The sequence below is a fragment of the Sarcophilus harrisii genome, chromosome X (assembly GCF_902635505.1).
Source record: "Sarcophilus harrisii chromosome X, mSarHar1.11, whole genome shotgun sequence".
In the NCBI taxonomy this organism is placed as follows: Eukaryota; Metazoa; Chordata; class Mammalia; order Dasyuromorphia; family Dasyuridae; genus Sarcophilus; species Sarcophilus harrisii.
This window is the reverse complement of record NC_045432.1, coordinates 17,692,843-17,837,021: the sequence shown is the minus strand read 5'-3', so window position 1 is coordinate 17,837,021 and position 144,179 is coordinate 17,692,843. Positions and strand designations below refer to the sequence as shown.

The 144,179-nt window shown below is 40.5% G+C and overlaps 1 protein-coding gene across 6 annotated transcripts; it reads left to right on the top strand.

Moving 5' to 3' along the window:
- Positions 1-71,518: 71,518 nt before the first annotated feature.
- On the top strand, positions 71,519-129,405 carry ACSL4 (acyl-CoA synthetase long chain family member 4). Of its 6 annotated transcripts, none has more exons than XM_031944930.1 (17): positions 71,519-71,746; positions 80,297-80,377; positions 90,030-90,076; positions 101,592-102,109; positions 102,326-102,503; positions 103,452-103,561; positions 104,304-104,442; positions 111,513-111,663; positions 111,859-111,982; positions 115,706-115,777; positions 117,834-117,973; positions 118,868-119,040; positions 121,524-121,598; positions 122,350-122,541; positions 123,432-123,546; positions 124,522-124,679; positions 126,511-129,405. In XM_031944930.1, the coding sequence occupies exons 4-17, from the start codon at positions 101,759-101,761 to the stop codon at positions 126,666-126,668; spliced, it is 2,136 nt and encodes a 711-aa protein (XP_031800790.1). In that variant the 5' UTR covers positions 71,519-71,746; positions 80,297-80,377; positions 90,030-90,076; positions 101,592-101,758; the 3' UTR covers positions 126,669-129,405. The 6 variants fall into 6 exon arrangements, with proteins under 6 accessions (XP_031800790.1, XP_031800791.1, XP_031800793.1 ...); XM_031944933.1 differs by having other exon boundaries at positions 71,521-71,746; positions 101,873-102,109; XM_031944932.1 differs by having other exon boundaries at positions 71,521-71,746; positions 101,870-102,109.
- The last annotated feature ends 14,774 nt before the right edge of the window (positions 129,406-144,179 follow it).

Sequence of the window (144,179 nt, the reverse complement as noted above, 5' to 3'; positions counted from 1 at the left end):
AGGATCCATGGTTTGGGTCCCAGGGTTGAATGAGACTATGGTCTCCAAGAATCCAGCAGCAAATGTGAGATAAAAATTCTTTTATAGGATAAGAAGAATGATGACATAATGGGGGGGAGACACCGGAGAGGGAGAGGCACCAATATTCTAATGATATCTAAGATTTAAGATCTTTGTCCTCTCAAACATTCTGATGATGAAGAGGGAAGGGTGGTGTTGCAGGATTGAGCATTACAATTAGGAACTGAGGCAGAACAATTTAGGGAATCTGAGTCAGGACAATGAGGGGAACTGAGGACAATGAGGGAAACTGAGTCAGGACAATAAAAGGGAACAATAAAGGCAATATAAAGGCGCTTGGGCCTTTCTCTGTTTTATATAATTTCTAGCAAAAAAAAATTACCATGATCACCATAGTTTAGAGGCTTCAGTTAGAAAAATTCCTAACATTCAGACAAAAGTTTGTCTCTATTTCCTAATTTGAATTTTTGGCTGATCTCTGGCTGGGGCTAATCAGGAACTAGAAACATTTAGGAAAAAGAAGCAACCAGATTACATTACAGTATATGTTACTAGACAAGCACATGGAAAGAAAGTTGGAGAAAGGGCAGACTTTTTTCTAGAACTTCCTTCAGTCCTTTCAAAGATGTGTATAACTGGGAACTTCAGCCGGAGTCTTCTGTTCCAAGAGGCCTGTGACCAATGGTCTACTTTGATCTCTCTTCTCGACCCCAGAGCGATCTTCCTTTTACTTTCTCCATTCATTTGCGGCACCTCTACCACTGATTCCGATTCATCTTATTAAGTCCTGGGCAGAGCTGAGAAAACTCTCTCTCCACTGCTTCTATTGCTCAGCCCTTGAAATTCCCACTCCTTCCTCACATACAAGTTCCCTTTTAGAACTCCCAGAAAAATGCTATCTACCTCTGGAAAAAGAACTAACTAATTGGAGCAGGTAGGTGGTACAGTGGATAGAGCACCAGTCCTGAAGTCAGAACCCCCTGAGTTCAAATCTGGCCTCAGACACTTAGTACTTCCTAGCTATGTGACCCTGGGCAAGTCACTTAACCCCAATTGCCTCAACAAAAAACTGATTAATTTTGAGTACAGATCAAAGCATTTATTTTTACTTTTTTTTCTTGATTTTTTTTTTTTTTTTGCAAAACAGCTAATATAGAAATGTTTTACATGACTTCACCTAATGGGTATTATACTTTTCCCTTTCTGGGCAAGTCACTTAACCCCAATCGCCTCAGCAAAAACAAAAAACTGATTAATTCTGAGTACAGATTGAAGCATTTATTTTTACTTTTTTTTCTTGATTTTTTTTTTTTTTTGCAAAACAGTTAATATAGAAATGTTTTACATGACTTCACCTAATGGGTATTATGCTTTTTCCCCTCTAAATGGGAAAATGGGAGAGAATTTGGAACTTAAAATAAAAATTAAAAATTAAAATTAAAATAATAAAAAAATTTTAAATAAAATAAAATAAATAAAAAAGGAAAAAAACTCCCAGATATGACTCAAATCCACTTTCCATTTTAAAGAGCATGCCAGTCTCAAATAGTCTCAGGACTAAGAGGCAATGTTTATCTCTACGAGCTCCAAGTCCTAGTAAGAGACTGGCTTGAATCCTAACAGAAACCAAAGTCCAAAAAGGAAAATGACTTGTTTAAAGTCACACTGCTAATCAGGGGTTGAGTCGGTCCTCAAATATTGGATTCCAAACAGCTAACTAGAAGTATGTATCCCCTGATGGCAAATCAGGAAACACTGTTTTCATATGCAGAGGATATCATGTGGACTCTCTTTATAAAGAGGATGCATGTGTTTGTATTTGAGTTGAGGGAATAATTGGTGTGCAGAAAGTTATTTATTTAGTTTAGATTTTATTGATGCTTTTGCTTTTCAGGCGACTAGGTGACTCAGTGGACAGAATGATGGACCAGGAATTGAGAACACCTGCATTCAAATCCAGCCTCTGATATTTATCGGCTGTGTGACTTTGGGGTAAGTCAACCTCTCTTTACTTCGGTTCCCTCAACTGTAAATATATATATATATATATATATATATATATATATATATATATATATAACTGCACCAACTTCCCAGAATGGTTGTGAGGATAAATGAGATATTAAAAGCATTTAGCACAGTGCCTGGCAAGTGGTAAACTTGATACTAATGTTAAGCTGATGGCATTACTGCTACCATGCCACAGTTAAACCTGGATTACTTCCTCCACCTCTCCAATTGAACTATCCCCTGGAACAAAAACAGTTAAGAAGAATTGAAGAATAAAATGAGTCCCCTGGCAAGCAATATTCTTCTGCTCCCATGCCACCCCCCACCTTTTTATTTTTTATAACCAAGACCCTCATTTCAATGAATCTGAGCTCAACTGTCTATTTGTGTCATTTTTCATTTGTGCTTTTAGTCATTGTTTATCTTTTTCTTCTATGTTCCTTCACTCTATATCAATTCAAACAAGTTTCACATTGCTCAGAATTCTTCATATTGCCTTTTTCTTTACAATGCAATAATACTTATATTTGTTCAGCTATTCCCTCAGTGGACAAAATGTCAAGTGTTCACTTTGTTTCCGAGTTTTTGCCGCCATACAAAGTTCAGCGATTTATTTACAAGTCTCCAAGATAAAGTGTAGCCGGTCTGGCTGGCACACAGCCTGTGCTTTGTATATAGGAGGGGGCTCCCCAGTGACCAGCTGAGATTTAGAATTATATATACTACAGGAATACTTCCTTCCACAAATAATTCTCCAAGCTTCTGAATTATGGAGCTGTCATTCCATGGGGAACTGAGTCTTAGGTGACCTTCTGTCCTCCCTACTCCCGGCTGAGTGTCTTCCAAAGGAGCTAAAGAATTTCTAATGCGTTCTAATGAGTTGTATGAGATCAAATCTAATTAATAGTCTCACCCAGAATCACAGAATCTCCAATTAAATAATGGGTTTAATATGTGCTTACTATGTCCAAGGTGCTGTGTTAAGTGCAGGAATACAAATAACAACACAATCAATCCCTGTCCCCAAGGAGTTCACAATCTAATGGAGAAAGATGAAACAGAAAACTGAAAAGAGAGCTCTGTGACGGGATGGGGGGATGAGAGAAGGCACCCTGGCTGGGGACATGTTGGAGAGGTCAAAAGAAGTCCAAAAGCTGGGTAGCCAGTGGGAAATGGATCAGTCAAACTAGACCTGACCAAGAACCCTTCTCTACAACATACGTGACAAGAAACCGTCCAGTTCTGCACCAGCCCATATGTGCAATAGTGCAAAAAAGGTTCTGTCTCACTGCAGCTTCCCCCTAGTTCTGCTCTCCACAGCTACACTTAACAAACTCCTACCCATCTTCCACAGGCCAGCCCTCCAATCACTTTGTCCCTCTAAGTCTTCTTCAAAGCAAACACCCCCCGGGTCCTTCGGCCAATGTTCACAGGATATGTTCTCTGATTCTCCTGGGTACCTTTTTCCTTCCAGGAATACCCACAGTGCTTTGGTCTTTCCTAAAAAGGGATAACCAGAACTTGCATACAGTACTCTAGATGTGGTCTAACCAAAGCAGAGTGGAATGGCTCCCTCTTCCCATCCTTCTCTCTTGTCTAGGATAATGCTAGCTTTCTGGGTTGTCATGTTAAACTGTTGTTGACTCATGAGGAGTTTACTGTACACTAAACAATGTCTGCCTCCCTCCCCAAATTTACAAAAGAGTTTGCTAGAATCAGTTTGGGGGCTCTGATGGCCTAAATCATATTATCATTGCCTAAATCAATTAATGATTGTTAAATTGTCATTATGAAAACTGGCATCTCAGAAATAAGCAAAAGCTCCAAATCAGGGCCTGATTTATTGTATCATTGGTCACCTAGGCTTAAGAAAAGATGGAGAAAATGTTAAAAATGTAATGAAACTGAAAAGTCTATCCTGTCAATTTTGGGAGAGCTACTTGTTAAACATTTGCCAGAACCCTATCAATTAGTCAAATAAGCATTTATTAAGTGCCTATTAAGTTCCAGGCACTGCACTAAATACTTTATAAATAACATCTCATTTAATCCTGAGAGGTGGGGGATATCATTATCCCTATTTTACAGTTGGAGAAACTGAGGCAAATAGTGGTTAAATGACTTTTCCAGGACCACCTAACTGCCTAAGTGTCTGAGGCCAAATTTGAATGTAGATCTTAAACCCTGTCTCTAATGGAGAAGGCAACAAATATATTCAAACAAGCAATATACAAGAGAGGGTTAAAGAAATAATAGAGAAAAGGCCCCAGAATGTAGAGGGATATAATAATTATAAAGAGCAGAATTCATTAGTTAAAAAAAATAGGGGTAGTCATCATTGATCTCAGACAAAGTCAAACTTAAAAAAGATTCCATCAAGAGAGAAATCTATATTATAGATCAGCTATATTAATATTGTTTTAGATGGATGTTTATGTGGGTATACATGCATATTTATATACGTGTGTGTATGTATGTATGTAGGGGTGTGTGTGTATGTATATATGTGTGTATATGGGTGTAAGTATGGATACATAAATATATCTGTGCCTAACTGTAGCCTGCTTGGGGACGATGGGGGGGGGGGGGAAGAGAAAAAAAAGAACAAAGTAAAAAGTACACAGCAGAGAACAAAAGAAAACCTCCAAGAAAGCAAAGATAGACAGTCATGAATATAATGTCTTCTATTATTATAGAAGCTTTCTTAAAATGGAAATTTATTGTTACATATTTTGAACCTCCCTTATGTTCTTCTGGGAACATGACAATTTTTTTTCCTTTTTCTGTTTTTTTCTTATTTTGCATTTAAGTTTTAACTAAATGAATATTTTTTTTAATAGAATGAAGAGGGATTGGGAAAGAAATTTCTGTAGAAAATGGAATTTGGGTGGAGACTTGAAAAAGGCAGGGAAGCCAGGAGGCAGAGTTCAGGAGAGAGTATCCCAGACATAGAATTAGGAGATTGTATGGAAAATTGGGGGGGGGGGGGGGGGGGGGGGGAGGGGGGGTGGGGGAGGGAGAGTGGATTAGATAACCTTTGAGCTTATCTGGGAGCCAGTAGACAATGGGACCTGCCCTTGGTGATTTTGTTGCTCCCAGAGAAAAGCAAAGAGAATTTTGAGTCCCCAAAGTCACCTCCAGTCACCCCTACCCTTTTGCTTCTCTGGTGAAGTGACCCATGCAGCTGTCATAGGCACTAACCACTAAGCCTCAGGAAATAGCTGGCAACTGCCCCATAGCCTAGGATGCACGTGACTCTGTCTTTGCCCTTAGACCTCTTGGCATCTTGAACCTTTCTAAAGAAAAGGAAATGAGAAATTTTGATTCTTGGGGGGGGGGGGGGAGAATTCCTAATTAAGCCAAGATCTTTTATTCCCAAGGAAGCAGCAAAAAAAAAAAAAAAAAAAAAAAAAACTGGACAGGGCTGGATGATATGAGGTCATTTCACCAGAAAAGTAAGATAGGATGCTCCCAGAATACACTTCTCCATGGCTCACCTGCTAAGAGGGGCTCTGTCTATTTTAAAGCTATTGGACTTTTCTTGTCTTTGCTGGTCAAGTCAGATGGCTCAGGGCATTGCTACCAACCAGGATCAAGTTTCCAATTTGTTTATATTGTCACCACCTCATCTCAGTCCCCCAGGCTCCCCACATTAGTGGTATCCATCCCTGGCTCTCCTCTCACACCCGCTCCACGGATCCAATGTGGTCCAAGTCTTGTCTGCTCACGCCTGGATTAGCACAAAAGCTGCTGCTTGGTCTGTCTGGCACGAATCTATCTCTCTCTCCCTCCCCCACATCCATCTTCCACTCAACTGCCAGAATGATTTTTCTAAAGGGCAGGTCTGACCATGTCTGACCACTCCTCCTACCATTTGATAAATCCCTGTTGTTGTTATTGTTTTTGTTGAGTCTCTTTTTCAGTTATGCAAAACTGTTGGTGACTTGTGGGAGGGTTTTGGTAAAGATACCTGTGTAGTTTGCCATTTTCTTCTCCAGTTCATTTTACAGATGAGGAAACTGAGGCAGATAGGGTCAAAGTGACTTGCCCAGCGGTCACGCAGCTAATAAGTGTCTGAGATCAGATTTGAACTCACCAAGAAGAATCTTCTTGACTTCAGGCCTGGCGCTCTACCCACTACAACGCAACAGCTGCCCCTGTTACTTTTAGGATCAGGTATAAAGTGCTCTATTTGTCATTTAAAACCAGTTATTCCTAGAGCCACCTCAAATTAGCTTTCTGTTAAATTTTCACCCAGAGCCTTTACTCTTCTGAAATCCACAATCTTTACAAATCTTGCTTTGTTGATTGTGTAGGCTTAAGAAATAAAAAAAAGTTAATGAAGTAGATTAAATTTTAAAGTGTGTCTGAGGTACATTTTTTTTCTTTCCAAAGAGCTGGTTGTTAAACATTTACCAGCACACAATTTAAAAACCCTTCATACCATGACTTGGTGCCTTCCTCTGCTTGCAGTCTTATGTGTTCTTCTCCACTTGCTCTACAGTGCCACAACACAAGCCTCCTGGCTGCTCCTCAGGCACAACACTCCTGACTTCTTGCCTTTTCTCTGGCTGTCCCTTCTACCTAAAATCATCCCATTGCTGCCCTCTCCTTCCTGGCTTTCCTGAAGGTTCCACACCAAATTCACCCTCTGCAAGAGGTGTTCTATTCTATAAAACACTGGTTCCTTTGTTTTTCTCCAATGGCATGGAACACTTTAGGGAGGAGTAAGGACAGGAAAGAGAATCCATTTCATGGTCAGTAATGCACTTTTTGAGGTAGTTCAGTGGATAGAACACTGGGCCTCAAGTCAGGAAAACTTGAGTTCAAATGCAGCCTCAGATACTTCCTAGTGGGCAAGTCATTAACTTCTGACTGCCCGCTAAAATGGATCCGCTGGAGAAGAGAATGGAAAATTATGGGGAAAAAATAATGGATAAAATGCAGCCTCAGATACTTCATAGCTGGGCAAGATACTTCCTCGCCGGGCAAGTCATTTAACTTCTGACTGCCCACTAAAATGGATCCACTGGAGAAGAGAATGGAAAATTATGGGAAAAAATAATGGAAAAAATGCAGCCTCAGATAATTCCTAGCTGGGCAAGATACTTCCTAGCTGGGCAAGCCATTTAACCTCTGACTGCCCACTAAAATGGATCCACTGGAGAAGAGAATGGAAAATTACAGTATCTTTGCCAAGAAAACCCCAAATGGGGTCACGAAAGATCAGACTCGACTTTTCGTCCTCTTCAGGAATATTGGTGGGACTCCTATCTTTAAGGTTATTCGTAAAGGAGTGTAGTCTTCCCTATAGTCCCCAAGGGTTCCATGACACACACCCAAAAAGATGAACTCTTATCTTAGAGCACCTGTGGGGAATGACCAGGTAAGACCCATGAAATCATCTGCTAAGAAAACTGCGGGCGATGATGAGCTGATAGCATTGAGGTCTAGATTTGGGGTACCTAAATGAGATTAGGGTTTAGTTGAGGTCTAGTGGCAGGCTTGGGGTACAGGGAGTCAAACAGAGCTCCCTTGCAACCCCCTGGATTTGGCCCAAGGATACGGTGATAAATGAGGTCTAGTAGTGGCAGGAGTCCCCAATAAAAGCATTTATTGGTCCAAGAGCTAAATTGATAAAAGAGGTTTATTATTGGGTAAACAAGGTTAAAGTATAGGTGAAAGTAGAGATAAGGAGGGCACTGGACAGAGGGTCCAGTGGACAGAGGGTCCTCACATGGCCGGCATGTTTGAAATCTCTGCAAAGAGTGGTTCCCAGCATGGCCTTTTTATAATAGGAGACTTAGCTCGAGGGGCTTTTGGGTGTAGCCCCAAAGTTGGCTTAGATCTAGATGGGGCTGGGACAGGTCCAGATCTTCTATTGGAATTCAAAGGGACCAGGATTTGTGAGTCAAAGGGTAATTACATTCACTAGGAGGGGTTGGGAATCAAAGATAGGAATCTTTCCCACATCAATACCTCCATGCAACAAACTCCCACTGCTTTGAATGGTCCATGAATGATTTTAGAAATATCCAAATGGTCCTTGGCAAACAAAAAAAAAAAAAAAAAGTTCCGTGGAAGGTCTTTAATTCATTGGGTAAATCTTTTGTGGAGAATTTATAGGAGTGAGAAGGACAGGCCATTCTAGGCATGGGGAGAAGAAATGATCAAGGGAATAGACATGGGAGAGGGCCTCTTCAACTGGAGGTAAATGGAGGTTAGAAAGTAGTCCAGTTTGCTTGGAACATATAATATGAAATAAGGCCGGGACGATTGGAGCTGGATAGTGGAGGGCCTTGAATGCCAGACTATGCTTGTTTTTTTATCCTAGAGGCTATTGCAAATATATATATATATATATATATATATATATATATATATATATATATATGCCACGGAAATTTTCTGGGGTTTGTTTGTTTGTTTGTTTAAGTGGGGAGTGATAGTCTATCTTGATATTAGCAAGATTGGCATCGGGGATGAACTGGAGATTCTAGATCCAGAGAGGACAGTTAGGAGCTTGCAACAACAGTCCAACGTGGAGGCCATAAGAACCTTGAGAGTGGGGGGAGGAGTGATCAGTGGGAGTGGAGAGGAAGAGAATGGAAGTTCTTCAGAGGACTTGACTGAGGGGAAAAGAGAGGAAAAGGACCATCGGATGGTCCACCTCACCGGCACCCCAAACTTCCCATTTATCAAACTGAACTCAGCGTCTTCCCCCAACCTCCCCCTCTTACCAACTTGCCTGTTTCTATTGACGGTGTCATCTCTGTTCCCCTCGCCCAAGCTCACGATTCGGGAGCCATTTTTAGCCCAGCCTTCCTTCGAGGCCCAATTGCCATGCCACCTTTTTCATTCGATTTTCCCTCTCAAAGGATCATGGATCATAGACAGGGAAGAAGACCTTAGAGTCCAACTGAATCTGGCCCCCCTCATTTAACAAAGGGGGAAACTGAGGCTCAGGGACAGGAAGTAAGCAAAAACAATCTCTCCTTTCTCGGGAAACTCTAATGATGACATTGTGCCCTGCCTATATCGGTGTAAATGTCCCACAAGTCCCCCAGCTAATAACTTGGAAGGTCTGGAGAGCGGGGGCTGTCGTTCGTCAGTGCGGCCCTTCCCCCCGCGGCCCCAGCCTTCCCCCGCGCACCGCGGCCGCTCGGTAAATGTTGGGTTTGAACCGGGAGAGTTGCTGCCGGGATTGCAGCCCTGCGTGGGCGGGGCGCCTGGAAGATTCCTGCGTAGCCGCGGCCGGTGCCTCCCGGCCCGCGGTCGGGCGAAGGGCCTGGGAGCCCCGCCCCGGAGCGCTCAGCGCGGCTCCCCGACGCCCGGCTCTCGCTCGCTGGAGAACCTCGGGCCACGACGCCGGCAGCCGGGAGCCCGCCCACTCTCGGGCGCAGTTCCCTCCGTCCGTCAGCTGCTCGGCTCGGCTTTCGGGCTCAAGGCTGGCCCCCGTTCTCCGGGCCTCGGTTTCACTCCCATAAGCGTTGGGGCGAGCGCCGGCTCCCTGTGTGATAGGCCCCGGACTTGCGGGGTGGGGGTGGGGAGGCGCGCAGGCGAGCGCCGGCTCCCAGAGAGGCAGGCCCCGGATTTAGCTGGAGCGGGGTGGGGGTGGGGAGGCGGGAGCCACACAAAACCAGAACAGCCTTGCCCCATCTCTTCCCCGCTGACCTTTCCTTTTCTTCACCCTTACTTTCTTCCTGTGGGCTGGCGCAGCAGCCTAAGGCAAGTAAGTCTGCCTTTCCCACATGCAAATAAAATAGAAGTTTTACTGCCTTTCCCAATTATTCCCCAATGCCGTCCTTATCCATTTCATAGATATCATTTTACACGGTGGGCATAACATTGTCCTCCTTCTCTGTATTCATTTCTCTTCTCTAATGTCAGTTTTTAAATGATTCTTCCCTTCTTGCTTTTTTCGATCTCTCCCTCCCTCCTTCCCTCCCTTTCTTTTTTCCTTTCTTCCTTTTGCCTCCTTATCTCCCTTCTTTCCTTTTTCTTTCTCTTCTTTCACCTCCCTTCCTGTCTTCCTTCCTCTTTTTTATTGTTTATTTCTCTTTCTTTCTTCTTCCTTCCTTCCTTCCTCTTTTTTATTGTTTCTTTTTCTTCCTTCTTCCTTCCTTCCTTTCTTTTTTTCTCTCTTCCTTTCTTCTGCTGTGTTTGGTTTACAGCCACAAATGATGAGATTGGTGTAAGAACCAAATGTTAGGGTTTGATCATGTGAAACATTCACAAGGACAACTCTAGCAAAAGGTAGGTTTCATTTAGGAGAAGAGGTTACAGATAAAATGACGAGATACAATAGACACCAGGAATAGTAAATATGAAATAGAGTTGGGAGAGCATAGGGTTACCAAAGAAAGAGTTGAGAAGAATCCATTAAAGGGATGGAAGTACTTTGACTGGCAGAACTAAATCCTAAAAGGAATTTAACATCCTAAAAGAGTAAGGTATCTATTAAGGAGAAAGACACCATGAGGCACGAAGGGGAGAAGAGAAGAAAGATACCTTTGAGGTAGGTATCGGGGAGGTTGAGGAGAAAGATACCACAAGGCAGAACTCACATGGCCAGTTAACCCCAAAAGGGGTTCAGCAAAGATGGTGTGGGCCATGGACAAAGTTATAGGGGAAATTTAACTTCAAGATTTGAAATAACTTGAATTTCCGACTAGACACAAGGTGGGAATACCCAAGACCTCCACAGGGGGTGGGACTGTAAGGTTGAACTGATCTTCATCAATGCCCTTCCCTGCTTGACTCAGGGAGTAATTTTATCAGTACTTTAGGCTTTCTCTGCCAACCCCAGTGACTAGTACCTCATCACTTCATTCATTGCCTCCTTCTTTCCTCCTTCCTTCCTTTTTTCCTTTCTCTCCTGTTTTCTTTCTTTCTTTCTTTGTTTCTCCTTTTTCTTTCTTCCTTCCTTCTTTCCTTCTTCTTTCCTTTCTTCCTTCTTTCCTCATTCCTTCTTTCTTTCCTTTCTTTCTCTTTTTCTTTTGTTTGTTTCTTTTTTTTCTCTTTTCTTTCCTTCCTTCCTTCTTTGCTCCCTTCCTTACTTCCTTCTTTCCTTCCTCCCTTGATTTCCTTTTTCTCTTTATTACCTCCTTATTTCCTTTCTTTCTCTCATTTTTCTTTCCTTTTTCTTTCTTTCCCTCTTTCCTCCTCTATTCTTTTCTCCCTCCCTCCCTCCCTCCCTTCCTTCCTTCTTTCCTTCCTTCCTTCCTTCCTTTTTAAAATTTCTCTCCATAAAGCTCTAAATCAAAAGAAAAAAAAGAGGTTGTTTGAAAATGCCCAAACAGCTCAGCTACCAGCTGCTGCTGCCATTCTTTCCAACTCAGAAAAGTCCAAGTACAGCTCAACATCAAGGATTCCTACATTTTGGAACTCTTTCTCAATTATCCTGAGGGATTTGAATACTAACCCTCTTCAAGACAAAAGAGAACCAAGTGAACATTAATAAAGTCTCACCCATGAACAATACCATGGTCTTGCTCTTCCCCACGCATTTAAAACATTTTTTGGTTATTATGAACACCAACACACACACACACACACACACATTTCTACACACAAAGAAGAATGGTAACAATTGCATAGGAAATCCCAAGTTTCATTGAAAAGGGGGGGCTTATTTTAAAATATATATTCATACATCCAGTACAAGAATATGCTGGAGTCATCTGGATCCAGCTTTCAAGAGCTCATTTTTGAATTTTCAGTGTGAGCATTTATATCTTGAAAAGTGACAAATATTGCAAATCAAAACTTCATGTAATTTTTATTGCCTAGATTTAAGAAAATGAGAGAGAAAATTTTAATAATGCAGATTAAATTGAAAACTGTGCCTTGCATATGTTTTTTTCAGAGAACTGTTTATTAAACTTTTGCCAGCACATGCCTATACATATATACATATCTATTTCTCTATCTATACATATATACATGTACATATATCCAATTCAGCACATTAGCTCCAAAACTATCCTTCTCAAATGAGTCACCACTGGAACTGCCTTCTTCTGTGGATTTTCTTTAAATGTTCCCTTTTCATTCTTATTTTGGCATAGCTATCACTAGCCCTTCTCCTTCCCTCCCCCTGCAGAAAAAATTCCCCTTCCTTGTAACAAATTACCATAGTTAAGCAAAAAAAAAAAAATCCACACATTAACCATTTTCATGTCTGAAGAGACATGCCTTTCTTTTATACATTTAGTCCGTCACCTGGCCATCTCATCATTGGTCCTCTAGAATCATGATTGGTTACTGCATCGATCAGCATTCTTACATCTTTCAAAGTTGTTTATTTTGTCTTTATGATATTGGGAAATTGTTATGTAAATCTTTTTCCTGGTTCTGCTTACATCACTCTGTATCAGTTCATAGATGCAGGCCTGTCTGATATTGTCTATTTTGTTATTTATTATTAGGCATTAATATGCAGAAGGCATCTAGGGGGTACCACAGTGGTTAGAACACTGGACCTGGAATCAAGAAGATCTGAGTTCAAATTCACCCTCAGACACTTACTAGCTGTGTGCTCCAGGGTAAGTCACTTTATGCTGTTTGCCTCGATCCGCTGGAGAAGGAATGGCAAACCACTCAAGTATCTTGGTCAAGAAAACCCTCTGGATAGTATTGACATGATATGGTCCATGGGGTCACAAAGAGTCAGACACAACTGGACAACAATAATCACTATGCTATTACATTCACACATTATTCTTAATTCAGACATTTTCCAACTGATGAACACCTCCTTTGTTTTTATGTCTTTGTTATAACAAGTGCTACTCTGAATATTTTTGTGCAGACACATAAATATTTTGCAAAAGTGGTCCTTTGCAATTCTGATAGATTTGGGATGGAAAGTGCCATCCACATTCAGAGAGAGAACTATGCAGACTGAATGTGGATCAAAACATAATATTTTCACCTTTTTTGTTGTTGTTTGCTTCTTTTTTTTTCTTTCTCGTGTTTTTTTTCCCTCTTATGAAACTATGTTTAGAAGAGTTAGACATGTTTAACCTATAATAATGGATTGCTTGTCTACTAGAGGAAAAGGGAGAAAAATTTGGAACGCAAGGTTTTGCAAATATGAATGTTGAAAACTATCTTTTCATGTATTTGGAAAAATAAAAAGCTATTATTATTTTGTAAAGTTCTTTTGTCTCCTTCTTGGACCTCTTTGGGACATAGACATAGGTCTAGTACTGTTAGCACTGGATCAAAGGGCACAGCTTAGTGCCTTTTTGAGTTTTGTTCTGTAAAGGTGACTAGGTAAGAACACATATTGATTAATTAATTAATCAGAAGAGATTTGAATATAAGACATTTGAAAATATCTTTGAAAGACATTTGATGAAGTAAAGTGAGGTCATTGGCTATGGATCTTGTATTGAAATATTGTTAAAATGAGATGATTCCAGAAATTGGAATACGTGGTTTTCCCTATACATCCATAAAGAGGAGCTGATGGAGGAGCAGCTAGGTGATGCAGTGGATAAAGCACCAGTCCTGAAGTCAGGAGGACCTGAGTTCAAATCTGATCTCAGACACTTAAGACTTCCTAGCTCTGTGACCCTGGGCAAGTCACTTAACCCCAATTGCCTCAGCAAAAAAAAAAAAAAAGAAGAAGAAGAAGAAGAGGAAGAGCTGATGTGGAGAGGGGGGAAGAGGAGAGGCTTCATCTTCCTCATGGGTCCCTCCCCTTTTCTTTAACCAAAACAGGACTTTGTCAGCTTCAAAGGAGTCCAGAAGATGTTGGACCACTTGGCTACCATGTCCTAGCATTGTACTCACTGGAACAGAAATGGCTCCCATCTTCTCCCTGATGTCCAATTAGTGTTCCTAGACCAGCTGGTGGCAGTAGTGACAACTGGAGCCAAGGGAAGATGAATGCAGATTCACTGTACTTAAGGAAAACTTTTTGAGCATCTCACAAATGGGAGAAAGGGACTTCTCTGAAGTCAGGAGCCATGAGTTTCTATTCCTTCCCTACCTATGCTCTCCCAGCTCGATCCCACTTTCTTCTGGATTCAGCATGTACTTTTGGAAGTGTCTATCATACTTTGGAAGGTTGTCTTATACCAACTGCGCTCATTGGACCACCTCAGTAAATATCTCTTTTTCAAAGCTACTTTAAGTCTGGCTAACTTATTCCCAACTGAGAATCTTGACAGGAGGCACACTAGTGGGGATTTGATATAATGTCATTAAGGAATCACCCCTGAGAAATAACCAAGCTTGGAGGGCTTAAGAGTTGCCAATAAGAATAGGAGCTGGGGAAAGAATCCTTAGAGTTTATGTGAGTAAGAGTTCTAGATTACTTTTCAGAATGATTGAGCCACTTCACAGTTTCACCAACAATAAACGTTTTAGTATTCTTCCCAAGCCCCTCTGACAATTATTCCTTTTTTGTTATCTTTGCCAACTGTCAAATTTTGGGGGGCAAATCTTTGCCACCTGTCAAGGTGTGAGGTAGAACCTCAGTTGTTTTAATTTGCATTTCTTTCATAATTACTGATGTGGATTTTTTTTTCACATGATTGTTCACGGGTTGTTTTTCTCCTAAGAACTACCAAAAGTCAGCTTCTTTGGCCTTTTATCTAGTGGGAAATGGCTCTTGCTATGCCCCACATTTCCCTCCTAGAATATGTCAGCAAGACTGAAGGTAAGGAGGGAGCTATTTAATAAACTTAATGTCCGCTTCCAATTATCTATTACAGGACCTTAGAGAGAGGAGTAATAAAATTTAATGAATATGAGAAAGTACATTTGAGAAGCTTCTCACTCAATAGAAACAAGTAAACTCAGGCTAAAATGAGAATATATTTCTTAATAGTACATAACTTTAAAGATAGGAGATGTACCAACATTCTTGAAAGGAGAATGAAAATGAATTACCAATTATGAAAATTCATAACATCTCCTAGCTCTTCCCCTCACCCAGGAATCTTCCATGATAGCATTGGAGAAAAACAAAAAAGCTGACATTTTACAGAATGGGAAACTGAGGCCCAAAGGGCTAAGGGACTGAGAGAAAAAGTAAAATTGCAAAAAGACAGCATTGTCTCACCTGACCAGAAGAAGGAAACTCAAGAAGAAATGACCCGAGGTTCTTAACTTTTGTGAGTGTATCCTGAACCCTTTTATCAGCCAATCTGCCAAAGCCTATGGACTCCTTCTTAAAATCATGTCTTTAAATGAATAAAATAAAATATATATAATTACAAAGGAACCTATTGCATTAAAATCCAATCATCAAAATCGTTTTTAAAGTAATCCAAGGAGTTAAAGAGGGAGCTGAGATGGCAGAGTAAAGGCAGGAACTCACCTGAACTCCCCTAATTCCCCTCTGAACAATTGTAAAATAATGTCTCAAATGTAATTCTGGAGGCAGCAGATCAACAAAATGTCAGCAATTTCCTTACCCAAGACAACCGAGGAAGTCTGCAGGAAAGATATGTCACACTGGGGTTTTTGTCTGGCCCAGAACATAATGCAGGCCATGCTGTGGCAACACCAACAGCAGGCCTTAGAGACAGCAACTTTGGGAGTTCTCATCCCACAGTCGATAAGGAGTCGGACAACTGATCAGAAAGAGTTTACATTGGACCCTTTGCTGACACTAGCTCCAGGACCCTATTTCATTGCCCGTATGGATAAAAAGAAGCACTAACGCTTGCAGTTGAAGCATAGGAGGAGCCGTGGTCACAGTTCCAAAGAAAAGAAAAGTGCTTGTGGTGTCTTACGAGGGAGTAGGGATCTTGGTCTCAGTTGCAAGGTAGAAAGAAAGGAGTGCTAACACTCGTGACTACAGGGAAGCAAAGTCCCTTCCTGGGTAAAAACCAGAGCACAGGCCAGGAAAGCAGTGATCACATCTCTTCTTAGATCATACCACCTTGAAAGCACTGAAAACTTACAAAACCTCAGAACTAGTTCTAAAAATAGTGACACAAAAAACCCGAAGCTTGGGACAGTGCCCTTTCTGCCCTCGGAACATAGTCCAACCTTAACATAAAGTTAAAAGTCAAGAAATACACTGGAAAATGAGCAAACAGTAACAAAAAAGAACTTGACCATAAAAAGTTATGATAGTGACAGGGAAAATCAGATAGAAACTCAGAAGAAGACAATCTTGTCAAAATATCTATGAGGAAAGCCTCAAGGAAAAATGGGAATTGAACACAAGCCCAATAAAAATTCCTGGAAGAGTTCAAAAAGGATTTTAAAAATTAAATAATAGAGGTAGAGGGGAAAGTGGGAAAAGAAATGAGTTGTGCAAGAAAACCACGAAAAAGAAGTTAACAGCTTAGTAAAAAAGACACAAGAAAATTACCAAAGAAACTCCTTAAAATTAGAATTGATCAAATGGCAAAAGAGAAGGCATTGCACAGAAAAATTCCTTAAAAATTAGATTTGGGCAAATGTCTATAAGACATCAAGAATCAATCAAACAAAATCAAAAGAATGAAAAAATAGAAGAAAATCTGAAATATCTCATTGGGAAAACAACTGACCTGAAAAATATATCTAGGAGAGATAATTTAAGAATTATTGGACTATAAAACAATTCCAATAGACTTTGGATGGAAAATGCCATCTGCATTCATTAAGAGAACTATGGAGACTGGAAGTGGATTGAATCATACTATTTTCACCTTTTTTTTTGCTTTTGCTTTTTCATGGTTTTTTCCCTTTTGGTCGGATTTTTCTTGCATAATGTGACAAATAGGGTAATATGGTTTAAAGTATTGTACCTGTATGACCTATATCAGATTGTTGGCTCTCTTGGAGAGGAGAGAAGGGAAGGAAAAAGAGAGAAAAAAACTGGAACACAAAATCTTTTTTTCCCACCAGTAGCTTCTTCCCTTTTATTTTAGTTTATTAATAGAGTATAGAGCAGAGGCACTTAAATGGTCAAATTGAGTTTAGGAACAAGTTATGTCCCACACAGAAGTGTCAGCATGACTAGAGCTGAAATCCATTTCCCACAAAGGGTCCTATACACGCTAGGTCTGCCAAATGTTCTGTCAGCCAAACTAACATCACCTTTGAACCCTGAGATTCAGGGAGATCTCAGGGATCTGAGAAGTCCCTCAGGCAGACATGATCCCTGATCCAAGTTCTGCCTGGCCTGGGCTTGGGCAGGGGTGTGTGTGAAGGGAATTTCCCAATTATGTACTCCATTGGGTCCCCATCCTCACAGCAGGGGCTCAAGGCAGCTCTGGGGTTTAGGGTGGGTTTAAAGGCTAGAGATACATCTCCAGAAGCTTAACATGGAGGTTCCAGTATTTAGGCTTAGGCTTGACTTTTTAGTTAAGCCTGATTTCCAGGAGTGTGTACGTATAACTAGAGATGTACAAATACTCTGGGAGTGGAAAGGAGCAGTCCTTGGCAGTAGAGTCCAAGGCAGTAGATCAGAAAGCCCACTAAGACTGGTGGTCACTGTATTCTCCCTTCTCCCTCCCATACTGGGCCAGCTGCTTTCTGATTAGCTAAATCTGAAACTCCAGGCCAGGGCCTGATCCTTGCTGCTTCACCCTTGTTCATGCCATGCCCTGATTCACTGTTACTCTGAGCTCCTAGGCTGATGGACATGAGTGAGACCCATGGTGAGGAGAGCAATAATTTCCACTCTGGCCCTGGGGTAGTGGTGGGGGTGAGGCAAAACAATACTAAGTGAACAGTAGGATTTTTACTCCAAACTAGGTGATTTAGAGAGGCGAAGCCCTGACCCCATTGACCCCTTTGGTAGTAGTACATCTTTTAACTCAAGTACAAAGAATATGATAGGTCATCTGGTTTCCAGTTTACATATGGTTTAATCATAAGTCCCTCAAATGGCTGTAAACGCAGACACATAGGCTCTTGCTATGCCCAAAGCTTCAAGGCTCATCCATCCATCCCTGGCCTGTTAGCAAAGCTCTGGGTACTGCCTGCATCTGTAGTGGGATGGGCAAGGAGGGCAGGAGGAACACAAAATCTTACAAAAAATGAATGCTGAAAACTACCTTTTACGTGTAATTGGGAAAATAAAACTCTATTGAGGAAAAAAAAGAATTATTGGACTACTGAAAGCCACGATCTAAAAAAAGGACCTGGAGATTATCCTTAAATAAATTATCAAAGAAAACTGCCTTAATGTCTTAAAATCAGGTGGTAAAAAAGTTACTAGTGGAAGACCTTCACTTTCCCCTCTCAGAACTAACTAAATCTAACAAGGTAAATGAGAAAGAATTTAAGGAGATGAATAGAAGACCTCTGGAGAAAATTGAATAAGGATATCAAGGAATATACCTTTTTCTCAGTTGTACATGACACTTTCATAAAAATTAACCCTGTTTTAAGACAGAAAATCTCACAATCAAATGCAGAAAAGCAAAAATATTAAATGTATCCTTTTTATCCCATATTGCCAAAAAATACATTCAATAAAGGGCTGCAGAAACATAGATTAAAAATTTATTGGAAACTAATTTTTAATTTTTAATCCTAAAGAATGAGTCAGTCAAAGAACATATCATAAAAACAATCAATAATTTCATTAAAGAGAATGACAACAATGAGACAATATGCTAAAAATTATGAGATGCCAAGGCAATAAATACTTAGGGGAAAATTTATATCTCTAACATTTATATCAATAAAACAGAGAAAGAGCACATCAGTGAATTGGACATCCAACTAAAAAAGAAAAAACTAGAAAAAGAACAAATTAAAAATCCACAATTAAACACCAAATTAGAAATGATGAAAACCAAAGGTGAAATGATAAAATTGAAAGTGAGAAAACTATTGAGATAATAAATAAAACTAGGAGCTGGTTTTTTGGGAAAAACCAACAAGAAAGCTAAACCATTGGTTAATTTGATTTTTAAAAAGGAAGAAAACCAAATTACCATTATCAAAAGTGAATTCACCACCAACAAAGATGAAATCAAAGCAATTTTATAGCTATTTTGCCAAATTATATGCCAATAAATCTGACAATCTAAGTGAAATGAATATTTACAAAAATATAAATTGCCCAGATTAACAAAAGACAAAATAAAATTCTTAAAGATAGGATATCCTTAAAATCCTTAAAGACAAATATATCTTAGGGGGAAAATTAACAATGAACTCCCTAAGAAAAAATCCCTGGAATAAGATGGATTCACAAGTGAATCCTATCAAACATTTAAAGAATAATTAATTTATTTGGAAAAATTGGCAAAGAAGGAATTTACCAAATTTCTTTGATGACACCAATATGGTGCTGATCCCTAAACCAAGAGGACCAAAAGCAGAAAAGGAAAACTATAAACCAAATTCCCTAATACAAAACTTTAAATAAAATCCTAGTAGTGAGATGATAGCGATATATCACAACAATCACACACTATGACTAGGTGAGATTTATGCCAGGATTTAATGGGCTGAAGCTCGAGTTGATGCACTGAGGTTCCAAGCACATGAGGCTAACTAGTAATTGGACCATACTCTATTAATATATATGCTTGGAGAAAGAATGGCCCCCACCCACTCTTTGTGCAAGTCCTGATGTGTTGTATAGGAAATGATGATTTTGGTGGGTGGAGGCAGAGGGGAGGAAGAGATGAGGGGAGAGACTGCTGGCTGGCTTCCTGTTGCAGCTGCACACATTGCGTGATCCCCCTTCACCTCCGATCCCCCTTCACCTCCGATCCCCCTTCACCTCCGATCCCCCTTCACCTCTACTGAGAATAAAGATTGAAGATTTTCCCTTAACCTGAATTCCTGACTCCAGCTGATTTTAAAATACGCGGTCATCACATAGGAATGCAAGGCTGATTTAATATTAGGAAAACTATCAGCATAATTGACCATATCAATAACAAAACCAATAAAATTATATGAATATTTCAATAGATGCAGAAAAAGCTTTTGAAAAAATACAATACTCATTCCTATTAAAAAAAAAACAAACAAACATGAATGAGAACAGGAATATATGGAGCTTTCCTTAAAACATTAAGTAGTATCTATCTAAAACCATCAGCAAGCATTATCTATAATGGGAACAAACTAGAAGTCTTCCCCATAAGATCAGAGATGAAGCAAAGATGCTCTTTATCACCACTATTATGAATTGATCCAAAGTAAAGTAAGCAGAATCAGGAGAATATTGTACATCATCAAAGCAATATTGTATGAGGAACAACTATGAATGACTTAGTTATTCTCAAGAATACAACGATCCAAGACAATTCCAAAGAATGTATGATAAAAAATACTATCCATCTCCAGAGAAACAACTGACAGTGTCTGAATGCACATCAAAGCATGTTGTTTTTTTTATTTTTTACTATATTATTCTTGTTTTGTTTTTATGATCTGCATTTTCTTTGGCAACATAGATAATATGGAAATGTTTTACATGACTACACATACATAACATGTATCAAATTATTTTGATATGCCTTTTCAATGAGGGAAGAGAAGAGAAAGGGAGAGAATTTAGAAATCAATTTTTTTAAAAAATCAATGTTTAGGGGCATCTGGATGGCACAGTGGATAGAGTACTGGTCCTGAAATCAGGAGGACCTGAGTTCAAATCCAGCCTCAGACATTTAATGCTTACTAGTTGTGTGACTCTGGGCAAGTCTCTTAACCCCAATAGCCTCACCAAAAAAATATTTAAAATTTTTTTTACCCATAACTGAGAAAAAAATAAAATAAGAGAGACTAAGAAATAGTCCATGGACCCCGGGTTAAGGGCTTCTTCTGTAGTCTTTAGACTTCTATTACTTCTATTATGGACAGTCTCATGGCTCTAGTCATATGTCTCCTTGATCTGTTCATTTTGGTTAATTTAGGGATTAGAGATTACATTATACCTTCTACATTCCAAGCTAAGCCATTTCTGAAGGTCAGTGACAATTTCCCTTGGCCCCTTTCCCTAGCAACAAGTCTATTTTTAATCATGGGGGCTATGACTTGCTAACAACAGAAAGCTGTCCCTTCAGCTCGTTGTCCTAAATCTTAATGTTCTGGTTGGAGCCCATGGTGCAAAGAGCTCAAGGGAAAGAACAGAAGGAGATTTTGGAGAGCTTATAAGGACTCAGTAAGAAAAGTTGGTAAAACAAGAGAGAGGAAGGTGTCACATCTGGAAAATGAGGTTCTGAGCTACATAAGTAGTCTTATTACACAATCACATCACAATTATCCCTGCTCTCTAGAATTTTCCATTTCTCCCTTTCTGTTGGTTCCTTCTGTTATTTACAAACACTCCCAAATAGCCAACCTTTAAAAAAAGCAAACTTCACTACATCTGACAATTCTACATCCCCTCAAGCTACTTTCCTTTATCTTTCCATTTTTCACAGACAATAATTCTTTTTTTTTTAATTAATTTATTTTTTTATTTATTTAATAGCCTTTTATTTACAGGTTATATGCATGGATAACTTTACAGCGTTCACAATTGGCAAACCTCTTGTTCCAATTTTTCACCTCTTACCCCCCACCCCCTCCCCTAGATGGCAGGATGACCAGTAGATGTTAAATACATTAAAATATAAATTAGATACACAATAAGTATACATGACCAAAACATTATTTTGCTGTATAAAAAGAATCAGACTCTGAAATATTGTACAATTAGCTTGTGAAGAAAATCAAAAATGCAGGTGGGCATAAATATAGGGATTGGGAATTCCATGTAATGGTTTTTAGTTATCTCCCAAAGTTCTTTCTCTGGGCATAGTTGGTTCAGTTCATTACTGCTCCATTAGAAATGATTTGGTTGATCTCGTTGCTGAGGATGGCCAGGTCCATCAGAACTGGTCATCATATAGTATTGTTGTTGAAGTATATAATGATCTCCTGGTCCTGCTCATTTCACTCAGCATCAGTTCATGTAAGTCTCTCCAGGCCTTTCTGAAATCATCCTGTTGGTCATTTCTTACAGAACAGTAATATTCCATAATATTCATATACCACAATTTATTCAGCCATTCTCCAATTGATGGACATCCATTCAGTTTCCAGTTTCTAGCCACTACAAAAAGGGCTGCCACAAACATTCGTGCACATACAGGTCCCTTTCCCTTCTTTATAATCTCTTTGGGATATAAGCCCAGTAGTAACACTGCTGGATCAAAGGGTATGCACAGTTTGATAACTTTTTGAGCATAGTTCCAAACTACTCTCCAAAATGGTTGGACCCGTTCACAACTCCACCAACAATGCATCAATGTCCCAGTTTTCCCACATCCCCTCCAACAATCATCATTATTTTTTCCTGTCATCTTAGCCAATCTGACAGGTGTGTAGTGGTATCTTAGAGTTGTCTTAATTTGCATTTCTCTGATTAATAATGACTTGGAGCATCTTTTCATATGACTAGAAATAGTTTCAATTTCTTCATCTGAGAATTGACAGACAATAATTCTTAGAAAAAGCCATCTACACTTATTCTTTCCTCTTCTTCATATCCCACTCAATACCTTGAAGTCTAGCTCTTGCCATCCTTTCTCAACTGAAATTGCTTTCTCTAAAATCACAAGTGATCTTATAATCATCCTATCTAATAACCTTTCCTCCATCCTTTCTGACCTCTCTGCAGCCTTTGATTCTGTTAATCAAGCACCTTCTCCTCCTGGATAGTCTCTGCTCTCTAGGTTTTTGTGACAATATTCTCTCTTTTCTACCTATATGACCACTTCTTCTTAATCTCCTTTGTGATAGGATCATCCATAACCCCTTTAATTATAGATGTACTCAAGGATCTCTCTTTTTCTCCCCCTGTGTAATATACTCACTTGTCGATCTCATCAAGCTCCTATAAATCTACTTATCTCAATTCAAATAACTGCCAGATGTATCTGTCTAGCCCTAGTCTCTCTTCAGAACACAGATTCTTTATAACTTACTGCCTATTAGAAATTTACAGCTGGTTATCTTAAACTTATCGTGTCAGTATGCTTTCTCAAGCTCTGATCAGGTAACTCTGCTATTCAATAAACTTCAGTGGCTCTCTAATATGTTTATGATGAAATGCACATTTCCCTGCTTGGTATTTAAAGTCCTTTGAAACCCAGCTCCAACCCACACATGCTTATTATACATTACTCCTCTGGCTATACGACAGTCCAGACAAACGGGTCTTCTTGCCATAATTTCCATGACATCCCATGTCTTGCACAGGCTGTCCTCCATGTTTGGACTGCTGTATCTCCTTCTCTCAGCTTCTTAGAATGACTTCCCCAGATAAACCTGAAAATCTAAGTGAAAAAAAGAAAGAAAAGAATTCCTCCCTCCCTCCCTCCTCCTCTGCCCCATCGCTCTCACTCAAAACAACTTTGTGTTTATTTGGTACACATCCTACACTTAATCATATTCATATGTGGTAATAGAATGTAAATTCCTTGAGGATAGGAACTTCTTTTACCTTGATAAATTTTTCTGTAGCAAAAAGGAGCATTAGTCTTCCTGCAAAAATACTACCTATTTCTCTATCTCCATTTGTCTCTACATTTATAGATCTATCTCCACCTATCATTCTATATTTATTTCTCTATCTACTCAATGGTGAGCACTTTGAGGGTAGAGATTTTCTTTTGCCTTTCTCTATATCCTCAATATTTAGTAGAGTGCCTGGCACATAGTAAACACTTAATGTCTATTTGCTGACTGACTTTCTTTAGCTATCTGTATATTTATCTATCCATCCATCTATCTATTTTTCATCTATCTCTATATCTATCCCCATCTATCCATCCTCTTATATCTGATCTACTTATATGTCTGTCTGTCTATCTATCTATGTCTTGTTGCAGCTGCTGTGACATTTTTTCCATTGAAAATATGCATAAGCCAGAGAGAGGAGTGTGGGAACTGAGTGTAGATCACAACACAATATTTTCACTCCTTTTGTTTGCATTTTGTTTTCTTTCTCACTTTTTTCCTTTATGATCTGATTTTACTTGTGCAGCACAAATATATATTTGTGGAAACAGATATAGAAGAATTGCACATGTTTAACATATATTGAAATTACTTGCCGTCTAGGAGAGGGGATAAGGGGAAAGGAGGGAAAAAATTGGAACACAAGGTTTTGCAAGGGTGAATTTTGAAAATTATCCATGCATATATTTTAAAAATAAAAAGCTTTACTTTTTAAAAAGGAAAGAAAAAGCTTTAATAACAAAAATAAATAAATAAATGAGCACACACAAAAAAGAAAGTATGCATAAAAGTACAAGCTGATCCAACATACCTCCACTTCACCCTTCATGTTCAGAATAGAGTCAAATAAAAAGTACCAGGAAACAAGTGCTGCTGTCACTCAACTGGACAGTGTGTTTAGTCATCAAAGGATTTAAGTTGCACCAGAAAGCCATAAAGTGATTAGTGCGGAGCTTAGAAACAACTCTGAACCAAGAGCCATGTTATAGTGACTTGGTGTGTATTACCCTAAACAGAAACCCTGAAATGAGGTCAAGGTTATGAGGTCTGAGGGAGGAATTTGATAGCACCCAAAAACACAGTGGGAAACAGCAAAAAGCCAGAGTCACATGGACTTTTAGATTCAGCTTGTTTTTTGGGCACACCTAGAGCTTTAGTTTTTCTGTGCCCCCTCCAGCTTCATCTCCAGAAGGGAGTTTAAAATACATTAGCCAAAAAAAAGCTTAAGTGCAGATCCGATTATGCTGATCTTCTATTCAATAAACTTCAGTGGTTCCCTATTGCTTCTAGAATCAACTATCATTTTCTCTCTTTGATTTTTAAAGCCCTTCACAACCTGGCTCCAACCTTCCTTTTTAGCCTCATTGGACATTGCCACCCTCTACAATGCCAAACCAAACTGGCCTCCTCACACATGGCACTCTATCTCCCATCTCTGTACCTTTCCCACACCTACATTGAACTCACTCCTCACTTCCACTTCATAATATCTTTCTCTTTCTCTCTTCAAGATGAAGTTGAAGCCTGGCTGCATGAGTTTTGGGAAATAGTCCCAAACAAACAGCACTATTTCTTTCTTTCCTGGGAGAGCCCAAGGGACTTGGTCTTGGATTTGGACTTCTCTTTCTCTCTCTCTCTCTCTCTCTCTCTCTCTCTCTCTCTCTCTCTCTCTCTCTTTTTGAGATACACTAATTTATTTTTTTAAAAACATATTATTTCTATTATAAATGACAATTGACTGGAATTCAGGAAACTTAGGATCTAGTCTCAGTTCAGCCATCTTGTTTGCAAGATGTTGCACTTCTCTTTCAAGAAAATGTACAAAGAGATACAAGATTATGAAGAGGACCCTAAAGACCCAAGTCAAAGATGAGAGGAACAGATATGTACCGTAGAGAAACAAAGTAGAGTTTCCTGCCAAGACACCAGACTCAAAGAGGGGGGATAGTCCCTTTGGTCACTGAGACAAATGGAACAACTATGACCAGAGCATAGAATGGTAAGAAAAAAATTCCAATTGGCAGTAATTTTCCCCCCTAATTGTGAATTCATATAGTGATGTGCCTTTTCTACCCTTTTCTAAACACTATTATCCAAATTTTTAAACTGAGTTCTTAAGTCAACTTTTACTGGGTTCTTTGGCAATAAATTCCATGAAGAGGCAGCTAGATTACTCAGTGTATAGAACACTGGCTCTGTAGTCAGGAAGCTCTGATTTTAAATCTGGCCTCAGTTACTAGCTGTGTGACCCTGAGCAAGTCACTTAATCCTGTTTGCCTCTACAAAGAAGTAAATAAATTGTAGGAAAACTTGATTGAGTTAAACTACCACCTCTATCCAGATAATTCCCAAACCAATTTACCTAACTCCAGTCGCACATCACAGACATTTTGAACTGGACACCTCTTTAGCATCTCAAACTCAACATGTCCAAAACAGAAACTCTCTCCATTTCCTACCTTCCCAGTTTCTGTTGAGGACACCACTAACCTTTCAGCCACCCAAATTTGCAATTTTCAAGTTATCCTCAACTTTCTCTATCTATCTTTCATCTCCCCTATTCAATCAATTGTCTTTTGTTCTGGAAGCAATACAGAACCCTTAACAGTTCCTTGGACAGGAGAGTAACATGGAAAGACCTGTGATTTAATAGTACCAATCTGGAAGATGGCAGAGAAGACACATGCTTCATTCTGAACTCCCTTCTACACTCACTTATTGTTGAAAAAATTCTGCCTCTGAAATAGTGCTTGGCTAGAATAATCCATGAATATTGGAAGTACAGCAAATTACCAGCCAAAGATAATCTAGAAGATCGCCAGAAAAAGGTTTGTCCTGATCAGGTGGGAGCAGGCCAGCACAGGCAGGGAGGCAGAACACAGAGGCTAGCACACTGAGCAGACCAGGGGATGGGGTGGTCTCCCTGGGTGGAGAATTTGCAGGAAGGACTCTACCACAGGTTGACAGCTCTGCTTTGGTTGCAAAGCAGTAGATCAGCAGAGAAGTTACACAAGTACCAAAGGTAGAATGTACCCCAAAATGCCAGAGTTTAATAGGACCTGGTCATACCCACCCAGCACCAGGAGTGACTCAACACAACCACAGCGAAGCTGCCCAGGGCAGTCACACTTCTACACAGCAAGGGTTCTGCCCAGGGCAGTCACACTTTTGCACAACAAGGGTTCTCCCCAGGGTAGTCACACTTTTGCACAACAAGGGTTCTGCCCAGGGCAATCACACTTCCGCACAGTGGGGTTCTGCCCAGGGCAGTCACAGTTCCAAGCAGTGGGGTTCTGTACAGTGAGGATTCTGCCCAGGGCAGTCACACTTCTGCACAGTATGGGCTCTACCACAGGCAATCACACTTCCCCACATTGAGGGTTCTGCTCAGGGTAGACACACTTCTGCACAGTGGGGTTCTGCCCAGGGCAGTCACAGTTCCAAGCAGTGGTGTTCTGCACAATGGGGGCTCTGCCCAAGGCAGTCACACTTCCGCACAGTGGGGGTTTGGCTCAGTGGGGTTCTGTCCAGGGCAATCATACTTCCGCACAGCAGGGGTTCTGCCCAGAACACTCACACTTCCACACAGTGGGGGTTTGGCTCAGTGGGGTTTCTTCCCAGGGCAGTCACACTTCTGCACAGCGGGGGTTCTGCCCAGGACATTCACAGTTCTAAGCAGTGGGGTTCTGCTCAGTGGGGGCTCTGCCCAAGGCAGTCACACTTCTGCACAGCAAGATTCTGCCCAGGACAGTCACAGTTCCAAGCAGTGGGGTTATGTACAGCGGGGGCTCTGCCCAGGGCAGTCACACTTCTGCACAGTGTGGGCTCTACCACGGGCAATCACACTTCCCCACAGTAAGGGTTCTGCTCAGGGTAGTCACACTTCCGCACAGTGGGGTTCTGCCCAGGGCAGTCACAGTTCCAAGCAGTGGTGTTATGCCCAGCGGGGGCTCTACCCAGGGCAGTCACACTTCCACAGCGGGGGTTCTGCTCAGTGGGGTTTCTGCCCTGGGCAGTCACACTTCTGCACAGCAGGGGTTCTGCCCAGGACATTCACAGTTCCAAGCAATGGGGTTCTGCTTAGCGGGGCTCTGCCCAGGGCAGTCACACTTTCGCAATTCCGCCACTCTTTGCAGCCTATTTGCAGGACAGCTATTGTTCATCTGTCCCTGTTCTGTCAAGGAAGCTGAGAGCCTCCTTACCCTGAAGGGGAACTTGAAGGGCTTTTAACAAATGAGTAAAAAAGCAAAGCGTGCTCTAACTATATATATATCAGATAGCTTCTATACAGAAAGGGAGCAGATTTCCAACCCTGAGGTGACTAATAGCAGACAGTCTCCAGACAAAACTCGAAAGGGGGATATAGCCTGATCCTTATCACACAAGGCTCTCCTAGAAGAAATTATGAAAGGCTAACAAAAAGTGGGGAAAGGAAAGGGAACCTCTGCAAGAGATACTGAAAAGGCATATAACTTACTAAAAAAATTTTGATAAAGTGGAAAGAGAAAACAACTTCCTGAAATGTGAATTGGGAAAGGTAAAGTACTCCCAGGGAAACAGAATTTGTGAACTGGAAAAGATAAAGAACTCACAGGAAAGTAGGATTTGTGAATTGGAAAAAGAAAATAAGTAAAAAAAATTAGTGAAATGGGAAAAAATTCCATAGAGCAAAACAACTTGTTTAAAAACTCAATTGGACATATACAAAAAGAAGTAAAAAAAAAAAGTTAATGAAGAAAATAACTCACTAAAAATGAGAAATTAACAAATAGAAATGAATGATTCATTGAGACATCAAAAATCAATCAAACAAAACCAAAAAGAATTGAAAAAAATAGAAAAATGTTAAATATCTACTTGGAAAAACAATAGACCTGAAAAAGATCTAGGAGCGATAATCTAAGGATTATTGGACTTCCTGAAAATTATGATGAAAAAAAGAGCCTAGATACTATTTTACAGGAAATCATCAAAGATAACTGCCTAGATGTAATAGAATCAGTAGGTAAAATAGCCATTGAAAGAATTCATCAAACACCTTCTGAAAGAGACCCCAAAATAAAAACTCCAAGGACTAATGAGGCTAAATTTCAGAACTTTCAGACTAAGGAAAAAATATTAAAAGCAGCCAGAAAAAAAAATTCAAATACCGAGGTTCCACAGTAAAGATCACTCAGGATCTAGCTGTTTCCACATTAAAGGATTGAAGGGCCTGGAATCTGATATTCCAAAAGGCAAAAGAACTTAGAATGCAGACAAGAATAAACTACCCCGCTAAGCTGAGCATTTTCTTCCATGGAAGGTGGACATTTAATGAAACAGATGAATTCCATTTATTCCTAAGGAAAAAACCAGAGCTAAACAAAAAATTTGACCTCCAAATATAGGACTCAAGAGAAGTATAAAAGATAAAAAGAACTCTTGAGAACTGTATTTCTGTTACAGGCATACATAAAGAGCGCATGTATAATTTGATTTTACTGTTATAAAAAAGAGGAAGTAGAAGTGGAAAGGGGATTGTATTAGAAAAAGGGAAAGAGGGAGATAAAAAGAGAGAAATTACATCCCACGAAGAGGCAAAGGAAACCTATCATATCTGAGGGAATTAAGAGGTGGGGAGGAACATCATGTGAATCTTACTCTCATCAGATTTGGCTCAAAGAGAAAATATAATATGTAAGGCATAAAATAAAGAGATGTCAAAAGTGCTCATCATTGTCATGGAGAGCATTCTGTATGGATTGCAAATAGAAGAAAGATTTCTTACTGATGGAAGGATCCCATAGATGCTGCTGTTTGCATATAATATTGTGCTGATTGTATTAAACTGCAGAACACCACAGTAATCTCTTCAACGAAATCCATGATGGCTTAAAGAGATTGGTTTAACAATGCATAAAGAAAAAATCAAGTGGATTAAGAATCAAGACTGACATGTAGTTGGATGGGAAATCCAAGTTGTATATACACACTTGGTATATACACACATGTATATATGTCTGATATATATATATTTATGTGTGTGTGTCTATAAGAAGTCACTGCAGATGCATAATGATCTGGGTCCAGAATTCAAGAAGAGAAAAAGAGAAGGTTGGATTACCTTTGGGAAATGGCACAATTGCTCCCTAACACAAAAACCCATCCTTAATGCCAATATTGTCCTAGTTACAGTTGCAAATCTTGAAACAGAAACAGTAACAGTAGCATTTGGGATGATCAAGTGTGATTGACTTAATTCTTCCCAGGAATATAGTGATCCAAACCAATTCCAAAAGACTCAGGATGGAAAATGCTATCCATGATACGTGGAGAAAGAACTGATAAAATCTGTATGCAGATAAAAGGATACTATTTTCACTTTTTTATTTTTTCATTTGTTTTTTTTTCTTTTGGTCTGTTTTTTTCTTTCACAACATGACTAATATGGAAATGTTTTATAAGACATCAAATTGCTTTATTGTCTTAGAGAAAGAGGGAGTTGAGGGCAGGAGAGATATAATTTGGAACTCAAAATTTTTTAATGAATGTTAAAATTTATCTGTACATGTAATAGGAAAAAATAAAATGCAATTTTAAAAGACTCAGCTCCAATCTCTTTTGGTCCCATTCTCTCCATCCTCCATTTTTCCCCCTTCCCTTCTGGAAATTACTGTGTGTGTGTGTGTGTGTGTGTGTGTTATTTCCATACATATATACAGATCCTTCCCTTCCCTTCCCTCATCTTCCCTCCCCTTCCCTTTTCTCTATTTCCCTTCTCATATTGCCATATATATGTGTGTGTGTGTGTATATATATATATATATATATATAAAACTTGTTTGTACATATTTATTTGTCTGTCTTCTCTATTAAAAAAAATATGAGTTCCTTGAGGTAAGGGACTATGTTTTTGCATAGTATCACCAGCATTTCATATAGTAAAGACTCCAGAAATGCTAGTTGGCTGACTTGTGCATATATCATCTAGAAAACATAAAATTGGGAAAAGTGTTAAGCTGGCCATTTGACAGTAATATAGGCAACCAAATGGTTGGCTCATGAACTACACTGGTACTCCCAGAATATTAAAAATATCTGGCAAAAAGAATCATTGATCTGTTGAGGAATTTATTGGGAGGACATGAACAAAGATCTCACGTTGAGAAATCACAGCAGGGATGCACTTGGTACTGTAAGATGGAGTACTCACATCAGTGATATCTGACATATAAGGAAGTATTGATGTGAAGTAATGAAGCTTAAATTAGGAATACTTGGATTCCAAAATATCAATTCCTCAGTTCCAAGATACAAGAATTATGTTAGACAGTAGTCTTGTAAAAAAAAAAAAAAAAAAAAAAAAAGACTTGAATAGTTTAATGGACTTCAAAGTCCATGATGTTTAAAAAAAAAAAAAAGTGACTTGCCCGTGGTCATATAGCTAGTAAGTGAGGCAGACTTGAATTTAGGAAGATGAGTCTTCCTGGCTCCAGGTCCAATGTTCTATCCATTGCACCACCTGTCTAGTAGTATTTGGTACCATCCTCAATTATCAAGGGACCCAATGCTGGTAAGGGCAGAATCTGTGATAATAAGGACTGTCACGGAATTGTACCTGCATTTTGGAGATACCATCCATGGGCATGTTTACCACCCTAAAAAGATATTGTACTGCTCTGTTCTTGTGCTTCTTTCCTAACCTGGTCTTCTGGAGGATTTCCTCAGTCTACAAACAAAGGCCCAATGATTGGTCATCGTGAAAGTCTGAGGGTAGTGCTGGGCAGTCGTTGGGCTAGATCTCTAAGCTGGCTTCCAGCACTTAGCACAGTGGCTGCCATATGCCAGACTTACTATACAGTAAGTACTTAATAAGTGCTTATTGACTGGTTGACTCTGAGGTCTCTTCCAAGCCAGGAAATTTTGTGATTCTTTAATTCAGCAGATCTTTGTCCTGACCAATCTAACAACTACTGCCACTGTTAGCATTTATATAGTGCTTTCAGTTTGCAAAACACTTTACATATCTCACTCTCTCTGTGTTGTTATGTTATTAATAAGTGTGTTGTTATTACCGTCATTTTACAGGTAAGGAAACTAAGGCAGAGAGTTAAGTGACTTGCCCAGGGTCATACAGCTCGTAAGTGTCTGAGACTAGGTTTAAGGTCCTATTAACTCCAGGTCAACCACTTTATCTACTATATCCCTGGTGTTGGCAAAGGACTAACCCCAGACAAAACTGTGAAGTAGAAAGTGTTTTTTTTTCAGTGTCATCCCTGGGTAATATCAGTAATTTATGCTTCCAAAATTTCCAGATCGCCTCAGTCTGTAATCTCGTCCCACACCTAATTGAATAAATAATACGATAAATAAAAATAAATGGAATAATTCATATTAATAGCATTCCCAGCTCTCTCTTTCCTAGGTAACCGAAATGCAATTTAACATGGGCCTTCTAGAAATAATACCTTAACTTCAGAGGAATGATCCTAATGGGGGAAATTTCCAAAATTCTGGCAGGAGATTTCTTTGGGCAAATCGGTTTGTGATTCTCTTCAAATCTCGCTGCATCTATTCCATCTACCCCCCCCCCCAAAAAAAAGAAAAAAAAAACAAATTTTTACTGATAGATTTTAGAGATGCTAAAGGAAAGAAAGAGGTGAATAAAATAAAATGCTCACCTCATGGAACTCAGAGTTCACTAGGATGAATGGATATATAAGAAGGCATATCCAGGTGGGAATGAACTCAAAATTCTCTGTGGAACTACATCCTCCACAAGGCTGTGTATATGGCTTCTGCAGAAACTAGATAGGCTAGTCTCACAAGAATGATGTTCTGGAGAGAGCCAGGGTTGTCAAAGATACAACACTGATGTAATAGGACTCTGGGTCCCCTGATTTTTTGGGGGGTGTGCCTGGGTTGGAAAAACCCTGAATCTCAACCCCTCCCCGCCACTGGGAGCATCCCCACCCTTCTACCTGGTTCCCAAGGGAAGCTCCCACTGCCCAAATGATCTGGGAATGACTTTGGTCTGGGAAACAATCACCACCCTTATTGATTTGGAAATTAGCCCATATAGTGTCAGAAAAAGGGGAAAGGGGAGAAAAAAAGGGGGAAACTACATGCGACAATGAGGCAAAGGAAACCTTTCATATCATATCTGAGGGAACTTAGAGAGGGGGAGGAACATTGTGCGAATCTTACTCTCATCAGAGTTGGCTCAAAGAGGAAATAATTGACATATTTGTTTTACAGAGAATCTTCTCTCACCTTGTTAAAAAGTGGGAGAGGAAAAGGGGGAAAAAAGAGTAATAAGGGAAGGGTACAAGAAAGGGGAAGGGATTCAAAGGGAGGAGGGAGGGATACTAAAGAGGGAGAGCTGTGTGACACAAGTGGGACAAATAAGTTTAATACTAGGGAAGAGGGGAAGGAGGGCAAGAAAAAGAAAAGCATAATCTGGAAATATTAGGATGTCAGGAAATACAGAATTAGTCATTTTAACCGTAAATGTGAATGGGATGAACTCTCCCATAAAGAGGAGGCAGATAGCAGACTGGATCAAAAGTCAGAACCCTACAATATGTTGTTTACAGAAAACACATTTAAAACAGGGAGATACATACAGAGTAAAGGTAAAAGGCTGGAGCAGAATCTATTATGCTTCAGGTGAAGTAAAAAAAGCAGGGGTAGCCATCCTTATCTCAGAACAAGCAAAAGCAAAAATTGATCTAATTAAAAGAGATAAGGAAGGAAACTATATCTTGCTAAAGGGCACTATAGACAATGAAGCAATATCAGTATTAAACATATATGCACCAAGTGGTATAAAATCTAACTTAGTAAAGGAGAAGTTAAGAGAGCTGCAAGAAGAAATAGACAGCAAAACAATAATAGTGGGAGATCTCAATCTTGCTCTCTCAGATTTAGATAAATCAAATCACAAAACAAATAAGAAAATTAGCCCCTAATTGCTCCCTAGCCCCAAACCATAGAAGATTAATAAAAATCAAGACTCTGTATCCCAAACTTTGCTATCTTCCTAATCAGGAAACTGCCCACTGACAGAGCTGTTCAGTGAAAATAAACCCATTTTGCCAAAGCTCCCTTGTAGACTGGAACTGTGAATTCTTTTGCAAAACCCTGCAACACCTGCCTGAGGACCCCCATTGCTGTTAGGGTATCTCTCTCCCCTCAATATTTGGTGGCCCTGTGATAGAGTTCCCTGAAATTTTACATCTTCCTCACCGAGGTAAGGTTGGTTGCTCTTGCCTCTGCTGTCTGTTCTATAGCTGGGACAACCCAAACACATGGGAAGCTCTTCGTTCAGCAGACTTCCTTGACTAGGGCTGCCTAGACTTGGAGTTCCTGCTTCTTTTAGCAAAAGTCCCATTAACCAGGGGACTTCTGTCACCTATTGCTTTCTCTGGGACGCCTGAGAGGTTGGGGGACTATAGAATTCGGAAAATCTAAGACTTGTGACCAAATGGGACAATCCCCCTCTATCTCCATCCCTAAGGATTATCCCTTAGGCTGTCTCTTAAAAAAGAGACAAATCTGACCTGAAAGATCTCAAAACTAAGAAACTTCTTTTCTTTTGCCATACTGCCTGGTCTCAATATATTTTGGGAAACCAGGAAAATGGTCCATTAGGGACTCAATTGGCAGGAGTGCAGGTTATCCTGCAGCCTGATTTGTTTTGCCAAAGGTAAGGCAAGTGGCCCGAAGTTCTCTACGTCCAAGTCTTCATGGCTTTGTCTCAAGATCCTAAATGAAAGCAGCACTGCGGGAGGCTGGGAAAATTTACTGGAGGGGAATCAAAATCAGATACTAACCTTTTAAATGACCCCCTCCTTTCCATTCTTCTAGGGACACAGGCTCTCTCCTCTGCACCCCCATGCAGTCCTTACCAGGAGGCCCATGAATCCTTTTCAGAACCATCTTATTACCAAAGACGGGCCCTTATGTCCAACAATATTTCTTCAACTCTGTCCCCCTCACCTCCTGAACCAGATGCTAGACCTCCCTACCCCCCCACTCCTCATTCCCTCTGATACAAGGAGTGGGACCCCTCTTCCACCTCCTCAGGATCCTGATTCAGCCACCCCTGCTAACCTCTGCCCCCTGAGAGAAGCAGCAGATTCTCAGGGAGAGACACTCAGGGTACAGGTGCCTTTTTCAATGTCAAATCTCTCTCAGATTAAGGAGCTTTCCTGGGGAGATGTTAATATTAACCAATCTGCCCCTGATATACGGAGGAAGCTGCAGAAGCCAGCTTTGGTCCCCCAGACTCCCCAGACTCAGCTGTTAGAAAGGGCTTTAATAATAGGGACTGAACTGCAACAGAGGGAAAAGACCACAGAGTTAAAGCAAGAAATGGAGAGCAGTTCCAACTTTTAGCTGCTGCCATGTCCAGGAACCATAGAAGTTCATGCTTCAGGTGTCATGGACAGGGCCACTGGGCATGCAACTGTCCTGCGAGGAAAACCCCCCCACTGGCCCTGAGGGCAACCAGGAGGGGCACTAGAGGAGAGATTACCCAGAGAAGGGTAAAGCCGCTGCCTCAGGCCTAGCTCTCTGGTCTCCTCAGGACCAGGAGTGACAGTGCCTGAGGTTTGGCCTGGCAGCCCATCACAACAGCCGAAGCCCGGGCATCTTTGGATGTGGCAGGAAAGGCCACTGAATTTCTTTTTGTGACAGTGGCCTCTCTTTCTGTCTCCAGGCAACACTGTGGTCTCACTCTCCCTTCCCCCCACAGAATAATGGGGATTCCAGGGAAACTGAAGAGCGTTGGGGACCTTCCCTCTGCCTTGCCAGTTTGGTGAGCTGTTATTCAAACGCTGCTTTCTTATTCCCTCCTGTCCTGCTCCCTTATTGGGGCATGATTTAATGGTGAAATCAGGGACCCAATTTTCCCTTCTCAGACCTCCAGATGATCTTTTTGTGCTTCTTTCAACGCCCTCCCATATTCCCTCTGGAATCTGGGAGAAAGTAGATTTCTCTGTCTGGGACCAAGGAATTCCTGGGGGCGCCACTCACACCACCCCAGCCTCAGTCAGGCTGCAGGACCCAGTGTATCCCCCATATGAAGGCAGGAGCTGGGGAGGGACAACAACCCCTGACTGAGATTTCTTAAGCACAGACTTTTAGCGCTGGCTGAAGATTTAAGGGGTTTGGAGCTGCTTCACAGCAGTGTCCTCCAGGAGGTGGATGATATTTTAATCTGCAGCCCTACCTGAGAGGCTTCCCTACATGCAGCCATAAAAACTTAACTTTCTGGCCTCTATGTGCCCCAGGGTCTCCTTATCCAAAGCCCACATTGCCTGCCAGTCTGTCCAATATCTGGGCCATAATCTCAGCCCCATTCTGGGCCCTGACAACCTTCCCCTTGACCTAGGGCCCCAGTCAGGCAAAGCTTTTAAGACTCTGAAAGTCAAACCCACCCTGGCCCGATCGAATTTAGAAAAGCCTTTCACTCTGTGTGTGGATGAAAGACAAGGCCAAGCCCAGGGGGTCTTAACTCCAACCTTGGGACCTGACCCCAAGGTGCATTCTTCTCAAAGAAACTGGACTCAGTTTCCCTAGGATGGTCCTCCTACTTTAGAGCAGTGGCTGCTGCAAAGCCTCAAAACTCACCCCAGGGCAGCCATTGGAGGTTCCCCCCGCCCCCAGGGTTCAGAGCATTTTAGAAGCCAAAGGGCCTTAGTGGCTCGCTGGTGGGAGGCTCACTAGATATCAAACTCTCCTGCCAGACACCCCGACCTGACTCTCTGGGTGTGTCCCACCCTTAACCCTGCCACCCTGCTCCCAGACAACATCAGGCCGGAGACATCGTTCATAAACATGAGGAAGCTCTAGAGTCTGTCGACTGCAGTTGACCTGACTTGAGGGACCTTCCTCTTGACAACCAATGGGGAGAGAAAGGCGGGCTATTCTGTAATGACCTTCAATGATACCCTGGAAGCTGAGCCACTGCCCCCCGGGACTTCTGCCCAGACAACTGAACTCATTGCCCTGACCAGAGCTTTGGAACTGGGGAAGGGAGTGAGAGGGAGCACCTATACTGACTCCAAAATACGCTTTTCATATTTTGCGTGCTCATGGGGCTACATGGAAAGAAAGGGGACTTTTGACAGCAAAGAATTCTCCCATTAAAATGCAGGGGAAATTCTCCAGCTGTTGCAAGCTGTCCACAAACTCAGAGAGATCTCAGTCGGATTTTGCAGAGGACACCAGCAGGGAGATTCACTTCAGGCCAAGGGGAAGGGGTTTGCAGTCAGCTGCTCCAGCTGCTGCCCATTTACCCCTGACTAGGGCACCTTTAATCCCCCTCTCCCTGATTCTTGTGCCCCTTCCTATAGCTCACAGGAAGAAGCCCTTGCAGAAGAGAGGGGGTACAGCCTTTCTCCTTCTGGCTGGTTTCAAACACCTCAAGCCAACTCTTCATCCCAGAGGCAAGTCAGCAGAGACTGACTTTTGGTCTTCACCAAGCTACCCACTTGGGAAGAAATGCTCTTCAGCCCCCGGTGAAAACGCATTTTCACTGGTCACAAGTGGGGAGAAACGGTCAGACAGGTCTGCCAGGCCGGCCCAGTTTGTGCCCAGGTGAATCCTGAGGGAGCTGGGAATGCTGAAGCCTGTTCAGAGAAGGGGCACATGCACAGGGGGACATTGGCAGATAGACTTGACACAGGCCCCTTGCAGAGGTTCCAAGTTGCTTCTGGTCTTTGTTGACACTTTTATTAAAGTAGAAGCTTTTCCCTGCAGGATGAGAAGGCTCAGGAGGCACCAAAGTGCTTCTAAAAGAGAGCATACCTCAGCCTGAGCCTGCCTAGCTCCTTGCACAGCAACAATGGCTCGGCCTTCACTTCTCAGGTGACCCAAAATGTGGCCAAGGCACTTAAAATCACCCCTTCCACTCTGCCTGGTGTCCTCAGGCTTCTGGGAAGGTGGAGGAAATGAATCACACTCTCAAAGTCCTGACTTAACTGTGCTTAGAGACTGGAGAGGACTGAGTGAAGAACCTCCCATTAGGACTTCTTTTCCCACTCCAAGGATGAGAACTTTGCTCCTAGCATTTTCTCTTCTACTTTCTTGATGTGATTCTGTGGCCCCTGCCAGAAGTTAACTCCTTCTTAGCCTTTCAGCTAGGGAGCTCCGTGGGCAGTGGGGGAGTTCAGGATTGTTGGGTGGGCCATCAGCATCCTCGGGGCAGCCCACAGATGGGACCTGATGCATTGTTTGCAAAAGCCCCATTCCCAAATGTCTCCATCTTCACCCTGGAGGGCCCCCTACTTTTAACCTGCTTGTGAGATTTGTTTCCTCCAGGCTCTAAGCTACAAACTTCCAGCCACTCGTCCAGTCTGAAGATCATGGGACAACTGACTTGGACACTCAACATCCCCTGGATGTTGCTGCTGCCACCTTCAGATCTCGAGTGTGAGATCTTCCCCATCCTGCCTGAACCCCCAGTGACCATAGGGCCTGCTCTATGGCCCTTGTCAAGCTTGAAGCAGCTCCAGAGGATGAGACCTCCGTCCCTTTGCCCTAATGAATTTGGGGGGTGACTGCTTGAGGGAGGAATGGTGTAATAGGACTCTGTGTCCCCTGATCTTTTGGGGCTGGGGCTGAGTTGGAAAAACTCTGAATCTCCACCCCTCCCAGGGTCTGGGAGCATCCATACCCTCTTACCTGGTTCCCAAGGGAAACTTCCACCTCCAATTGATCTGGGAATCACTTTGGTCTGGGCAACAATCACCACCCTTATTGATTTGGAAATTAGCTTCTAATCACTCCTTAGTCCCAAACCAAAGAAGATTAACAAAAAACAAGTTTCTATACCCCAACCTTTGTTCTTTCTAATCAGGAGGCAGCCTGCTGAGGGAAATAGTTTCTCAGTGAAAATAAACCCATTTTTTCCCCAAAAACCTCACTTATAGACTGGGATTGTCAATTCTTTTGCAAAAACCTGCGACACGGCCTGGGGCCCCCCATTGCTGTCAGGGTACCTCTCACCCCTCAACATGGGGGAAGGGGGAAAATTAGAACTCAAGGTTTTGTAAGGGTGAATGTTAAAAATTACCTATGTGTATATTTTGAAAATAAAAAGTTAAAAAAATAAACAACTATGAAAAAAAAAGTAAGCTTCTTGAGGGAAGGCACTGTCTCTTTTTTTGGTATCTTCAATGCTCAGCAGTGTCTGGTACATCCTTTCAAGTCTCACCTCTGACACTTCGTGTGACCTTGGGCAAATGACTTCGCCTCCCTGGGTTTCAACTTTTTCCTCAGTAAGAGATGGCTTGGATTGTTAATTGATGAGGGAGACTCATTAGTTTATTTCAGAAATTAAAGTGTAATTAGTTAGTTGTCAATAAGCATTTATTAAGTGCCTATTGTGTACTGTGCTAAGCAACTGGGGGCACAAATAAGACAAAAAAGTTCTTCCCCTCAAGGATGCTTACAATCAAATGAGGGAAGATAATACCAAAAAAAAAAGTTGGGGCACCTAGCATAGAATATTCCTGTCTGTGAAAATATCCTATTGGCAACATTGGAAGAGATAAGGTCCTTGGATTGGCACTTAAGGCCTTCCAGAAACTGACCTCCATCTAACCTAAAAATTTTTGTAACTGTCCCCGACATGGATTTCTTATCTTCTCTGCCTCTCTATCTCTTGCCCATTAGTCTACATACTACATACATCCCACTCCTGTTGATTTATACAACTGTCTATATTCCACCTTATCCTATTCCCCCCATAATTTCTTAAAAGATTTTTGAGGGTACTATGCCATTTTAGTATGTGTGTATCTGTGGGTCTACACACACATACATATGTGTATTGTTCCCTCTTGAACCCATTCCTTATGCGAGTAGTTTTCCGAACAACCAGCCCTTCTTTTCCATCTAACTCCTCTGTGTTGGTTCTTCCAGTCACATCTTATTCATATAGAATAATTACTATTTTTACCTTTTCCTAGACAGTTTAATTTTTAGAGTCACATCATACTTAGCTCTACCCCAATCCTTTTTTTTTTTTTTTGGACTAACCAATTACTAACAGCATTCGTAAACATATGTTTTACATTTCCACATATAAAACATAAACAAGTGTGTCTTTATTGAGTCCCTTAAAATTAGTATTTGATGTTGACTCCTCTATGTTAAATTTTCTCTTGAGTTCAGGTTTGGTTGAGACAAAATTCTGAAGATTTGACAATTCAGTGAATGTGCTCTTTTTTTTTTCAATTTTATACCTAATTTTTCTGGAAAAATTTTTTTTCAGCCACAAGCCTAATTCGTTTGATTGCCAATATATAGTATGACAGGACCTGTGGTCTTTTTGTGGTCATTGCTGATAAATTCTGTGCATTTATTATTGCAACTCAGGCATATTTGAATTGATTTTGTTGTCGTAAAATTTTCTCTTTGTTCTAGAGTTTTCAAATTTTAGCAACGATATTTTTATGTTTTCTTTGTAAAATCTCTTTGAGGTGGTGATCGATGGATTTTTTTTTTCTATTTCTATTTTCTCTTCTTGTTCCATCACTTCAGGACAATTTTCTTTAATTATTTCTTCTATTATTGTGAAAGAGAGATTAGAAGAGATAAAAATCCTTTGGCATTTAAGGTCATCCATAAACTGATCTCCATCTAACTTTCAAGCCTTCTTTTACTTATTCCCTTCCATTCTATGTTCTAACTTGGAAGATAACTGACCTTCTAGGCAGGAAGTCCCACCACAGCTATACCCTGTGTGACCCTGAGCAAGTCACTTAATCTCTCTGAGTTAACTCTCAAGAATGATGAGTTAGGGATGAATCACCAGTTTCAATCCCAAAGATTTCATCTCCATAGGACAGTTGGCTCTTTCTGCTCATAGAGAAGACACTGGCAACATGAATTCAGAGTTTGCAAGTATCTGTTTATTTCTCTGGATGTGGGTGATAGAAAAATATGCTAAGTGACTCACTTCTACTTTCAGCTATTAGTGATTCCAAAGCCAAAGTCCACAGCTCCAGGGCCCAGAAAATTTCTCATTTTCTCAAGAACCGTTTTGCATAATCCATTGTTCAAGAGAAATGCTTTGCCTATACAGATTAGGAAATATTTAACTCTTTGTTGGAGGTCTTTGAGCCCAAAGTCATCCGCATTAATCCTCTCATTTTAGGGATGAGAACAAGAAAGTCAAATGATTTGCTGAAGGTCCCAATTTAGTTTGGGACCCTCTTTTCTCAAAACCCAGCCCACCCTATGTAGCCTCTCAAATCAGGCTTCCAGCTTTGATGTCCACATCTATATGCTTAGCAATAAATGCTCAAAAATACTTCTGATTGTTTTAGAGTATTCAAATGGGTCCAATTCCATTTTTAAAAAGTCTAAAACCCATTAATGGGTCCATTTCTGTTAAAAAAAACAAAACTACACTGTCTAAAAGTCCATTAAAAATTCCACTTAGTTATTAAAAAAACATGCTATAAAGCAAATATGCAGGCCCTTAACAGAACCCAGGGTCTATACACCACCTTGTTCAACTTCCTCCTGCTCATAAGACCCAGGAAGAAGAATTGGTTTGTCCAGGTCCCAGAGGTAGTTGGCAGCAGAGGCACTATTTGATTTTTCTATTTTCTGCCCAGTAGTGCCTAGAGCAAGAGGCCTTTGTTACAGTGTATTTCATACAAGGAAAGACACTGGACCTAACTGTGGGCATTGCCTCTAGGATCAAATAGAAACAAACTCTTCTGCTTACTTTGTAAAATCCATTCCCAGCCATCTGTCTTCCCAGACACACTCTAGCCAAACTGGGCTCTCCCGGCCTTTTTTAAAATTTTATTTTAACAGTATTTTTTTTCCAATTGCACATAAAGATGGTTTTCATCTTTCCTTTTGGTAAGATTTTGAGTTCCAAATTTTTTTTCTCCTTACCTCCCCCCTTCCCATGTAGCAAGCAATCTGATAAAGGTTATAGTGTATATTCTTTTTTTCCACTCAGGAGTATTTTTTTCCACAAATACATGCAAAGATGTATCATAGAGGCCTGGAGGGGTTGAGGTTCAGAGTTCTTCCAACCCAGGCCCACCCTCCAAAAGATCAGGGGACACAGAGTCCTATTGCACCATTCCTCCCTCAAGCAGTCACCCCCAAATTCATTAGGGCAAAGGGGCGGAGGTCTCATCCTCTGGAGCTGCTTCAAGCTTGATAAGAGCCATAGAGCTGGTCCTATGCTAAATGGGGGTTCGGGCCAGGAGGGGAAGTACGAGATCTGAAGGTGGCAGCAGCAACATCCAGGGGATGTGAGTGTCCAAGTCAGTTGTCCCATGATCTTCAGACTTGATGAATAGCTGGAAGTTCTTAGCTTGGAGCCTGGAGGAAACAAATCTCACAAGCAGGTTAAAAGTAGGGGGCCATCCAGGGTGGAGATGGAGACATTTGGGAATGGGGCTTTTGCAAACAATGCATCAGGTCCCATCTGTGGGCTGCCCCGAGGATGCTGATGGCCCACCCAACAATCCTGAACTCCCCCACTGCCCACGGAGCTCCCTAGCTGAAAGGCTAAGAAGGAGTTAACTTCTGGCAGGGGCCACAGAATCACATCAAGAAAGTAGAAGAGAAAATGCTAGGAGCAAAGTTCTCATCCTTGGAGTGGGAAAAGAAGTCCTAATGGGAGGTTCTTCACCCAGTCCTCTCCAGTCTCTAAGCACAGTTAAGTCAGGACTTTGAGAGTGTGATTCATTTCCTCCACCTTCCCAGAAGCCTGAGGACACCAGGCAGAGTGGAAGGGGTGATTTTAAGTGCCTTGGCCACATTTTGGGTCACCTGAGAAGTGAAGGCCGAGCCATTGTTGCTGTGCAAGGAGCTAGGCAGGCTCAGGCTGAGGTATGCTCTCTTTTAGAAGCACTTTGGTGCCTCCTGAGCCTTCTCATCCTGCAGGGAAAAGCTTCTACTTTAATAAAAGTGTCAACAAAGACCAGAAGCAACTTGGAACCTCTGCAAGGGGCCTGTGTCAAGTCTATCTGCCAATGTCCCCCTGTGCATGTGCCCCTTCTCTGAACAGGCTTCAGCATTCCCAGCTCCCTCAGGATTCACCTGGGCACAAACTGGGCCGGCCTGGCAGACCTGTCTGACCGTTTCTCCCCACTTGTGACCAGTGAAAATGCGTTTCACCAGGGGCTGAAGAGCATTTCTTCCCAAGTGGGTAGCTTGGTGAAGACCAAAAGTCAGTCTCTGCTGACTTGCCTCTGGGATGAAGAGTTGGCTTGAGGTGTTTGAAACCAGCCAGAAGGAGAAAGGCTGTACCCCCTCTCTTCTGCAAGGGCTTCTTCCTGTGAGCTATAGGAAGGGGCACAAGAATCAGGGAGAGGGGGATTAAAGGTGCCCTAGTCAGGGGTAAATGGGCAGCAGCTGGAGCAGCTGACTGCAAACCCCTTCCCCTTGGCCTGAAGTGAATCTCCCTGCTGGTGTCCTCTGCAAAATCCGACTGAGATCTCTCTGAGTTTGTGGACAGCTTGCAACAGCTGGAGAATTTCCCCTGCATTTTAATGGGAGAATTCTTTGCTGTCAAAAGTCCCCTTTCTTTCCATGTAGCCCCATGAGCACGCAAAATATGAAAAGCGTATTTTGGAGTCAGTATAGGTGCTCCCTCTCACTCCCTTCCCCAGTTCCAAAGCTCTGGTCAGGGCAATGAGTTCAGTTGTCTGGGAAGAAGTCCCGGGGGGCAGTGGCTCAGCTTCCAGGGTATCATTGAAGGTCATTACAGAATAGCCCGCCTTTCTCTCCCCATTGGTTGTCAAGAGGAAGGTCCCTCAAGTCAGGTCAACTGCAGTCGACAGACTCTAGAGCTTCCTCATGTTTATGAACGATGTCTCCGGCCTGATGTTGTCTGGGAGCAGGGTGGCAGGGTTAAGGGTGGGACACACCCAGAGAGTCAGGTCGGGGTGTCTGGCAGGAGAGCTTGATATCTAGTGAGCCTCCCACCAGCGAGCCACTAAGGCCCTTTGGCTTCTAAAATGCTCTGAACCCTGGGGGCGGGGGGAACCTCCAATGGCTGCCATGGGGTGAGTTTTGAGGCTTTGCAGCAGCCACTGCTCTAAAGTAGGAGGACCATCCTAGGGAAACTGAGTCCAGTTTCTTTGAGAAGAATGCACCTTGGGGTCAGGTCCCAAGGTTGGAGTTAAGACCCCCTGGGCTTGGCCTTGTCTTTCATCCACACACAGAGTGAAAGGCTTTTCTAAATTCGATCGGGCCAGGGTGGGTTTGACTTTCAGAGTCTTAAAAGCTTTGCCTGACTGGGGCCCTAAGTCAAGGGGAAGGTTGTCAGGGCCCAGAATGGGGCTGAGATTATGTCCCAGATATTGGACAGACTGGCAGGCAATGTGGGCTTTGGATAAGGAGACCCTGGGGCACATAGAGGCCAGAAAGTTAAGTTTTTATGGCTGCATGTAGGGAAGCCTCTCAGGTAGGGCTGCAGATTAAAATATCATCCACCTCCTGGAGGACACTGCTGTGAAGCAGCTCCAAACCCCTTAAATCTTCAGCCAGCGCTAAAAGTCTGTGCTTAAGAAATCTCAGTCAGGGGTTGTTGTCCCTCCCCAGCTCCTGCCTTCATATGGGGGATACACTGGGTCCTGCAGCCTGACTGAGGCTGGGGTGGTGTGAGTGGCGCCCCCAGGAATTCCTTGGTCCCAGACAGAGAAATCTACTTTCTCCCAGATTCCAGAGGGAATATGGGAGGGCGTTGAAAGAAGCACAAAAAGATCATCTGGAGGTCTGAGAAGGGAAAATTGGGTCCCTGATTTCACCATTAAATCATGCCCCAATAAGGGAGCAGGACAGGAGGGAATAAGAAAGCAGCGTTTGAATAACAGCTCACCAAACTGGCAAGGCAGAGGGAAGGTCCCCAACGCTCTTCAGTTTCCCTGGAATCCCCATTATTCTGTGGGGGGAAGGGAGAGTGAGACCACAGTGTTGACTGGAGACAGAAAGAGAGGCCGCTGTCACAAAAAGAAATTCAGTGGCCTTTCCTGCCACATCCAAAGATACCCGGGCTTCGGCTGTTGTGATGGGCGGCCAGGCCAAACCTCAGGCACTGTCACTCCTGGTCCTGAGGAGACCAGAGAGCCAGGCCTGAGGCAGCGGCTTTACCCTTCTCTGGGTAATCTCTCCTCTAGTGCCCTCCCGGTTGCCCTCAGGGCCAGCGGGAGGGTTTTCCTCGCAGGACAGTTGCATGCCCAGTGGCCCTGTCCATGACACCTGAAGCATGAACTTCTATGGTTCCTGGACATGGCAGCAGCTAAAAGTTGGAACTGCTCTCCATCTCTTGCTTTAACTCTGTGGTCTTTTCCCTCTGTTGCAGTTCAGTCCCTATTATTAAAGCCCTTTCTAACAGCTGAGTCTGGGGAGTCTGGGGGACCAAAGCTGGCTTCTGCAGCTTCCTCCGTATATCAGGGGCAGATTGGTTAATATTAACATCTCCCCAGGAAAGCTCCTTAATCTGGGAGAGATTTGACATTGAAAAAGGCACCTGTACCCTGAGTGTCTCTCCCTGAGAATCTGCTGCTTCTCTCAGGGGGCAGAGGTTAGCAGGGGTGGCTGAATCAGGATCCTGAGGAGGTGGAAGAGGGGTCCCACTCCTTGTATCAGAGGGAATGAGGAGTGGGGGGGTAGGGAGGTCTAGCATCTGGTTCAGGAGGTGAGGGGGACAGAGTTGAAGAAATATTGTTGGACATAAGGGCCCGTCTTTGGTAATAAGATGGTTCTAAAAAGGATTCATGGGCCTCCTGGTAAGGACTGCATGGGGGTGCAGAGGAGAGAGCCTGTGTCCCTAGAAGAATGGAAAGGAGGGGATCATTTAAAAGGTTAGTATCTGATTTTGATTCCCCTCCAGTAAATTTTCCCAGCCTCCCGCAGTGCTACTTTCATTTAGGATCTTGAGACAAGGCCATGAAGACTTGGATGTAGAGAACTTTGGGCTCCTTACTTTGCCTTTGGCCAAACAAATCAGGCTGCAGGATAACCTGCACTCCTGCCAATTGAGTCCCTAATGGACCATTTTCCTGGTTTCCCAAAATATATTGAGACCAGGCAGTATGGCAAAAGAAAAGAAATTTCTTAGTTTTGAGATCTTTCAGGTCAAATTTGTCTCTTTTTTAAGAGACAGCCTCAGGGAGAATCCTTAGGGATGGAGAGAGAGGGGGATTGTCCCATTTTGCCACAAGGCTTAGATTTTCCGAATTCTATAGTCCCCAGACCTCTCAGGTGTCCCAGAGAAAGCAATAGGTGACAGAAGTCTCCTGGGTAAAGGGACTTCTGCTAAAAGAAGCAGGAACTCCAAGTCTAGGAGGCCCTAGTCAAGGAAGTCTGCTGAGTGAAGAGCTCCCTACAGCCCCAAACCTTCCTGGGTTTTGGGGTTGTCCCAGCTATAGAAGAGAGACAGCAGAGGCAAGAGCAACCTTACCTCACTGAGAAGGATGTAAAATTTCAGGAATCCCCCTTACAGGGCCACCAAATACTGAGGGGTGAGAAATGTTGAAGGGTGAGAGATACCCTAAGGGTCCCCAGGCGGGTTTTTGCAAAAGAATTCACAGTCTCAGTCTACAAGGGAGCTTTGGCAAAATGGGGTTTATTTTCACTGAGAAACTATTTCCCTCAGCAGACTTCCTCCTGATTAGGAAGATAGCAAAGTTTGAGAAACAGTCTTGATTTTTATTAATCTTCTATGGTTTGGGGCTAGGGAGCAATTAGGAGCTAATTTCCAAATCTATAAGGGTGGTGATTGTTTCCCAGACCAAAGTTATTCCCAGATCAGTTGGGCAGTGGGAGTTTCCAGTGGGAACCAGGTAGGAGAGTGGGGAATTATTTTTAGGAATTTCCTCAGGCCAGGTGGCCCACCCTCCACAAGCCAGGGAGACAAGAGTCCTTATTATATCCCCTCCACCCCCTCCCCTAGATGGCATGTAATCCAATATTTGTTAAACATGGGCAATTCTATACATATTTCCACAAATATCATGCTGTGGAAGAAAAATGACATCAAAAAGGAGAAAAAAGAAAACAAAATGCAAGCAAACACCAATAGAAAGCTATGTTGAGATCCACACTCTGTTCCCACAGTTCTCTGGGTGCAAACGGCTCTCTCCATCACAAGATTATTGTAACAGGTCTGAATCATCTCATTGTTAAAGAGGGCCACGTCCATCAGAATACATCCTCATACAGTATCGTTGTTGAAGTATATAATGATCTCCTGGCCCTGCTCATTTCACTCAGCATCAGTTCATGTAAGTCTCTCCAGGCCTTTCTGAAATCCTCCTGTTGGTCATTTCTTACAGAACAATAATATTCCATAATATTCATATGCCACAATTTATTCAGCCATTCTCCAACTGATGGGCAGCCACTCAGTTTCCAGTTTCTGGCCACTACAAAGAGGGCTGCCACAAACATTCTTGCACATACTGGTCCCTTTCCCTTCTTTATGATCTCTTTGGGATATAAGCCCAGTAGTAACACTGCTGGATCAAAGGGGATGCACAGTTTGATAACTTTTTGGGCATAGTTCCAAATCGAGGAGCCTACAATCCAATGAATGGGGGGAGACAACACACAAGAGGAGGCAGGAATGAGGAGGAGACACCAGGGATATCTGGTTCCATAAAGTTGAAACTAGGCAGAGCAACAGATAGAGAATAGAGGGAGCTGAGTTTAACTTCAGCCCTCTTTAAAGAGCAGATAGGGGGCACCAAAGTGTACAGACTACTTGGCCTGGAGTCAGGAAGAATCATCAACATGAGTTCAAATCTACCCTCAGACTGTGTGACCCTGAGCAGATCACATCACCATTGGGAGGAGTTTGGAACTCCATCCTCCAAAGAGAGGGAAGAGAAGGATAAGGAAATTAAAACCAAGCAGCACAATAGTACGTCCAGAGTAACAAAAATCAAAGAAAAACTCTTGTATTATTTTTGGCATATGAAACAGCTGCACTACAGTCATCCCTTCCACATGCAGGGAGGTTATGTGGCGACCCCATGATCTGGAAAATTCATGTAAAATGTTTGGACCTTCTCTTATACTAGAGAAATCTCAATGAGTGTGGTATTGAAAGGTAAAATGTTTATATCATACAATACTATTCCTATATTTATGCATTTCTGAGTTTCTAATTTTTTTCTGTCCTCTGCTAGCTTTGATGTCACATCTGTAACTTCCCCCAAAATTCCCATTTAATTTCCCATGTCAACCCGCAATCCATCAAAACCACAACAGGGAAAGTCACGATAGGGAAAGGATAACTATTCAATTATACAAGACAGGCCTAAAATGGTCTTGTTAGAGTGATTTTCTGTACTTGCTGAATGAATGACTAGATTTTTTTGTGTGTCACAGGTCAGTCAATGAGCATTTATTAAACACCTATGGTGCGAGGCACTATGCTCAGCATGGGTCAGCAGGGAATCATGGCATTGTGGGGAAAAGCCCTGATAATAGAAGTCAGCTGCCCTGGAATGCCCAGGCCAACTCCCAGCTCTGTCACTGACTGGATGTGTGTCCATGGGTACCAAGTCTTTTCACCCTTTCTGCCTTCCTTGCTTCCTTCCACTATTAAATGAAAAAGTGGGATCAAATATTCCCCGAGGTTTGTTCCCGTGCAAACATTTTATGATTATTTAAGTAAAACTTCCATGGCAGACGTTTAGCTTTTATTGTCCCAGAATCTTTCCCAATATCCATGTAGATTTAAGAGGTAACTAGTCATGGGGTGGGGGAATGAGTTTTCAAGCCTTGCTCACCCCCTCTTCTGGTTCTTTTCCCAAGTATTAAGCACCTTGTTTGCATCCTAGGCATGAATCTGCTGGGCAGTGCTCCAAAGTGCTGCTGGTAAATACCTGGCCCATGACACTGCTGAGCCTTACTTCTGGGTAACACTATGGAGAGAGAAAGGACCTAGAGTCAGGAAGCCTCAAGTTCAAATCCATCCTCAGACTGCGTGACACTGGGCAAGTCACTGAAATTCTGCCTCAGTTTCCTTCTCTGTAAAATGAGGATTATAATAGTATCTACTTTCCAGCTTTTGTTGTGAGGCTAAAGTAATATCTGTAAAAACAGTACAGACTCTGGCATATAGTTGAAGTTTAATAAGTGTTTGGTCTTTGCTTCACTTCTACCCCATCTCTTGGGGGGCCACACCTGATCATCTTTGTGCTGTTCTACTAAGTGTAATGCTTACTAACTCCTTGATGAGAGCAGGTGGACAGCCTTCCCTCTTTATTTGCTATATCTAGGTAACAGAAGCTATACTGGGTACCCCAGGCTAAGATAAAATCTTAGGTAGAGGCAGAGATCAAATCCTCTTTTGCTATCTAATCGTATCTAATGGAGCTGTAGATAGCCCTCTAGACTGGGGCAACAAAGGATAGAGCACCAGGTCCAGTGCTTTTGGAGTTCAAATCTAGCCTCAGACACTTCCTAGCTGTGTGATCCTAGGCAAGTCACTTAATCTTGTCTTCCTCAGTTCCTTGTCTGTAAAAGGAGCTGGGGAAGGAAATAGCAAACTATTCCGGTATCTTTCTCAAGAAAATTCCAAATGGGGTGACAAAGAGTCAGGCACAAGTGAAAAATGACCGAACAGCAAGATTTTCCGTGGATTGGAGTGACTTTCCATTGCCTTTTTTTGTATTTTTGCATAGAACCTGGCTCGTGTTTTCATTATTCAGCCCTTTGTTCATTTCCAACTATCTATTCATGACCATACTATCCATGACTGTTTTTTGGCAAAGATACAGGAGTGCTTCACCATTTTCTTCTTCCATGGATTAAGACAACAGCAATTAAGTGGCTTGCTCAGGGTCCCACAGCTTAGAAGGCCAAATGTGAACCTAAATCTTTGATTCCAGACCCAGCATTCTCTGCACTGCACCTCCTGGCTGCCTGGAGCGTTATAGGGGTTTAGTGCTTATTAACTAACTGACTGGCCTTTGGGGTCCTTTCCAGTTCCAAATCTCTGATCTGAGTTCCAAGTTGTTGGGTGAGGGGTGGGGACCTGACATTTGGGGTGACTGGCTGTTTGTCAAAATCCTAACAATCTGTTTATCATTCAGATGAAATGTAAGCATTGGAAGAGACATTCTAAGAACTGGGAGCTAGAACAAAAGGAAAGATGAGGAAGCTAGGGCTTCGTTCTTCACCATCCCCCTTCTGGGTCCCCACCTTTTTAATGCATATGGTTGGTCAGAAATGAAATTAGGGCTTTGCCCAAGATCACAGCAATAGGAGGTTGTGGAAAAGGGACGAGACTCCACTTCTGATTTCAAGGATATGTTTTCTCCCCGACAGGAAACACACTGCCTGGACAACCACTTTCTCTTCTCTTTTTCTTCCTTCTACAGTCAGCAGGACTCGAGAGAAATCCTGGGAGCCAGGGAATAATCCAACTCTCCAAACAGAAACCAGGGTTACCATGTGAGAAATGAAAGGAGGTTTATTGCTGTTATAATAAGCAGTCTGTACATACATTTGCCGGGGAAACTGGATCCATACATGGAAGCAGATGAGCGTTTAGCTCAGTTTTCAAGATAATTAAACGCTCATAGAGGGTAATCTAAGCATACAAAGTTAGCTTTATGAGTAGGAGGCAGCCACCTGTGTGGTGTTAGGGGAAGGGCACCAAAAGCCTGGCTCCTTCATCAGCTGGCCACAGTGTCCCACATTCCCACCATTAAGGCCGTGTCTCGGGTTACAAAGTTGTTATCCCCAAAGCTTCTGTCAAGATGTCAATGTCATCTACTTTAACATATTTAACATGCATGGGACTACTTGCCATCTGGGGGAGGGCATGGGGGAAGGAGGGGAAAAGTTGGAACAGAAGGTTTTGCAAGGGTCAATGTCGAAAAATTACCCAGGCGTATGTTTTGTCAATAAAAAGCAATAATAAAAAATAAAATGTATTAAAAATATGTAAATGTCAGCAGGTAAACTCATAGTACCCAACAATTGAGACAAGGGATGACAAAAGCCTTAGTGCGGTCTTAAACTTCCGAAGGTTTTGAAGCTTAAGACTATACCAAGATTTAAGGGACATTTGATATAGTACCTTAGGTCAGGTAGGTTGACTTAAAGCTCTTCCAAACTCAAATCTGGCCTCCGACATTTACTAGCTGTATCACCCTGGGCAAGTCACTTCATCCTGTTTGCCTGTTTCTTCATTTGTAAAATGAGTTGGAGAAGGAAATGGCCACCCCCTCCAGCATCTTTGCCTACAAGATCCACAGAGAATAGGACAGAATTGGATCAATTCAACAACAACAGCACTGTAGTGCTTTAACATGCTTTATATACATGATCTAACTATATCCTCACAATAATCCTGGGAAGTAGATAAGATTGTCTTATGTGGCTATTTTACAGAAGAGGAAAACTAAGGCTGCAAAAGGTTAAACAACTTGTCCAGGGTCATAGAACTAGTAAATGTTTGAGGCATGATCTGAACTTGGGTCTTCCCAGCTTCACATCGTGAACTCGATGTACTTACTACAACATCCTAGAAAAGGTTTATCACTCTGAAGTTTATGAAGAATGGGTAGAGTTTAAAGGGAGAGACAAAGAGGAACAGGGGTCTAAAATGTGATATAGCCAGAATAGGGAACTTCACTGGGAGCGGAGATTAGAGGGAGGGAAGAGGTATAGGACCTCATAGGAAGAGAAGAGATGGGAAGCAAGTAAAATAATAGAAAATCAATAATAGGAAGTACTAGTAGAACATCAAAAGGAGATCTAAATTTTCATAGGACCATGGATGTAGACCTGGAAAGGAGTTTGGAGATTATCTAATTCTTTGAGCTCCCATTATACAGATGAGTAAACTGTGCCTCAGAGTCACATTGAACTCTATGACTTGCCCAAGGCTCTACAAATGAGGCAAGAGCAGGGATTTGAACTCAGATCCTCTAATTTCAAATCTGGAGCTCCTTCCACTGCATCACACTGCCCCAAAGCAGTTATGATGAGATTGAAGAGAGCAATTGGCACCAAATAATGGGGTTCAACATCAAATGATGAGATTGAGGTTTGGCACCAAATGCTGGGGTTCAGTCATATGAAGAATTTCTCTTTGGGGAAAGGCACCTTTATTTATAAGAGGCTACAGACAAAATGAAGAGGTAAAACAGACATCCGGAGTAGTAAATATGAAATGGAGTTAAGAGAGCATATAGCAAGGAAAGAGGTTTTAACAATGAACTACAGAAAGGACAAGTTCTCCAGTAGAACTCCCAATTAACCAGGAGAAAGGGAATAATACTCCATGAGGTAAGAGTACACTATTGACTGGCAGGCTAAATCCATAGAGGAGTTTAGCACCCTAAAAGAATTGGTTAGCTATGTATTGGTCAACCTGCCATCGTGGGGAGGGAATAGGGGGAAGAAGGGGAAAAATTGGAACAAAAGGTTTGGCGATTGTCAATACTGTAAAATTACCCATGCATATAACTTGTAAATAAAAAGCTATAAAATAAAATAAAAAAAGAATTGCTTAGCTACAGCAGGAAAAAGATATCATGAGACATGAGGGAAGGAGATGGGAGGAAAGACACCATGAGGTAGAATGTCTGGTGGGCTAACCTAAAAGGGTTTCAGCAAAGATGGTGTGGCCCATGGGCAGATTTATAGAGGAAATTTAACCTCAGGGGTTTGACATCTGATTGGACGCAGTAAAGTGGGGTTACCCAAGATCTCCACGAGGGCGAGACTAAGATCCAGCCAATCCCCATCAGTGTCCTTTCCTGCTCACCTCAGGGAGTAATCTTATCGGTACTTTAGGCTTTCTCTGATAATCCTACCTAGTGACCCAGAACCTTAGAGGTTATCGCCAGTAATCAGAATAATATGAAAAGTTATAGGCCACACAGGCTTTCCCAGTCCCTAATAAACTTGAAAGATTTAAAGGATGGGAAGGGCAGGCAATTGTAGATCTGCTACCTGAGGACTATCTTAGCTAACATTACCCAAGAGTAGACCACTAAGGGATGAATTTTTCAGTCCATGAAAATATATAAGAACCATTTACTGCAGTGGTTATCATTGTCTAGACTGGTAGAAGAAAGCAATGAAAAGAGCTGAGTGTGTTCATAGATCAGGGCGTTAAGGAGTTCTGAAAGCTGCCCGGCAAACCGAAAGTCCGACTAGATGCAACTGGACCGCCCTGGGTAAGACTTGAACTGCTCCTAAGGTAGGGCCATGAATATGCTATGAATATACGCTATGGGCCTTCTCTGATCAAATTAAGCACTTTTTCTAAACAAAGATTGAAAGATTTATTTAAAGAATTCAGTTAGCCCCACCCTTTTTAAGGCAAAATAGTCCCAGTCTGAATCGAGGAAGAAGACCATCTTTGGAGTAAGAAGTTAGCTAAGAGTTTTCTCTTTAGCCTCCCCCTAGTTGGAGTGAGGGGATTTGGGGAGAATGTCAAGATGCCCCACCCTTGGCCCCAGTCTGGAAGCACTCTGTAAGAAACAGTAAGGTAATGAACATCCAGAAGAGCCCAGTAATAATATCTGTTTTATATATATATATATGCTTATATGTATATACATACATAGAGTAATCATAATTACTTATATGTGTATATGTATACATATATGTATGTGTGTGTGCTATAATATAATGTAATTTGATATAATATCAATTAGTCCTATCCATTTCTTTGTGACCTTATTTAGTTGTTTTTTTTTTTGGCGGGGGGGGGGGGGGGGGGGGGTCAGAGATACTGGGACAGTTTGCTATTTCTTTCTCCAACTCATTTGATAGATGAGAAAACTGAGGCAAACAGGGTTAAGTGACTTGCCTAGCATCACACAGCTAAGAAGTGTCTGAGGCTAGATCGGAACCCATGAAGATGAATCTTCCTTATGGCACCTTGTTGTTCAGTTGTATCCAACTCTTCATGACCCCGTGAACCTCAGCAAGGTTCACACAACTAATGTCCAAGGCCAGATCTGCACTCACATCTCCTTGACTCCAGGCCCATGTGTTTACACACATCACTTCAATGCCCTATAGTTGTCCAGAGGAGTGGGATCTGGCACCTGCATCCAGGATCCCACTTGTGCTCTTCACTATCTCCCAAAGTCTCTATCCATCTCACCTTCTGCTGTCCCCATCTCCCTTTGCCCTCACTCTTTCATAACATCAAGGTCTTTTCCCAAGAGTCCTGTATTCCCACGTTGTGGCCAAAGTTTTTAAGTTTCACCTTCAGCATTTGTCCTTCCAAAGAACAGAGTTAATCTCCTTAAGTATTGATTGATTAGATTTCCTTGCTATCCAAAGAACTCTGGCACCTATTAAGTTCTATATAAATGTTAGCTATTATTAATCAAATCATTTTGTTCCTGTGATTTTTCCAATATTTGAAAGGTTCTTACATTAATATGCATAACGTACGTGTAACAGAAACAAAATTTTAAAATGAATATTTAAATGGGTTATCTACCATCACTGATCTGTGTTGGAAGAGGGCATTTCCTCCCCTGGAAATTCTCTATACCCCAGACCCTATTTCTAATGTGATGGAAGGAAGAGATATTTGGAGATAAAAATTGGAATTTGAATAATGAAAGAGATGTTCAAATCCCAGGCAGCATTTGCAGGAATAAATTCTTGATATCTGGATTACGTTTCTCTAGTCTTAAGTTTCTACCAGTTGTCACACTTCACTTGCCACTTGCCACACACTGTGGAGGCAGTTGTTGGGCTTGACCCCTATTAAATTTCACCTTATTAGATTGAGCCTACCATTCTAGCTTGTTGTAATATTTTTGGATCCAGACTCAATCATGCCATTATCTCATTCTCCTGGATTCATACTATTAGCAAATATTAAAAAAAAGTCTCAGTGCTGTCTTTTGTTTTCATATCACAGTCATTTGTTGACATGATAATAAATTGTGTAAATCCTTTAAATAGATTTGTGATGTCCTTATTAGAGGATAGTAGTTCTCAAAGTATGGTTGGGGAATCCCTGGACCCCCTCTTTCAAGGGGTCCAAAAAATCAAACCTATTTTCATAATAATATTAAGATGTTTTAATTTTTAATTATATAATAATATATCATAGATTCATGTTAGAAATAAAATAATATAAATTACATATAAATAAAGATAATTAATATGAAATACATTAATTTTTTAATGCGTTAATTACCAATAGATGTCACCCATTGAAACTAAAGCATTTTGATAATTTCTAAAAGTGTAAAGGGATCCCGAGACCAAAAAGTTTGAGAACTGTCTGTACAGGGAATTCCCAGTGAGGAACCTCTCTCTCCAAGTACAGATTGACAACGAGATACAATTTTACAGAGCTGCCTAGGGGCATTGAGAGGTTAATCAATTCATCAATCAGTCAATAAATTTTATTAAGAGCCTACTAGGCACTGTTCTAAGGGCTGTGGATACAAAGAGAAGCAAAAACAACAACAACAAACAAACATATTGCCTGGGAGGAACTCATATTCTAATGGTGGAGATAACATACAAACAAGTAAATAAACAAGCTATATCTCAAATAAGTTGGAGCAAATCTCTGAAGGAAGGCAGTAGAACTAAATTACTGGCCCAATCCCATACTCAAGTTAGTTATGTGTCAGAAGTAGGATGTGTACTTTGGTTTTCCTCTGTGACTCTAAAGCTAATTCTCTATCAGACCTCCAATAATGTTAATAATAATAGTAATAAGATGCATTTATATAGTGCTTTATGATTTACTAAGTGTTTTACACACATGAACCCCTTTAATTCTCACAACAGTCCTGTTAGTAATAATCATCTCTTGTCTTTCTCAGTATTCCCAAAGCAGTCTTTTAATAATATGTAACTTCTCCGCTAGAGATATTGCCACCTGACTTCTCAGAAATCTTTTTCAAGACCAACAGAAACAGGAAGAAGTCCAGTTCTGCCAATCCATGGGCTGGCATGCGTTTCTAGCCTTTGGTCCTCCCACCAGGTGACCACTTCATCGCCATCTCAACAGGAGGAATTACAAGCAGATGGAAGATGAGGAAATAAGGAAGATCTATATGAAGCAGTACAGAGGTAAGAAAGCAGAAGCAAAAAACTAGATCCATTGACTATGATTGTATAATATTAACAAGAATCCTTTATATTTAATAGAGTTATGATTTTATCTGCATAGTTGACCACAAAAGTGAACAACAAAAATCAGATAAAAGCACAAAAAAGAGCCATTCTGAAGAAGAATGTGGAGACAAAGAGGACATTTTGTTACCATCAGATATCAATGAACAGAAAAATGATGGATGAATTCCTACAACCTTCATGCATGCACCTAAGAAAAGTTGGCTTCAGTTTACTCGAGAGACCCTTCCAGAGTTGATCTAGACAACTGGGTAGACCACTTTGCCCTGATAGTCTTCTAGAATATCTTTTGCCTGGTTTGGGTCCATATTGGAACTTCAGGTCAAGAGGTCCTTAATCTTTTATGTGTCATCTGGTGAACCCTCTAGAATCCTACTAGGGATCATTTTATTAAATCCATAAAACAAAATATGGAGGGTTACCAAGGAAACCAATTTTATTGAAATATAGTTATTGAAAAAATTTTCAAAAAGAAATGCAGTTATTGAAAGATTTCTTTAAAAATGTTTGTGGATCCCTGGTTAAGAACAATTACCCCAGGGTAACTGAAGATTGAAGCTAGATCTTGGGTGTTCCTTGAATAATAATAATAATATTCCTTGAACCCTAATGACAACTACATTCTCTTATTTTCAGTTTCTTTATCTTGGGTATCAAGTACCTCTTGATCATTTTTGTCCTCACCTTTCCAGCCTAGATATCATTCTCCTTGGTAGAAAAAAGTGTAACAAAATGAATTGAGTAGATCTGCCTTCTCATCATCATTCATTGTCATCATCTCATACAGCCTTCTTTGGCTCTCCATTTAAAGAAAGAAGGAAAGAAAGAAAAACAAAGAAAACAAAATCAAACCCCAAACAAATCCAACAGCTTTTTTTGTTGGCCTTAGTATATTCAGAAGTTAAGCCCTCCAAACACTTTTTGATATAAGACCATTGTTTTGTAGTTATTCTCAGTTAGCTGCCCTTATTTCCATCTTCTAGACACATCTTTCAAAAATCTAACCTAATGGTGGATGGGCTACTGTGTATTTTCATTGGTCTTTTTACCCAGCTCCTGCTTTCCTTCCTTGGTTTCTTTTTGAAAATATGCTTTTCTTTTTTCTTTTCTTTTTGGAGGCAATCAAGATTAAGTGACCTGCCCATAGTCACCCAGATAATGTCTGAGTTCACATTTGAACTCGGGTCCTCTAGACTTCAGGGCCAGTGTTCTATCTACCTAGCTGCCCTTGAAAATAACTTAAAAAAAAAAAAACATTTTATTGATGCCTTTCCACTTCTTCCTCTTCCTTGAAGGAAAAAAAAAAAAACAAGCCAGCAAACTGATACATCAGTCCAAGGCATGAAACTTTCAAACACCCATCTGCATTGAAGGGATGCAGATCTCATCATCTGAATTCTAGGACAAAAGGGCAATATGGTTCAGTGGCAAGAGGGTGGAATCTGTACTCAAAAAAGCCCTGAGTTCAAATTCCTGCCCTCTTACTGAATCCCTTTATGGGACTGAGTTTCCTTTTCTATGAAATGAGTATTGGACTACATGAGCCTCCCAGTTCTAAATAGAAATCTTTTAACCAGAGGACTCAAACCTTTGCAGAGTTATCACTTCTATTATTATATCTGTTGGACTTCCTTTGTTTCTATTTGAATCTTCAGAATTTCATTTCTCAGTCATGAGTTTCTCTGCCCTCTTGGATTGATCTTCCTTAAAAAAAATTAGGCCATGGGATCCTTCCACTCCTTTATGAATCCTTTGAAATCCATCCACTTAAAAACTAGCTCGCATGTGAGATTCCATAGCTTTCCTCTCCGTCTTCATGAATTCTAAGATAGAGTATCATTTTTCCCCACCAAGGTTCCCATTATCTCTACTTCTAGCAACCAGTTCCTCCTTCTGGTTATAATCCAGTTCCTCTCTAAGGTTCTTCCACATTTTGAAGGATGACATTATGAATAATAACTTACATTACAGGGCATCCATGAACTTGTATAGGAAAAAACCCAGTCCTTATTGTCACTAATCTTTAAATTCTTTTGAGATCCTATGTACTTTATTTTATACATTTAAAAACATGGTTCTGAGAAGGACTTCATAGGATTTTCCATACTGACACAGGAGTTCAGGACAAAAAAAGTCTAAGAAGCTCTGAATTTGATCGTTTTGGGGGTCTCTTCTGGATTTAATGTGTGATCCAATGTGTGACTTGAACCAAGTTCTCCTCCCAAGCTTGGACTTGATCACAGGTTCTTAAGTTGGGGTCTGCAAACTTTTTAAAAAGATATTTTATATTATTGTATTTGTATTATATGTTAAGATATTTTATAATTATTTTGATATAATTGTTTCCCTTTATAATCCTCTCTATTTTATTTAATGCATTTAGAAGGGCTCCATAAGCTTCACCAGACTGCCATGTCACAAAGTTCAGAAATAATTCTAACACAACTCCCTTAGCTAATATACATGGATAGTTTTCATGGTCCCCTGCTATGCTTTTGGGAGGGGGAATTCCAAGCCCTATTGATTAGATTTGCAAAGATAATCTTTACCATCTCCTCTTAGTGCACTGCCTTCCTGGCTAAAAGCCCAGCAATCCTTTTTTTAAAGCCTGGTCCAAGAATGTAAATTCTTTCCCGAGATAGTATCTTGGGCTGTTTATTTCCCAAATCTGCCTTTCTCCTCTGAAGCTCTTACTTCTAATCAGAGTAGGAAACTGAGGCCAAGGGACCTGAGGGACTGTCACAAATTAGATTATGATTGTAGAAATGGAGCCTTAGAGTCCCCCTAGTTTTACAGAGGAGGAAATTAAGGCCCAATGGGCTTGAGTGACTTGCCCTAGGTCACACACAGGATCCTAATCCTAGAGCAAGAAGGGTCCTCAGAGACTATGTATTCCAACTCCCTCATTTTCCAGAGAGGGAAACTGAGGCATAGGGAGATTTTTTTTTTTTTAAGGGAACACATAGAATCATAGAGCTGGAACTAGAAGGAATCTCATCCTTAAAATTTTTAGTGTTATATACTATCCCTTAGGTAGTCAGGTGGGAAGCCTATGATCCTTTCCTCCAAATGATGATTTTAAATATGTAAAAGAAAGTAGAATGGAATATCGGGGATATGTGTCATATTGAAATACAGTGATCAAAATATTAAAGAAAAGAAAAAGAACAAACTAAGTTTACAGACTTCACGGTAAGAGTCCCAGTTTCAGCCCCCTTATAGTGATAAAGCAAATTCAGTGGGATTTTGTCCCAGTTAAAAACATTGACTTTTAAATAAATGTTACAGCATTTTCCATCTTTAAAATGCCTTTATGATGTAATATGTCCTTGGCTTATATGGAAATCTGTTTTTCATGACTTCACATGTATAATCAATATCCCATTGCTTGCCTTATCAAGGGGTGAGGAAAGGAAGGGATTCGGAACTCAAAACTTTTACAAATGAATCTTTAAGATGTTTTACATGTAATATATTGTTTCATATATAATTATATATAAGTGTTTTACATACCGTTTACATATAATTAACAAAATAAAATATGTTTAAGAAATTTTAGAGATGCAATGTCTTCCTTTTGCTACAGTCACTTGTTTTATGTGATTTGCACTGGAAAATGTGTTTTGAGCACATTTGACTCATTCTTCATCATGAAAATTCACTTTTATGACCTTTAATGTTAAGGGGACTTTTGATGGAGGCCCATATGTCCAAGTCTAGCCTGGATTATAGGTCAAAGACTTTCAATGGAATTTAAATCTGGTGGGTACCTAGACCGTGAAAGTATATTTATCTCCATCTCTTAGATAAATTTCTTAGTCTTTGCTGGTATCTGGTATTGTGCATGGTTATGTCATAACATTCGATCTCCATGTGGAAATTTCTGTAATTCTCAGGCAATTTCTTCATATCTGGATTTCATTATGATATTTGACAACTGTGCTAGTAAGACTATATCCATTACCTTAAAATTTCTTCTTTTTCTCTTCCTTAATTAGATTATTCACCCTTGTTTCTTCAGAATTTCATCTAAAGCGGACTTCCCTTTTAGAAAACTTTCTGAAATCCACTCTCATAATGACCAAAAGTCATCTGTATTAGACTCAACCTTCTCTTTATCTACCGTGAGTTCTTAGAAGAGCTGATCACTGTCTTCCAAGGCCCCTGCCATTTTGCTTTCACAACCTACTCCTTTTTGGGGAGCAAAACCCAACAAACCATGAAATGATCAATTCAAACCACCCAGAAGAGTTCCGGATAATATCAACCAACGTCAACATAGGACAAAATTTCTACACTGGAGAAATAGGCAATGATGGCAAAGGAGAAGCAATATCCATGTGATGAAATCAATTTAAATTTCTCTTCAAAAACTTTATAAAGTCTTCACAATATTAATTACCAGAAAAGGCAGGGCCAGGTCTGGCTCTGTGGTTTTCACTGGGATAGCACTGTAATATTCCATTGTATTCAGGTCAAGAATTCCCCAATTGATAGGCATCTAATTTATGTTCAGTTCCTTGATACAACAACAAAGCCCTGCTATAACTATTTTGTTGTACACAGAGGGAATGTTTTTGGTGTATTTTTAAAATATTTCATTTATGTTGTCATCTTTATTTTCCTTTTGTTTGGTTTGGTTTGGTATCACTGGTATTACCTTCTCTACTTCCCCTTTTGTAACTCCTTGTGTATTATATCCTCTCTAGTAGAATGTGATTCCCTGGAGGGAAGATAGCGGATTGCTTTTCATCAAAGAATTCACCTAGTTAAGTTCAGAGAATCTTAAGGAAAAGCAGGACATTAGGCAATACTGAGTCTTAAAAGAAATTAATGGTTCAAAGATACCAAGAGAAGAAAATGTATTCTAAGCATAGACACAGAAGTGGGAGAATTACAGGAAGAGCTAATAAAGTAATTTAACTGGAACACAGAGTTCATGAAAGGGAGTCTTATGTAATAAATCTGGAAAAGTAAACCGGAGTTAGTTTAGGAAGGGTTTCAGAAGTCAAACAGAAGGAGGTTATAATTCATCGCTATATTAAGGGTCTGTGAACTTATTTTTTTAATATTTTGATAATTGAATTTCAATATAATTGGCTTTCTTGGTGATCTATTTTATTTTACACATTTGAAAATAGGAATCTAACACACAGAGAGAAGACTATAGGAACTGAATGTGGATCACAACATAGCATTTTCACTCTTTTTGTTATTGCTTGTTTGCATTTGTTTTCTTTCTCAACTCTTACCGTGAGTTTCTTTTCTCCCTTTTGATCTGATTTTTCTTGTGTAGCAAGATAATTGTATAAGTATGCATACATATATTGGATTTAACACATATTTTACCATTATAACATATATTGGATTGCTTGCCATCTAGGGGAGGGGGTGGGGGAAAGGAGGGGAAAATTTGGAATATAAGGGTTTGCAAGGGTCAATGTTGAAAAATTATCCATGCATATGTTTTGAAAATAAAACATTTTAATAAAAAAATAGGAATTTAAGAAAGGGTCTGCCTTAAGAAGAGGACAGCCTCCAGGCTGCCAAAAGTGTATAGGATACAAAACTGCGTTGTTTTTATATATATATGGGGAAAATAAAAATAAGAAAAAAGAAATGATGACTGCAAAAGTACCGGAAAGCATGGAAATTTTGGATTCTGGATGTGGAATACTCTATGTACTATCAGACTTAGAGTCACGCGGAGCTACCTAAGATTTTTAAGTAAAGGACAATATGGTCCAAACTGGGCTTTAACACTAACTCCTTGGCATCTGTTTGGAAGATGGCTTAAAGAAAGGAGAAATTGGAAGCAGGAAGATCAATTAGAAGGTTATTGTAGTAGCAATGAACTGCAATTATCCCTTCCTCAACTCAATTTTCCCCATCAGTGTTTCAATATATCAATATATTGTGGATCAGCAAAAGTAATTATAAATGGAAATTTGGGGGCAGTTTTGTGGAAGCAGCAGATGACACATGAAGGCCAGAACATGACAGAAAAAACTTAGAAACTCAGAAATGCTTAACTCAAATTTTACAATAAAGTAAATACACCCCCTAAAAGAAAAAGAAAACAAAAAAGGAGGAAATGACGTCTTTTCTGGTACAAAGGGACCATCAAAAACTTTTACTTGGATTTTCCAAATTGTGAGGCTGCTAAGCTCCCAAACCCCTTGATGTGGAAAGGATAACTGTAGAGTGGTGGTAGGGTCAGTGGAGAGAAAACCCAAGAGATGTTGTGGATGCAGAATCATCAAGATTGGACAACTGAAGGGTGAGAGTTAAGGAAGAGCCAAAGATTAATCCAAGATTATAAACCTGAGTGATTTTTAAAAAAAATTTTTGCTGAGATGATTGGGGTTAAGTAACTTGCCCAGGGTCACAGCCAGGAAGTGTTAAGTATCTGAGGTCAGATTTGAACTCAGGTCTTCCTGACTTCAGGGGTGGTACTCTATCCATTATACCACCTAGCTGCCACTGAACCTGAGTGATTGAAAAGATGGTAGCACCCAAAGCATAAATGTCAACTTTACCCACACCTATATCACAGATCCTTGAATTATTAATGGGTGTATGAAATTTATAGAGATTGGATATACCCAAATTCAACCTCACAGCAGCATTTACAAAATGCCCAGAAACAAAAACCAAAGAGAAATCAAAGAGATCAATTGAAAAGTAGTATTCATATGGAACCTGGGAGGCATTTTAAGTTCAGGGAATAGTATTCCATTAAATTGCTGTGGTTTTGTACCCCACATTCAAACAAGCCTCACTGCTTTGTGTCCAGTGACTTATTTGGAATGCCATTATTTTAAAAAATATATTGTATTGATATATTTTGTTTTTGCAACACCTTCATTTCCCAATAATCCTCCCTACCCCCTACCCAGAACTACCCCTTATAATAAAGAATAAAGAACGTCTGCTAGTACATAGTGTTTTACATTCAGAGTCTCCATTTCTGCAAAGAAAGGAGGGAGGCATATTTTCATGTCTTCGGGACCACATTTAGTAAAATTAAAATTTTTTTTGCTAACGTTCTTTCTATTTACATTGTTTTAGTGGCTGTGTGTATAGTTTTTCTGGTTCTGTTAACTTCACTTTGCATCTATCAGTTCACCTTTCCATGCTTTCATATAATTTTTATAGTCATTTCTTTTTTATTATTTTTATTTTCTCCAGTTACATGTAAAAACAACATTTGTTGTTATACAAATACATTCATTTTTTTTTTTACATATTTCCTTATGAATCATGCTGGGAGAGAAAAATTGAAACAAAAGGAAAAAACCACATGGGGAGGGAAGTGAACATAGCATGTGTTTATTTATATTCAGTCTACATAGTTCTCTCTCTGGATGAGGATGGTGTTTTCCAGGCAGAGTTTGTTGGGATTGTCATGGATCACCAAACCACTGAAAAGAATCAAGTCCATCATAGTTGACCATCACATAATCTTGCTGTTGCTGTGTACAATGTTTTCCTGCTTATGCATGTTTCCCTCAGGATCAATTCATATGAACCTTTCCAGGCCTTTCTAAAATCAACTCATTCATCATTTTTCATAGAGCAATAATATTCCATTACTTCTATATAACATAATTTGTTTAGCCATTCCCCCATTCGATGGGCATGCACTCATTTTGCAATTCTTTGTCGCTACACAAAGGACTGCTACAAATATCTTGGCACATGTGGATCCTTTCCCCTCTTTTATGATCTCTTTGGAATACAGACCCAGTAGTAGGAGGCAGTCATCATTACTTTCAGCACTGTAGTATCCCATTATATTCATGTGCAACAATGTTTGGGCTACTCTTCAAATGACATCTACTTTGTTTCCAATTCTTTGCAATCATAATAAGTGACAATCTTTGTCCTTCTTAGGGGATATGCCTAACAGAGCCATCTAGGTGCAAAGTATGGGCTACCTGGAGGCCTCGGGGTCAGCCAGAGTCAGGATAAATTAAAGTCCTTGATCTTTAGGGGGAGAAGTGAAGGAGGTAGGCAAGCAGAATCCTGGAGTCCGGACTCACCAACCTCTCTCTTCCCTAGTCCTGCTACCAAGCGCCTCTGGCCTTCCCCCCCCCCCCCCCCCCCCCCAATCCTTGCCTTCCAGCATCTTAACACTAATCCCAGCAAGCACCTGGTGAGAAGAGAGCCATTATGCAAATATGTGCTAATAAAGTCATTATCTCACATCAAATGGGTAATTAGCCTTAAGTGCTTGTGTCTGATTCAAGCACACCTTTTTGGAGTTTCAGCCCTCTACAACTAGGGATCAATGGATATGAATAGTTTAACTATTTTATTAGCATGATTCCAAATTGCTTTCTAGAATGGGTGAAGTAGTTGTCTGTCTTTCCACAATTCCTCCTATATTGACTTTTTGCAGCTTTTGTCTTCTTTGCCAGTTTGTTGCTCCCAATTGAGTTGCTTTAATTCTCTATTTCTAGTTATTAGTGATTTGGGTCAGTCTTTTATATGGCTGCAAGCAGTTTGTAATTCTTTTGAGAATTGTTTGTTCTTCTTTGACCATTTTCCCCTTGGGGAAAGATGTTTGAAGTTTCATATTTGTGTTACTTCTTAATATCTTTGATATTGGGCCCTTATCCCAGATATGTTTTAATGCAGGCTTCCCCTGCTCTTCTCTCTTCTTACCTCCCCCCCCCCCCACCGTGTTTTTTTGTAATGTAATTTTATTAATTTTGTTACTGCAAAGCCTTTTCAACATGCTTGATTTTGTCTTGTGTGATGGCTTCTATCACTTGTTTGATGAAGAATTCTCTTTCTAGCCAGAGCTGGACCTGACCTGTTCTAACTTTTTTATGGCATGATTGTTAGTATTTAGCTCGTGTACCCATTCCAAGCATATCCTGGCATAGCATGTAACATTTTTTTTTCTTATAATTGTGATTTTTATTATTATTATTAATCAAATGTACAACTTGTAAGCCTACAGAATTTCATCTTACGAGATATATTACGATGATTTGGCCTACCAATGTCCTTTTGAATATTTACTGAACTATTTAACAATGTCAACAAGCTTTGCAGTGTGGATAAATGTAATGAACATATTAAGTAAGCTTTTGTCAAAGTCATTGTAAAATAATGTTGATTATCACAGGGTCCAGCACAGATCCTAGGAACATTCCACTGCACATTTTCGGTCATGTCAGTGTTGAAACATGAACAATAATTCTTTGAGTTCAGCTATCCAGCCAATTCTTAATGCTCTAAATGAATCATTCCACAGGTCATATATTTCCATTTTCTCTACCAGAATATTAGAATATTTTGTCAGGAGCTTTGCTGAAATCTAAGTAATCACTGTTTAAAGCATTTACCTACTAATTTAGTAAACTTGTCAAAATAAAAAAGGAAATATGTTAGTCTACTATGAACTATTTTTCATGAAGTTATGTATTCTCTTTGTAATCATCCCTCTCTTTTCTTTTCTTTTATTAATAGCTTTTTATTTACAAGTTATATGCACGAGTAATTTTACAGCATTGACAATTGCCAAACCTTTTGTTCCAATTTTTCTCCTTCTTCCCCCATCTCTTCCCCAGACGGCAGGATGATCAATACATGTTAAATATGTTAAAGTATTAATTAAATACAAAATAAGTATACATGTCCAAACCATCATTTTGCTGTACAAAAAGAATCAGACTCTGAAATGTTGTACACTTATCCTGTGAAGGAAATCAAAAATGCAGGTAGGCATAAATATAGGGATTGTCACCTCTCTCTTTTCACCAATCACTTATAATTTCTAGATTTTTTCCCTCAGAATCAAAGTCAATCCCCTTAATCTGTAGCCTGCAGATCATTTTGTGGGGGGAGAGGGAAGCATGTAAATGTTGATCGAAATCTAATTTGCGTCAAATTGTATTCTCATTTTCCCAGGTTTTTTTTTTTAATCAAATAGGGATTTCTTATCTCCCCAAGTAATTTGTTTTCTCTCAAAGTTTTTTCCTAGTCGTCTTTGTCAAACAGGGAATTCTTACCTTGTATTCTCTAGCTCATCAAACACTAAGGAGAGTCTAGTTGTGCCTAATTCATCCTTATCTATTTCTTTCCTCTGGTTCACTTTTTAATTTTTAAACCAGTCTCAAATAGTTGTGATGGTAACTGCTTTACAATAGAACCTGAGACCTGATAGTGCTATTCCCCTTCACTCCCACTTTATTTTCATGATTTTTCTTGAGATTCTAGACATTTTGCTCTTCTAAGTAAATTCTGTTATTATTTTTGCCAAGCATTATAAACTATTTTCTTGATGATTTGGTACAAGCAGTAGATTCTGAGTATCACCATTAATAATTTTTCACAAACCCATCCTTATTCTTCATTATTTTAAAGAGATCCATATATTTTTAAGTGTATGACATGATTACTTCAACAAACAGGACTTAAATTCCTTACTTTTATTCTTGTAAAGATGAACCTTCTACTCCATCCTCAGTGAACTAATGATATCTTGGATTTGGTGCTTCTTTGCTAGAATATTGCTACTCCAATTCTTTTTTTTTCTTTGAATTCCCACTGAAGGACAACATACAAATAGTATTCCATATGCAGAAATCTATCAACACTGGAATTTATCCATCTACTTTTGCTATATCCACTCCCCAGAAAATAGCCTAATTTTCCCCCATGGACAATTATAGAAGATAATATAGCCAGAAATAGAATTCAATCTGCAACTTGATATGACTCTACTCCCCTTTTTGCTCAGGAGTAATAAAAACAGTCATATAGAACCATTTAATTTGGAACAGTGGGATATATATATATATATATATATATATATATATAATTTGTCAAATTTGAAAAACACATACAGAAAAATTACCTTGCAATACATTGGTGTTAGCTACTTTAGGAACTACTGGCCTTTAGTCAACAACAACTACAACTATACAGCAACAACTACAGGGGCAGCAAGAAGATATAATTTCCTATAAGATTTCCCTTCTTCTTTCCTTCCTTCCTTCCTCTCTTCCTTCCTTCCTCCCTTCCTTCCTTTCCTTCTCTCCTTCCTTCTCTCTTTCTCTCCCTCCCTTCCTTCCTCCCTCCCTCCCTCTCTCCTTCCCTTCCTCCTTCCTTCCTTCTTTCCTTCCTTCCTTCCTTCCTTCCTTCCTTCCTTCCTTCCTTCCTTCCTTCCTTCCTTCCTTCCTTCTAGTATTCTATCACATTTATGCAACAGTGTTTTTGTTACTCTTCAAAGAGCATCTACTTTGGTTCCAATTCTTTGTTATCAAAACAAGTGAATATTTTTCTATATTTTTCCTCCTTAGGAAATATGCCTAACAGAGAGATAACCATACTGAGCAATCCATTTGTACAAAGGAGGGAAGGGGCTGATTTGGAAGCTTAAAGATGGTCAAAGCAGAAGTTTATAGAGAGAAAATGGACTTAGTCAATAGGCATTGATTATATTCTCATTTGGAACTCAGACCTTAGATATGGAAGCAAAGAGTGAGATAATAAAGATGAACTGAGTTTTTTTTTTTAATCTTTTTTCATGAATTGGAAAAACATGGATATTCTTGTCTGTGAAAGAGAAAGAATTATGGAGAGAAAAAAATATAGCCAGAAATAGGGTAAGGAGCTTGCCGCCACCCTCATCCTCATGACAGAGTTGGATTTGAGTGAAGAACCTTAGGGAAGAATCTGACATGGGCAATGCTCTTTCCTCAGCTAGTTTGACTTAATGACAAGTAGAGATTGAAGTGTCTTCCAGTAGCCTCCTGGCCAAAGAGGAGTTAACAAGTCCCTTTTGCCCTGGGTTTTTGTTTTTTTTTTTTCCGTCTTGAGTACTTTTTTGTTAATTTTGTTTGTTTGTTTTTGTTTTTATGTTGTTGTTTGGTTTGGTTTGGAAGGAGGCCCAAGACCCAAGGCAAGGTATCTTGAGAATGTGCCAGATTTCTTTGGGGCATGAAACTCTGTTGTCCACCAGAAATTACATCAATTTCAGTCTTTGTTTTTCCTTACTTATTTGAGTGGAGAAGTCAGAAGGTCTAGTTTGGGGACCTGGCTTTGTCCCTGCTGGTGCTGATTAATGGGGGAATTGAATTGATAGCTCAACGTCCGATGGAGTTAATTTGGTCATGGGCAAATCATTTCTTCCTATCTCCTGCTCAGCTTTCTCATCTGTAAAATGGGAGTACTACCTGTAGAACTTACCTTACAGAGTTATTGGGAAGATGAAATAAGATGATGCATGTAAAACTGCTTTGTAAACAGTCAAGTGTCCCATAAAAGTAAGGTATTATTATTCTCAGCAAATAATAAGAGTTCCAAAAAATTATGTTGAATGACCTCCAAGAGCTTTCAGGACTTTGAGCAGTCAACATATGCCAGACTGGCAAGCCTTGTTTCTATAGATTAATGCCCTGGGCATCTGCTCCTCTTCCTTGTTCTCACATTTTCTCTAAAATGGTGCCAATTTAGAGTAAGGCAAATTAATTTGGGCAGTCACATAAATTCCTCCAAGTACCATTAATTTTTAGTAAAAAAGAACAAGGTTAATATGCTGCTTTTTTTTAAACCTTTGCTCCCATCCTTTTTCATTTAAAAAAAAAAAAGGATTATGAACATCACATCAAGGCATTGCTAGGATCTTAAGATTTGAATCAAAAAGAACCTCAGAAAAATTTTAATCCAATGCCTTTATTTTATAAATGGAGAAACTGAGGCCCAGGAGGTGTGAAGGGACTTACTTGCCCATGATCCATGTATGTATCCATGGTGCAAGTGAAATTCTCCGATTCCAAATCCTTTTCCTTCCCTCCACATACTACCACCTTCTGTATTTATGGTTAGGCACTGCAGGGAGCTTCCTAATCTTGAATGGGGTCAAGATCCACACCATCACATTTTTGGGATTGATTTTCACATAAATGAATGATTTGATTGATTCCAATAAAATGATTGATTTCAATAGGTCAGCAAAATGTTATTAAGCTATTTTCTAAGCACTGTGCTAGCCACCGGACACCAAAATAAGGGAAAGTCTCAGTCTTTGAGGACCTTACCAGGCATTTGCTAAATGAGGAGTTTCCCATGGGAAAACCAGGAGCTCTTGGGGATACTACCCTTCATGTCCTGTTTCCCACAATCTCTGAGGTTAGAACACAAAATTGGCAGTTGCCTAGGAAACAAGACTGGGGTGGGGTCGAGGTGTGGGGGGGAAACAGAGGGGTACAATAAGAAAGGTTTTTGAATTTCAAACTTCTACCAGCCAATCTTTTTGATCACCAGAAAAAAACATTCCTCTTCCTGACGTGGAGATACTCCTTTTGTGATCTGTGAAGCTGTATGTGTCACAGTGGGACGACCCAAGGTCTCCTCTCGACAAAAGGCAACAATTTTGAGACCAGGCCCAGGGCATACAAGTACCCATTTATTTTGCCAATCTTTTTTGTCCTCTTTTCTCAATCAGGTCAACTAGAGCTGGTTGGTAGGGGGCGATTGTGCTGCAGGAAACAGCATTTGCTGTTTTAGTTGCAACTTTAGTTGAACAGGTGAACATTTGCATGCCTGTGTTTGATATTCCCAATAGTGAGCTCTTGAAAGTAAAGGTGGGGGAGGAGAGAGAGGCGATGTCTTTTTTCCCCCTTTTTTCATTAGAACCACAGTATCCACGACACTGCTTTCAACACTGGGCACTCAGGCAATGCTTGTTGAGAAATGATTACCTGTTTCTGACATTACAGGGAGATCTCATAAAAAATACAGGACTATCAAGTTTGTTTGAAGTCCCCAGGTTTCTGGGAGAAGCCTAGAAGAGAAAAATGGTCATATAACTTCCTTAACCATACTTATAGATATAGCTCATATGATTTCCTTTCTTTTTTCTTTTTTCCCTTCCGTCTTTGAATGCACCCCAGGGGGCCCTCAGGGCCCCAGCTATGTGGGAAGGAGTCAATATACCAACACATCCCATAACGTGGGGGGGGGGGGTCTAAACCTCCAGAGAAGAGGAATGGACTTCTTTACTTGCTTGAGCTGAGATTCCCTTCCCCCCCTCAATTTGCAAAGCGTCTCTTTTACTCTTGTGCACATTTTCATCCACAGCTATCTGTACTTCGTAGCTGCACTGATCGCTTTTAAGTAGTCGTTTTAACAGATAGGATCATTTGTCATCCATGACTATCTTTTGCCTAAGAAAAGTTTGGTATGAAGAAAGGAGCATCATGAGAGGAGATGAGAATCACCTTCATTCTTCTTGTACGACTCTTTAGAAAATGAATGAATGACCCAACTTCAGATTAAAAATGAACAAGTTGTTGATATTTTTATCTGTATGTATGTGGTGTTTATATGTATATAACACATATATTTATGTATATACGCTCCTATGTGTGTATATATATATATATATATATATATATATATATATATATATGATGGCTAAAACTAACAGCTTACACTATATTCAGAAATATATGTAGACAGATATATTGTGTAATATTTGTGTATACACACGCTTCACAGCTCTAGATCTAGATATATGTGCAACTCCAAGGGAGTCCCCACCGTCCTCTTCTTCCCAAGTTTAGTTCAGGAAATTGTTGATCTTCCCAACTCAAAAAGTGGTGTTGCATTTCTTCCCCCCTCAGTATGTAAATTCTTGGACGAGAGAGGCAGTTTTTCCCCAGTGATGTGCCATTTCCTGGAACACAGTAAGAGCTCAATCAATGTTTTGTTGTTAGATTACTGTTAATAATAATGATAATACCGTCATTAGGGATGTTTTCAACCGGGCAGAAGGGAGGAACTTTTCCCCTTTTTTGGTCCATTTCTAAAGAAAGACAAATGAATAACTAATTTTTTTTTTTTACAAGGATCCTGCAGTTGCTCGCACCTAGAATTTTCTGCTCCCGCGTTTCTTTGGACATCCCCGGCCGTGGATGTCGTGCTCGAAGCCGCCTCTTTCATCTGCAGACGCTGCAGCCACTGTGAAAGGTGTCTGGGCCCAAGGTGCTTCCAAAGGGCTGCCCAGAGACTTCTCTGTGGCATTTTGAAGCTGCATTGAATGCAGCCGACCACCTTCTTCTAGATTTTACCCTAGGCAGCTTCTCCGCAGTCCTTACGTTTCCGGGAGAACTTTTACTGGCTCCTGAGCCAAGTCCGGTGCCGGAGAAATGTGCCCGAGCCACCTCTCGCCTTTCCCTTTTTGTCAACAACAGCCGGAGGATGACGATGACAAACAAGGTGGGACATTGGTGGCCGCTTCGCCTTCCTCCCTCCTCCCACCTTGCCACTAGCCCAGTTTATTGAAACTAGCGTGGGATGAAACTGAAGGCGGTGTGATTGCTACTTCCTGAGGATAAAGCAGATGCGCGAGGGGCTGGGGCTGGGGCTGGGGCTGACAAGGATGCGGCTCCGGCTGGGGCTGAGGACCACGGAATAGAGGGGCAGTGATGGACACAACCTGCCACGACCGAGCTAGGGAGGGGGGTAACTAAGCTAGGGAGGAGAGGGCAGCGCGGCCGCTTCTTCGCTGCTCGCGCAAATGGCCGGGTCTGAGGGATGGATCGTCCCATCTAGAACTAGAACTGCGAGACGCAATTCAATCGTTTCTAGGAGCAGTTAACTAACTTACTCCCTCCTCCCCCGCCTCCCGTCAGAACCCTGCTGGGGCCCCGCCCCTTCGCGTGAATTTTCCAACGGGCGGGGGGGGGGGGGAAGGGGCGGGCCCACGAGCGGGTGGCGGTGGTAGCGGCGCGCGCCGCCGGCTAGGTTCTCTCCCCCCCCTCCCCCGCCCCCCCACCTTCCTTCCCCCATTCCATCCGCCCAGGTCGCGCGTTCTCGAACTCGCCGGCCGCCGGCAGGCTGGCTCATTCTGTTCCCCGCCCCAGCCCTCCTCTCCTCGCCCCGCCCCGCCCGGGCGGGCCAGCCCGGCCCTCCAGGCCAGTGTTTCTGGCGGCCGCCGGGCTCCACCTCCATCCCCCTTTCCCCTCCCCAGCAGGGCGGCGGGTCGCAGCGGGAGCGCGCGCCTCCGCGGCTTTCTTCTGGCCCCCCTCTGCTGCCCCCATCCTCCCCTTTCCGGTGGCGGGGACGCGGCTGCCTGTTAAAGCTTCGCGAGAGCGGTTGGCCGGCTCAGGAGAACACCGCAGGAGCAGCTCGGGTGAGTAGTGCTGGCCAATGCGGCTCCGGCTCGGGCTCGGGCTCGGGCTCGCCATCCTCAGCCGCCCCGCCTCATCCCCGGGCTAGCGGCGCGCCGGGGAGCCGGGGCAGCGGGAGGCCGGGCAGCGGGCTCCGGCCACCGGCAACGGAGCTGCTGCGGACCGGCCCTAGTCCTCCCTCCGTCTGTCTTCCTCGTCCTCCCCCTCCCCCTCCGCCACCGCCGCCGCAGCATCATTCCCCTTCCTAGCCGCGCCTCGGCAGCCCGGGGAGGGACCGACGCGGGGGGGGGGGGGGGGGGGGGGAGGGGGGAGGGAGAGGGGAAAGAAGCCTCGCGTCCACTGCCGCCCGGTCCTTCCCTGCCCGGGGAGAGGGCGGAGGCGACGGCACCACCCGGGCCCCCCGGCTCCCGCGGGTGCCGGTCATCGCCACGGGGCTGGCACCTGCCCAACCTCACCGTGGCGGCCACGGGCTTCGGAGGGCCGCCGCGTGCACCCCGCGGCGGGCTGGTCCTCTTACCGGGGAGGAAACCGAGGTTCCCAGGGTGGGCAAGTGACTGGCCCAAGGTCACCCTTAGGAATCGAGCTCCAGAATTGATGAAAAGAATACCATCTGGTACTCTCCGAGTTGGGGTTGGGGGGGGGGGGGGAATTGAAGCCTAGGGAGATGAGTAGATGGAAGGGACTTGCCCAAGGTTACCCATGATGTCATCAAATCTATAACTGTAAGGGACCCCAGATGGAGCAACCGAGGGGGATGGGGGGTAAATTGACTTACCCAAGGTCACACAGACACTAAGTGGCCGGGAGTCGGTTAAGCCCGAGTTTCCAATTGAACCTTTAGTGTTTTCTGGGACTTTGAACAGAGCTCTTCCCTTCCCTGAGCCTCTGTAAAATCAGGAGATTGGACTAGATGACCTCAGGTCTCTTTCAGCTCCAGATCTATGAACTCGGGTTCTCTGGATTTGAAAGGGACCTCATAGTCCATCTAGTTAGAAGAGGAAAGTGAGGCTCATAGAGGTCAAGAGGCCTCCCCAAGGCTCCCCAGAGACAGTTAATTTGTCAGCAGTAGAATTCGAACCCATAGCTGACTCCAGAACCAGGGTCTCGTTCCACCTTAGCAAGGTCTGGACCAAATAAAAGCTTAATTTGATTATTCCTTTGCATACAATGCTCTTCTCATTCGGCTCTATATACTTCCTCTTTCCCCACTTTTTTTTTTTAACTCGCCCTAGGAAAACCTTCACTATTTGCCTAAACTCCAAGGAAATGTTATTATCTTTGAACTAGATGTGAATTTTTATGAGAGGTGTGATGTCTATGCAAAGAGCTCTGAGACTGGGTTCAGAGCCTTGTTCTGCTCTTGGCCAACTCTGGCCTTAGTTTCCCCATTTGCAAAGTAAATCAGATTGGATTATATGACATCTGAAATCCTCTCAGAAGCTCTTATATGTTACGATCCTATGAACCTCTGAGCTTCCTTCTGTGTCTAAACCTGCAATTCATTCCTGCAGCTTGAAATTGCATAATTGAGGGCATAATTTGGGATTCAAAATAACTGGGTTTTAATCTGGACTGAATAGCTCATGAGCTGTGAGGTCATGGCATACAAACTGCATTTAGTCCTTTAAACTCGTCCCAATAAAATGGGATTAAAACTCGGCGGGTGGTTGTGAGGAAATGTTACAAATCTTAGAGTCATAGAAATATTATTGTTAGCATTACCTTCAGAGGCACTTTATACTCTTGGAATTAATTTGTTTTTATCTCCTACTTTAAAATGATCTCGCAATTTTATTCAGTAAATAGTAAGTGGCTCCCACGTGCATGGCAGAATGCTAGGTTCTGTGGGGCTGCTGAATGTTAAAATACTAGATCATAAAAAAGGAAAAATGAAACAACCTTTTCCCTCAAAGATCCTACTATCTCTACACTATGTATGATATAAAACACAGTGATAGATGCAAAGAAGAAATCCTAGTCACATGGAATGGGGAAATTTGAGGCAATTGAAAGCTTATTTATGTGTATATGAGGAGATAGGAGAGGAGTTTAAAAAAACAAAACAAAAAACAAATCCTTGAAGTGGCATCTGGGTTGAACCTTGAAGGATAGAGAGGGGCTTTTGAGAGGCAGAGAGGAGAAAGGAGCTTTCTACACGATCTGGGAAAAGGCACCGGATGGGAGAGAACATGTAATTTTTTTTTTTTTTCTGGATGTTGCTTTAGAAAAGAAAGCTTACAGGTGACACAGGCCAGTTCCAATGGACTTGTGTTGGAGAGAGCCATCTGTACCCAGAGAGGACTGTGGGGACTGAATATGGATCACAACATAGCATTTTCCCTTTTTGTTATTGTTTGCTTGCATTTTGCTTTCTTATTTTATATATTACACATATAATTATATATAATATATTATTAAAGGAAAAAAAGTGTATCCTTTTTGATCAGCAAGATTATGGTATATATATAGTATATATATATAGTATATATAAATATATAGTATATTGGATTACTTGCCCCTTGGAGGAGAGGAAAGGTGGGGAGGATCAGAAAATACAAGGTTTTGCCGGGGTGAATGTTGAAAACTGCATATATTTTGAAAAGAAAAAGCTTTAAAAAGAAATAAAAATAGAGCATACAAAAAAATAAAAAAGAAAGAAAAGAAAGTTTAAGCTCCTATGTATACATATAAGTTCAGAACAGGTACTAGTACTTTTTCCTAGGTAATAGTAAGAGAAACTTTAAACAAAAGAAAGTGAAACTTGGGGGAAGGGGCTAAGAAAGCTACTAAATTTTAATCACTCATACTATAGTCGGCATACCCTGTGCCAATTGATTTGATTGAAATTGATAATGATAAGCCATCAGATAAAAAACTATTTGGACATACGCATCGGCTATTTCTTGTGTTTAGAGAAATAATTTGAAACCTAAGAACCTCATAGATGTAATATGTAATACTTTATATTTAATAGAGATCTTGAATAAATCGTGTTGATTTGAAATCTTTAATATATAATTAAAATTAATTGGTTACGAAAAAGGGGTAGTTTTGTGGGGAAGGGAGGTTTTGTGTTGGAAAGAATTTAGGAGGAAATAGGGAAAACTCATAGAAAAGCACACATTGCTCATGAGTCCAGAGCCCCATCCAAGTTCTAATCTGGGTTCTGATCAACAACTAGCTGGTTACCTTGTGTAAAATGGGGCTTCGTGGGGGCAAAGAGGAAGAGATTGGTCCACATCTAAGCAGAGGTCCCGTGATAGCAAAATTTAGCCTAGCAAAATTGAGAAAAGCTTACTTGTCACCAGATTGACTTTATTTTTGAGTAGCCATTCTCAAAGACCCCATTACTAAGGCATAAAGGGGTTGCAGTCTTCATTGGGGAGGGAATAAGCATTAAAATCTGCAGTTCCTTGAAGAATTTTACCTCTTGATTTTAGTTGGTTGGCTTATTGTAACAAAGCTTCTTTAACTTAACACCATATTGGTCATATAACTGAATGTGGGGGTTGAGAACTTATAATTCACCAGTAAATGTTTGATTTGGATACTTATATACCCCAGGGTCACATAAAAATTTCTTGGTCCAAAAGGGGTCATGGGTGGGGGGGAGGGAAGCGTAAGAAGACCTGGCTTTTATAGCGCCCAGTTTTCACCTGGATGCAAATTCCACCTCTCCTGTAACCGTGACCTTGAGCTAACAGCATCATTTTCAAATGATGAGGGTTGAACTAAAGTATTTTAAAGATATTTTGACCTTTACGGCCATGCCTCTGATTATCTGAAAGGGTTTATCTTGGAACAACATTGTTCATATGTTCTGTGGTCTTTAATATCACTAGTATTTTAATAATAATCGCAAATAACCATTCTTTATTTTAGCAAACTCAGACCTCAAAGAGTGTTTTCATAGCTATCTATGCATACTCTTTTGTACTAAGAGTATGCCTGTTGGTCTTTTAAAATAAAATGTTGATTAAGCTATCACAATAAGTAAAGGCAACAAAATTTTGTGCTAGGCAGGGGGTGGTGGTTTTTTTATTTTCTGAATTTAAATTATTTTAGCAAAAACTAAAGCTTTGGTTAACCATCTGAATTATAGTATTATGTTCTCACTTATAAATGGTTATAGTATTATGTTCTCACTTATAAATGGTCTAAAAAGTCTATTTCTGTATTTGTCAGTAGTAAAGTGTAAAAGTGTAATGGACTTTTCTTCAAGAAATTTTGAATTAAGAACAATAGCAATGTAGCAAATGATTTTTCTTGAATTTTACACAAAGGTGGATAATTATTGCTCACTTTACCTTTTAAAAAGAAATCTCTTTACTTGTTATTTTGAAAAATTAATGTGCAAGTGCTAAGAGAAAAATGAAAAAAAAAAAAGATGTTCTATTTTCCGAGTTTTAATTAGATTAAAAAAGCATTTTTGATACTAGAAGTTTTAGTGAGACTTTCAGTATCATGTTTATTTTAAAATACTCTAATTGTAGTTAAAGTAAAGCATGAATTTTTAATATTGCACTGGATATTGGTATGTAGGCTATAAAAAATAATGGCTCATAGAATCTCAGCCCTGGAGAAGACATAATGAGCTATTTATTCCAACTCGTATCTGATCAAAAATTATCCCCTCTAAGGCATAGGCAGAAAATGCAATCTTAGAAGATCTTAGCTTTAGAACTAACTTCTAAGGGATTTTAGAGGTCAAAGCCCCATTCCTACCCCCACTCCCATTTTATAGAGGAGGAAATTAACCCCCAAGAGTGATTAAGTGTCTTTGTCCAAGTTAGTAAGCAGTGGAGTAGAGCAGGGATTCAGATCAAGAACACAGAGTCCCAGAATTCATGGTAGAAGGACAGTGGCCTGGTCTAATTCACACCACACCTAAAAAAGGCCTTTTACTCTGGTGAGGTCAAGTTCAATTAGAAATTTCTCCCTGGACCCAGGCTGCAGATTGACTTCAAAAACTGCACGTTGACATTACGTTCTATTGTAGTTTGATTTCTTTTATTTAATACTTCTGCTTGACAACTTGTGTTTTTAATCCCGGGTATTGGAATTTGGCTTGGGAAAACAATCCCATTTTTATTTTTATTTCTATTACATTTACGATACGTTATAAAGTTTCCTTTGTAACCCTATCTCTTTTTATTTTATGTGTTTGAAAACACGATTCTGAGAAGGGTTCCATATGTTCCTGCCAAAAGAGTTCATTTATAAAAAACGGATGGATAAGAACTCCACTTCTTGCTACATTCCCCCTGACAGGTGGTCAATTCAGTCTTGGCCTGAATACATCCATTGAGGGGAAACCTACCATCTGAGAAGGGGGCACATTCCCCTTTGGCATAGCTTTTACACTTTAGGAAGTTTTTCCTTGGATCAAGCTTAAATTAGCCATTTTGTAACTCCCCCTGTCCCTCACCTCCCTCACCATTCCTAGTTCTGTGGTTCCAATCCCTTTTCCTGGTGACACTTGTTCAAATTCTAGAAGGTAATTCCCGTTACCTTTTCTTCTCCAGCTTAAATAGCCCCAGTTCCTTCAGCCAATCCTCATTAGATTCTTTGCTCTCTGGACATTCTCCAGCTTATCTATGCCCTTCTTAACTGCAGGACCCAGAACAGAACCCAAAATACTCCAGATGTATGGGCTGGTCTTGGCTGCTCTATCACACTGTTGAGTCATATTAAATAGGTCGTCCAGAGCTGCCCCCCCCCCCCAAGACAAACTACTGCTTAGCTAAGCCGTCCCCAGCTTGTATTTGTGAAGTTAATTTTTTTAACCCAAGCATTTATTAAATTTATTAAATTAAGCACTATTAAATTTCATCTTAGTCCATTTGACCTGTTCTCAAAGTCTTTTGAGCTTTTGTCACTCCTGTGTTAGTTATCTGTCCAACTCTGACATCTGCACATTCGATAAGGATCCTATGTGTGCCGTTATATGGCATTTGGTAATAATGTTAACAGTTCAGGACCAACTACAGATTTCTGGGGCACGCTACTGTGAACTTACAGTAGCTCCAAGTGAGCATTGACCCATCAATCTCCATTACTGTTGGAGCTTGTCCATTCACCCAGTTCTGAATCTATTTAATTTTTTTTTAATCATCTAGCTCTTTTTTCTTTTTCCAAATGAATAGGGGCAGCTAGATGGAGTCAGGAGGACTTCCAACACTTGACACTACGTGACCCTGGGCAAGTAACTTAACCCCAAATGCCTCCACAAAATAAATAAAAATCAAATCAAATCCAGGTACACTCCCCCATCAGCTGCATTCTTAGACCAATTTCATAGTCGTGTCTAATGGGATTCATTCTTGACTAAGCCAAATGGACTTTTCCAAGTGTTCAGTGACTTCTATTCCTTTAATAGGGTTTTGCCAAGAATCCAGGTAGCCCCACAGCAGACTTTGGTTTTCTGGCCCCTTTCCCACTATACCACATTTCCTTCCACAGGGAGTTGGACCCTTAAGTGGCAAGCTTTGCAGGGAGCTGTGTTCCTACCCAGAGTTGGGGGGGGGGGGGGGGGGGGGGGGGGGGGGGGGGGGGGGGGGGGGGGGGGCTGGAGGGGACTCTAAGAAATGGTGAGGAAAGTAAATCATAGGAAAGCACCAACGGAAGGGCTCTCACTTCTTACAGCGCTTTGGCTCTCCATTTACAAGGGTCCATAAACTTTTTTCAATATATTTTGAGAATTCCCCAAACTGTGTAACAGTATAATGAATTTCTTTGATAGCCAGGTCCATTCTGTTTTACACATTTAAAAAGATTGTGAAAAAGTCCCTAAGCTTTACCCTAGAATTTAAAAAAGGTTAAGAACTTCCTACTAGATGGGGATACTTAAGGATTAAGTGAGTTGCCTGGGGCCACACAGCTGTAAAGTATCCTAATGGTATTAGGGAAATCAATCACTCATCAATCACCATTTATTAGGGCCTACTAAGTGCCAGATAAAACTGGGAAATAGAAAAAGAAATAAGCCTACCCCTCCCCTCAAAGAGCTTAGTCTAATGGAGAAGATGACACAGAAACAAGCAAACAAAGCAAGCTATAAACCAGATACAAAGAAAATGATTAAAAAGGAGAAAGCACTGGAATTAAGAGGGCTTAGGAAAGGCTTCCTGTATTTAAGGGCCTGGTTTCTGCTCTCCTAGCAAGAAGGGAAATGTCTCTTTTAAGGCTAACGCCACTATTGGTCATGTCCACTGATTTTTATCTTGTGACTGTTACTTAGTTTCATTTTTTGGGTAATTTTAAAGTGACATTTTTTTTTTTCAAATTCTCTTTTAATTATTAAAAGCATTTTTTCAGGTGGCAACTGATTATTTTGATAGGATAATTAATCAATGGATCAATAAGGACACCAATATGTAAAGTACAGGACATAAAATGTGTGGAGCCCGATTGAAAAACAGAAGAATGTTCCAATACATTTAAAAGATTATAAGGAAGTCTGTCATATTTTTCTTGAAGTAGCAGGAACAAAAAAACAAAAAGCAATTATTTTTTAAAAAAAAAAGTTCTTGTGAAGTTAAACCTGTTCAGTTGTTTCAGAAATAGTCGTGACTAGTTTCTTGATTAGAAACCAACATCAAAAAGTTAACATCAAATCTCTTTGGGTCCTGTTTAGCCAGAGCTCAGCAGAGCCTCTTCAGTCCTTCCTCCATTTGGGGTAGATAGTGGTACTTTGTTTTCTATTGAAATTTTCAAAAATGAAAAGCTCTTTAGGCATCCCTTTTTGTCCAGTCTTCAGGTGTAACTGGCCACTATGAGAGTTGTGTTGAAAGGCCACTGTTATTATTTCATTTGGGTAGGCTTCTATTTAACTTTTTCATATCAGACAGTCCATTCTACTAGAGCACCACCTATAAATCTGCCCCAGAGTTCTGTTATGGGACTGCTCTTCCTCTGTAAGTAATTAAAACCCGCCTTGGATGGGATCCAACCTCAAGCCTAGTTTCACTTTGTAGCAAATAATGACCGTACCCAGTACAGTTTTAGTGATTTGGACAAAGCCCCCCTGCCCTTGAAGGCAATGATTTTTCAGGCTTTTTTCAACTGATGCTTAATTTTTTTTAGTGAGCCTTCATACTTTTCATCAGCTTCATTTTAGAATATATCCCTGCCCTTTCCCTACTCAGGGACTCATTCTTTGTGACAAAGAATAAAAAAGAAAGTTGGGGGTGGGGCATGAATTGACTTTTGCTTATGGTTTTTTTTTTTCCCTTTTATGAGGCATTGAGGGGTAAGTAACTTTCCCAGCATCACACAGTTAATGTGTCTGAGGTTAGGTTTGAACTCAGATCCTCTGGCTAGTCCCCTAGCTTGTGGTTTTTAATAGCATCATATCTTCCCAAAAGTGTTGGTAGAGTAGAAGTTTCCATGAATGGTCTCACAGATTTCCTATTTCTCACTTGGCTGAAGTTAGGATTTTTGGAAAGGGTCTTTGGAAGGTCTTAATGGAGGTGAGGTATCTGTGATCTGTATTGCCTCCATTGTTGGAAATTGCAAACCATCAACACCTTATCCTTCATGTTTTCCTATAGCTTTTCATAGAAGATTTACTCAGCAAGTTGACCATCTGCCTCTACATAGTTTATGCGTACAACTGTAGGACCTGGCTCATAGTAAGTGCTTCATAAATAGCTTTTTTATTCATTTATTATCTGTACCTCTCAAACCATGATCAAACCACCTCTTTTCCCTTTTCTTAGAAGCTATCTTTTATTACACATTGTCCAAAACCGAGTTCATGCTCCCCCATACCCACTTTTTTTCAATTGCTTATTCATGTTTTCCTTCTGAAAACTTAGGTTGAAAACCTCCGAGTTAGCTTTTATTTTTTCCTATGATCCCTCATAGCTAATCGGTTGCCACGTCTTACTTCAGCACAATGTGTCTCACATCTGAACCCTTCTCTCCACTTGCATAGCCATCACACTTGTTAAGGCCCTCGTTGCCTTTTATTTGGGTTGTTATGTCTCCTAATTAGCTTTCCAGCTTCTCATCTCTCCCCCAGTCCATCTTCACATATCTGCTGGAAAAAAATAGCACATATATAATGCTTTAAGGCAGGGGTCCTCAAACTTTTTAAATAGGGGGCCTGTTCAGTGTCCCTCAGACTGTTGGAGGGCCAGACTATAGTCAAAACAACAACTTTGTTTTGTGGGCCTTTAAATAAACTTCATAGCCCTGGGTGAGGGGGATAATCGTCCTCAGTTGCACATCTGGCCTAAATGCGGGCCGTAGGTTGAGGACCCCTGCTTTAAGGTTTTTTAAGTGCTTTATAAGTATTACCTCCCTTGATCCTCACCACAGCCCAGAGAGGTTGAGCTAGTGAGTTGTCTGGGTTTGGTATTGTGACTCACTATCACCTAGCTGCCTTTAAAAATCTGGTTCTTATGCCTAGACCTGACCATGTCACTCCAAGGGCTCCCTCTTTTTAAAATTATTATTATAATAACTTTATTGACAGAACCCATGCCAGGGTAATTTTTTACAACATTATCCTTTGTACTCACTTCTGTTCCGATTTTTCCCATCTCGCCCTCCATCCCCTCCCCCAGATGGCAAGCAGTCCTATACATGTTAAATATGGCATAGTATATCCTAGATACAATATGTGTGGAGAACTGAACAGTTCTCTTGTTGCACAGGGAGAATTGGATTCAGAAGGTATAAATAAGGAAACCCAGGAAGAAAAACAAAAATGCAAACAGTTTCCATTCATTTCCCAGTGTTCATTCTTTGGGTGTAGCTGCTTCTGTCCATCCTTGATCAATTGAAACTGAATTAGGTCTCTTTGTCAAAGAAATCCACTTCCATCAGAATACATCCTCATACAGTATCATTGTTGAGGTATATAATGATCTCCTGGTCCTGCTCATTTCACTCAGCATCAGTTCATGTAAGTCTCTCCAAGCCTCTCTGTATTCCTCCTGCTGGTCATTTCTTACAGAACAATAATATTCCATAACATTCATATACCACAATTTACCCAACCATTCTCCAATTGATGGGCATCCATTCATTTTCCAGTTCCTAGCAAGGGCTCCCTCTTTGATGAAATGCAAATTTTTCTTTGGTTTTTAAAGCCTTTCACCATCTGATTTCAACTATGTCTCATAGTATGACCCAAGATACATTTTGGGGGGGCTGTTTCATCACGATAAATTCATAATGAGCTTGCAGTCCAGGAAGAACCCTTCTCTCTCCCCATTTGTCTAAGTGCTTTTCTCTACTGATCTTTTTTTAAACATTTGCAAGATTTTACATTTATCTCTGACACATTTAATTTGTAATCAACAATCATTTCTTATAACAGTTGCAATGCAAGAGGTGCTATATATACTTGGCATGAGGATCTTCGAATCGGCATCAATCCCTGGGCTACTCTACTGGAAACTTTTTTCCGAGTGAACATTGAACCATTTATTACTCTTCAGTTCAGCCTTTCAACCAGTTCTGCATTTAATATTATTCTCTACGCCACATCTTGGCATTTCCCCACAAGAATAGTATGATTTACTTTAGTTATATTTTAGCAAACCATTTGATAAATATCATTCCCCTGCTCTAGCAATTTTGGTATCTGTCAAAAAAGGCTATTTGGTGTCTCATGAACTATTCTTAATGAAGCCATGCTGACTCTTTGTAATCGTCACTTTCTCTAGCTACTCCTTGAGTTTTTAATATAGTTATCTCTGGTCCATGGATAAGGTCAGAGCTAGAAACATTCACATAAGAAGTGGATACTTTAATATTGGTCAGTCCTAAGTGTGCCTGCTTTACACAGATAAATGTTGCATTTATGTATGCAAATGTTGCATAAGTAAAGCAAAAATAATGATAATAATTAATATTTGTATCACATTTTAATGACTTTGTGTATCTCTCTTAACAGATAAAGAAAACTAAAGCTGACAAGTTAAATCACTTGCCTGGGGTCACACAGTTTGGAAGTATAAGGCAGGATTTGAACTCTTTTATCTACATCACCAAGCTTCCTCCCTATTGTATATATGTAGTAGAGCAGGGGTCCTCAAACTTTTTAAATAGGGGGCCAGTTCACTGTCCCTCAGACTGTTGGAGGGCCGGACTATAGTCAAAATAAAAACTTTGTTTTGTGGGCCGGAGTTTGAGGACCCCTGAAGTAGAGCCTCAATTTCCTTATCAATAAAATGAATATGTTGGACTTCTAAGGCTTCTTCCAGGTCCAACTAGGCAGTCCTATGCTTGATTCTATATAGAGAGCCTCCTGGGAAAGATAATATTCTTAGTTGGAGGCCTCAAAATTCCTAGAAAGATATTCTCATGTAAGAGAGTATTATAATAATAATTAGAAAGATCACAGATACTTTCTCATGACCTTATTAAACACATCAGTTATCTACTGCTTACAAAATATTAAGTGGAATCTAGGTTGAAACCAACTGGAAAAATGTTTCAAAAACTTGGGAGCACTTTCATTTTTAATTGAATGCACATGCTTACAAAATCAGAATTCCTATCAACTTTAATGTTACAGAACAAAAGAGAAGACATTTCAGCATTTTATTGTCATACAAGTCATTTTAAAGAGAAACAAACTGTAGAGTGAAGTCAGAAGTCCTTGGGAGATAGGGTAGGAAGTGGGCAGTCCCCCAGGGGATAATTTGTATATGAGAAGGGGGGGAACCCTATGGAGATGAGTCACTTCAATTTACTTTTAGTATATGGAATTTCTTTCTAGACACAACTTTGAACATATGACCCTTCTTGCTTTACTCTAATGAAAAAATTTTAGTGGCTTAAATAAAATCTAAACTTTTTAGGTTCAAGGTCCCAACAACCTCTTAGGCCATATTCTTCCTTCTTTCAAACACTTTGATTCACTTGCCATCTACTCTTCTTGAAATGTCCTCCCCATCTAGCTCTTTCTTCCACTGCCTCTCTTGGACCCCATCTTTGAAGAGACTCTTTCTTCACCTCCCTCCCTAGATTGAAAACTCCCATGGGCAAGGACTGTCTTATTCTTGTTTGTAGCTATAAACTGCTTGGGGCACACTGTTTAATAAATGTTTAATGAGTGATGGATTCAGGAAGTGAGCTCAATTCCTCCATTTGCAAGTGAGTGTTGGATTACATATATCGTGCTCCTTGCTTTATGAATTCTCCCAAGTTTCTTATTCCTTCTGTTGAGTTGCCGGGCTATAATGGTGCTCCAGTTCAATAGCCTCTCCAGTATGGCTCACCAGAATGCCCTCGTTTTCACCTTATCTAACATTCCCTCTGGTAGGCGCAGACAGTTAATAGAATGTATGGATGCCGTTAAAATGATGGATGCTAACATTGTCTCTTTCTTTGAAAACCTTAATGTTTTTCTGTGGAGAAAAGAAATGAGCTCTTCAGCACAGTATTAATGCTCATCCCAATATTATTGAATATGTTACCAGGTTCTTTTGTGACTGCTTGCTTCTATGATCAGCTTCTGCTCCAGGAAAGACAATATAGAATACCATGCTTGAGTAATAGATGACAAAAGTGAGGAGTGTTCAAGTGATAAGAATATCTGAAAAGAAACATTTATGTTCAAAGAGGGATTCTCTTCCCCCATGTAGCTCTAATATAGTTGTGCTGTATTCCATTACAGTTATCCCTTACACATCATGGGGGCGAGGGGGGTACAGAGTACCCCATGATCTGGAAAATATGTGTTTAATTTTTGGGCCCTCCCTTCATACCAGAGAAGTCTGAATTTTTTCTTTTTGGGGCTGTTTATAATACTAGAACATTAAAATGTGTTTATATTGTACATGTGTGCATTTCTGAGTTTCTAAACTTTTTCTGTGTCATCTTGTGTCATTTGCAGCTTCTGCAAAATTCCCCCTAAATTCTTGTTTATGGTAATTTCTTTTTTTTTTTTTTAATTTAATAGCCTTTTATTTACAGGATATATGCATGGGTAACTTTACAGCATTAACAATTGCCAAACCTCTTGTTCCAATTTTTCACCTCTTACCCCCCACCCCCTCCCCCAGATGGCAGGATGACCAGTAGATGTTAAGTACATTAAAATATAAATTAGATACACAATAAGTATACATGACCAAAACGTTATTTTGCTGTACAAAAAGAATCAGACTCTGAAATATTGTACAATTAGCTTGTGAAGGAAATCCAAAATGCAGGTGGGCATAAATATAGGGATTGGGAATTCAATGTAATGGTTTTTAATCATCTCCCAGAGTTCTTTGGGCATAGCTGGTTCAGTTCATTACTGCTTATGGTAATTTCTTAATGTCACTCCTCAATATATCGAAACTGCGATAGGGATAGTGGCCATGTGGAAGGGATAACTGTACTCTGATTTCAAAGAGGAAGAACCTTTTTTAGGTGCCAATTTTCATTTAATCCTTCTCTGTTACAGCTGTAGTTTCTGGTTCCCCTTCTTCCCCCAGCCAAGAAAAGCCAATTCTCTGTTTTTGTTAAGGACTTTGTTCTAGTCACCCAGATTCACAAACCTTGATCTCATCTTCTAGATTCATCACTTTGGTACACTCTACATATCTGCTCAGATGCCAAGTCTGGTTGATTCCATTTCTTATATTATACTGTAGCTCCTTGTCGTCACTCATAATAATTGGAAGAATATCAAGTGCTCATGGGTAGGCTGAGCTAATGTAATAAAAAATGATAATTCTACCTAAATTAATCTACTTATTCAATGCCATACCGATCAAACTGCCAAGAAATTACTTTATAGAGCTAGAAAAAATATCAGAATTCATCTAGAAAAACAAAAGGTAAAGAATTTCAAGGAAATTACTGAAAAAAATGCAAACAGTTTTAGTCATATGAAAAAATGCTCTGAATCACTATTGATTAGAGAAATACAAATTAAGACAACTCTGAGGTACCACTTCACACTTCTCAGATTGGCTAAAATGACAGGAAAAGGTAATGATAAATGCTGGAGGGGATGTGGGAAAGCTGGGACAATACATTGTTGGTAGAATTGTGAACTAATCCAACCATTCTCAGAGTAGTTTGGAACTAGATCCAAAGGGCTATCAAACTGTGCATACCCTTTGATCCAGCAGTGTTTCTACTGAATCTGTATCCAAAAGAGATCATAAAAAAAGGAAAAGGACCCACATGTGCAAAAATGTCTGTAGCAACCTTTTTTGTAGTGGCAAAGAATTGAAAACAGTGGATGCCCAGCAGTTGGAGAATGACTGAATAAGTTATAGAATAATATTCCATAACATTTATATACTATAACTTATTCAGAAACGACCAGCAGGAGGATTTCAGAGAGTCCTGGAGAGACTTGCGTGAACTATGCTAAGTGAAGTGAGTAGAACCAAAAGAACATTGTACATTAAAAAAGAAAAAGGGAGTAGGTAGTCAAGATTTGGGCCAAAGCACTTCTCAGACTTAAAACTGACTTCTCCCTTTATTATGCCCATAGCATAATAAGTCCCTCTTATGCCTTCCTCACCTTCAAGAGTAAGTAATATTTAAAAATGTAAGCGCCAGAAACAAACACAAACAACTTCTTCCTTGAGAACTGAATGACTCAGAGGTGAAAGAATCATCTACTGACAGAGTTAAAGATTGATTTATCTATTGTGGAGAGAAGGTGAAGTGAGACTGGGGGGAAGGAATGACAATTGATTTTGAGTTTACTATTAGGCATCTTAATTCTGATTAAATGGCAGGGAACTACTTCCTGGTTCTGAGAAGAGGAATAACACTATTAAGAGAAAGATTTTCCTACCCCATATATAGATCAAAAGAAACCAAGTAGCTTGGTCGTCTAAGTAGGAGATGGGATTAAGACCAGGACTTTACTTATTCAGGTGAAGAGTAGATCTGAAAAATATCTGAGGAGCAGATTCAGTAGGACTTGCTAGTAAAACAGGAGGAATGGAAGATTGTGAATTTCCAGATTTTGAAGCTTGAGAATAGAGCTACTGAGGGAGCCAAGTTACTTTAATCTTTTTTTTCCTCCTGAGGAAACAAAAGGTCCAACATCTGAGCTTTGCACAGACATCATACCTGAACTCTGCCAGTGACAAGTCTTCCACATTTGGTCTTCCTTGGCCACTCCTTCATCAATTTGTCTGATAGCAAATGTAGACCTTCTTTCACAGGTGAAGATATGGAGGCTGAGGCTTAGTGACTTATCCAGGGTCACACTATCCCCTGCCTCTACATTTCTTCCTTTCTTTCATTTCAATGCCATAGCTGACATTTTTTCAAAGATCCACAAACAACTTTAATTTCAACTCCGGGGGGGGCTAAGTTACTCCGTTATAAAGTACAACAATTCACGGTACCCCTGAGATATTTTTGGTACCTCATTGATCTCCCTAATGTGGGTACTCCTGCCAGTCTAGATTTTGGATCCCTATCCATGCAATCCATGCAATGTATCCTCATGAATCTTCCATAAAGAATAGATCTAATTTCATTCTCATAACATATATGGAAATGATTCACATGCCATCCAGCTGGATCATCTTGCTAGTCTGTCCTGATAACCCAGCTTCTCCTGACCTATACCAGCATCTTATACATAGGATCTCTAGAATCTATACTCTAAATCCTCTTTTATTAGAAAATTACTCTATTTACTTTTAGAACTCCTGAGCTGAGCTGTGTTGAACATATATGTAATGTATATAATGTATAAATAAAAATATAAAGCCCACTGTGACCCCAGACAAAACCATCTGAGATGGGATGGTTTCATATCTCGTCCCATTCCATCCCCTCACTCAGGTCATTTTGCCATCTGCTCTGCTGAGGACATGCACATCCTATTGCCTCCCCTTCTCGCCCTCTTCCATCTCTTTATCTCTTTGGACACAGTAATCAAATGAATAGTCTCATTTCTCTGGGAAAGGATTTGTCAGTTGGGTGCCCTATAAATCAATTCAGCATCCCTCTAACTCCCTCAGACCCTAATTGCTGTCCCTGGCTGTCATTCTTCTATGTCTCATCTCCTTTGTTAGAGTGTAAATCAGGGACTGTCCTATTTCTTGTATTTCCAGAACTTATGTACCTGGCATGTACCATAGTAAGTGCTTAATTCATGCTTTTCATTTATTCATGGAAAAGTATGTAAATTGGTTCCTAATTTCTTGTTTACTTTATGTTTTTGTGAATACTGCCATTGATTTTCTAACCTAGAGTTAAATTAGCCTGTCGAGATCTTTTTGGATCCCGTCATCCAATATGTTAGCCATCTCTCTTAGCTTTATGCCATCTATAAATTCAAAATGGATGTCATTAATACCTTTATCCAGCTAGTAAAAGATCAGACACAGGTCTCTGGGACACCCACTGGAAACCTCATTCCAAGCTGACAGCAGTCTTTTTTTTTTTTTTTTTTTTTTTGTTACCCATGCATATGTCTTGTAAATAATGACAGCAGTCTTTTAACTGCTCTTTAGGTTCAGCCATTCAATCAGGAAGCTTGGGTCTTCTAAAGCTATTCTCTTCTAGGTGTCATATGCATGGAAGACTCTGTGGCCTTACCATAAGAGGCCTTTGGCCTCTTATTTCTTAATCCTGAGTCATATTTTGCACCATGTTTTTTCAGTCTTTTCCTATTCTACTTTTTATACCAAAGTCACCAAGTATCGGTGTAATGTTTTGCTTTGGTTTGGAGGAGCTCAACATTTTTTTTCTCAAGAACCTCCTGTATGATATCTTTTGCTTCAGTTTTGAAATAACTTACAAAATTTGATGTATAGATTTGAAAGTATAGATTTGAAGTATAGATTAAGGAAGGAAACGATGTAACCTCTGTTTTTTTTATCCATAAAATGGAGAGGAGGGTTAGACTGAGACTTTTTCCATTCATGACCCCTGGTACCCTGATACCAGGTACACAGGTATATAAAACAGGCATACAAATCAAACATTTCCTGATAATAAATCATAATTTCACACCCCTTACATTCAGTTATGTGATTTTGACTAGGTAACATCGAAAATCCTTTCTGGGCTTGGCGTTCTGATTTTGTGATCTGGATGTCTCAACATAACATGGCACCCAAAAAGCTATGGCGTGCTCTGGGTGCAGACTGCATTGATTTAAATCCATTTTTTTCACATGGAAGAGTTTGGTGACAGTCTCTAAGATCACTTCCAACTCTTAAATCTGATCCTGTGATTGCTCTGAATGGAAGATTCCTTTAAAAAAAAAACCAGACTGGTGGTAATCCATTCTGTTCCCTAGATCAGACAATACTGCATTTTATAACAAGTCAGAGGGCATCAGATGAGTACAACAGGCTGGACAAAGGGCCAAGGGTAGTACCATAAGAAAATTTGTTGAAGAAATTGGGGGAGGGTTGAATTTAATGTGGGGAAGAGAAAAATTTGGGGCTGATCACTGTCTTCAATTATATAGCGTGTTGGGTGGAAGGATTAAATTCATTTTGCTTGACCCCAAAGGGTAAGAACCAACGTTAACAATTGGTAGAAGCTAGTAACTAGCAAATTTTGGCTTGATGCAAGGAAAAACTTTGCAATGGTTGTAACTGTCCAAAAACAGAATGGGTTTTCTCGGGAAGTAATGGTAATGAATTCTATTGAGGCAGCTAGAGTGCAAGAAGACCTGAATTCAAATGCGACCTCACACTACAGCCAGTAGCTTTGTGACTCATGAGTTAGTCACTTCACCTGTTTACCTTAATCAAACCGAAAAGGAAATGGCAAACAAGTTCAGTATGTTTGGCTAGAGAACCCCATACAGGGTCACAAAAGTGGAGCGTGACTAAATTACTAAACAATACCAACAATGAATTCTCCAGAGTTAGTGGTATTCAGTGGAGGCTGGATGACCAGTTCTTTGGGGTGATCATTGAAGGGTATTCTTTCTCAGTTACAGATTGGACTAGATTTAAGATACCTTGATAGTCTTTGTCTCCCTGCCTTTTTAGAGTCTTACTATCTCGCTGTATTGGGGTAGGCATGGGAGTAGAAGGTAGAAATAGACCCACTAGAATATTACTTTCCATCTGTTCAGAGCTGCATCTGCCAATCAGAAAATGCCTTCAGTTGATTTTTTTATTGTGTGTGTGTGCATGTGTGTATTAATACTAATTTGCTATTTATACTATATACCAAATAGTTAGATATCTAGCCATTTCTTCTTTTTCTCTCCTTTGCCGGCTTCTCACCAGTTGAGGCATTCATATAATGCCAATTTACATTTGGGTTTTTCCAAAAGCAGTTATTTTCCTCACTTTGTGAGTTGACTCATGTTGTCTTTTGTTGCAGATCCTTAACAAAGAAGAAATAAGTATTCATCTTAAAATAGAAGGCTTGTAAGTACTGAATTATTTAAATGTTCTTTTTGCCTTTTTAAATTACAAATTAAGAATTTCATATACCTTTTTAGAAATGTAGTCATGTTTACAGATGTTCTGATTTTTTTTTAACATCTAAAGTAATTCAGATATTTATGGTAGCTTGTCCAATTGACAACATTTCCAAGAGGGAAAATATCTTTTTCGCTGTAACCTCTTTAAAAGTTGTTGCAGAGCAAAAAGCTTAGTCAAGTACATATCAAAACCAGACATGCTGGTAGTAAGATGAAACCTGTGATTTGTTTCTGTTTGCTAGAGGTACAGAGATGACTGGCTGATTCTTAGGTTGATTTAGACTTCTCCATGACCTTCATAAATTCAAACATGAGTCTGCTGAGTTCTTGGTGCTTTTATTCAAAATATAAAATTACAGATGTGATCTTTCCAGCAGAATCGATAGAGAAGAGTTCCAAAGATCAATACTGAGATTGCTATACTTAAATTCAGACATGTTTAAACCCCTCAGCAGACTAGAATTCTGGTAACGAGGAATAGATACTAAAGATGGTACAGTTCTTCCATGATGGTGGAAGATGCCTGGTCACATCAGATAAACCCATTTCCCAGCACCAGCAGAATAAATTAGTCTTATTTTATAAGTCTCACCTTATCTGCTGACTTATAAGTCTAAAATGGACTTATAAAGAACTGAAAACCAATTGAAGATATCCAAAGAAAGCACACAAAATAATTGCCTTAGACATGCCCCATACGGTTTCTGGGAAGATTGGAGCCAGTTTGATGTTGATATACACAGAATATATACAAGCTGCTGATATATACAGGACTTCATGGCACAAACTGGAGTGTAAAGGAAAGACCGCTTCTGCTGCTTAACACTTGCTTGGTTAATCATGGGTACAATTCTTCAATTCTCTTGATTTCAGGTTGCTTAACTCTATGGTGCTTGGGCTCTAAGGTCTTTTCTTCTAGTATATGATTTTTTAATAGCCTCCTCTTTAACTGAAATGATGGCCTACTTCATTTTCCTTTTTGTCTCAGCCACCCCAAAAGATCCTTTTAAACAATACCACACAATTGCCCATCCCTCTTCCCTCTCCAGAGACTTCTTTCTCCATTCAGGGAAGGTCTGAGCCAGACAGGCCATGAGCTTAGAGAGAAAACATCTTTTTTCTGGCCATAGGGCATCAGCAGTCTCAAAACTGCTATTTTTCAGCTGCAGTATAGAGTCTAAATACTAAGGGAGAAAAACGATGGTACAAAGATTCTCCAAAAGAGCACTGAAAATTATTTTTTATACATGAGACATAAATATGAGAATGCCCAGCATTCTAAGGACCAGCCATTTTTAATCAATGGTATACAAGTCAATGGATTGGTTTTAGAGTCAGGTAGACCTGGGTTCACTTTGCCAGCCTGTTTTGGTGCTTCTTTGGTAAGTCACTCACGGCAGTCTAAAGTGCAGAATAGTGGTGGGGTCTGCACTGGAAAAGGGATGTTCCTCCTCTGACTTCCCATCAGCAAAGAAATCAAAAGTGGGCCACCCTTGCCTCAGAATAAAGAAAGTTCACTTAACAAAGCCCAAATGAAGACCAAATTTGGAAGAAAGTTCAGTTGCCCAGATCTTCTCCTGTCTCCTTGCTCAATGCCCTCACTCTTTTGGAGAGTCTTTGTACCATTGTTTTTCTCCCTTAGTATTTAGTTGGTTGACTATGAGATTTGGCTCTAATCTATAAAAGATTTTTCTGAACTACTTTTACCTACCTCACTTCTTAGGCATGTTTTTTTTCCATTTTTTTTCCCTTTGTGTATTTTTGAAAATCTTATTTTTTTAACTAGAAACTTTTTGTCCCATTTAAAATAAAACAAGGAAAAAAACCAAAACCTTGTAACATATGCATAGTCCAACAAAATAAACTTCTACATGGCCAAAAAAATATACCTCCTCCTGTACCCCAAAGCCACCCCCTTTCTGGTATGGGGTGGGTTACATGCTTCCTTATTGTGATTTGTCATTTGTCATTATGTCAGTCAGAGTTGTTTATCTTTGTAGTGTTGTGATTGTTACTTAAACTGTTCTCCTACTTCTGCTTACTTTTCTCTGCATTAGTTCATATAAGTCCTCCCAGGTTTTCTGAGACTGTCCCTTTCATCAATTATGACCCATTAGTATTATGTTAATAAATCATCATTTTTTCAGCCATTCTCCTTTATAGTTCTTTGCCACTCCAAAAAGAACTGCTATAAATAGTTTCACATACATGAGTCCTTTCCCCTCTTTCTTTGATCTCTTTGAGATGTAAGCCTAGTACTAGTTTTGCTGGGTCAGAGACTATTCATAGCTTAGTAATTTTTGAGGGTTCAGAATCATTCCAAATTAATTTCCAGAATGACGGGAGTAATGCATAACTCCACTGCAGTATGTCTTGTTTTCCTATAGCCCCATAAGCATCTGCTATTTTCATTTTGTTTATATTGTCAGTCTGATAGGTAATGGGCAGAGCCGCAAGGTTCTCAACTTTGTTTATTACATTTATGTTATTACGTTAACTATTGATTACATTTCTCTCTTAGTGAGTCAGAATATTTTTTATGACACCACACATAGTTTAGGTTTCTTTCCTTGAGAACTTCCTATTCATATACTTTGACCATTTATTAATAGAGAAATGGCTCTTGCTCCTAGACATATTTTTACACTATATGACCATGCAAAACCACCAGAATTACTTCTCATAATTCTAAAGGACTGAACATATAACAACAATTATAATGAGTGATTTTGATAAAAGCTGACACTTTTATTGTGCTAAATGCTTAAAATAATTCTCTTATTTGATTCCTAACAACCTCAGGACATGTTTACTATCATTATCCTCATTTTACAAATAAAGAAATGAGGCAGAGGTTAAGTGCCCAGGTTTACATAGCTAGTAAATGTCCAAGGTTGGATTTAGACTTGTCTTCTCATCCAGGCCTTTTACTTTTCACTCTGTGTTACAGTGCCATCTAGCTGGGAGTGGGTGACAGTAGGAGTCCAGATGGGCCAAAATGAGCATTTTGCAAGGAATAGTTTAAATCTTTTTTTTTTTTTTTTAAACAAGACTAGGAGAGAATTTGCCTTTTCTATAATAACCAGAAATTAAACATCTCCTCTTAAAACAAATATATACAGTTGCCTATGAATGTCATTTCATTGGCCTCAGTTTTCCTGCTCTCTTTCATGATAAAATCTGATTTGCTCTAATAGTATTGAAAATTTTTTGTGGAAGCCAAGATGAAGATCTATGCTCATTGCATGCTGGAAATTGTAGTTTAGTAACAGATGCGTGCGTGTGTGTGGTGGGAGGCTATATCTTTAGGTTCTTATATCGGTTCATTTTCCTTTTTGGCCTTTTTCCAATTCTTATACCTCCTTTCTACCATCAACTATCTCCCTTCTCTTCCAAATCATTCTTATTTCTTCACTGCCTACGCATTATCAGATTCCATAATCATAAATGTTAGGAGTTTGTTCCCCTCCTTTTTCTCATTTAATTTTAAAATTGGTTTAATAGAGTTGGGGTGTAATGTCTCAAATTCCCTATAGGTGTCACCAATTGACATTTATCTTAAACTAAAAGATTTGTAAGAGGTGCTGGATATACAAAAACGGGCAGAGACAGACAGAGAAAGACAAAGACGGAGATAGAGAGAGAGACAAAGAGATGGAGAAAGAGACAGAAACAGAGACAGAGAGGCACACAGAGAGAGAAGAGAGGGAGGGAAAGAGGGGAAACGAGATAAAAGGAAGGAAGGAGGGAGGGTGAAAAAGAAAGAAAGGAATTCCTATTCTTGAGAAGCTTATATTGTACAAAGTATGCAGTATGTACATAGATTAAACAAGCTATTTTGAGAAGGGAGAGAGAACACAAAGAAACGACTAAGAAGGCTCAAGAAAGGCTTTATATAAGAAGTAGTACCTGTGCTGAGTTTGGGAGGAAGTTGTGGAGTAGACCTCTCCCGTGCGTGGACATCTTTTACTGAGGCAGGGAGACAAGAGATGGAATACCAAGTGGCAGGTCCATTAAGATTGGAATGTAGATTATATAGGCATTATTTGAATAGTATATGGGTAGGTTAGAAACATTGTGAAGAACATTCTGTGGGCTGCTGAAGGGCTTACTATGTTTTATTATAGAATCAAGAGGCAACCACTGAAGATTACTGAGAAGGGTGAGACTTATTTTGGCCTCCATGAGGAGGTTGAAATGTAGAGATAAGAGATTGGAAACAAGGAAACCATTAGGCTATTTTAATAGTCGAGGGACAGCTAGGTGGCGCCATTGTGCATAGAGCTAGGGTCTGAAGTCAAGAAAACTTGCAGGAGTTCAACTTTGGTCTCAATGTGTGACCACATTAGCAGTGACCCCAGCTAAGTGACTACTGCTCATCAAGATCAGCAGCTAGTTTCCAGCATGTCTAGAAGGTGCAAGTTGTCAGAAAATGAGAAGAAGCAGTGCCAAGCCAATGGAGAGCTGGCCTTGGGGCTAGCAGGACCCGGGTTCAAGTACCGCCTCTGATCCAGCCTGGTTATGAAACCCTAGGCCAGTAATGTACTTTGAGGATGCACTAGATGGGTCTCTGAGGCTGCAGATGCCAGAGAAAGTGCTGACCTGCATTGGGACTAGGAACTCCTTTTCCAAGAATAAAATCCACATCAGTGAATTCACAGATCCATGCCCTCTCCCCAGCAGAGAATACCCAGGGTTCGTATTTCTGCCAATATCTAAAATCTAGCTGGGTGTAAGATGGTTTCCCTTCTAGGAGGTTCAGGGACTTGAGAAACCTCCTTCTACCAGGAGAATTAAGTATTGTTCCTCTGTAAAGGGGAATCTGATCTTGTGGTAGTTGGAACAGTTGCGGTAGTTCTGGGCCCATTGAACTGCATCTTATCTGCAGGGTGGGCAACTAGGTGGCTCAGTGGATAGAGTACTTTGTGAGTTCCAATCTGGCCTCTAACACTTCCTTTCTGTTTGACCTTGGACAAGGAAGTCACTTCAGCCTGTTTGCCTCAGTTTTCTTGTTTGTAAAATGAATTGGAGAAGGAAATAGAAAACCACTCCAGTATCTTTGCCAAGAAAACCCCAAACAGGATCGCAGAGAACTGAATGTAACTAAAATGAGATGTCTTGGTGTAAGAGGACTTGCCAACCCCCCTCCAGCCTTGGACATCTCACAGGTCATGGCTCAGGTAATCCAAGGGTAGCCTTGTAAGGGTGAACAAGATAGCGCTGGGAAGAAGGGGGTCCCACCCTAAGGAGCAATGTGTCAGTTCCCAGGAGAGGTGTGACGGACCTAAGAGGGGAATACCTTGAATATCCTAATGCACACATCATATTGACTGTAGTTTCCTGTAGAGAATCATGTATCCACTATAGGCTGGGATGTAATATGAAGTAGTAACTAGAAATAAGCACCAAGATGATAAAAGGACCTGCAGTCCTTGTAATAAATGGAGTCTCACACCACCCCGGGTCTCGCCCTCATTGTTACTGATTAGTTGTAAAGGATGAGGGAGGCCAGGTAGTATAGTGGGAAGCACCCAGCCTCAGGAACCTCTGTCATTTACCCCCTGTATGATCAGAGGCTAGTCATTTAGCTTCCTAGGAATTCAGTTTCCTCATTTAAATAAAGATACTGAGCTAAGTGGCTTCTGAGGCCCTTTCTGGTCTTAGATCTTAGGAAAATAACAAGTAGAGCATGATTCTGAGGTTGTGAATTTGAATAATGGTAGTAATCAAAAAAATATACAGATTTGTTGGGAGAACAAGAGAAGTTCTGTTTTGGAATGTTGAGTTTGAGATATTAATGAGATCTTTGAGTAGAAATGACTAACAGCATTGTTAGAATGGACTGAAAGAGAGAGGTTTGGGTAGAATAGATCTATTTGGGAGTCCAGTGTAGAGGTGTTAATTAAATCTACTGGGCAGAAATCTGTGGAGATTTGATCTGTTAGAGGGTGGCAGGTAGCAGATGGTTATCTGACATAGGAGTCTGAAAAGCCCAATAAGAGGAACTCCCAGTGACCTGTCCTGGAAGCCAAGGAAAGAGAAGAGGTGGGAGGTGACCTACAAGGATGTCGGGCAAAATGACCGATGAGAAGGCTTTTGGATCCAGCACTTAGGAGATATTTGTATCTCTTGGTGCCTAGAATGGTACCTCACATTATATACCTAATAAACATATAATGAATAATATAATAAATGCTTGCCGAATGAATATGTTTAAATTTTCACAGAAGCAAAGCTTCATATTATATAAAATGAAACTGTGTTATTTCATAAGTTTTACAAGTTTGACATTCTGTGTAGTGACTTTGCCTAGAAGGAGGAGTCCCTGTATGTACTTGTACACAACATAGGTGGAATGTGTAGGCAGCAGTATCACTTAACATATATATCCCCACAATATTTCAACATTGGAGAGATAGATTCCTTGTTATATCACTCTGACCTAGAAAACACACACACACACACACACACACACACACACACGACATTATCTGATGCATCCCGAGGACATTCATAAAGCATTCTGGGAAAGGACTCATGCTAGAGCATGAAAGAGCATCTTCAACATGGCTGCTGAAGTGCTTTCGTTGTTGGGAAAGGCTGGAAAGAGACTCGCAGGATGGCGACTTCAGGAATTAACATCTTTGAAGGTGATGAAGCAAACAGGCTAGGTTAATCATGTGGGAGAGCCGCCCAAAGATCTGAACTGTGGGAAGTTTTAAATTTGAATTAGTTAGGCACAAGTGGAGTGCTGGTGGATTGATTCCAATCCCATTATGGGGATCCATGTATTCCTACGTATTTTCTTTCTGACTTAAAAACATGATACTCTTTATTGGAGAAAATTTTGGGTGGTTTAAGCTATTTTTATATAGATTGTAGTCTTATCTTTTCTTAGAGATGAGTCAGAAATTATTAAACTCTAATAGAGAAGCACAAAATGACTGACTAGATGATTAGTGCAGTTAGTAGCCCCTTGCCTTAGTGGCCAGAGATCTGTTAGTCTAAATGTTTTCATTACTTTGGTATGGTCACAGCTGATTTTCTAAGAGAAGTCTGGTCATTTGGAAATGTTTAGATGTATGTATAAAGTGCAAGCCTTTTCTTGAAGGTAGCACTTGAGTTTTGTCTTGTATATTTTGGGGTCCATTGAAAATTGTTAACATGCTTTTTAAAAAAAAAAAAAAACTAAGCACTCCACCCCTTTACAAAATTCTCGGTGATGCAACATCTACTTAGTAACATAATGTGTTTAAGTAAATGGGTATCATCATGCATTTCATCTCTTAGTATCTCTTAATGTTTCTTTTCAAATTTAGTGAATATTAATTAAATCATATGATTTAGAAAACCAGTTTTTCTTAAACACAGCATTTTGGTATTGAACTCTTGCTTTTAAAATTGGTTAAATGTTTCCTAAATGTCATGTTCAGGACAAATGGATTAAAGTTAGATTGTACCCAACACTGCCATGTCCCAGGTTTTATAGCATAACATCTGTTTTTGGCTTCAATGTCTTTGTTAACCCAGTTGAGTGTCTTCAATTTCTCCCTCATTTATAATTGGTGGTATGTTGCATGCTTGTGGGGAGATGATTTTCTGTTTGAAATCCAAGCTTTGATCATTCTGTGTTGACTGTTAACTAGAGCTTTGTGCAGTAAGTACTAATGCTTGTTTTCTTTGCACCTTAATCAACTCTGTTAGAGACAAACTGGAAGTAACTGGAATGAATTGGCTATCAGACTTACCGTAAGACAGGAAAAAATGGGGATCAAATATAAACATTTGGGGATTTTCTCTCATAGGGAAAGAGAAGGTTTGTTCTGAGTTGAATACTGTGGCATGTACGACAAAGATCAATATTCAAAATTGTTGCCAGAGTAGCTTCAGCCAAAAATCTTCACTCCTGAGGGTATCAGTAGGGCTACATTCACATACAGGCTTTCCGCTACATTAGAGAGGAGCAGATGACTAGTTAGTAGCCTGACACTGTATCACTGTCAAGACCCTTGTTCTGCTAAAGGGGAATTGTTTCAATTCTAAAGTGAAGAAAGGGATTAAGCCTAATATTGTATATTTGTGTAATCCCTTTCTTTGCACCATAGAAAGATTTTCCAGCTTTATGTGGGAATACAATGTGTTCACTTGCATAATCAGACTTGTTCAATGGATTCTGTATAACTTTGGCATGAAGAAAAGATTTTTACAGTATTTAAAGTTAGGTAGCTATTCTTCCAATCCATGGGGTTTTAATGCACAATGGTACCATGTCTTCAGACTAATTATTTACATTTTCAGTTCATTTGAACACACACACACACACACACACACACCATTTTGTTTTCAGCAACCCTATGAATTAGATTGGTATATGTAATGTTCTCATCATCCCTAATTCTTAAATATGTTATTAGTGGAATTAGAATTAGAAAGTAGATCACCTAATTCCTGATTTGATGTTCATTTCCAGTATAGTTTTTATTTTATTTCCTTCAGTCTATCAATAGGATTTTTTGAATTCTGACTAGATTGTGAAATTTTCGTCTGTAAGATACTCTTCACATTAGGGGATAGATTTTGGTAAAGCAAACCCTGTTTTTTCCTCCTCTTTCCCCATATCAGAGATGTATTGCCCTGGACAAAATCTCCCAATAGATTGGGAAAAAAACTTGAACCCCTGCTGTGCCCTGTCTTATAATAGGTGCCCCATAGCCTTTTTCCCTCCCTGCCTCTTACTGTGTCTTTTCCTGTTCTTCCCACACAGCAGGGGTTAATCCAGAGTGTCTTCCAGCACCTCAGTTGAAGGCTCCATAATGCTTGACTACTTCTAGCCTTCCCTCTTTGGGTCTGCTTCTTTATAGAAGGGGGACAACTTTGTAATTTAAAATACTCAAGTTCAGTTGTGTGGTTTGGGTTGTTGTCATGTTTTATAATCTCTCGATAGATTGATGGCAAGAAAAAAAACTTGAAGGGGTTAAGTTAGTGGGCAGCCAGTTCCTACAAATCTCATACTTTTCTGTATTCTCCATCTTCATCTATCCTTAGAGCACAAGAAGATTGTCTAACAGTTTGCTTAACTATTCCCCCATTCATATGGGGAAGGGGGGAGAGTTACTTTGAGCAGTAATTTTTAATACAATTTTCAATAATATTTTATTTTTTCCAATTATATGTAAAGACAATGTTAACATTCATTTTTAATAAAATTTTGAGTTCCAAAAATATATAGTAGGCAGTCTGTGCTGTGCCCTGTCTTGTAACAAGTGCCCCATAGCCTTTTTCCCTCCCTGACTCTTACTGTGTCTTTTCCTGCTTTTCCCACACAGCAGGGCTTAATTCAGAATGTCTTCTAGTACCTCAGTTGAGGGCCCCACACTGCTTGACTACTTCTAGCCTTCCCTCTTTGGGTCTGCTTCTTTGTAGAAGGGAGACAACTTTGTAATTTAAAATTCTCAAGTTCAGTTGTGTGGTTTGGGTTGTCATGTTTTATAATCTCCCAACAGATTGATTGAGGAAAAAAAAAACTTGAAAGGGTTAAGGTGGTAGGCAGTCAGTTTCTACAAATCTCATCTTTTCAGTATTCATCTGCTTCTTTGTAGAAGGAGAACAATTTTGTAATTTAAAATACTCAAGTTCAGTTGTGTGGTTTGGGTTGTTGTCATGTTTTGTGTGATTTGGGTTGTTAACATGTTTTGTTTGATTTGGGTTGTGGTCATGTTTTATGTGTGTTCAGAAAGGGACCTCTCAGGTTTTTGGCACTAAAACATAAAAGTCATTGATACCAGTTTTTATTGAACTTAAAATGTGCTTAGTTTCTAGACTCAAATAGGCTTTTGCTATCCATGATAGTCTGTAGGCCCAGTCAAGTGGTTTGAAAACTTTCAGAGGCCCAGAGCCTTTTTGTGTTTCCAGCACCATGACAACAAGTAGCTGGGCGCCCAGAAACATTGAGTGATGATGGCATAGTCAACTTCTAGAATATTCAGGAGAGCATAAAAACAGTGGGAATCCCCCAGGAAAGGCCAGAGTCTTGGGGATGTTGCTCGAAGAGGTAGGTCTTTGAAGGGAGGTGGGTGGAGGGAAGTTATGGGAAGGGGCATTCAGATACCTTATCTCCTTTGATCCTCACCACTTTGGCAGGTAGGTGCTATTATTGTTCTGCTTTAGAGTTGGGGGAATTGAAGCAGATAGTTCACACAACTAGGAAGTTAACTAGTCTTTCTCTCCCTCCCTCCCCCAATTGCCCTGAAGTCAAGATTTTAGATAGAAAAGTTCTGGTGGGACATTTCTGGTTGAGGGGTGAGGTTGAGTTGATACTCTGGGCTCTTGGGACTTTTTCAGTCATTGTTGATAGCTTTAAATGCTCTTAAAGCCACAGTAGAAGTTTATTTTCCTTTCTTGGCTTAAGAGGCTTATTTTTAGCAGTATCACCTTATTTTGACATTGCTTTCTTTGCTGAGCTTTAGTGGTTTCTGTGCTATATCCTCTAAGTATCTTCCTGGCTTGAGGCCTTACGCTACATCTCCAGTCTTGCTTCTTGCTGTTCCCCAATATGTAGCCTCAGTTTGGGTCAAAATCAGTCCCCCTTCTCTTCCCTTCCTCAACTCCCAGTTCTTGCCCTTTTGCTCAGACGAGATCTCTCACATGGGGTCTTTTCCTCCACTTTAATCCTTATCCAAAGTCCTGACCTTTTCTTCAAAACTCCCCTTCCTTGAAGCTTTCCCTCCCCATCCCCTTCGGAGTGCCGCACCATTTAACACTTTGTGGTATGTGTAATTTTTTTGTCTGTCTGTTTCATGTGTTTCAGACTTCCCTCCCCGACTAGGTTGTTGTGAGGAAGCATCATGAGGGCTTCTACAACTTGCATATTCACACTCTATCCCAGGACAGTTCTTCAGAAGTTATTTGTGATTTGTATTGTTCTCTCAGGGGCAGAAGTTCGTGAGTAGTCAGTTTCAGAGGACTGAATTCTATTTCTGAGCGATTCTGATAGCTGTCAATTGGTCACAAAGAAGGGAAAAAAATTGCTTTAAAGAACAGTGCGGAGGAGTATCACTAGTCCTTAAATAGAAAATTTCTGGTTGGATACTGTTTTAAGAGTCAAATCATTGATCTTTGGCCATATTTAACCATGTTTACTCATGTCAACCTATGATTAGGGTTATTCAATTGTCTTGAAAAATAAAACAATTAGAAAATTGGAGTGTTCTAGAAAAAATTAAAGGTAAATATTGAAATTAGTCAAGGTAAAGTTTTGTGTTTTTTTGTTTTTTTTTTACAATAATGAACAAATTTGGAATGCTTTTTTTCATGCCAGTTATTTCAGCTTTTTGTGTTTCATAATTAGATAAGAGTGGTTAAGGACTAAAGCAGTGAAATTCATGGTGCTGTTACCTTGTTAACTTTCTTTTATTTTTGTTTTCCCTGCTCTCTGCCTTGGTCCTCATCTTCACCTACAGGTGTATTTTATTGTCGGCTTCCAAAGATTACTAACTTTTATCTATAACTTTAAAATTGAACTACCTTGGCTATCCTGCTGTTCCTATTTGCTGCTTCCATTATTGCCTTCTTCAGAGAACACCCAAAGAATAACAAAAGACAAACACCATTTTTAAGTCTTTTCACAATGAAACTTAAGCTAAATGTGCTTACAATAATTTTATTCCCTATCCACTTGCTAATATACATATATAGTGCCCTTATATTTATTCCGTGGTATTTTTTTACCAATGCCAAGAAGAAAAACACTATGGCAAAACGAATAAAAGCTAAACCCACCTCAAACAAGCCTGGGAGTCCATATCGAGCTGTCACCCACTTCGCCTCACTTGCCGTGATTGACATCCCTGGAGCAGACACCCTGGACAAACTGTTCGATCATGCTGTGACCAAATTTGGGAAAAAGGACTGCCTTGGGACCAGGGAACTGTTAAGTGAAGAAAATGAAATGCAACCAAATGGAAAAGTCTTTAAAAAGGTAAATTCCTATTTTTTTGCTTATAAAAGATGCATTTCCTTAGCTTTTAAGCTTGCTGCTATTTTGTTCCAGAACTTTGTTCCTCTTCCCTTTTTAGAAATGTTAGTAGTGTTTATACTTTAACTGGAGAGTGGTTTTTAAATATTCCTCACTTTGAATTGTTTTTATTTTGCTTGCCTGAATGAGTGTGCCAATATAAGAGTTTTGCTTCAACAGTTAATCCTAGGAAACTATAAATGGATGAACTATGTCGAAGTGAACCAGAGAGTGAATAATTTTGGCAACGGACTTACCACATTAGGCCTGAAACCAAAGAGCACAATTGCCATCTTCTGCGAGACCAGGGCAGAATGGATGATTGCAGCACAGACCTGCTTTAAGTATAACTTCCCTCGTGAGTGTTTTGGCCTCTTTTTGAAAATTATTAATTCTATTAAAATCACATTGGTTTAACAGCATTAAATTGTTGGTTAAAGAATCCATGAATTCCCTAGAAGTCCCTTAAGACTAAAGTCTCTGTCCTCAATTGGCTTAGAACCTTTACCTGAATTCTTTTACTAAGTTGTAATTGGAATAGTTGTTTCATTTTGTTAAGTATTCTGGATAATTTTATACAGTGCCTGGCATACAGGAAGCACTAATATTGATTATGGATTTCATTTGAATCTTTCAGAAGACTTCATCATGTATTTGGTAGGAAGTTTTAAAAAAAATGTTGTGATCCTTAAATATCTTATTGTAATGCATATAAGAAATGATTCTCTGGTGATCACTAGTTTATATTACAGAGAAGTCATGATCCCTAAACTGTTAGGTATTTCTAAACCTGCCATGGAGTTGACTCCTGAGCAAGATAGCCCCAGGAAGTTAGTACAGTCTTTCCTTCCATCTTCAGCCTTCACACAGATCCTCCTCTGGGCTGAAAATGGACTCCTTTTTGACTTGACTCTACCTTTTAGAATCCCTGGCTTGCCTCAAAACTCAATTGGTGTCTCCTTCAGAAGGCCTCTCCTGGTCTCCCCACGGCTGGTCCTTAGCACAAGTTGATTTCCTTCCCCAATCCCATTTTGTCCCTCCTCCTGCTGCTAGAATACACATCAATCTGGTCATTCTTGGCTCCTGATGACCTTAAAGCTTTATACTTAATGGTATCCTGCATTTTTGCAATTCCTTGTCTCATTCCAAGCCTTTACTAGCACTGCCTTTCAACCTTTTGAATCCCTGTTCTAACTTTTAAAGCCTCCACATGAATGTTCCTTTTCAAAAGCTGTTTGTTGATTAAAATCCTTCTTTACAGTATTCTGATTGTTGTTTATTCCCCCCCCCCATGTTTATCCGTCAGTTGTAACTCTATATGCAACTCTTGGCAAAGAGGCTGTAATACATGGACTGAATGAATCAGAAGCATCCTATCTGATTACTAGTGTTGAACTTCTAGAAAGTAAACTTAAGGTAAGTGGGAAATCTCCTTATTCTTTCCCAATGTTTATTCTGGGTAATAATTTTTGCCTCCACAGAAGCCTTCTGATCAATCCTGTATTCTCAAAGTCTATGCCAGTGACCCCATGTTTGGCAACACCAATTGCCCGTGGGAAAGGCTTTATGTTGGGGTCCACTCTGGACTAGCCTGGCTAGAGACTTATCCCCAGGGTGGCCACACACTGAAGTTTTTGTTCCCAGCAATTCTTGAAGATCATTGGTTGTAAGTCATAGGGGCTGTGATTTGTGGTATTGAAGGAAAGCAGCCACACCATCAAAATCACAGTATAAGAATTATCTAATATTATGTAGTGTTTAATTTTTAATGTCTAATTCATATGATCAAATACAGATTTAGAGCTAGGAAGGAGAGCATCTGGTCTAATCACCTCATTTGACAGGTAAGAAAATGGAGGCTGAAAGTGAATAACTTGTGTAGGGTCATAAAAGTAACGACTAATGGGTTTTTAATAATGTGCAAAGCATCTTGTATTTTGTCATCCCCATTTTCCACATGGGAAAACTGAGGTTCATAGACATTAAGTTAGACTTTAATTCTTTACATGCCTTCTCATTTTTATTCCTGTTTACAGATGGGGAAACTGAGGTTCATAGAGGTTAAGAGACCTGTTGAGGGTTACTCGGTTAGTAAATGTCTGAGACAAGTCAAAAGACTTGTACCTAAAGTAATATCTAGTTTCTTTCCATTTCATAGACCGCACTTGTAGACATCAACTGTGTTCGGCATATCATCTACGTGGACAATAAAATGATTGATAAATCAGAATATCCTAAAGGCTTTGAAATCCACAGTATGCACTCAGTAGAAGACTTGGGATCCAAGCCGGAAAATAGTAAGTAAATCAAGTTAATGGGACTTTTCACAGCCTATGATTTGTACAAAATACACAGAAAGTGGTATAAAATACATAGAAAGTGGTCTGATGTTAAACTGGCAACTGGATTTTCCCCCTCCTTTTTAGTATTTATTAGTTATTTAACTTTCTTTTAAAATTAAGTTTTGAATTCTCTCCTTTTCCCCCACTCCCCTACCCCCTGAGAAGGAAAATAATAGAAAACATTTCCAGATCAGCCATATTGCAGAACAAGAAAAATAAACTAAGAAAATTATACTTCAGGCCATACTTAGTCCCTCTATCTGGAGGTGGAGACCATTTTTCATCATGGGTCCTTGAAATATTGTCTCTGATCATTGTCTTGATCAGTTCCTCCTCTTTTAAAATTGATGTAACACAAGACTGTTGGAATATCCAAAAAGATAACTGCCCTTTCCTTAAAGGAAAAAAAAAACTTAAAAAAGACTTAAAAAAAAAAAAACTTAGCTTTTGTTTCTTAAACAAATTCTTTTGGCCGAGAAATTCTTTATACAAATGAAATTGCTTCTTCCAACCCCATTACCCAAAGTTTAAGCAACCTATATTCCCGATGTTATAATCAACTATCATTAAGATTTTTTTTCTCTTCAGTAACAATGGTTTTTTTCTTTTTCCTTTGCATCCCTTTTTTATAAAAATTTTTCTTCAAACCTTTTCTTTCCAATAGAAAATAATTCCAAAACTGGGGTGGCCAATTTCATCAGGATTTTCCAAATTTGGGAAAAGTTCCGAACTTCCATTCGGCCTTTTCTGCTACTAATTAGAAAAAGTTTCAGAAGCATTTTCCTTTTTAGGCCAAAAAGATTAAAGGTTTTGTTCTTTTATTGACCACAAGATTTAGTAACCTTGGAACATAGGTCTTTATTATTCATCAAACAGCAGTTGAACCTCTTTCACACTCCTCAACAACAATGAACCCTCCCCCCTCACAAATTTAACACTTAACATCCACCCTGGCCATCCACTTTCCAAACCCTTAATAGCCCTCTCTCCATTCCGAAATTCGATCCGGACCAAAGAACTGATCTCTAGAATCTGCTAGTCTTCCTCTTTGTCATTTTCCCTTTAATACCTTTTCTGTTTCAGGAACTGAGCTCGGATTTGAAGAGGATTTTTTGACGGGATTTTTCCCTTCTAGGGACTTTCCCCAAATATCCGACCCCGAAAATCTCCCCTTTCCCCTTTCTTTCTTTTTCCTTTCCTTTTTTTCCTTCCTTCGCCCTACTTGTCCCCTTTTTTGCTGTTTTCCTTTCTGCTTCGCCCCGTTTAGTCGGTTTCCTTGGTCTTCGTCCTGTCCGTTTTTCCTTTCGTTTTCCCATTCTATTCTCACTATTTCTTTCGGGTTCCGTTTGATCTTTCCTTCTCTTCTTTTGGCCGGATCTTCTCCGCTTCCTCGCTTGTCGGTCGCCAACCCATTTCCCCCTTTTCCCTTGATTCGCCATCCGTCGAACTTTGATCGTCTTTCCCCGATTTCTTCTTGTTTTTTTCCTTTCTGCCTTTTTCTTTATTTTCAAGCTTTTCTTTCCCTTTTCTCCGTTTTATTCCTTTTCCCTCGTTTTTCTCCTTCCTTTCCTTTTTCCCCTCTTCGACCTCGTGAACCCCGGTCTCGCTTTCCGCTGTTCTTCATCTTTTTTCTCGTCTGTTTCTCTTCCCCCCCTTTTTCTTTCCTTTTCCCGGTTCGGATTTATCTGCTAATTTGATTCATTTTTTTGTCCCCCTTCCTTTGAACGTTTCCTTTCCCTTTTCCTTCGACTTCTCGTGCCCTTTTCCCATTTGGTTTTCCCAATTTTCTTCCCGACTTCCTTTTCTACCCGCCATTCTGATCTTTCTTCTCCTTGTGATCGTCTTTATATTTTTTTTTTTTTCCCTTTTTATTTTCCTTTTTGTTTTCGGCGTTATTTTCTTTTTTTCTTTATTTTTCCTTTTGCCGCTTTTGTCCCCTTTTCGATTTTTTCTTTTTTTCGCCATTTTGTCTTTCTATCCTTCCTGGCCTATTTCGATTTTTCCCTTTCCTCTGTTCCTTTTCTTCTCGTTTCCCTTCCGATCTTTCGATTCCTCCCCCTTTTTCTCCGGTTCTTTTCTTTGTCTCCCTTCCTCTTCCAATTTCTTCCTTTCTCTTCTTTTTTATTTTTGGCCGCCTCTTTGTTCCCCTTTTCGAGTTTCTTTTTTCCCCTTTATTCTTTTGTTTGTTCCTTTTTGGATTTTGGCCTTTGGGTTTCTTCTTTGCCCCCCTTCCGATCCTTTTCCTTTCTGATTCCTTCGCCGATCCAAAACCTTTATCGGTCGTCTTTCTGATTTGGGATTCCGTTTTCGGTGGTCCCTTCCCCCGGATCTTTTTTCTCCCCCTTGTTTTCTCTGGTTGGATCTGAATTTTTTTTTGCCGGTCCCCTTTTCTTTTGCCCTTCTGCCTTCATTTCTGCCTCTCTGTGTACCCCTCTGGATCTCCTTTCTCCTCTTCTCTGTTTATTTTTCGGCTTTATTTCTATCGGTCGTCCTCCGAGTTCCCCCCTTTTCCTGTTCCTTCTCCCTATCCGCATTTCGTTTTCTTCTTCCCTTTTCCCGTCGGCAATCCCTCTGTTTCTCCCTTCTCCGACTTAGTCTTTCCTCGCCTTTCCCAATCTTCGGTTTTTCCCCCTCATGTTTTAATTCCCTTCAGCCTCCTCGTCCTCTTCTGATCTTCTTTTCCCCTTTCCGTCTTTCTTTTTCTCTTCCTTTCGGTTCCCCTCTATTCACGTTTTTTTTCCTGTTTTATTTTCAGCTGTCCTGCTTCGGGATCTTTCCTTTTTTCCTTTGTTCATTTTATAAAAATTAATCTTTATCTAATTAAATTATTTAAAAAATATTTTAAAATATAAAGGATCATAAAAAAAAATTTTTATTTATATTTTATTTCTTTTTTTTTCCTGACATCCAAATCTTCCATTCGTCCCCGGTTTCGACTTTTTTCGGTCTTTCTTTTCGTGCTTGACTTTTCTTCCTCCTTCGTCATTCGCGACTTTTCCAATTTTGTTCTTTTTTTTCGTTGTTCCTTCTTTGACTTTTCTTTCTTTTTGGCTTCCTCTGATCTTGATTTCCTATTTTATCTTTGGGTTTTTTCTTGATTTTTTCCCGTCTTCCCTTTTTCCTTCCCTGTCGATTCCTTCTTCGCAGCGACTCTCATCCCTCCCTATTTCCCGGCTTTCTATTATCCCACCTTGCCCTTCCTGATCTTTCCCTGTCCTTTTTCCCTCGTTTCTGTTTTATATTCCTTCGATTTTCTTTCGTCTGGTTTCGGATTCCTTTTGATGCCCCTTTTTTCCGCCTGTTTTTTTCTCCTTTTGTTTCTTGCTTTTCCACGCTTTTCTGTTCTGTTGCTGTTTGTAAGGCGCCTTTATCGACGATCTTAATATTCTTTTCTAGTTCTCTCCGTTCTTCGTCGGGCTCCGATCTGATTTTTCGTCTGATCCTCTAACATCCTTGACTCCTTCTTTTATTCCTATCTTTGTTCTAATGTAAGCGATTCCTTTGGTTCCTGATCTTTGATCCTTTCTTCCTTCCATTTTCTTCTGAAATTTGTTTTCTTTCTTCCGATTTTCTGGTCCTTTTTGTCTTGATCTTCGTCAATTTTTCCCCTTCGTTTTTCCCCCTTCGTTCTTGTCTCTATTCCTGATTTTTTTTTCTTCTCCCAAAACCGTTTTCCTTCCCCCTCCTTTTTCCCTTTTTTAATTTGCCTCCCTCTCCTTCGCTTTCTTTTGCCCTATTTTCTCAGCACTTCCGGCCTCTTTGAAATTGTCCAAATCTTTTTTGTTCCCTCTTTCGATCTTTTCCTTCCCTCTGTTCACTTTTCTCTTGGGTCCCTGATTTCTTTTTTCTATTCTTCCGTTCTGTTCCTCCTTTCTGTTCCCCTTCTTCTGGGTCATTCCCATCTATCTCTTTCCCTTTTCGATCTTCTCTGTTTCTTTCCTTTTTCTCTCTGCCGTCCCTTCGCTTGTTGCCCTTTTTCCTTTGTCCTTTCTCCGGCATTTCCCTTTCTTTTTTCTCCCCATGCTTCCGGCTTTCTGTTCCCGATCTTTTTTCGCCGATTTTTTATTTCCCTTCTCTTTTCCCGATCTGCTCTTCAGCTTTTCTGCCCTTTCCCAAATTTTCGTTTTTCATTCATTTCTGTTTCCTTTTCTTCCGGTTTTTACCATTTTTCTCTCATATCTCTTCAATTGGCCTGTTCGTTATCTTTTTTTCCTCCTCTGACTTCGTTTCCTTTCCTGATTCCTTCGGAATTTCTCGATTTTTCTTCCCTCCCTCGATCTCCATTCTATTTTTGGCCTGCATTCTTTCTTCCATTCCTACTTCCGCAGATCTATCTTTGTGCTCCCTTCTCCTCTCGATTTCCTTAAGGAAATTCATTTTGCGTTCTTTCTATCTTTCCAACGTCCGAACTTTATCCTTCCGCTTTTCCGGTCTTATTCTGTCCTTCTTTTTCTGTTCGTTCTTTGATCTCAATTTCCCAATCTTTTGGGCCCTCCGTTTCTTCATTTCTCGGATCTTTTTCCCTGTTTTTTTTCCCAATTCTCCTTTCTGCCTGTAATTTTTCCCTGCTGGTCTCTCTTTCTTATTCTCCTTTCTCCTTTCGGAATCCATTTTCCGTTCATCCTGTTCCTCGTCTCCAACTGTCTTCTTTCCCTTTGGCCCTCTCCGTCCTTCCTTCTATTTGTCTTTCAGTGAATTTCCTGTTTTTTTTCTAGGTCTCCTGCCCCATCTTTTCGAAGGTTTTAATTTTAACTTCCCCTTTTTTTCGGTCTATCTCGGTTATCTCTAATTTTCTCCCCATTCTCGGATTTTAGCCCCCTTTATCTCAATTCTTCATGATCTTTTATTTTCTCGTCCTTCGTTTGTCCTGTCTCTTGTTCTCTTTCTTTTGCCCATTTCTTTTCGTAACCTATCTCTGTTATCCTATCTTTCCCATTCTTCTGCGCCCTATCTCCCTTTTCCTTCTTTGAACCATTTCTGTTTTTTTTTCCTATGTCTTTGTCTACCATCTTTCGTTCTTTCCTACGATTTTCCCATTCCTTTCTTTTTGCATGGACTTTAGACCTCTCTCTTCTCTATCCGAATTTCGATCTCCCCTAGTTTCTCCAAATTCGAATTCTTTCTTCTTTTTCCGTCTCTTTGCTCTTTCTCTCCATCCGTCTTTCCCCTTTCCCAATTTGAACGAATTTTTTCCTTTCCTGATTTTGCGATCGTCGATTTTCCTCCTTTGTCTCTTTTTCTTTGTCCCTATGCTTTGTGGTTCCGATCTCCCTATCCTACCCGACTTCGTCTTTTCGCTTTGTCTCACCGCTCTTTTATCCTCCTCTTGAAATTTTTTTCATTCTTCTCGTCCCTCTGATTTTCTCGTTTTATCCCATTTCGGTCCCTTCTTTTTGATTTCCTTTTAGCGCTCTATTTACTTCGCCCCTCTTTTTCTTGTTTCTAGAAATTTCTTCCCGCCATTTTCTTTCTCTTTGCCTTTTCTGCAAACTTCGGTCTGTTTCTTTTCCTGCTTGTCTCGAATTTTTTCGATTTCTGCTTTTTTCTTGATTTCCTCCGCCTTTTCGATTTCCCCCAGGAATATTCTGAGTTCCCGGCCCTTCGTTTTCCTTATCCCGATTGCTTTACCCTTTTGACTTTTTCTGAGGATTTTATTTCTCTTCTGTCTTTTGCCAGTCCCTTCCTTGATCCTTTCTCCTCCTCTTAACATTGATTCTTGGTTTAAAAAGTTGGTTTCCCTTTCTGCTTTTCCTTTTTTCCCCTTTTTCCCAATTTTTCTGCTTCGTTTCTTGCCTTTATTCTCCAGACTTCCTCTTTTATTGTCCCTTTCCTTCTCCACCCTCTTTGTTCTTCTCGCTTTCAGACTTCCTTTCGCCTCTTGCCCTTTCTGTTTTCTTGTTAAATGTTCCTTCTTTCCCTACTTTCTTTTTTTACTTCTCTTTATAATTCTGGGTTATTTTATACTTTAAATTTTGGTTCTCTTAACAAAACCTTCTTTCTCCCTTTCCCCATTCCCCCCTTTTGCTTTCCCCTTTTTACTTTAAATTCCTTGGGTTTTCCCAAATTCACGTTTCTTTTACGTACCCTTCCACCTACCCCTTTGCCTTTTTGGTTTCTTTCTTTCCCTTATGTTGGGCTTTCCAATCCCGCTCTTTTTGGCCAATTTACTCACAAATTTTATTTTGCATCCTTTTTTTTCAAAAATTTCCCTTCCTTTTTTTTTGCCATCGACTTTTTTCCTTTTTCTTACCTTTTATTTTTCTAAATAAATGCCAAGATAGCTTTCAGTATTCATCCTTGCAAAAACCTTCGGGTTCCAAAATTTTCACCCTCCTCCCCCATCCACCCCCTGACAGGTTAAACTTGAAATGAAGATGTCTTGTTGACTCCAGCTCTGAGCCCGCCTAGCCATCCACCTTGTAATGAGATGCAGTTGAATTAATTTCAACATTATCACAATGTACACATTGTAAGCTACTTACTTTTGCCACCTTCCTCCCTTTTCAGAGGAAGCATACTTAATTCTTCCAAGTTACTTGTGCCATAAGGACATATATCAAAGGGAAACCATTCTGCACCTGCCTTGTATCATTTTTTTATGGCCTATGCCCCCTGAGAATGGGCTCCAATGGCCTGTCTTCTCCCTTGAGCCATCAGTTAGTTGTAGGGTCTGCTTCCATGGTGGTGTTTGTTAATGTTGTTTTGCTTTTATTTTGGCGGTATCCAAAAACAGATGGTGAAAATAATTGTAGGAAAGCCGGAACAAAAAAGAAGCCAGTTGTTACAGATTATAAACCCAGCTAGAAGAAAAGTTCACATGTGCAGGACTTTCTCAGTCCTCTCTAAAGGGAGGATCTGACCTTTGTGGGTTACAATGGATATCTTGTGGTATTTTTGAGACTGGTCTGGGCCAGTTGAGCTGCTGTCTCATCAGCAGATGCCACTTAGAACTTGTTCTTCCTGTTGCTATTAGCATGCTAATCGGTTTCAGCTGAAGACAATGTGATTCTTTTACTCTTTTCTAGTCAACATCATTCCCAACAGACCAAATCCCAATGATCTTGCTATTGTCATGTATACCAGCGGCTCTACTGGCAGACCTAAAGGCGTAATGATGCATCACAGCAACCTGATAGCTGGAATGACTGGCCAGTGTGAAAGGATTCCTGGATTGGGGTAAGGACTTTCAGCTCTCTCTCTCTCTGGGTGACCAAGAGCACTGCAGTTAGCACTAGGCCAGGGACTTGATTTCAAAATTTTGTTAATATTTTTAATAATGATATTATACCAGTATTATAGTGATACTTCATTCCCTTCCTAATTTGAAATGCCTTGAAAGAAATTGTAATTCAAGTATTTTTTTCCTTTTAGACCAAAGGATACCTACATTGGCTACTTGCCTCTTGCTCATGTTCTAGAATTGACAGCAGAAATATCATGTTTTACCTATGGCTGCAGAATTGGATATTCTTCTCCTCTTACATTATCAGATCAGGTACCAAACTTTTCAGTTCATTAACTTAATTATCGTGTGCTGGTTTGTTTCACTAATAGCACAGTAGGTTCTTTAGTTCCACAATAACTTTTTCTGTGCATTTTGGGGTCTGCAGTGGCTTAAGTTCCTTATGAAAGCACGATTTTCCCCATGAATGTTTTAATCACTAATTCACTTTTCTTTTTCTGAAATAATGGAGCCTAATAAAGCCTATATTGGCTTTCGGGGTTGCCATTTTACACACATGGTGAACTAACAGTTCACTAAGTGCCTCAGATCTTTTTCAGAAGAACTGCCATCATCACTGGTTTTGCCTAGGATAGTACATTTTTGGCCCAACAATTCTTGATGGCTATTCCCTTATAGAATGATTACAGAAGTAATGGTTGGAATAGGAAAATGTACCTACACTGACAAAAGGATAGGCCACGGAAGAATTTCAGGGCAGGTTACTTTATGACAAGGTATCTAACCTGCCTTTCAATGGGAAAATCTATTCCGACTTTGAATTAGCATACTTACAAGTGAACTTTTAGAATAGAACCTGTGTATAAATTAGGGACTAACATATTGCAGATGCACTATTAAGTTAAAAGATCAAATTTAAAACCTGTTCCAATATTAATGGCAAGCAAGACAGATTAGTTTCATTATGGAAATTATCAAGCAAAACTTAACTTCATCTGGTGAAACTTCAAGTGGATTAGTCTGGGAGTCAAGTTGTTGATGACCAAATGTTTTCCTTGGGATTTTTCTTAATAAAATTCTTCCCAGTTTTAAGCTTGAATTGTAACTGCATGTAAAGGGAATAATGTTTTACAGTGTGAAAGGAAAAAAAGTTTGCAGCAGGCTGAGCATAGGAAGTTTGGAAACCAGCCACAAGCAACCCATTTCTTCTGTTCCTTCCTGGAAACAATAGCTCCAGTCTGGGGAATGCAACAAAATTTGAGATTGTTGATGGCCTGGCTTTTTCCATTCAGTAATTTAAGTATGACAATAGATGTCTTATATAAAGAAGACTTCAAGGGACTTAGACCTGTCTTACTGGTTGACTTTGTGAATCCCTGATCCTTGTAGAAAGTTCCTCAGGAAATAAAACTGGAGGGAGGCAGCTCCCTCCCTCTCATTCCTCCTCTCAACCCTTAAGAAGTATTACTGGGCCTGACCTTGGTCAGTGTGTGCTGCTCTGCTGGCAAACTGAGTAGTACTTTAACTATGCAAAAGTAAATAAGATGAATGAATCCCTGATCCTTTTAGAAAGTTCCCCAGGAAATAAAACTGCAGCTCCCTCTCTTTCATTCCTCCTTCTCTCCCTTAAGAAATATTACTGGGCCTGACCTTGGTCAGTGTGTGCTGCTCTGCTGGCAAACCGAGTAGTACTTTAACTATGCAAAAGTAAATAAGATGAAAAATTAGTGATACTTGGAATAACAACAGAGCCAGGCGGCTGTGCCTGACAGAAGCTGGAGTTCTCATGGTCAATAGCAGTAGCAGCTGCTGCTCCAAAGCAGTCCTCAAGCTCTGGGGGAAGCAGACAGGCAGCCCAAATGACCATTTTCTGGTCAGATTTATTTCTTTTTCTCCCTCCAGAGGACCTTCCCCCCCACTCTTACCCTCACCATCCTTCTGAAGCTAGATGCCCCAAGTGTCACAACATCTTCCGTGACAGAGATTCTAGAAACGGCAGTCCTTGAAAGGAATCTGTCTGCCTGCATTTCCTGTTTACCTTATTAGCCACTAGTTAATGGGAAATGTCCGTAGCTACAGAATAACAAGCTTTTTTTATGACGGGCAAACCTGAAAGCCAGCTAAGCCAGATTGGAGATTATTTGTAGATGGTAACAAGCCCATCTACTCATGTTTCTATTAGCAACAGTCGTGAAAGCACCAAATTCGCCCTTGGCTCCTACCATATAATAGTTAGTGTACCACATGTACACCAGTAATGGTAATGGTGGAATCAAGGTAGAGTCGGGAAATAGAATTTCTGCAGGTCAGACTTTGTATCGGTTCTTAGGCTAGTTCAACGAGGAAAGATTTCAGAAGTCATTCCTCATGATTTTCACCCTACTAATATGTATCCAACACCCTGCTAGCATAATCTGTGTTGAGGGGGTGTTGGCACCCTGCTGGGATAATCTGTGTTGAGGGGGTGTTCTTCATGAAAACATTAGAAGGGAGAAAGGTGCTTTAGTATATCATATTCTAGGATCAGCTGATACTAGATGGCTTTCAATCAAGGAATCCCATGATCTCAGAAAAATATGACCTACAAATAATGGGAAGGACAATGATAATATGCACGATAGGTAGATATATTGCCAGTATGATTTATACCTGAGAAGACTGGTAAAAGACAATATCGTTATGGGGCACTTAACTAATCAGAATCAGAAATCTGAGATATTCAGAGAATCCTTGCACACAAAATGGCGGCTAGTGATGGAGTTCTTCATGTCCTACCCAAAGCAGATTTCTTGAGCACTTACATGTTGTGCCCCAGGGATACAAAAACAGTAGTGAAACAGTACCTGCTCTCAAGGTGTTTACATTCTACTGGAAGAACTAGCTATTGGGTGGGTTGTACTTGAAAGGAAGCCAGGGATTCTAAGACAAGGAAGAAAGAAGAGAGTCCATTCCTTTGGCCTGTGCAAAGGCACAGGGATGGTTGGAATGTTGTATGTGAGAAAGAGCAAGAAGGCCAGACTGGCTTTAGATGCCAAAAAGGAAAGGTTTGTATTTGATCTTTAGAGTTAATAGGGAGCCATTGAACTTCTAATGAATAGGGAAGTCACATAGTCCCAACTATGCTTTGGCAGCTGCGTGGAGAGAGCTTAAAGAAGGCAGACCAAGTTGGAGGCAGTTCTGATAGTCCACTCAAGAAGTAATTAAGGGCAGAACTAGCCACGTGAATGGAGTAAAAGAGCCAGATATGAGACATGATGTATAGAATCATGAAGGTAGAATCAAGAAGTCTAGGAAATTAATTGGATATAAGTGAGATAGAAGAGTTGAGAATGAACCTAGGTTATTGAGAGGATGGTGGGGCCCTTCAACATAAAGAAGAAATCCAGAAATTAGTTGTAGGTTTAGAGCAGGGGTCCTCAAACTATGGCCCATGGGCCAGATGCGGCAGCTGAGGACGTTTATCCCCCTCACCCAGGACTATGAAGTTTCTTTATTTAAAGGCCCACAAAAACAAGTTTTTGTTTTTACTATAGTCCGGCCCTCCAACAGTCTGAGACACAGTGAACTGGCCCCCTATTTAAAAAGTTTGAGGACCACTGGTTTAGAGGATAACAATTTTGGCATATGATATGCATACTAAGAAATCCAGTTGGAAATATCTACTAGATAGGTGATTCAGAAAAGCTATATATATTATAGATATGTGGGAATCAATCATCTTTATGGAGAGGGGAATTGAGCCATAGGAGCGGATTGAGATCATAGAAAAGAGAAAGGGAGTCTTGGACAGAATCTTGGGGAACAATAGATCTCTAGAGAGGATTTGGGGAAAGATACAACTAAAAACTCAACAAGAAGGCACCTGAGAAATCCCAAGTCCATCAACATAGAACTAGCTCGGTAACATTTTGAATTATAATTCTTGTTGGAGTTCAGCTAATACTTGAATGATTTTTCACTAAGATAGACTAGTAAGTTACTTTAAATGTTTTTTGATTTGTTTATATAACACGTTCAACTTTTTCTTTGTTATAGTCCAGCAAAATTAAGAAAGGGAGCAAAGGCGACTGTAGTGTTCTGAAGCCTACACTTATGGCAGCTGTCCCGGTAAGTAGAGGATAACATCAGCAGTGAATAATAATGGTTCACATTTCTGTAGTCCTTCAGTTTTACAGAGCATTTTCCTCAAAACAGCCCTTTCTGTGCAGCATATAGGAAACTAGAACTCCAAAGGGTGTTTGACTTTCTCAAGACCATTCAGCTAGTCCAGGTGTAAGAGACTGGGCTCAGACCCAGGCCTCTTGACTCCAAATTGAACAGAATTTCTAATGCAAAACAATTTGTTTCTACATTGTTGTACAAACAATTTGCAATGTAGAAACCACGTGCCTTTTTAAAAATAGCCTTTATGGATGTTTCAGTCATTTCCATGGCTTGGTTTTTTATTTAGTGCCTAAGACTAAGTTTCTCAGTCGAAATGTTTAAAGCCATTCAAACTTATATGTCCCTTAAAAGTAGAAAAAAAAAAAAAGGTTAGCCCAGTGAGGAGACTTTGCCATAGCAATAGCCAGTATTCAGACAGGCCCTGCACAGCCACCTTATTGGGGAATGGGGCAGGAGTTGGACCTAGGCAGCCCCTTCTAACTCAAGCATTCAGATCTTCTAGACCAGGACTTTGAAACTTGTTCTGTTCACAAACCCTTTTTGCCCAAGAAAAGGATATATCTGTCTTTATAACAATTAACTGATAATAAATCATAATTAAACCCTCATCTACTATTCCAAGAATTTTCTCTTCTCTCTTCAACGTTAGTTAGCTGATGCAAATCTTATTCTCCCCATTTTACAACTGAGGAAACTGAGGTTTGGAGAGGACACACAGTTCATGACTCATATCAGAGTGCCAAGGCTCTAAATCCTCCTGACTTCAAGTTCTGGGTTCTTAATCTTACCAGCTTTTTAAAAAAAATTTCTTTGACAATATGGAAATGGGAAAGTCTTCAATTTCCAAAAAGAAGTACGGTTATCTCAGTTACAATCCATAGCAAATATAATCTTGTTATTTCTCAACTATTTTTCTCTTCTATGAAAAAAAACCACATAAAATCTTATTCCCACTAAGTGAGGATTCAGACTACAGCCAGTGATTGTGAACAATTAGTAATGCTCACATTAGTTAGTAGCCCAGGACCACATCATCTCTAAAGCTAGAAGGGACCTGACTACTGTCTTGCTTCTTTTCCCCCTGATTTTTCAGAGGGAAGTAACTGAGGTTCAGGATTATGGAATGAAGGTGAATGAAGCTAGTAAGCAAAACTCTGGTAGTTCAAGGCCTTGTACCGGGGTCATTCCTTTGAATCACTGGGATATAGCAGGGTTTGTATCTATTTGGATGACACACAAAAAAAACAAAAGGTTTATTTGTTCTACCTCACAGAACTTGTGTGTGACTCCACAAGGGTTGCCTAATTTTGTTCAGTGAAAAGCTTAATTCACAATTATACCCAGTAATATTTGCTGGTTTTTGGACCCTGTGCCTTTTTTTTTGAAACATTAGATATAATTATTCCAAAGTTTTGTGGCTTGTAGTTTTCCCTTATTAGGCTTTGAACAGCCAGATAAATGGGGAGAGGGCAGAATCATAAAAATGGAGAGGTGAGACAGTTTCAAATTCTGTTGAGGGAGACATTGTAAAGGAGGAAAACTGTGAAAAGGACATTAGACTTGGCAATTTGACTGGATATGAAAGATAAGCAAGAAAGAACAATCTGAGATTTCCCCAGCTTTCAAACATGGGTGACCCATGTTGCTGTTATAAAAGTTTGAAGCTTGAGGAATGTTTAGAACTGTCTAGTCCAAGAATATATATAAATGCAGATGAGAGGAATGAAAAGTTTAAACTTTGATTATTATTTTGGGCATAAGAGGGTTAACTTCCATATCATACCTTAGTCATTTAAAAATAGTTAATTATTACCTGTAATTGAACAAAGTCAGTAAAATGAATTACATATTAAAGAAAATAAGTATGTATGATATGCCAAAATATTTCACCAAGTATGTCAACAAACTGTTGTTAGCAAAGTGTGTGTGTGTGTGTGTGTGTGTGTGTGTGTGTGTGTGTGTTGCATACAAGTTATTTTAATATTTTCTTCACCTTTAGGAAATCATGGATAGAATTTATAAGAATGTCATGAGTAAAGTTCAAGAAATGAACTATTTTCAGAAAACTCTTTTCAAGATAGGCTATGACTACAAGCTGGAACAGATTAAAAAAGGATATGATGCTCCGCTGTGCAATTTGTAAGTACATTTATTGGTTCCAAAACTATTCTAGATCATCTTGAAATCTTATATTTCCAGAACTCTTTATGATGTATAGAAAGAGCCCCAGATTTAGATGTCTATTGAGCAACTGACCTCCCTTTTGGGAACTTTATTTTCTTGTGAAAAGGCTCCCATTTCTTCTACATTCTAAGCTCTAGATACTATGATCCAGAGTATTCGGGCAGAAGGAGCAAACTAACTTTATTTGGATTACTGTCATGATAGCCCTTTTAGCCATTTTTTCCTAGTGTGAAATTATTAAAATTCTTTGACTTTATTAAAACATGGAAAAATACATTTGGGAAGTGAATTTGGGCTCAAATTTTTCTTATAATAATGGATGAATTTCAAGCCAGTTCTGTATGCCTTGGGTATCAGAAATGTCCTCATCTGAGAACTCATAGCTAATAATTAGGTAAATCCTTTTTCATGGGGAATCGGAAAATGACTTGGCACGTGGAGTTTTGACTTTTTTCTTAGACTTTTCCTCATGGAAACTTCTAATTCACTTGGAAAAACAGTAAATTTAATTGCCTTATCTGAGATTTCATGCCATAGAAAGTAATTTTTAAACCTGTAATCTTGGTTGTCATTTCCAGGCATACATTGGCTAGACAATAGTCAAGTGTTTGCCTTTCTAGATATAGCTTTAAATCTGACTTTTGTTGTTTTGTTGGTGCTAAGATCATGAAATCTAACATAGCTTTTTGAAAGGAAGATTGCCTTTTGACTCTCGTAATCCTGAGGTTTTAGTGCTTTAGCAAAGCAGAGAAATCCTTTGGGGAGCAGTTCCCTGTAATTTGTTCTTTAGATAACTCGGCAAAAATTAAAATGTTTCTCCTTCCCTTTCCTCACCTTGCCTTTATCAAGCCTGCTGTTTAAAAAGGTGAAAGCTCTATTAGGCGGGAATGTCCGTATGATGCTTTCTGGAGGAGCACCCCTTTCACCACAGACGCACCGCTTTATGAATGTCTGTTTCTGCTGCCCAATTGGCCAAGGTTATGGATTAACCGAATCTTGTGGAGCTGGCACAGTTACTGAAGGTCAGTGTTGCTTTTGTATGATTAATGATGCCAAGTATGTATCTTGACCTTCTAGGGGTTTCCATTGATGCATAAACTTGGAAAACTCAGGGAGGAAATTGTACCTCATTATTACCTCCTGTATGATTGGAATTAGATCTTTTTTTTTTTTTTTTTTTTTTTTTTTTTTTTTTAATAGCCTTTTATTTACAGGATATATACATGGGTAACTTTACAGCATTAACAATTGCCAAACCTCTTGTTCCAATTTTTCACCTCTTACCCCCCCACCCCCTCCCCTAAATGTCAGGATGACCAGTAGATGTTAAAATATATTAAAATATAACTTAGATACACAATAGGTATACATGACCAAAACATTATTTTGCTGTACAAAAAGAATCAGACTCTGAATTATTGTACAATTAGCTTGTGAAGGAAATCAAAAATGCAGGTGGGCATAACTATAGGGATTGGGAATTCAATGTAATGGTTTTTAGTCATCTCCCAGAGTTCTTTTTCTGGGCATAGCTAGTTCAGTTCATTACTGCTCCATTAGAAATGATTTGGTTGATCTTGTTGCTGAGGATTACGGCTCCATTAGAAATGATTTGGTTGATCTCGTTGCTGAGGATGGCCTGATCCATCAGAACTGTTGGAATTAGATCTTAAAGCTCCTGAGCTAGAGAGATGGAAAATAGCCCCTTCCCTTGCCAGATTTTAAAATCTCTGAATTGGAGTTTCATGTTTCTAGCCAGGACCTGTGGGAGATAATGAAGGTTCTACTTCTTCCAGGGATCCCACCGGCTGGGCCATTTCCCTTAATTTGCCCAGCTGTAAAATGAGAAGGTCGAACCAAGTTGCTTTTGAGCTCTAAATGGATATTTTTCCTGGCCCACATTCTAGTCTCATGTCTGCAACCTCTAGTAACAACATTGCCACCTGGTTATATTGCTATACTATATGGTAGAACGATAAAAATCAAATTTGTGATCCATCACCAACAGCTCCTTTCTTTCTCTCTTCTGCCAACAGTACTCCTATCTTCAAGTTTCCCAGGCTAGAAACCTTCAAATTCCCTTTGATTGTTCACTCTCTACCATCAGGTCCTCTCATTTCTTCCTTGGGAATTCTCTCTCGTGTTTTCTCATTCTTTTCTGCTGCACCTACCTTAGGCTAAATTACTAGACCTTTCCAGTCTCCTGACTAGTCTCTCCTTCCCACTGCCCAAAGCTTCCTGAGACATTAAATTAATTAAAAGGCCCTTCCTTCCAAGACAGGTGTTCACTCTTTTTGACCTATGTTTACACAAATTCTTCTAGATGCATATAAAAATATGTTCTTGAAAGCTTTCATTTTGTCTTTTAATATTTTAATTTAGGAGTTTTTTCAGTTTTTACTATTTTTTTCAATTACAATTAAATTCCCAGGTGTGTTGATTATTTTTATGGTGTAAATGATCTTTTCTTGTAAAATCATTTTTTTTCTTGATCTTCCTTATGCTTGACTTCTCAGTTTATGAGAGTCAGGCTGTGACACTTATCATTCTCCTCCCTGTCTTACCACTCCTCAGCTTCATTTGTTAGGACATGCTCCAACAACCGTCCCTGATGACTAAATGTGGGCCTTCCCCTAGGTCTCTAGCCTGGCTCCCTTCTCTCTCTTGGTGACAGTTCAGTTGTCATCTCCATTCAACAACGCCCACAACTTGGCCCTCTTATCACCAACTGTCCATTGGGCATCTTTATCTGGATACCTCACGGGTATCGCGAACTCAGCATACCCAAAATGTAACTTTCACCCACTCTTCCTGATAGTTTCTCTGCTGCCGTTGTGGATCTTTGTTGATTCTGTTCCCAAACTTGGAGCTTTCCTTTCTGCTTTCCTCCTTCCTCTCCTCCGGGCCTGTCATGTGCTAAGTCTCTTTGTTTTTACATCCTTGACAACTTCTCTTTCATCGGTGCCCTCCCCCAGTTACATGACCTCTGCCATTTTTTGATTAACTTTGAGCGGGACTAGTGCAATAACTTTAATCTGCTGTCCACCCCACACAGCTACCAAATGGATATTCCTAAAAATCGGCCCTATTGAGCTCCTCCTCCAATATCTCCATTAGCTCCCTGTAGGACTCCAGGATGAAACACCTCTTACTCAGGTTTCCACAACCTACCCAGGTTGATTTCAGATCCCCTCCATATCCATTTCTACCTGTGTGCTTGGAACCCTCTCCCTTGTAGAATCGGTAGCTTTTGGCAGAGCCCAGCTCAAGTGGTGGGTGCGTCCTGTCCCCACACCGAGTGAGTTGCATACATATTATACCACATATTATACCCTTGCCAAAGCGACTTTCACGTTTACCCCTGGATCTGCAGCACCTGGCACAGGGCCTAGCACAGAGCAGACACTCCCTTTACTTTTTTCTTCCCCGACCCTCCAGCTCATGCCATTCCTTCTATCTGTTTAGAATGTCAGTGCCGGTTCTTTTTTTCCTCTCTCTCTCACAGTTACTGACTATAGCACTGGACGAGTTGGAGCCCCTCTTATTTGCTGTGAAATTAAACTCAAGGACTGGCAAGAAGGTAAGACTTTCATACTGTTCTAATACTCACTGAGCAGCACCCCCTGAAGGCCACTCAGAGGGTCAGTCTTGACCTTTGAGCTATTGGATAAATGGGTCCATGACATTCCTCTTCCACCTACTATGTCCCCCATTTCTGGAAGGCCCCATTTCTTCCTTGCCTCTCAAGCCTGCCTTCAAGGCAAAACTTGGACCTCTCAGGGCATGAGTCCTTTGCTCTGTGCCCCATGTAGATGCCGAGTCCCTCTCCCCTAATAGAATGTAAACTGCTTGCGGGCCAGACCCTTTTTGTGTCCCCAAGATGGGGCGGGCTTGGCCACTAAGTGCTTCTTGTCACTGTATCACTGCACCTGTCCATTTTCACACTTTGCTTCCACTGGTTTTGCTTCTGTTACCCTACTTCCTGTAACTGTAAATCAGGCAGCCAATTCCCATTGAAAACACTCTACCCATGCTATGTGCAAGGACATCTTGTACATCAGACTTCAGGTTAACTCCAAACTGTTTCTCCTACGTCTGTCCTCTGGTGCTGCTCATGTCTTCTCCAGGTTAAACACCCATAGCTCCTTCACCTGCTTCTGAATGGGCCAATCTCAGGGCCCATTACAGATCACATCATACATGTGAACATAAGGCTATGGCACATTATATTTTAGCATGATATATACTAGGTTGGATTGCCAGCATTTTAATGATCAGCAAGAGTCCACTGTATTCTCAGAGCTTAGCCAGTTTGCCTTTATGATTTTCAGGAGGCTATACCATTCATGACAAACCAAACCCCAGAGGGGAAATTGTAATCGGTGGACAAAATATTTCTATGGGTTATTTTAAAAATGAAGAGAAAACAGCTGAGGATTATTCTGTGGATGAAAATGGACAAAGATGGTTTTGTACTGGAGATATTGGTGAATTCCACCCTGACGGATGCTTACAGATTATAGGTCAGTATTTTTTTACTTTCTGCAGGTTTAATATGCTTTTGGTCTGTGTCTATAAAGTGTCTGTAAAGGTAATATTTAAATGGAAAAATAAGCCATTTAAAAAGTTTCTACCTGTGCATAGAGCTGGTATAGGGTGAAAATAGTGTGTGTGTGCGTGCATGCGGGTGTGCCCAGGTACCAATGTGCATCTCTCCCCCCACCACATCTCTCCTTTCCCCTTGTCTGGTACTATCTCTATTGTCAAATAGGATTGCAGCTTCTGTAGCTTTGACCCAATTTAGTCATTGGGAAATGTCAGCATCAATAGCAGACATTATGTTCTTCCTGCTTTAACCCCAGTTCAGAAAACTGGGAAGGTGAATTCAGATGGCAAGTTCTGAACTGCTTGGGAGGGTTTCACAGGAACATAACTTCGAGCCTTTCTAAATCCTCTTTGGAGGAGATTGCTTAGCCTTTCAATACTGCTTTCAAGTGGTTCCAGCCCATGTCTGGGCCTTTGGGCATAAGTGTACTGGTTGTTAAGTCTCTACTGGTCCATTTTCTGTGGTCTGACAGCCTGCTATCTATAGCTACTACAGTGGTTAAATACTTAAAGCCACAGGCTCCCTGGACTGTTCAAATTTGTTTTATCCAATTTATCCAATAGGAGGTAATTTAATCACATTTTCAGGGGTCTGAGATTCAAATATGCCTACATAGAATGAAATAGTTGTGTTCCTAAATGGTCTTAAAATAAAGGTCAAGTACAATGATGTGTGGCAAAGTATGAAGTGTAGAAAAGCAATCCGATTTTTAAGGATTATCTCTGTCTTTAAAAGAAATTGAAGGAAAATATAGACTTTAGCTAAACAACTGAGTCCAATTCTGGGTTCTTCTCCATGGTTTTCTAGATCGCAAGAAAGATTTGGTGAAACTACAAGCTGGAGAATACGTGTCTCTAGGCAAAGTGGAGGCTGCCTTGAAAAACTGCCCACTCATCGACAACATCTGCGCCTACGCCAAAAGGTCAGTCACTCTATGTCTGAACTTCTATTTGAGAGGAGCATAGGTAATTAGGGAAAGGATCTGCCTAATTCTCTGTGTGTGTGTGTGTGTGTGTGTGTGTGTGTGTGTGCGCGCGCGCGCGCACACATTTCAGAGTTAGAGAATGCTATAGAATAAAGGAACCTCAGTTAATAGTCCAGTCATTTCATTTTTTTTGATATTTTTGTTTGATTCAAGCACTTCCCAAGAATCACCCCAATAGGATCCTCTCATTAGAAAAAAACAAAAACAAGCAAAATTCTAAAAGCTAGAGATGGCAGCTGACAAAATATATTTTCCCCTTCTTACGGTTATTCTTAAGGAAATATGTTTCTCATGGTATAATAGTTGAATATGTTAATATTTTATTCACATCAATATATTAATATATAATTAATATGATTTTTTCAGCAATTACTCAGTTGTTGGGCACATAATTTGCTTCTTTTTCCTACTCGTAAAAAATTCTGCACTGAATGCCTTAATACCAGTGGGACCCCCCCCTGAGGGTATAATAACCCAGTTGTGCAATTTCTTCAGAAGAGTACACTAGGAGGAAGTTCACCCAGTTGGTTCCTGGCAGACCAGAACTGAGCCTGAGCTCTTATATATATTCCAAGATTTTTTTTTTTTTTTTTGGCAGTATCATGGTGCCCTTGAAATCTTTATTTAGCATCAGAATTTTACATAAAGTTTTATTTAAAACAGAGGCATTGGAAGCCATCCTGAAATTGTCAGCTTAATAATGTATAGTCTTGAGATATAGAAAATTGTGACCTTGAGCTTTGTAACTTATTTACATGGGTCAGTATGTTTTCTTTTTGTGGAGCTCAATTAAATTAGGCCATTAATAACTAGGCAAAGTACATTTTGGGGAATGTTTTGACCACTTTTTCATTTGTCATCATTTATGACTAACTGCTTCTTAATATGACATGTACTTTTCCAATCTTTTAGTGACCAGTCATATGTGATCAGTTTTGTGGTTCCTAATCAGAAAAGGCTGATGGCCTTGGCCCAGCAGAAAGGGGTAGAGGGATCATGGGTAGATATCTGCAACGACCCTACCATGGAAACTGAGATACTTAAGGAAATTAAAGAAGCTGCAAATACCAGTAAGTATGACAAGTATTGGCATCTGGCCTGCTTTCATCAGAAGCCATTATTAATCTTCCTCATTGGGGGGCAAGAGGGGTCAATTCATTTAAATATGTGGGATAGCAATCCAGTTCTTAAATTCTCCTACCTTTAGAGGAGAAAATAGGTGTTTTCCTCCTAAATCTTTCTAGATTCATCTTCTATGTTCCCTTATGTCTCTGTTCTCCAGGGTTCTATCCTGATCCTTTTTTTCTTTGTATATTCTCTTTGTTCTTAGCAGCTCTCACAAGGTAGGAGAGACACTGTTGTAGTCCTCTAGTATTTGAATTGCTGTTTTGGCCGAAGAGGTAGCACTGGCACCCTTGAGAAGGTACAGAGAGGCCTGTTTGGATTATTGGGAAGGACTATTTTCCCCCTACCCAGAAAGTAGAAAGAGCTGATTTAGAAAGTAGATCCTTAGGGAAAAGCTTATTGATCATTTGTGGGATGCTGTTGTGGGCAGATTGGATAGCTTCATTTTCCAATGGGATCACACTAGGTCACCTTAGAGGTCCCTTCCAGCCCTGAGATCCTTTGTTCCTGCCTTAGCTCAGATTGCTGATTCATGTTTCTGAAACTGTGCTAGCACAGCTGGGGAATTGGGGAAAATAGGTGGCAATATTTAGCACAGCTGGGGAATTGGGGGAAATAGGTGGCAGTATTGCAAAGGCTTATTTTCTGTATGGGCTAAAAATGTCATTAGACACTAGTTAGGTAGTCCATGGGTATCTGGAGTGCAACTAGGTGGTGCCGTAATTAATGCATAGAGAGCCAGAAAAACATTTTGGGAAAATCACTTCACCATCAGCCTTAGGTTCCTTAATTGTAAAATGGGAATAATAACAGCACCTACATCCTAGGATTGTTGAGGCTCAAATAAGATCCTGTATGCAAAATGCTTTGCAAACCTTAAAGGATTACATAAATTATTGTTGTTACTACTATATTGCCAGAGGAGATGCTCTTTTGTACTTTGCCTTTATTGTGTTTTAAAACTGGGATTTTTTTCGGAAAGCTAATTTAAAATAATTTTAGAAGTGTACTTCACTCTCTTTGTTTTTCCCCCATTTGATAAGATGACAAAAATGACAAAGAACTAAAGTGAAAGAGTTTAAAGAATTTTCCATGTTTTTGTTACTAAAACAAAAGGGTTTACGTAGTGATTTCTCAAGTTACCTTTAAAATAGAGCTATTTACTATGGCTTTTGTTATTTATGTATGTTATTTAAAATGGCAATATATAAAATTTGAGTCACTACCAATTAATACGAATAAATCTTTAGAGCTTTAGTCATTAAAAAAAGCAGTTTGAGGTTTTGTCCAAGTGTAAATAGCAATTGTTGTTTCTGTTTTGACCATGAGGATCTTCCTCTTGCAGTTAAAAAAAATTTTTTTTTGGACCAAGTTTAAAAAGACCTTTCTTACCTAACCTTAATCACTGAATGGGCCTTAGTCAAACTGAGACCTGTTAAAGCTTAAAAAGGCCAATGTCACTGCATCCAGGGTCATTTCCAGTCATCTTATCCCTGGACCCAGATGGTTCCAGAGGGTGGGACTGTTAAGGTGTCCATAAATATTTTTTGCCCTCTGGGCCAAAATCCATCCAAAAAAGGAAACAGACATGTGAAAAACTCCCTAGTGAAATAGCATTAGCCAAAACATATGATAGAATTAATATTCCCATCTAGTCCATTTCTCCTGAATTCATCTGATAATCCAGTGTGAAGTGCAACATTCTGCCTGGTTTGTTTTTTTTCTTAGTCTTGAGAAGTTCAGAAACATTTTAATGGACTCTCTTTTCCTTTTTAGTGAAATTGGAGCGTTTTGAAATTCCAATCAAGGTCCGCCTAAGCCCAGAACCCTGGACTCCTGAAACCGGTTTGGTAACTGATGCTTTCAAGTTGAAAAGGAAGGAGCTCAGGAACCACTATCTCAATGACATTGAGAGAATGTATGGAGGCAAATAAAAGTCGGGCCTGTTCTCAACAGAGGGCCCCATACTCTCAATAATGCAAAATGTTGGTGTTTTACCTTTGCCTCTGGTTATTAAAACTGCATTTAGCTATTACAATCTTAAGTTAAATCGAAGGGAAATGAAAAACCAATTCAAATGCCGGTTGAGTCTTCTCTTTCTCTCTCTTTTTTTTTTTTTTTTTTTTTTTTTTTTTTGTATTCTAATGAAACCTAGATGGAAGTCATTTGCCTCTAGGTATTTTTATTGAATTTTGATTCTTAACTTATCTGAGTTACAAAACAAAAATTGAACTCCCAGAATCCTCCTAAGGTTCATTTCTGGTTCCTTGAGCCTGGCAAAGTTGAAGCAAAATAAATAGGGGAGTAGAGTAGAGGATAAAATTTGAACCTTCCAGGTTCAATGTATTTCTAATTTAGAAGCTTCCTTACTTGTCAGGCTCAACAAACAGATCTTTGATCTTAAGGACTCTGTGAAGCACTGCCTGGGGGCTTTGACATTCTTTTCCAACTGTTTATATATGTTATGTAGTTATCAAAAAACAAATCATGATTATAGCATCATAGACAGATAGAAACAAAACGCCTTGGAAAAAATCTTTACGAGAAAGATTACATCGGCCATACGTTAAATAGATGGTGGTTCATCTGTACATCATTATAATATTGTGAATATTTACAGTGCCTGAAGTTTGAATTAAGACAAAAAAATGCTACTGAGTAAAATATTTAAAGGGGAACTGGATTGTTTTTTATTACTGTTTGAGATCCGAATTCAATAACCACATTCCTTTGACATTTACAAATAGCAGGTACATGTTTTAAGGTTCCTGGTAAAATGCTTGCCAACACATTTACTCTGAAAACACAGGATCAAACGCAAAATGGAGAAAGGTTAAATCTCACGTGAAAGACAATGCCGAAATAATAAATTTTTGTTTTGATGGCTCTGAAGAACTGATATCAATATGTCCTTCCATTAAAACATATTTTTTGGGGGGGTTCTTAAAGGTTTTTCTGTTGCTGGTTTGGATTCTTACAGTTTTAATTTTGGAAAGTCTTACAGTTCACCCTAATTCTATTACAAACAAATACAACATTTCCTTAGCTATCTCGTCTGTGTCCTAGGTGAATAAAATTGGTTCTGTTTTTTGGAAGTTGTTTTAAGAAGGGAAGAAAGCACTGTCATCCTATTTTTTTCCTCTTTGTGGAAGAAGTTAGAAACTGGAAATTCTAGGTGTGGACTTGGGACTGTCAATAAGGATTCATCTAATGTTTGTGCTGTAACTTGTTATGAGTGTGCTTTTTGTTTTATGTACTCTTAAAAAAAATTGCGCCCTTTTCCCTGCTGGCTATTCACACTTGAACTATAGTTATTATTTTTTTAAAAAGTGAACATTCTTAATACTGTTATACTTTGCACTTTTTTTTCCCTTAAATCATTTTATGTTGTGTGCGTGCATATTGCTTGCATTTCTTTTTATTTTAAAATGTTGGCCACCACTACAAGATGATTTTCCTTGCTCTAAAATATTTATATTATAAAGAAAAGAGATTCTTCTATTCATAAATATTTAAATGTTATGTATATGATGGTAAAAAGGAAAATAATCTGGAATGAAGGTTTTTTGTAAAGATTTATCTGTTTAGTGTTCAGGGATGTAAAATGCTGGGCAAATTGTTCGTGCAATGGTAAGTGTATGTGGATATTCTCCCTATCCTCGGCTCTCCTTTGATCTGTAAAAATCGACCGTCTTTACTAAGTGGACAACTCGGCAACCTTGACTGTTCATGGCTCATTGTTTTAAGATTGGCCTTTAGGGACTCTTTTCTTAAGTCTTTTTAACTTAATGATTTTTCTTTCCATTTTAAAGCTACCTTTGGAAAGGTGACTTGGACTAAATGTGTTTGATGTTTCCTCTCAGATTTTCATTTCCCTAATTCTCATCTCCCTAAAGCTAGAACACTGCCAACTGATCTATTGTGTCGACCCTTTAGATTGACTAAATCAACACTTTAGGTGCTGCTAATTCTTTATGAAATCCAAATATCTTTTAAGGGACCAGGGAGATGCCACTATGACCCACTTTTTTTTTTTTTTAATCTAAATGTATATTTGTTTACATACACAGAAAAGTCTTCTCCATACGAATGGTGGCTTTTCAGAGATTTGATCTTAGAGATTGACCCCACCTATTTTTTTATACTTGTTTCACTTGCTTATTGTTGATTTTTATGTCAGCCATTTCACAAAAGCTGTAAATTTTTTAAAAACCCAATTCCATAGACATGATTCTAAATTGAACCTTTTTGATTCTTGCTTTCTACGCCTGAAATATCTCATCTTGCCTCAGTTCTACTTGTTTGTTGTCATGCCCTCCATCATATGTGGAAGTATAATTGCATATTTTCCAGAGACTAAATATAGTTAAATGGTTCATAAAATCCGAGTGTTTGTTCCTTTGATCACAGAGATGGGTTAGAATACTTAGCTGATATTGTCTCCGTAGAATATGTGTTTCTGAATTAGAAAAATAGGAACAGAAAGAGGAGTGTGTTGTTTTCTTGGGAAATGTTTCATTTTCAAATATGCGCCTATTTGTACTTTCTGTTAAAATGCATGATTGCAAAATCATTATTGGGTGTGGTGTGTTGATTCCTAACGGAAAGTTTTATTGTATTTTTAAAGTTTGCACTCAGATCTTAAGAAATAAACCCATCCATAGTACCAAACCCATTTGCGTGTAGTTTTGTTAATAAAATACAGCTTACGTGGATGAGGGGGTTACCAGGAAACACGAGGGTTTTCCTTTTCAAACCCTATAAAACTAGTTTCCATAAGCCCCCGTTCATTTTGTTCAGCTTCCACTTGGGACACCCAGGTTCATTTGAATCTAGATGATTGCTTTTTAAATGGTTGGAATGGGTGGGACCCCTTTCTGGTGTGAGATCAAACCGACTCCCATATTATCTCGGCCTAATGGGTTAGATCACCCTGGCCTGGAAGTTCTTTTGTCTGTACTATATCTGACTCCTGCATCCAGGAGTATGTTTTTGAAAATAGCAGAGGATCCAGTACACTGAGTGATACAGATAGGACCTCCTAAAGCTTAAAGGGAAAGGTCATGTACCTAGGAGGAAGGGGAGTCCCTGCTCCGTCAGGTGAGGCCTCCTCTTCCTTTGCACTTCACAAGGGGTCACATTAAATGGATTATTTCAACTCAAAAGCTCTTCCCGAGGCTTTCATGAAATTGCCTATAAATATGAGTGTTTTCTACCTATATATCTCCCAAATATAGATATATATGGCATACACACACACACACACGCATTTAAATTTAGGATATTTAGGATTTAGGATAGCTCTCTCCTGAGATAGTTCCTTCCTAAGGTAAATTATCCATTATAACTTAACACGTAATAGCTGAAGTGCTAAGCCCCGATTTCCTGGAAATTTTGGAGCTACTGGGGAAAAATAGCCAGGACAGTGCAAGGGCAGAGACAAAGGTTAAATATAGTTCCATAGTTGTCATGTCATACAAGTAAAATCAGACAAAAAGAAAACAAAAAGGTGAAAATCCTATCATTCAATCCACATTCAGTCTCCATGCTTCTCTCTGGCATTTTCTACCCCAAGTCTATCTTGAATCATAGCATTACTGAGAAGTCACAATCTTGTTACTGTATACAGTATTCCCTTGATTCCACTCACTTCACTCAGCATCAGTTCATGTAAGTCTGAAATCCTCCTGCTGGTCATTTCTTACAGAACAATAATATTCCCTAACATTCATATACCATCACTTATTCAGCCATTCTCCAACTGATGGGCACCCACTCAGTTTCTAATTCTTTGCCACTACAAAAAGAACTGCCACAAACATCTTTGCATACGATTCCTTTTCTTTTTCTTTGGGATACAGACTCAATAGAGACACTGCTGGATCGAAGGGTATGCACATTTTGACAGCCCTTTGGGGCTATATAATTCCATATTGCTCTCCAGATTGGTTGGATAAGTTCGCAACTCCACCAACAATGCATTAGTGTCCCCATTTTCCCACATCCCTAACAACATTTATCTTTTCCTCCCAGTTGTCTTCATTTGAATAATTGTGTTAACTGTTTTTAGCTCTCCCAACACACAACTGATGTTAAGCTTGTAGCCCAGTAAAATCCAGTTAAAAAAAAAAAAAAGCTGCTGCCCATCTTGTACTGGTGAAATTGTGTTTCTGAACCTGAATGTAAGTGAATTGAAAATCACTAGATTTATACTTTCTTTAATGCAGAGAGCTCCCAGTAGGGAATTTCTTCTATAAATGCAGTTGCTTTGCAAATTATAGCCTTAGAGAAGGGCCTTTGAGAAGGTGTCCTTCAGTCAGTCAGCTAGCATTTGTTAAGCACTGGTGATAAAAAGAAAGGCGAAAACCTGCTCACGCAAAAAACCTTGTTTGCTGATGGAAATAGAAGACCCCCTGGCGGGGAACTCCCAGAAAAGGTTTCTTGCAGAAGAAAGCTGGAAGTTAGGTGGTGAGGAGGAGGAAGGAGGACATTCCATGCACAGAACCTTAGCCAGTATAAAGTCAGAGCAGAGGGCAATGGGATATTGTGGGTAAGGGAGGCTGAATGGAGGAGTTCAGAGAAGGGGAGGAAAGTACAAGAAGACTGAAAAAGTAGGACAGAGCCAGCTTGTGAAGTATAAAAGAAGAAACGAGGCCCCAAAAGAACACGGGAAATGCTGGCAAGCATTGGCCGAGGTCCCACAGCTAGGCCGGGTCAGAGGCAGACCTGAATCCAGGTCCTCCTGATTCCAAGCCAAGCTTTTTAAACCTTTCTGACAGGCCGCTTCCTGAGAGTTGACATTTTTTCTCCATATAACATCATCTCATTAGATCCCTCTCAGTGTTCCAGCTCTCAGACCCTTTCGCTGCCCACCACGCCCTCCCAGTCTGGTGCCACGTGCAGATCCCCGAGCGTGACATCTGGAGCTTTGTATCCAAGTTACTGCTAAGGATGAGCTTGTTTTTTTTAATTTATGGGACAAAGCGAGCATTTACATAACAGTTCAGGAAAAAAGGTGATTGCACGTGAAACTGTACAGCTTACTCTTCCTCTCCAATATATAACAAGGAATCCTGTAAGTTCCTTTTTTATTCTCCCCACTTCCTTCCCTAGAAAGAGCTACCATCGGACAAATAGGTAGACGCAGAAAAATCTGTACATACTGATATTTCTCTGGATGCAGAGACGTGTCATCCTATGTCCTTACAATTACTTTATAATAGTCAAAATTCATTCAATGAGTGGGCCAAGCCCTAGAACCGTGTCACCCTACGTCCTGTAGCTGGTGGGCAATGGAAGGGAGAGATGGTAAATCGGCTTGGGAGAATCCCAGCCTTCCTTCTGCTCTTAAGATCTGACGAGTCCCAGAGGCAAGGAGATCGTCCCCTGCAGGGCCTGCTTCTACTTGTCCCAACTTACTCTCTCAACCCTCAAACCTGTTCCACCTTACTCCACCCTTTATGTGCCATTCACCATACTTGGAACCTCAGCCTCTTCCCTCCACAGTCTGGCACAATCTCTCCTTCCCCACCCACTCCTCCACTTCGGGTGTATGTCCAGTCCTTTCCCAGACTTGCTCAAGCTCTGCTTTCTCCTGGCCTGTGCCCACTATCTACTCCTAGAAATCCCACCCCTCCATCAATATCCATACCCAGTGCCAGTTCCGCCTACCTTTTCTAGACTCCCTCTCCTCACTCATGGATCTAGAGCTGGTCTCGAGGGTAACCCTATGGTTGTACAGAGGGGAGAAACAGGCCCAAGGTCACATATAGGATAACAGATTGAGTGGACTAAATGGACTAAGGCCAGCAGATCATTTTCTAAAAGAACCAAGGTCACACATAGACTCCTGGATCTAGAAGTGCCAGGGTTCTCAAAAGTCACCTAGTCCAACCCCTCATTTTCCAGAACAGGAAACTGAGGCCCGGAAAGAAATAGCTTAACCAAGATCACACCTGAATCTAGAGCTGGAAGAGGCTATCTGGTCCAACCCCCTTGCTATACAGGTGAAGAAACTGAATGAAATCAGGGAGGGGAAGCAATTTATCCAGTCACACAAGTAGCTTCAGCATCAGAAGTAGGATTTGAAGCCAGCTTCTTTGACAGAGCCAGTATACCAAGCTGCCACTCTGTCAGAACTGATCATCCCTTCCTCAGACCTCCCATTGCACTGTGGGTCTCTTCCATTTTGCATTTTGTCTGCTTTGGTCTCCCACTGGGGCACATGTACATCTATGCCCTATGCCCTCAAATCAAGGCCCAACCAAGTTGTTGCCTCTCTAAGCCTCTGTATGAGCTTCTCTGGGTGGCGAAATCCCATCTTTCTGAAAGAGTGGCCATGGGGCAGCACTGCCTCCTTATTCAGGAAGGGAAAAGGGAAAAACCTCTCAGAGGAGACTCTCTGAGGTGATTCATTAAAGGAGAGTAGATGGCAGATCCTCTCTCTGTACAGGAAAAATCCCACTGCTGCCTCCTTTTAGAAAGTTCCAGGATGGTGACTGGTGACATCTGGAGCAAAAGCATGAACATATTCCCAGGCCAAGGGAATCTTTTTGCATATTCCAACCAGCTGAAGCTCTCTCAGTGGGGAAGCAGAAGTTCCTAGGAGAGTTTCAGGGATGCCAGCAAAAGAGGGCAAGAAATAAGGAAAACTCCTTTGTATACAGACAATGAATAAGGGCCCAAGTCTTCCCAGGGAATAACATGAGATTGGCCTTGGGTTACGACTTTAGGTTATTCTCCCAAGGGAGGGTCAAAGTCCTCTCCTAGAGAAATTTCTAGTTTTTCCCCTGGAGATTATGCTACATATGAATGAAATTGGAATTCTGTAGGGGGCACAGGGATCCAAACAGGCAGAAAAGGCCCCAGTTCTGAGCCTGGGTCAACACGAACTTATGGGCACACCGTATATCGTCTGTAGCAAGCCTTCCCCCCAAAGACACACGGGAACTTGCAGTTCCCAAATTCTAAGAAGCAAACATCTTTAGAAAGGCTATCAATCAGTAACCATGTAATAAATAGGTGCCCTTTTACCCGGGAAGCTAGAGACATTAGAAGGGGGCAGTCCTATAATCTAGGATAAAGACTAAATGGAGGGAGGGCCTGGACAGGGATTGCATAAAATGAGAAGGCAGAAAGGGGGCGGTATGTTCAGGTGAGCTGAACATCTGTGCGCTAACACAGCTGGAGGGGCCCTCCAAGACCAGATAGTTCAACTCCTTCATTTTAGAGAAGAAGCTGAGGGAAGAAGGCGAAGAGAGCGATATAGGTGGTAAGTAGGTCAGAGCATAGGTCTGACTCCATGAGTCCAAGTTCGGAAAAGCAAGTTACCAGGGATTTCTTTTTGTTTTGAGTTTTTTTTTTTTCCTCAATAGTATTTTTGTTTTTTCCAAATACATGTAAAGGGGGCAGCTAGATGGTGCTGCAGTAAATAGAGCACTGGCTCTGGAGTCAGGAGGACCTGATTCAAATGTGACTGCAGATACTTACTAGCTGTGTGTTGCCCCCCAACAAAAATAAAGCCAAATATACGTAAAGATAGGTTTTAACACTCATTTTTGGAAGATTTGTGTTCCAGATTTTTCTCTCTCCCTCCCTTACCTTCCCCCTCCCCAAGACAGCAAGTAATCTGCTATAGGTTAAATATGTGCAATCCTCTTAAAACCCATTTCCATATTTGCCATGTTGTACAAGAGAAATCCATCCAAAAGGGGAAGAACCACAAGAAAGGAAAAGCAAACAAACAAAAAGGTGAAAATCCTATGCTTGGATCCACATTCAGTCTCCCACGGTCGTCTCTCTGCATGTGGATGGCACTTGCCATTCCAAGTCTGGTGGCATTGCCGACATTGCCGAGAAGAACCGAGTCCGTCACAGTTGATCACGGTGATTTCTTTGGACGCTCTCCATTAACCTCTATTCCTTGTTTCTTCTCGTTCTTCTCTCTGGGTTTTTAAGCTCTCTCTGTCCCCCTTCTACCTATCTGCCTATGCCTTCTCTATCTCCTCGGCCGGGCCTTCCTCCAGATCACATCTGCTGACGTGACTGGTTTCCAATCTCTGTTCTGGGCCCTCTTCCCTCTTCTGTGCGACTTCACAGCCATAGTTGTCCAGCCCCGATCTCTCTGCTGACCTTTTGTCTTGGGGTAACTCTGGCTTTCAGACGGGAGAAACTGAATCTTAAACTCAGCATGTTTAAACTGAACTCATTATCTTTCTTCCTGCCATCTCCCTTTCTGAACTTCCCCATTACTGTCTGAGGGTCCCACCTTCCTCCCAACCCCTCAGGCTTCGAACCTAGAGGAGGAACTGGTTTCCTTGCTGTCTCTCCCCCCTTCTCCCCAGATCTTAGCTGGTGCCAGTGCCTAGGGATTTCACCTTTGCAGTATCCTTCCCTCCTCTGCCTTCTCATTTATGCAATCCCAGTCCAGGCCCTCCCTCTATTCAGTCTGTATCCTAGATTATCTCCTGTGGTGCAGGCCCTTACACCTCACCCTTGAATTATTGCGGTAGCTGCTGATGGCTCTGTCTGCCTTGAGTTTCTCCCCACTCCAGTCCATCCTCTCTGTTGAGTCCTTTCTCAATATATTCTAGTGGCTCTATATTGCCTCCAGAAACAAATACAAAATGTTCTGTTTGGCATTCAAAGCTACTGTAATGCTGGAGAAACTCTGGAAAGATAGAGATTAGAGAGTTTTTAATATTTTATTTATTGGACAGCTCAATTGGTTGACTGGATCGGACTCTCGTCTCAAAGTATCCAGCATTGAATGTGAGACTCCGAGGTTTTTTTTTATAGGACTCTAGTGAGAAGAGAAACAAAGGCAGGAAGCAAAGAGCAGGAATTTTCAGGGATGGACCATAAATTGGTTCTGGCAGGGTGGGGGTGAGAACTATAAATTCTTACTAACTGGGAGGTGAGGAGGTGTCTGACTAAAGACGGGACGTCTGAAAAAAATGGAAGTAAAGATGTCAGTTAAGTATCTGAGATAGTTTTATCTTTTGGAATGTTCAGAGGGGGTAGTACAGCCCTAATGGACAGGAAAAAGGTGGGGGTTGCATACTAACTCAGGACAATGGAGATATAATTCAGGGAAACTAATGCAGGGAAACTGAGGGAGAACAGTTCAAGGAGACTGCGGCGTAACACTATCTTTCCAAGTCTTCTCACACTTTATTCCCCAACATGTACTCTTTTGCCCATTGACTCTGGCCTCTTGGCTGTTCCATAAACAAAGCTCTCAGCTTTGGGCATTCCCTGTGGCTATCTCCCATACCCAGAATGCTCTCCTTTCTCTGCTTTGCCTCCTGGCTTCCTTCAAGTGCCGGGTAAAGTTCACCTTTTATAGGAAGTCTTTTCTGATCCCCCTTAATTCCAGTGCCTTCCCTCTGGTTTCTCCATAGTTGTTCTCATGTTATCTCCCCGGGAGCTTCTTGAGGGCAGGGACTATCTTGTGCTCCCAGTGCCCAGCACAGAACCTGGCACGTACAGGTACATCGTCAGTGTTCATTTACTCAAGTTCGAGATCAGGACGTACCCTTTCCACCGAAGAAGGTTAACATGTTCATCTTTGGTACTTAGAACATCCTCTGTTGGCTAACAATCATAATAACACTGACTTATACCAATAGTGCTTTACTGAATGCAAACCTCTTTCATACAACATTTTACAGAAGAGGAAACTGAGGCATAGGGAGGGAAAGGATTTAGGATCATAAATCTAAACTCAGAAAAGACTTCGGAGGCCCTGGAGTCCAATTTTCTCATTTAATAGGGAGAAAACTGAAGCTCAGGGAAGGGAACAGCTTAGCCCAAGATCACAAAACAGGAAACATCCAATGGGATTTGAAATTGAGTCCCTGGACTCCATAGTCACTAACTTATTTCACTGTACCACACTACCTCTTCACTAGGACCCTTTAGGTGGCTGGGAGGGAGGGCTAAGCATTTAGATCTGTTCCCTTCACCTCCCCAAGACCCAGATAGGCTAGAAGTAGGCTTCTGAGACTGCAGCACTGACACTACTACATTTTGCTACCTTTAACAAAGTGGAGGTTGCTATGAGGCCCCATAATGTATAGAATGCTGGACTTGGGGTCAGGAAGACCAGAGTTCAAATTCTATCTCAGACACTTACTAGTTATATGACCCTGGACAGGTCACTTTCACCTCTGTTTGCCTCAGCATTCTCATCTGCAAAATGGGAGCAGGGTGGCTATAAGGATCAAATGAGACAGTCACTGTAAAAAACAAAACAAAACAAAACAGGAAACTGAAGCAAACAGGATGAAGTGACTTGCCCAGGGTCATACAGTTAGGAAGTATCCAATGCCATGCCAGATGTGAACTCAGAAAGATGTCTTCTTGACTCCAGTTCCTGCAGCGCTACCTATCTACCTCTAAATGTTAGCAATTATTATTATTATTGTTATTATTATTATTATTATCTCTGTAATTATATGGCAGGTACCAGGAATGGGGAAAGGGATGGCCAATCACAGGGACTGTTAGATAATTTTTCAATAGTCAGGAGCAATAGTTTATTTCCATATTCCTAGATCTATATTAAAGCTCTGCTAAGGAGGCCTACCTTACTGGTTAATTAATAAACTAATAAGCTGCTTAAGTCATTGCTGCAGTTGTATGTCAAGGATTCCCTGGCCTATACCACTATATCTATCTAAATCTATCTATTTATCTGTCTGTCTGAAGAAGGTTGTGGCCCCCTTGAGAAACTGTATTTCCTATTGATCTGTCATCCCTTTCGGAGTCTCAGCCCCTCCTGGGGGCAGACAAGTTCTCTTTCTGGGATCCCAGGGCCTTTGATTCAATTAGAAATCCTGGTCAAAAAGCCCCCCTTTGAAGTGTTGGGAATTCCAATAGGAGATCCGGGCTGAAAACTAATGAGTCTAAGGCCGGGAACAGCCCCCCACTGAGATACCCAATATAAAAACCTCCCTCTTTGCAGATAGCCCTAAAGAGGGAACCCCAAACCTGAAAATCCTTAAAGGAGAAAACCTCCTTCGACTCTGCCTCAGTGAGGGGACTTCACCCCAAGCACAAACAGCTTCGTCTTTGTTATCTGAGTAGGGAAGGCTCAGTCCCGAAACCCATTGAATTCAATTCAAATTCTAGCCCTGGCTGAAACCCAGCAAGGAGCCAACCTGGGACTCCACCCACAGGCCCCCTTCAGCTTGTAGCCAAAGCCCCCTATTATAAAAGAGCCAGCCTGGAGCTCTCTCTTTGCGGAGGATCTAAACATGGCAGCTATACCATGCCTGGCACCCTGCCTGGCACCCCAAGGACTCTCTGCCCACTGGAATGTTTCCAGTGTCCTCTTCTCTTTATCCTCACCTATTTCCTTAACTAGACTTTAACCTTACTTCCAATGCCCATAAGAAACCTCTTTTATCAATCTAGGTTTTCGGGTCTGTAAACTCCTTTACAGAGAACTGTTTGCACCACCACTAGACCTCATTTTCATTTGGGGACCCCAAATCTAAACCTCATCAGGCCTAGGCAGCTCGCTCGGCTGCCAGGACCTTCTGCCCCATGAGAAAGCCTTGTCGGCGCCCAAACTCCATTTCCCGCTAGGACTGATTTCTAGCCAATAATAAACTTTCATTCTGCAACTAATAATTCGGGAACGAGTGAATCCTTTCACTCTAAACCTGTGGCCGATTTAAAGGGGATTCTTAAAGACTCTTATATCCACTAACGCCTAGACCACCAGGAATCGAGACCCCTCAAACCGCATCATATTGATGGTTCCCTGACTGGGAAATCCCCAGAGATCTGGACACTCAGAATCACGTTGGGTTTTGAGCCTTTGGAGCAGTATTCTCCCCGGGAGAATTTTCTGACAAAGGGCCTCCTCTTGTCATGCTGTCTCTAGATACAGTGAGACTGGGACAAACACCTCTGCTTCTAAAATTCCTTCCTTGACCAGACATGTGGCTTGAGAAAAATCCCCTAACTGGAAATCTTACGATGCTTAGGTTTTGCTGGAAGGGAATGAAACTCCCTCTGCCCAGCCCCTCCAGAGACAAAGAACCTTCCTTTACATCTCAAGGCTTCTGAACTCCCTTTTCCTCTCACCAGACCTGAATCCTGGGCCTTCCAGCTTTCCCAGGATTCTGATTTTGAAGCCCTGCCCTCAGGCAGAAACTCCGAGACACAAGAGGAAGTGTCTCTGTCAGAAAGCTGAACCCCCCAGACCAAGGAGACACCTGGCCATTCTGGGGACCCCTGTGGGGGGTCCAAGGCCAGCACTCTCTTTGATCTGTCCTTGGGAGAAACCTTGAGAAGCCATGCTTGAGCCTTTCTCCCACTTCGATGCTACATACAGCTCCTGGGGTCTTTAATGATCAGGGAGTAGCCACGAGGAGAAAGGTCACGGAGTTCAAGCGAGCTTTGGAGAAATCTCTCTACCCTTGGGGACTACAGGGGTTGAGCCATCTCCCCAATGTTCTGCCCTCCGGCAAGATTTTGGGGTTTGGTCAGCTCCCACTCCCTCAAGTTCCAACGTGGAATCAACAGAGGGACCCTCACTATTAGGGACGTGCCGGATAAGTTCTCCCCGTGCACCTCTGGCTTTTCCTCCCCCTCCCCCATGAAGTGGGGATCACAGAGGAACTCAAGGCCTGTTTCAGACCCCTCCCGTATGGCTTGGCAACCTGTCGTTTAAATGCTTGTCTCCTGTCCCCTTCTTGGGGTATAGTGGGGAGACTGGGACTCAATCTTATCTTCTCAAATCTCTGGAAAAGTTTCCCATCCACTTTTAAATGAACAGAAGTCTCCCGGCAAGCTGGACAAGTGGGCCACACCCCTCCCAGACCCCTTGCCTGGCTCTCAAAGGAGCAGCAGCTTCCAGCCCTCTCAGGAAGCACGGCTTGTCCCATACATTTTAAAACGGGACTCGGTTTCCCCGATTTGGTTATCCTGCCTTAGAGCAGGGCCTCCCGCCACAGCCTTTAACTGAAGAAGCCTGCAAACTATGCTTTCGCATGCTCACGGGGCTCTTTACAAAGACAGGGGATCCCAAACTGTTCTCGGGGTTTTCCTAGCCTCGGAGCACCTGCTTAAACCTTCCCTAGCTCCTTGTGGAGACATGAGCAGCCTCGCTTTGGAAATGAGCCCTCCGGGGAAAGCAGCCTAAGTCCTTTCTCTCACTCCCCTACCCAACTTTACAAGTGGGAACTTTCCACTCCTAACTTTCTCAGTCCCAAGACCTTTTGTTTTTAGCATATTCTCTCCTATTTTTCTGGATTGGCATTCTGTGCTCCTGCCAGCAATGAAAGCTTTCTTTCCTGTGAGCTCCAACTCTGGCCAAAGTTGCAGCTTTAGGAAAATCTGTTGGAATAATGGTTGGGGGAAATTAAAACACCAATTAAATTGTGAAGGGGTTTTCTCCTTTTTCTCCTTCCCTGACTGCCCACAGGAGTCAGAGGGGCAAAAACCAAAACTCCTTCTCCTTCAGCTAGGGGAGCTCTGGGGGTTGGGTGTTGTTGGGGGTTAGCATTCTTATCACCACAGATGGATTTGTCATTTCCTGCAAAAAGGCCCCATTCCCAAAGTCATCATTTCCACCCTGGAGGACACCCCACTTTTAATCTGCTCCCAAGCTCTGTTTTCTCTAGGCTTCAAGTTGTGCATTTCCAGCTGCCCTCCAGCCTGCACATGGGGACTGATTGGGACACACAAACATGAAGATGCTCTGCTTGTTTAGTTCCCACCCCTCTGGGAACCCCCAAATCTCTGCGACCCTTGTTAGTTTCAAGCATTAGGTTGGATCTTCGTCCTGTTTCCCCAAATAATTTAGGTTTTTGCTGGTGGGGAATGGAAGCAGGTTGTGGTCCCTTTAAGAAATTGTATTTCCTATTGATCTGTGATCCCTTTCAGATTCTCAGCTCCTCCTGGGGAGCATATCCTCCCTAGACAAGTTCTCTTTCCAGGATCCCAGGGCCTTTGATTCAATTAGAAATCCTGCTCAAAAAGCCCCCCTTTGAAGTGTTGGGAATTCCAATAGGAGATCCGGGCTGATAAGAACCTAAGCCTGGAACCGGGCTGCCCAGCCCCCACCTGGTCTGATCAGCTCAGGCTGTCCCAGCCCCCACCAAGTTACCCAATATAACAGCCTCCCTCAACTAAGGTCTTTGCAGATGGCCTAGCTAGCTCGCTCGGCTGCCAGGACCTTCTGCCTGCTGAGAAAGCCTTCTTGGTGCCCAAACTCCATTTCCCACTAGGACTGATTTCTAGCCAACAATAAACTTTCATTCTGCAACTAATAATTCGGGAACGAGTGAATCCTTTCACTCTAAACCTGCGGCCAATTTAAAGGGGATTCTTAACGACTCTCTTACAGCCACTAACCCCTAGATTACCAGGAATCAAGACCCCTCAAACCGCATCATATTCATCCATCTTTCTCTATGTCTATATACCATTGATATAGCTGATATATATATATATCAGATACATACATTTATTTTTATGTATATGCATATATGTGGCTATGTACATGTGTGTATGTCTATATATGCTCTATACAGATAAATAGGAAAAAATCAAACTAGTAAATAAATGGACAATTATTCATATACTCTAAAGTTCACGGGTACATGCTTTTCATTGGTAGAAGGAAGGGTAGAGGATAAATCACTTTATCCATTTGGGCTGCACTCGATTCATCCGTGAAATAAAAAGCGCATTGCAAAACTTGGGAACCCTACGAAAATGTGAATTGCTAATATTGTTTGTCTTTGTAATTAAATTTTATAGCTACAGATACATTACCCAGATAAAGATCTGGGGCAAATTGTCTGCACAAAGTCTTCACTGCCTGGAGACTCTGTTAGGGTGGGAGGTGGAGAATGAGGGGGTGGGGAGAAGGCAGAATTGGGGTGTCTCTGCTCCAGATGCCAGATCCCTGGATGCTGTTGGGCTTGATTTACAAATAGTAGCTTACTGCCTCTGGGGCCTGATGCAAACAGATTGCTGTAACCTTAAGTAGTCTCTGAAGTTCCAACCTCCAGCCATTTCTTTGGCTTTCTTGCTTTCTCTTTATCTCTTCTCATTGCCAGGCAAAGATGGCATTTTAAAAATCTTATTAAATATTTTATTTTTCCTCAATGACATCTAAAAACAATTTTAACATTCTGGTTTTTTTTTTTTCAAATTTTGAGTTCCAAATTCTTTCCCTCCCTCCTCTTCCTGCCCCCATTGAGAAGTCAAGCAATTATGTACAACACATTTCCATGCAATACATTCTATGAAAGAAAACAAAGAAAAGCCAAGAAAAGATTAAAAAGTAGAGGAAAAGTGTCTGATCCACAATCAGGCTCTACTAGTTCTTTCTCTGGAGCTGCACAGCACCTTTCATTTTAAGTCCTTGGGAGCTATTTCTGCTTATTGTATTTCTGAGAATGACTAAGTCATCCACAGTTAATCATTGTAGTGTTGTTGTTACCGACCAGTGTTCTCCTGGTTCTGCTCCTTTCACTCTGTATCAGTTCATGTAAGTCTTTTCCAGGTCTTTTCGGCAAGCACCTCCCTTGTCATTAAAGACAGCAGTTTGATTGCCCTGTTCCCACTGCTTTCATGCTGGGCAGCAGGCTTGCTAAAATGTGGAACCCAGGACAAAATAAGCGACTTTGGGTAAGGGCTGATGTGTTTCTGGAGCAAAATTCTCTACATCAAAGTCTAGGCTGCTCATAGCTCACTTGGTGCAAGGGAAAGGCGTTTAAGGAAAAACAGACACACAATACTCCCTCCATACATGCATGTGCCACCCCCCCACCCCCCCCACCACACATATACTGCATCATTGTGAGGATGGCTTATCTGTTTCCCCCCTGCTTAATTATCTTCTTTTTTTTGGAGATAGTCAGGATTAAGTGCCTTACCCAGAGTCTAAAGTCAGATTCGACAGATTCAAACTCAGGTCTTAAGGCAAACAACCTCAGCACCTGAGTAGGATTTTTGACATCATTCTTATAAGGTGCAAGCACTGCCTATCATTCACCTAGGACCACAAAACTTTTTTTGATAATGGTTTTTCATTTTTCAAAATATATGCAAAAAGAAAGATCACTGGGAACTGAGTGTGGACCACAACCCAGCATTTCCACTCTTTCTGTTATTATCTGCTTGCATTTTTGTTTTCCTTTCCAGGTTATTTTTACCTTCTTTCTAAATCCGATTTTCTTGTACAGCAAGGCAACTGTATAAATATGTATACATATATTGGATTTAACATATACTTTAACATATTTAACATGTATGGGACTACCTGCCATCTGGGGAGGGGGTGGGGGGAAGGAGAGGAAAATTTGGAACAGAAAATTTTGCAAGGGTCAATGTTAAAAAATTACCCATGCATATGTTCTGTCAATAAAAAGCTATAATAAAAATATATACATATGCAAAAATAGCTTTCAACACTCACCCTTGAAGAACCTTGTGTTCCAAATTTTCCATCCTCCTTTCTCCTTCCCTACCCCCTCTTCTAGACAGTAATACAATGTTAAAACTTGCAATTCTTTTTTTTTCGAAAGAGGAAAAAAATCAGCTTTTTTATTAGCACCTTTCAGGGTGGTTAAGGTTTGCAGACATTATCTTCATCCTCACAACAACCCTGTGAGGTAGGTAAGCCACTATTTTGTAACAACTAGCAGCAAGTGTTTATTTTAAATAAAGTACAAAGTATTGAGTAAAATTTATGGGCAATTCTTCTAGACATAGTTCCACATTTATCATGCTGCACAAGAAAAATCAGATCAAAAAGGAAAAAAATGTGGGGGAAAGCAAGCAAACAACAAAAAAGGTGAAAATACTACGTTGTGATCCACATTCAGTCCCCCCAGCTCCCTTTCTGCATGTAGATGGCTCTCTCCATCACAAGTCTATTGGAACTGGCCTGGAAATTGTTGAAGAGAGCCATATCCATCAGAATTGATCATCACATAATCATGTTGTTTCCATGTACAATGTTCTCCTGGTTCTGCTCATTTCACTCAGCATCAGTTCCTGTAAGTCTCTCCAGGTTTCTCTGAAATCATCCTGCTCATCATTTCTTACAGATCAATAATATTCCATAACATTCATATACCACCACTTATTCAGCCATTCTCCAGCTGATGGGCGTCCACTCAGCTTCCAGTTTCTTGCTACTACAAAGAGGGCTGCCACAAACATTTTTGCACATGTGTCCTTTTCCCTTTTTTATGATTTCTTTAGAATACAGGAACAGTAGAGACACTGCTAGAGATCACAAAACTTTTTTATCCTCATCAGCAGTTACCTGCCCTGACTCCTATCCTTGTTTAGTTTAAAATCTGAGTTTAACTCTCAAGTAATCATATTGGTCTCTTTCGACTCTCCTTCTTCCATCTCCCTTTTCATCAGAAATTGTGTTTTCTCTGTCAGGATTTTGTTCTTGTAAGCCC

Coding starts and splice junctions, on each gene's coding strand:
- ACSL4 (XM_031944931.1), top strand. CDS start 101,759: ATGAAACTTAAGCTAAATGTGCTTACAATAATTTTATTCCCTATCCAC. Junction 103,562..104,303: donor TTCTAGAAAGTAAACTTAAG/GTAAGTGGGAAA, acceptor TCCATTTCATAG/ACCGCACTTGTAGACATCAA. Junction 111,983..115,705: donor CTCTTACATTATCAGATCAG/GTACCAAACTTT, acceptor TCTTTGTTATAG/TCCAGCAAAATTAAGAAAGG.